At 43.1% G+C, this 144,179-nt stretch overlaps 3 protein-coding genes across 4 annotated transcripts; all 3 read right to left on the bottom strand.

Annotated features, from left to right (window-relative positions):
- Window positions 1–1,660: 1,660 nt before the first annotated feature.
- dpysl2a (dihydropyrimidinase like 2a) lies at window positions 1,661–29,092 on the bottom strand. Its single transcript, XM_035766364.2, has 14 exons — window positions 28,736–29,092; window positions 21,498–21,586; window positions 20,314–20,498; window positions 19,915–20,079; window positions 19,668–19,729; window positions 18,007–18,087; window positions 17,846–17,914; window positions 8,648–8,768; window positions 8,015–8,171; window positions 6,848–6,989; window positions 6,432–6,602; window positions 5,722–5,901; window positions 5,399–5,588; window positions 1,661–4,716 (listed from the first exon to the last, which is right to left on the bottom strand). The coding sequence occupies exons 1-14, from the start codon at window positions 28,775–28,777 to the stop codon at window positions 4,625–4,627; spliced, it is 1,746 nt and encodes a 581-aa protein (XP_035622257.1). The 5' UTR covers window positions 28,778–29,092; the 3' UTR covers window positions 1,661–4,624.
- Window positions 29,093–30,482: 1,390 nt separating this feature from the next.
- LOC118379345 (BCL2/adenovirus E1B 19 kDa protein-interacting protein 3-like) lies at window positions 30,483–44,513 on the bottom strand. 2 transcript variants are annotated; one of them, XM_052461466.1, is made up of 7 exons: window positions 44,355–44,430; window positions 37,315–37,364; window positions 34,263–34,533; window positions 34,079–34,160; window positions 33,864–33,955; window positions 33,330–33,479; window positions 30,483–32,578 (listed from the first exon to the last, which is right to left on the bottom strand). In XM_052461466.1, the coding sequence occupies exons 2-7, from the start codon at window positions 37,322–37,324 to the stop codon at window positions 32,530–32,532; spliced, it is 654 nt and encodes a 217-aa protein (XP_052317426.1). In that variant the 5' UTR covers window positions 37,325–37,364; window positions 44,355–44,430; the 3' UTR covers window positions 30,483–32,529. The 2 variants fall into 2 exon arrangements, with proteins under 2 accessions (XP_052317426.1, XP_035622260.1); XM_035766367.2 differs by lacking the exon at window positions 37,315–37,364 and having other exon boundaries at window positions 44,355–44,513.
- Window positions 44,514–44,728: 215 nt separating this feature from the next.
- Window positions 44,729–57,811, bottom strand: LOC118379346 (serine/threonine-protein phosphatase 2A 55 kDa regulatory subunit B alpha isoform). Its single transcript, XM_035766369.2, has 10 exons — window positions 57,451–57,811; window positions 56,863–56,940; window positions 52,967–53,064; window positions 52,707–52,872; window positions 52,413–52,525; window positions 52,080–52,257; window positions 51,630–51,794; window positions 51,123–51,292; window positions 50,673–50,764; window positions 44,729–49,255 (listed from the first exon to the last, which is right to left on the bottom strand). Exons 1-10 carry the CDS (start codon window positions 57,455–57,457, stop codon window positions 48,979–48,981), a joined length of 1,344 nt encoding a protein of 447 aa, XP_035622262.1. The 5' UTR covers window positions 57,458–57,811; the 3' UTR covers window positions 44,729–48,978.
- Between the last annotated feature and the right edge of the window lie 86,368 nt (window positions 57,812–144,179).

Raw genomic sequence — 144,179 nt, forward strand, 5'->3', positions numbered from 1 at the left:
GAGACTCAGAGAGAGTGAGCAGAATGGGAACATAATCATTATAATAACTCCCTATTAGTGACTGTCATATTCTCACTGTTTTGTAGGAACACTTTCAGAATAAAGGGTGTCCCCATTCCACAGAGGAAAGAGTTCTACCTGGAACCAAAAGGGGTCTTCAAAGGGATCTCCTATGGGGACAGCTGAACAAACCTTGTTGGTTCTAGATAGCACATTTCTTTCTAAGAGTGAAGACACTGATGATGACTCAACATGCTCCTGTAATGGATTCCCCCGGAGCTTCTTCTAGAGTTCTTCTACACTGTTTATTTTCAATCCAATGCTCTCCCTTCTCCACTCCACTATCAGTTAGTGTGCCCTCATATTTATTTTATTGAACCTTAATTTAACAAGGCAAGTCATAACTAGATTCAGTCATAATTGGACAACTGCTTAGATACCATGGGGCATGGTTCAGGAAAATCATGATGCTTCTGGTGGACTAATTCCCCATGTTGCTAGGATTCATAACCCCCATCTTTCTCACCACTGTGTCTCTCATAGGAAAGGAGCCTGGAGAAAGGCAGAAAGAGCCAACCCTGACCATACAAAGCAGACTGTCTCCACCTAGTGTGCTTGCCTGTGGCCTACAATTAAAAAAATCTCCATAATTTCTGCGACTCCAAGATCTGAGGTTATTAGCAAATACATACACTGAGTGTACAAAACATTAGGAACACCTTCCTAATATTGAGTTGCACCTCCTTTTGCCCCCAGAACAGCGTCAATTCGTCAGGGCAAGGTGTCGAAAGCATTCCAAGGGGATGCTGGCCAATGTTGACTCCAATGCTTCCCACAGTTGTCAAGTTGGCTGGATGTCCATTGGGTGGTGGACCATTCTTGACACACATCGGAAACTGTGTTGCAGTTCTTGACATACTCAATCCGGTGCGCCTGGCACTTACTACCATACCCCGTTCAAAGGCACTTAAATATTTTGTCTTGGCCATTCACACTCTGAATGGCAGACGTACACAATCCATATCTCAATTGTCTCAAGGCTTAAAAAAATCCCTATTTAACCTGCCCCTACATCTACACTGATTGAAGTGGATTTAACAACTGACATCAATGAGGGAGCTTATTCCTGGATTCACCTGGTCAGTCTGTCATGGAAAGAGGTGTTCCTAATGTTTAATACACTCAGTGTATAATTAAAGTACCTGAACTATCAAAATAATGGTGACGGCGCATAAAGACGGAGGAAATCAGATATGCGTCTTTGTTTTGAACATTATCCATAGACTTTTCAAACTACGTAGCACGACATGTTTCAATGTGCCTATAAATCAGCACAATTGACTTTTTAATTTTTTTTATTCCTGCCGTCTTGGAGCTAAGATTGGGATCATGTATGCTGTGCTAATGCCAAACAAAAAATGAGTAACGGAGAGCACTGTAAAATACGGCGAACTTAGCAAATGAGTTGTTTGTGGTAAAGTACATGGGGGTCGTCATCTTCAAGCATCTTCGCCATTCAAGACAAATCTAATGAACAGCAAACTACTACAGTGAAAAAACATTGACTATTCACCTTAAGATTTAAAACAGTGATTTATACTCACTGGATTAAATGTAACATTGAATTGAAATAGTAGTTATTACAATGGGAACATGAGAATCCTGAAATAATTAATTTATACGTATTTATTGTGTTTATTTACCGGTATGCATGTACAGTATTATGACTACCAAAACTAAAACAGTATCTAATAGCACAATTGTTATTAGAGAGACACATCAATTGTTTTATTTTTCATTTTTATGTTTAAAACCATTTAAGTCAACACTGATAGTATTCAACGTCGTCAGGAATAAGTATTTCAAAATCCCAAAACATACATGATCAACAGTTCATCACAAGATGGGAGGGCAACGACAGTGCTAAAAATCAGAAATAAAAAAACAAACACTATAGGAAACCTCCCCACCGGCAATTTACTTACAACACATAGCTTGGCATAACAACCTATACCTGACAAGGCAAGGAGGAGGGAAGAATACAATACTTGTACAGTATACAGATAACTGGTCAGAGGAATGAGGAGCCTACTGTAAATGTCCCTACTGTATCGTTCACAGTGTCGAGTGAGTGGTTAATAAACATTGGCTTGTGGTCTAGTGTAACATTGTTCATACTCTGATGCGTGGCACTAACAGTAAGGTCTAATGTGAATAGGTAAGAGGGTAACGCGAGTGATGATGGAGCACCTGTTTAAAGTGGCTCCCATCGTCAACACTCACAGGGCTAAGAGGAGGTGCTATTCTAGTGACTCCAACAATAAGGACAGGAGTCAAACCACATCATTAGTGTAAATAATGGATTTCATTATCATAGCTTTTTTTCCACTGGATCTCAAAGCACTACATGTACTAGCTTGGTCACTGACAGTGCTTAACAGGTATTTTTCATAAATACATGGTTCTTAAAGCATACTATCAATTTTATAGAATAGGCAGGCAAGTGATATTGAACAAACATTCTGAAAAAACAACAAAAACAAACATATCAAATACAAATCAACATTGCATTTCCACAGATTCACCTTTTGCACTTTAGCAGATAGAAAACGAAGACCCGTGTCATGTAATAGCTGACTCCGCTCCCCCGTAAAGTAGTTTCACAAAGCTTGAATTGCTGTGGTTGAGTGTAAAAAGTAGGCACCACCATCTGCACATACACAGCATTGATCAAATAGCACCTGGTGCAGAGAGGTTGTTAGGGGCAACCTTCTATCGAGCATGGCTGTCAGTGTCATAAGAAAATAAACAGCAGTGTGATTATAGGAAGCCTGGTGTCTCGGCGACCTTTAACTTCAGACAGCTCGTGAAAAGAGAAGAAAATGGAGGAAAAAGAGGCAATGTCTCGGCAGTTTTTTTGGGGGGTGAAGGTTCTCCCTGCTGCCATGTATTGTGCATGCTTTGTGTCAAAGGTGTTCAGACTGAGGGGAGTGAGGAGATGAATGGTTTTAACCATCTCCCTTGACTTCTGCGTATTCCATCAGCAGACAAGCTAAGATCTAAGAGTCAATATTTCAGATTACAGTAATGTTTTAGCTCTAGACACGATCAAAAATGTATAATATTAACAACAAAAACATTACAACAATACAAAAAGTGCAGCAAAGGAAGATAGAATTGAATTTGTTCAGCTGAAAGTTCTGTTGTAATTCTGACCAGAAAGACAGGCTATGGAAGGACAATAACTAGAACTCACAGCTGTTTTAAAATCATACAAATACTGCAAACTGACTTAGTGAGGTAAAAACGTAATCCGAGTTCATTCAACAACACTATTTTACAGCCTCAAATGTAAAAACATTTGTGAAACCTTCCATTTACTTATAGGATGGAATAAAAACAATAACCAATGTACTATAGTTAAATATGGCATGTGTCTTTGACAGTGATCTAATGCAATGGCTCACTTCTTGGAATCAGAAGTGATTCTTCTTGTTTGGTGTCAAACCAAGAATGCCCTTAAATAGTACGATGTAAAAAAAAAGGACCTAAAAGTGTTATTTGGCTGTTCCTATAGGATAACTATTTTTGGCTAGAACCCTTTCGGTTCTAGAAAGATGGTTCTAAATGGAACCAAAAAGGGTTCTCCAATGAGGACAACCACAGAACCCTTTTGAAAACCTTTTTTCTAAGAGGGTAGATACATCAAATGCCACAAGACCACAATCCACAGCTCCTCTTGTACAATTAAAAGCCAAAATGTAATCAAAGACTAAACTTGAATTGTGTGTGTGTGTGTGTGTATATATATATAAAAGTTAGTTACATTAGGAACACCTGCTCTTTCCATGACAGACTGGCATGGTGAAAGCTATGATCCCTTATTGATGTGACTTGTTAAATCCACTTCAATTAGTGTAGATGAAGGTGAGGAGCCATGTTAAAGAAGGATTTCTAAGCCTTGAGACAATTGAGACATGGATTGTGTATTTTTGCTGTTAATGGGGTGAATGGGCAAGACAAAAGTGCCTTTGAACTGGGTATGGTAGTAAGTGCCAGGTGTACTTTTTCACGCTCAACAGTTTCCTGTGTGTATCAAGAAAGGTCCACCACCCAATGGACATCAATCCAACTTGACACAACTGTAGGACGCATTGGAGTCAACATGGGCCAGCATCCCTGTGGAATGCTTTTGACACCTTGTAGAGTCCATTTCCCAACAAATCGAGGTTGTTCTGAGGGCAAAAGGGGGTGCAACTCAATATTAGGAAGGTGTTCCTAATGTTTTGTACACTCAGTGTATATACAGAAAAACATCAAGAACTCTCTAAATTCACTTGACTCTTCCTTAAAAAAAATGAAAAGATTGCATATGGCATGTAGGTAATACAAAACAAAACATTGAGTGCTATTTCTTTTTTTTCTTCTTTGAATGAGGTGGCAAAGCGGTTAAGTATGGATGAAGATGGATGGAGTGTTTTTGACCACCAGCTTGTAGTTAAGTCAGGGAGACGGGACCACAATAGATGAAGCTTTGTTGGTTGTGATGGTTGGTCTGGGAGCTGAGGTGGATCCTCCTGCTCCGCTCCTCTCCTTTCCTCCCTAGCTCAGCTGACAGTAGAGCTTAACCCAGGCTGGTGATGTTGGACCTACCACCAGGGGGCGCCGCAATGCGCTGGGTGTTGCGGCGGGGAATGTTATCATCAACTTGCGCACCTGGGCATGAGAGAGAAGATAAAAAAAAGTCAATTACACTACATGACCAAAAGTATGTGGACGCCTGCTCGTCGAACATCTCATTTCAAAATCATAGACATTAATATGGAGTTGGTCCCCCCTTTGCTGCTGTAACAGCCTCCACTCTTATGTGAAGGCTTTCCACTAGATGTTGGAACATTGTTCCAGGGACTTCCTTCCATTCAGCCACATGAGCATCGGTGAGGTCGGGCACTGATGTTGGGCGATTAGGCCTGGCTCGCACTCTGCGTTCCAATTCATCCCAAATGGGTTTGATGGGGTTGAGGTCAGGGCTCTGTGTAGGCAAGTCAAGTTCTTCCACACTGATCTCGACAAACCATTTCTATATGGACCTTGCTTTGTGCATGGGGGCGTTGTCATGCTGCCACAAAGTTGAAGCACAGAATAGTCTAGAATATCATTGCATGCTGTAGCATTAAGATTTCCCTTCACTGGAACTAAGGGGCCTTTCCTCCTCCACCAAACTTTGCAGTTGGCACTATGCATTGGGGCAGGTACTGTTCTCCAGGCATCTGCCAAACCCAATATGGTATAATTTCAGGCCAAATGATAATACTTTTGTGCTTACACATCTTAGTATTATGCTATTCCTACTGATATTCCATGTGGAGCTGTGAGAGAAATGTTCAGCTGTACTGACCAGACAAGCTGAAGCCAGACTGGTGCAGGTTACGGACGGGCTGGGGAGCCTGCTGCTGCTGTTGCTGCTGCTGCTGCAGCTTGGTTGGAGAGGTCTTCACCGAGGTGACCGGGGTCATGACCTTAGGTGTCACATTCTCACACACTGGCCCGTCATAGAGACCCCTGGGGACCCCACTCAGCTCCGTCAGCTGGGAGGACAGAAAGACAGACGAGATAACAGCATCAGTTCGGCTGTTCAAGTTCAAGACTGTCAGTGAGAATGGTAAACAATCAACAATCTTTATTCTATTCAATGTCAGTTTCACTGCACTATAGACTCACCCTGCTGCGAGCCTTTATCCTCCTGTAGACATGGTCAGGGAAGGGCTTGCGGCTCACATAGCGCCCACAGCCCTCAGTGGTATGGAGGTTGCCCTCTTCCAACACTATTTTGCCCTGGCTGACCACCACCAGGGGAGCTCCACGCACCTCGGTGCCTTCGAAGATATTATACTCCACAGCCTGCAAAAGAAGAGCTCTGATGAGAAGAGTTTCAAATACACTGACAAAGTACAAGAGGGCAAATCACAGAGAAAGACAGCACTTACTCTACTTTCACATGCACATTGCAAACCCCAAAAAACATTTCAAAGATTTGAGGCCTTTTTCCATATGAACTTTAGTCTAGGCCCTTATATATTCAATGAATTGTGCCAGCATGGTAACTGTGGCATTCAGCTGACATCATCAGGAGAAAGTAGTGCTGATGTAGCCAGCTAGCTCCTCTAAATGAAAGAAAGCGGTGACTCATTGAGGGATAACTCAGGCCCTGTCTGCATGAGCTGTTCTCTAACAAGTCATTTCAGGTCAGTAGATTTTACTTAATGGTTTGTCTCAACGCTTCGTAGGAAAAAGGCTTCAATGTTTCATATGAAAATGTGGAAGAATTGTTTGATCCAAACTGAGTCCTACATACAGTAGGTGGGACTAAAACCATGTATAAACACCACGGTTATGATATGGTTAGTACAGTGTGGGTTGGCCAGGCTCACCAGGTTGTGACTCTTGGCAGAGATGATCTTGCTGACGTCTGGGTCCCAGAGGACCAGGTCGGCGTCAGAGCCCACTGCAATGCGGCCCTTACGGGGGTACAGGTTGAAGATCTTAGCTGCGTTGGTGCTGGTCACAGCCACAAACTGGTTCTCGTCCATTTTTCCAGTCACCTAAGGGAATCAGAAGAAAAGGCATTGTCACTTCCTGAATAACAAGACAGCTGCAACTGTTCACTTGAACAACTGAGAACCCCTTGATGACATGAATGACTGCAGCACAAACTGGAAAAGTAAATTCATTGTTAATTGTTAATTCTACAAAATCTATATCGATCAATTTGAAAGAAGCATGTTTGATTGTGGTATGTTTGATTGTAGGAAAACCAGCAGAAAAAGGTCAGTAGAATGTGCCTTACCACACACTTGTCCCAGATGAGGGAGAGTCTCTCCTCAGTGCCGTTGGTGCCTTCTGGGATGAGGGTGAAGTTGTCTTTGCCCACAGCACGCTGAGAGGTGTGGAACGTGCAATGAGCACTACCAGTCACCTGCAGGTCACCACTGGAGAGGAACAAAGGATGGAGGGAGAGAGAATGAGTCACTCCACTCATAGGTCTTACGTTTGCATGTTTTGTCTTGAGTAATATGACTTTCCATGGGCCTCATTTATCAATTGTGCGTACATTTCTTAAAAAAATTCTCCCTGTCTAGTTTTCCTTTCTGTGATTATTAGTGAGCTGGAAACAGTCAAGAAACTGTATGAATGTTGGTCCATTATCATTTTCTACACAGTTTTGATTGGATTAGTCATCTTAAAGTATAACGAGTTCGTTCTCCACGCCAAAAATGTATAAAACGTTGTTATTGTTTGTACTAAAACCACCGGCGGGCCGGGTTGGACCCCCTCGCGGGCCTTATGTTTGATACCCCTGGTATAGCATCTGAAATTAAAAATAGGCTTGGCTACGATGTCGCGCTCCTAATCCTATCTCACAAAAATACTGTAGCCTACCCGTACTGTCACTTACTGTCGAGATTAACGGCCTATTTACTTTTGAGCATGCTTGGCTATTGAATTAGCGATTTATAAATGGTAGCCTACTATTTGTTGTGTAATGGGAATAATTCAAACCAGTTATGTCAGAAAAAGAGAGACATGTCCTGCAATTTGACTATGATTTAGGCCTATATAATAACATTTAAATAAACATATTAGATGCTATGCGATCTCCTCTTAGGGACTTTAGCATAGTCATCTGGATTGTTTTTCTTTACTATTTAAATCAACTGAACAGTAAAGTGTGAAGAGTGGCAAAGACTGCCTGAGAGAATGGGCACGGGGGGAATTCATGTTCAAGTCTTAAAAAGTAGAAACATCAAGGTATTTGCGTGGAGATACACTTTTCAAAATCGATAAATACCAACCTCTGCGGGAAAACTGGACGTTTTTTAAAACCTTTAATAAATGAAGCCCCAGGAGGCTAGAATGACATATCACCTTCTGGTGGAGGATGTGTGTAAGTAACACATGATTACTGCATATCTCTGTGTTAAGTAGAGGTACATAGAGTAAATGGAGCACCTACCAGGAGAGCAGTGAGTTGAGATAATCAGGGGTGGTGGGGTCAGGGCTGAGGGGTGGGGAGGTGACGAAGGCAGCTGCCTTGGCCCAGTTCTTACTCCAGTAGTGGGTTCCGTCCGTGCCCAGGCTGGCAGAGATAGGCTCTCCATACACCACAGCACCTAGAGTACCACAGAACACAGCAAAACACCAGGTCAGAGGGCGTGTGCCCTGTCTCCAAAGCAGGACTGATTTACAAGGGGAATCATTTATATGCGATTTGACATTTAGTGTACCTCAAAATGGACGGGTAGCCTAGCAGTTAGGACTGCTGAGCCAGTAACCGAAAGGTTGCTGGTTTAAATCCCTGAGCCGATTAGGTGAAAAACCTGTCAATGTTCCCTCTTAACCCTTATTGCTTCAGGATCGCCGTCAATAATGGCTGATCCTTGGCTCTGACCACACTCTCCAGGGGTTTCTCAGGGGCAATGGGGTATGCAAAAAAAGAATTTCCAATTCGCACGTGTGAAATAGGACAAATGTAAGCACACACATTACTATTATTAAACAGTAGTTACGATACACATACCACAGAGAGCAATCAATAGAAAACATGTTACAGTAGTCCATCACTACACTTCTTTCTCTTTACTATTACCCTTTTTCCTGGCCAGGGCGATGACATCAGCAGCACTCTTGCTCATCACCTTGGTGATGTAGAGGGGGCAGTTGGTCTGATTGGCCACAGTGACTGACCGGTTGACTGCTTCTGCCTCCACCTACACAACAGAGACAGACACAGAGAAAGGGAGTTCAGACCAGACTCAGTGACCTTCATGTTGAGTTACGGACTTCTTCACTGCTGCAGCATTTACCAAAATGCTGAGTAGGCATTCTGGAAGAAGCAAGCTTAGGAAAAGAAAACTCAAGACTTGACTCTCACATTCGCTGTTCAGTTACTTCTGTAGTGAGTTCTGTTAAAGTTTGCTTTTTAACAACCAAATCTCTAAATAGCATGTCATAGAAAAATCCAGACACTTATTTTTGCAATTTAACTTTTTATATTTTTTATATACTGCAACCAGCGATTTACTTTCTCTTCCTTGTTGTGGAGTACAGGGGTTCCGAAAAAGCATGAACAAAGGCTCCAAAAACACTAAAATAAGTCATTTTAGAAAACGCAAACGCTCCCAGTATAGTCATGCAGGTCTTTAGATGTTGTACACATTAAATCGTGTAATTCTGAACTTTATCAGCATTGGTATATTCCATTTCATTGCGACTCAAGCTTTTCCCCCATCCAGCATTTCCATTCACTGTGTAACCTGCTGCTAGAACGAACGGAGAGGTATAGCTCGAGTCGCAATAAAATGGAATATAATGTTGCGGATAAAGTTCGGAATGACACAATTTTATGGTGTTGGCCTTCTCTCCTGCTCCAGTGTCGCTGTAGCCTTCTCTCACGCTTCTCTCAAACTCTGGGCCTGCTCTGCCTAGCATTGTTTTTGTTTCTTTATCACTATTATTTTAATTAGGGCTACTCTGTTGTAATTATTTAGTCTACCCCACCCACAGTAAATCTATTTAATATTCTACTTTCTGTAGTTTCTATTTTGAAGGACTTCAAATATATTAAGGCTGTTTTAGGTGGGCAATACATAAGCTACTGTAAAATGTAATTGGAATAGAAATAGACACCCCATAATATAAATCAAATTTAATAAAGCAGAAATATCAGAAAAAAATAACTAATGGCCAGTATCAGCTTCTTTTTAAAATGAGAATAAACAATAGAAAACTGCAGCGGTCAATTGATTTGCGCACAGAAGCAAGCACCAATAAGCTTCATATGAGCATTGGATATTCGCTCTACGAATTAAATATCATTATTATCACTATTATTATTATTATTATTATTATTATAAAAGAAAGAAAAATACACAGGTAAAAGCTTAATTACATAAAGGAATATTACTGGGAATATATACATAATATAAAGAAGAGAAATGAGAATGGAATATATATGAGAAGCCTCCAATTAAAAAATAAATGGTTACTATTTCAATTTTTTATTTTTTTATTTCTTAGTTTCTATTATGCATTATTATTATTATTTTGATTGGAGAAAGAAAACAAGTAAATGGCCAGTATGGTGCAATACATTTTTGTGAACAATTTAGAGAAAATATTTACAAAATACAGTGCATTCGGAAGGTATTCAGCCCCATGAATTTATCCACATTTTGTTACGTTACACCCTTATTCTAAAATTGATTGAATTGAAAAAACTGAAATATTCAATTACTTAAGTATTCAAACCCTTTACACAGTACTTTGTTGAAGCACCTTTGGCAGCGATTACAGCCTCAAGTCTTCTTGGGTATGACGCTACAAGCTTGGCACACCTGTATTTAGGGAGTTTCTCCTATTCTTCTCTGCAGATCCTTTCAAGCTCTGTCAGGTTGGATGGGGAGCGTCGCTGCACAGCTATTTTAATGGCTCTCCAGAGATGTTCGATCGGGGTCAAATACAGGCTCTGGCTGGGCCACTCAAGGACATTCAGAGACTTGTCCCGAAGCCACTCCTGCATTGTCATCAAATCAAAATCAAATTTATTGGTCACATACACGTGTTTAACAGATGTTATTGCAGGTGTAGTGAAATGCTTGTGTTTCTAGCTCCAACAGTGCAGTTATATCTGACAAGCAATATCTAACCATTTTACAACAATACACACAAATCGAAGTAAAGGAATGGAATTAAGAATATATACATATTTGAATGAGCAATGTCAGAGCGGCATAGACTAAGATACAGTAGAATAGGATAGTGTGGTGCCAGGAAAATAACCTCTCACTCAAACGTCAAAAAAATAAAGGAGCCAATCATGACCCTCACCTCCCTGTAGGCTGTCTCGTGATTGTTGGTAATCAGGCCTACTACTGTTGTGTCATCTGAAAACTTGGTGATTGAGTTGGAGGTGTACGTGGCCACGGAGTCATGGGTAAACAGGGAGTACAGGAGGGGGCGGAGCACGCACCCTTGTGGGGCCCCAGTGTTGAAGATCAGCGAAGTGGAGGTGTTGTTTCCTACCTTCACCACCTAGTGGCGGCCCGTCAGGAAGTCCAGGACCTAGTTGCACAGGGCAGGGTTCAGACCCAGGGCCCAAAGCTTAATGATGAGCTCGGAGGGTACTATGGTGTTGAATGCTGAGCTATAGTCAATGAACAGCATTCTTACATAGGTATTCCTCTTATCCAGATGGGATAGGGCAGTGTGAAGTGCGATGACGATTGCATCGTCTGTGGATCTATTGGGGCGGTAAGCAAATTGAAGGGGGTCTAATGTGCCAGGTAAGGTGATATGATCCTTGACTAGTCTCTCAAAGCACTTAATGATGAGAGGTGAGTGCTACGGGGTGATAGTAATTTAGTTCTGTTACCTTTGCTTTCTTGGGTACAGGAACAATGGTGGCCATCTTGAAACATGTGGGGATAGCAGACTGGGATAGGGAGAGATTGAATATGTCCGTAAACACTCCAGTCAGCTGGTCTGCGCATGCTCTGAGGACGCGGCTAGGGACGCCGTCTGGGCCGGCAGCCTTGCGAGAGTTAATACGCTTAAATGTCTTACTCACGTCGGCCACGGAGAAGGAGAGCCCACAGTCCTTGGTAGCAGGCCGTGTCAGTGGCACTGTGTTATCCTCAAAGCGTGCAAAAAAGGTGTTTAGCTTGTCCAGAAGCAAAACATTGGTGTCCACGACGTGGCTGGTTTTCCCTTTGTAGTCCGTGATTGTCTGTAGACCCTGCCACATACGTCTCGTGTCTGAGCCATTGAATTGCGACTCCACTTTGTCTCTACACTGACGTTTTGTCTGTTTGATTGCCTTACGGAGGGAATAACTACCCTGTTTGTATTCTGCCATGTTCGCACATTCAGTTTTGCGCGAATGCTGCCATCTATCCACGGCTTCTAGTTAGGGTAGGTTTTAATAGTCACAGTGGGTACAACATCTCCTATACACTTCCTGATAAACTCAGTTACCGTATCAATGTAATCATCAATGTCATTCTCAGATGCTACCCGGAACATATCCCAGTCCCAGTGATAAAAAATAATCTTGAAGCGTGAATTACAAATGGTCAGACCAGCGTTGAATAGTCCTTAGCACGAGTACATCCTGTTTGAGTTTCTGCCTAGAGGAAGGGAGGAGCAAAACGGAGTCATGATCAGATTTGCTGAAGGAAGTTGAAGTAGCAATGGGTAAGTGTTTTAGCAGCGCAAGTACTGCAGTCAAGGTGTTGACAGAACTTCGGTAGCATTTTCCTCAAATGTGCTTTGTTAAAATCCCCAGCTTCAATAAATGCGGCCTCAGGATATGTGGTTTCCAGTTTGCATAAAGTCCAGCGAAGTTATTTTATGGGCTGTTGTGATATCGGCTTGAAAGGGAATATACACGGCTGTGACTATAACCAAAGATAATTCTCTTGGGAGGTAATTCGGCCATCATTTGATTGTGAGGTATTCTAGGCTGAGTGAACAAAAGGACTTGAGTGTCTGTATGCTATCACAATCACACCCTGAGTAGTTAATCATGAAACATATACCCCGGCCTTCTTCGTTGCGGAGATATTTATTGCTGTCAGCACGATGAATTGAGAACCCATCAGACAGTATATCCAGAGAGAGCCATGTTTCTGTGAAACAGAGTATGTTACAATCCTTGATGTCTCTCTGGAAGGAAATCTTCGCCCTGAGCTCATCAACTTCAATATCCAAAGACTGAACATTAGCGAGCAATATACTCGGATGCGGGTGTTGTGTGCGCCTAGAAGTCCACTCCAAATACCTCTTCTCCGCCGGCGGTGTTTTGGATCAGCCTCTGGAATCAGTTTAATTGCCCTGGGGGGTAAGAACAAAGGATCCAATTCGGTAAAGTCATATTCCTGGTTGTAATGCTGGTGAGTTACCGCCGCTCTGATATGCAAAAGTTCTTCCCGGCTGTCTGTAATCACACAAAACAAATCTGGGCAAATAATGTAAGAAACAACACATAAAATAACTAAATACTAAAAAGTTGCCTAGGGGCTGGAAGCATGGCGGCCCTATCTATTGGCGCCATGTGCTTAGGGTCGTTGTCCTGTTGGAAGGTGAACATTCAGCCCAGTCTGACGTCTTGAGCGCCCTGGAGCAGGTTTTTATCAAGGATCTCTCTGTACTTTCAGTGGCAGGGACTGCTCTGTTAATCTTTCCCTCGATCCTGGCAAATCTCCCAGTCGCCTCCACTGAAAAACATTCCCACAGTATGATTCTGCCACCACCATGCTTCATCGTAGGGATAGTACTCCGCTAATCTTTCCCTCAATCCTGACTAGTCTCCTAGTCCCTGCCACTGAAAAACATCCACACTGCATGTTGCTGCCACCACCATGCTTCATCGTAGGGTTGGTGCCAGGTTTCCTCCAGACGTGACGCTTGGCATTCAGGCCAAAGAGTTCAATCTTTGTTTCATCAGACCAGAGAATCTTGTTTCTCATGGTCTGAGAGTCCTTTAGGTGCCTTTTGGCAAACTCACAAAAGTGGGCTGTCATGTGCCTTTTACTGAGGAGTGGCTTCCGTCTGGCCACTACCATAAAGGCCTGCTTGGTGGAGTGCTGCAGAGATGGTTATCCTCCTGGAAGGTTGTCCCATCTCTCTGTCAGTGTTTATCGGTTTCTTGGTCACCTCCCTGACCAAGGCCCTTCTCCCCCGATCGCTCAGTTTGGCTGGGCGGCCAGCTCTAGGAAGCTCCGGCTTGGTTTTTGCTCTGACATGTGCTGTCAACTGTGGTACCTTATGTAGACAGGTGTGTGCCTTTTCAAAACACCCAATCAACTAAATTTACCACAGGTGTGCTCCAATCAAGTTGTAGAAACATCTTAAGGATTATCAAGGCTTTCGACTCTGTCAATCACCGCATTCTTATCGGCAGACTCAACAGCCTTGGTTTCTCAAATGACTGCCTCGCCTGGTTCACCAACTACTTCTCAAACAGTGTGTTCAGTGTGTCAAATCGGAGGCGTGCTGTCCAGACTTCTGGCAGTCTCTATGGGGGTGCCACAGGGTTCAATTCTCGGGCCGGCTCTTTTCTCTGTATACATCAATGATGTCGCTCTTGCTGCTGCTGATTCTCTGATCCACCTCTATGCAGACGACACCATTCTGTATACTTCTGGCCCTTCTTTGGACACAGTATCCAAACTGAACTCCCAGACGAGCTTCAGCGCCATACAACACTCCTTCCGTGGCCTCCAACTGCTCTTAAATTCAAGTAAAACTAAATGCATGCTCTTCAACCAATCACTGCCCGCACCTGCCCGCCCGTCCAGCATCACTACTCTGGAAGGTTCTGACTTAGAACATGTGGACGACTACAAATACCTAGGTGTCTGGTTAGACTGTAAACTCTCCTTCCAGACTCACATTAAGCATCTCCAATCCAAAATGAAATCTAGAATCAGCTTCCTAATTCGCAACAAAGCATCCTTCTCTCATGCTGCCAAACATCACCAAAGCCCCATATACTACCCACCATTGCGACCTGTACGCTCTCGTTGGCTGGCCCTCGCTTCATACTCGTCGCCAAACCCACTGGCTCCATGTCATCTACAAGACCCTGCTAGGTAAAGTCCCCCCTTATCTCAGCTCACTGGTCACTATAGCATCTCACACCTGTAGCACACGCTCCAGCAGGTATATCTCTCTAGTCACCCCCAAAACCAATTCTTTCTTTGGCCGCCTCTCCTTCCAGTTCTCTGCTGCCAATGACTGGAATGAACTACAAAAATCTCTGAAACTGGAAACACTTATCTCCCTCACTAGCTTTAACCACCAACTGTCAGAGCATCTTACAGATTACTGCACCTGTACACAGCCCACCTATAATTTAGCCCAAACAACTACCTCTTTCCCAACTGTATTTAATTTATTTATTTATTTTGCTCCTTTACACCCCATTATTTTTATTTCTACTTTGCACATTCTTCCCTTGCAAAACTACCATTCCAGTGTTTTACTTGCTATATTGTATTTACTTTGCCACCATGGCCTTTTTTTGCCTTTACCTCCCTTCTCACCTAATTTGCTCACATTGTATATAGACTTGTTTATACTGTATTATTGACTGTATGTTTGTTTTACTCCATGTGTAACTCTGTGTCGTTGTATCTGTCGAAATGCTTTGCTTTATCTTGGCCAGGTCGCAATTGTAAATGAGAACTTGTTCTCAACTTGCCTACCTGGTTAAATAAAGGTGAAATAAAATTAAAATAAAAAAATATTCTCATAAAACTGATCATCCTACCGATCCTTGACTTCGGCGATGTCATTTACAAAATAGCCTCCAACCCTCTACTCAGCAAATTGGATGTAGTCTATCACAGTGCCATCCATTTTGTCAGCAAAGCCCCATATACTACCCACCACTGCTACCTGTATGCTCTCGTTAGCTGGCCCTCGCTTCATATTCGTCGCCAAACCCACTAGCTCCAGGTCATCCAGTCTTTGCTAGGTAAAGCCCTGCCTTACTGGTCACTGGTCACCATAGCAGCACCCACCCGTAGCACACGCTCCAGCAAGTATATTTCACTGGTCACCCCCAAAGCCATTCCTCCTTTGGCTGCCTTTCCTTCCAGTTCGCTGCTGCCAATGACTGGAACGAATTGCAAAAGTCACTGAAGCTGGAGGCTCATATCACCCTCACTAACATTAAACAGCTATCGGAGCAGCTTACAGATCATTGCACCTGTACATAGCCCATCTGTAAATAGCCCACCCAACTTTGCTTTATCTTGACCAGGTCGCAGTTTTAAATGAGAACTTGTACTCAACTGGCCTACCTGGTTAAATAAAGGTGAAATAAAGATGTATATATATTTTTTGAATTACCTCACTCGCTGCTGCAGCGGGGAGATTACCGAGAGGTGGGGGAGGGGCGGAACGAAGAGGCCGGAGATCGGGCACAAGTGATGGGGTGTACACACACTCAGCCGATCGGGCACAAACAGGGAAGTCGATAAAAAATCTAACAAAAGTCGCTGAGGCAGCCTTAACAATTAGCTACATTTGTCGCTATACTCTTTTGTCAATAAAAGTCACTGGAGGGGTCTGAAAACTTGTTAAATCTAGCTGCAATTGGCAACACGGGATGAGGAGATGGGAACTAAGTTACAGTCGCTCATCCAATCGTAGCAGTAGGATCAAGTTATAACCCGTCTATTTCTTGACAGAGAGCTGAACTGGCCAATTGAGCTGTTTCGAGTTTCGTCCTGGCAGCTGAGTTGTTTCAAGATGCGGCCTGACAGCTAAAATAATAAAGAATCCTGATCACTGAAAATGACAAATTATAGTTTCATAAACATCTGTGATCACAAATCCTGACGTTATGTTGGACCCATATACATTGAATGTGAGTTTATATTCTCAAACTAACAGCAGTGCCATTATGATGTCCTTCCATACAGGAGTGACATGCTGTAGTGATGCTTCTATGAGAATGTTGTTGATCAGTAGGATAATATCAGTCCCAAATGGAAGGCAAACCAATCAGTCAAAACAAGCTCAATAACTCAATGCATGCACACACTCCTATTGAATATGCATTCACCTGTACTGTGAGTAAGCCTATTGTATGTCATCTTGATTTACCTAGTTAATTAAGAGATTTACCTTCCAAATAAAATGATTTTGTCATCAACATTTGAATTTAATTATATAAAATATCGGCCTACTTTACCGGCAAAAATTGGTATCGGAATCAGCCTTAAAAAAAATCCACATCGCTCGTTCTCTAGTGTATTCTCTCCAGCAGTGAAGTGTAGGCATATGACTATGTAGCCTTGTGACACTGTCCTACTGGACACTGTGCCGGTCCCTATTGTATGTTGAAATCTCATTATCTTCCTGCAGATGACAGTATTGTGTCATGACCTGAGGGCCTACTTGTTTTCATTCTCTCACCTGTCTTTATAAAAATAATAATAATAATAATATTTAATTTGTAAAGCACATTTCCCATGCTTTATGCGCATGTGAAGCTGATACTAGCCTTTATTATTTACGGGTTATTTCTGATATTTTAGATTAATTAAAATTATTTATTTATATTATGGTGTTCCTATTCCAAGAAAAACTAAAATATGTTTTACAGTCACCTATGGATTACCTACCTAAAACATCCCTGAATACATTTAGTCATTTAAAATAGAAACTACATATCCTAATGTTAAAGTAGAATATAAACTAGATATAGGCTACTCTGGGTGGGGTAGACTAAATAATTACAACCAACTAGACCTAATTAAAAGGACAGTGATAAAGGAAACAGAAAATGCTAGGCAGGGCAGAGCTAAATTGAAGCGGGAGAAGGTACACACCATTTTTTAAATCTGCTCAAATTACACTCTGCTCCTCGCTCAACACTCGCCCACTTACATGCTCAGGCTAAAGCAGGGCTGCTGTTGAATGCCAATAAAAAAACGTAAATTAATAATGCAGCAACCATTACACGGTCTGACAAACTGCATAACAAATTAGGTCTAATTAGACAAAACAACATTCATATAACTTGTTCAAACAAGATAATTAATCGAGTCTAAGTTCTTATTTTATTTTGCCAAGGGCTTCAGGGCTTCCATTTGGACCCATCTATAACATGAGATTTACATTAAAAATTGAGATTTGGTTGTAAAAAAGCAACATTCTCCTGTAACATCATATAGCCACTTTCTTGCTTTCCATGTAAAACAACCAAAGGAACACTTCAAGTTCAAGTAGAAAACTAATAGAAGCACAGCACTTGGCCAGAGGTCGTAGTTACCTCCTCCGGGCGGCTCAGCACGTGACCCTCAGGGCCAGTGATGCCCAGCTCCAGGATCTTACGCTGCTCCTGCAAACACATCAGACAACAGCTTTAGTGGCTTGGCCTGTGGAGACAGCAAACTGGGACAAGGTGATAGGATTTATTAGAAGTTCTGTTACCTCGGCAATGATGTCCCCGTTCTCTGCGTGCACCTGAGCGATTGCTCCCAAGTTTCTGATGACATTGAACACCTCGTACATCTACAGGAAGAGGAAAGCATCCTTTCAACACAGGCCAGGGAACAAGGGGTTTTAGCAATGAGGACATTTACATTTATGTGTTTTTTGGTGGTCCAAGCTTTAGTGGAGATCTTTGTCAGAGCAAGACATGTTGGATGAGAATGTTAAGATTAATGCATAGATTAATTAAGTTACTCTAATTCTTTAGGTTGTTCAACTCAGATTTCACATGGCAATCAACTAAGAATTGACAGCTGCAATAGGCCACAGGAAACTGTCAGGCAATCTTTCAGCACGTGTTACAAGAGTCATCCCCAGTGGCAGTCCTAACCACTAACCGGCCTGTGCTGAGTGGGAAAACTCAATACAGTGCCATTAACAAAGCTTTCCCAGAAATACATGTGCAACGTGAGAGGGATCAATCACCCCACAGTAAGACCATCTTTTATCTAGCAGTCAGATAGCAGTAGATATTCCAGAGGAGGTGAAGAAGTCTTCAATAATCTCATAATTGTTGGAGCAGTGTTCCGCATAAATCCATGCAAATCCCCCATTGACATCAACTACTTTTTACACATACTAATCTCAAATTAGGTTTCAGCCTTCAAAGAGTTTCTAAGCAATGGGTAACACTTTACTTGACACGCAGTGCCATAACATGGTCATAACCATTAACTAATGTCATAACAGCTGACATAACCTGTCATAATATGGTCATAACATTGTCATAACCCATATTTACACCTGTTGTGACACATATTGCATTATTTTATGGCTGGTTATGACACTTACATAAGTGTCAAAACCCACATTTATTCAAACTAGTTTTTTTCCCTGCCAAGAAGTTCCCTTTCGTTTTAAAGTTTGTTTCTTAAATCCTTGTAATACATTATTTATAGTCATGCTTTATTCATCATATTTTAAATAACTTTATGACCATACTGTGTCACTTTACTTGGACTAAGAAAATACACTTTATTACACTGTCAAAAAGCATTATGACCTTAATAATCATAGGCCTATCTGGCTTGTATCTCGTACACACCCTTATATCAGTCATCAGTCACAAAGAGGGTGTCTTGTCCTGCGCCTGAAATCTGTTCCTGCATTCATCGCAGTCATCAGCAACAGAGCATTGGGGTAAGCTGCATGTCTGACATCAATGTGTACACATTTACAATGATAATTTAATATGGTCAACAACAAAAAAATAGATAACATAAAGATACTGCTGACACAGACTATGGTGTAATGGAATGTTTTTGCTTTGTGTGGTAGGTTGAGGGTTTTTACACTCTTATGTAGGTGTCATAACCAGCCATAAAATAACACAATATATATCATGACAAATCTAAATATATGTGTCATGACAGTGTTTCTGAACATATTATAACAGGTTATGACATTATGACATGGTTATGACGCTGGATGTCAAGTAAAGTGTTACCAAGCAAGATCATACAGAATATAATTTCATGCAATGCATTTACGCAAAGTGCAACGCAATCACAACTTTAAATGCATGCACAAGCCTCCACAAATGTTGACTCCTCCATCCGTCGCCAGTAAATCATACCAATCTGAAAATCTTCAAATCGTACCTGGGAGTCGGAAAGTTGGAAAACATCCTTATAAGCCAAATAGACCAGGAAAGAGTTGACACCTAAAGATAGAAAACTTATGAGCAATAGTAGCAATAGACAAAGGGTTACCAAAGGGAGAGGAAAGGACAGTCACAGGAAGGAAATACACCACAAGGAGAGTATTAGTAGAAATCATAGCTCCCCCACCCCAACTGACATGAGTGAATGGGTGACAATGGTTTGTGTAATTGTGTTAGTTGCGTACCGTGGTCCTTCACCAGGCTCTCCATCTCCTCCTGCATGCCCTTGTGCCAGTTAGTGATGTCCACATGCAGGGAGTAGTCACAGCAGGACTTGCTGTCGGCCCATTCCCTCCACTGGTTGAACGCTGCCACCAGGCTCACACCAGGTTCTGGAACCACATGATCAACTACAGACAGACAGACAGACAGACACACACACAGACCATTGTCATTGAAACCACCTTAGCAGTAACATTATCACGTTTTACAGAAGGCATAATGTTCAAAACCATGAGGCAACATGAACATCTGCAAAGGGTAAATTAGTAACAAATGTTTTGGCTGGTTGATATCGGTATTTCAGAATCTAGGGGTGTCTGTAAAGTGTATCATTGGGGATGAAGCATTTCATTAGTACATACCTATCATGGTGGTTCCCCCAGCCAAAGCAGCACGGGTGCCCTGGTAGAAGTCATCTGCTGACACCATGCCCCTATCTGGCATCTGGAAGCGTGTGTGCACATCTATGCCTCCGGGCATCACCATGCGTCCATGGGCATCAATGATCTTCACCCCACCAGGAACTATCAGGTTCTCTCCAATTTGCCTGAGGAGAAGAAATTTATTAAGAGAGGGAGAGACCAGAAATGATAAAAGTCATTACAAAATAAGATTTTAAAAAATCCCCATATATATATATATACACTGCTCAAAAAAATTAAGGGAACACTAAAATAACACATCCTAGATCTGAATGAATGAAATATTCTTATTAAATATTTTTTTCTTTTTTGCCATAGTTGAATGTGCTGACAACAAAATCACACAAAAAAGACCTCCCTACAACGCCTGGGCATGCTCCTGATGAGGGGGCGGATGGTCTCCTGAGGGATCTCCTCCCAGACCTGGACTAAAGCATCCGCCAACTCCTGGACAGTCTGTTGGTAGATGGAGCGAGACATGATGTCCCAGATGTACTCAATTGGATTCAGGTCTGGGGAACGGGCGGGCCAGTCCATAGCATCAATGCCTTCCTCTTGCAGGAACTGCTGACACACTCCAGCCACATGAGGTCTAGGATTGTCTTGCATCCTCCACGTCTCCTGATGTACTGGCCTGTATCCTGGTAGCGCCTCCATGCTCTGGACACTACGCTGACAGACACAGCAAACCTTCTTGCCACAGCTCGCATTGATGTTCCATCCTGGATGAGCTGCACTACCTGAGCCACTTGTGTGGGTTGTAGACTCCGTCTCATGCTACCACTAGAGTGAAAGCCCCGCCAGCATTCAAAAGTGACCATAACATCAGCCAGGAAGCATAGGAACTGAGAAGTGGTCTGTGGTCACTACCTGCAGAACTACTCCTTTATTGGGGGTGTCTTGCTAATTGCCTATAATTTCCACCTGTTGTTTATTCCATTTGCACAACAGCATGTGAAATGTATTGTCAATCAGTGTTGCTTCCTAAGTGGACAGTTTGATTTCACAGAAGTGTGATTGACTTGGAGTTACATTGTGTTGTTTAAGTGTTCCCTTTATTTTTTTGAGCAGTGTATATAGCCAACAAAAGTGCCAACAATGGCGCTCAAACTAATAAGACTTACTTGATGACTCCATCCTCGATATAGATGTCAGCAAGGAAAGACTGGTCATCATTTACAATCTTTCCACATTTGATAAGGAGACGATCACTCTGTGAGAAGAGACGGAATTTAATTTGTGACTTAATTGTGTTAACAGCAGTGAGCACCACAACCCATTGATGATAGATTTAAAAAGCATACTTCATATTGGACAAATTTGTCATGAAAGGTAAGATAGCCAATACTCAACCCCAGCACATTCATCCAGGAGAGCATCAACAAAACCTAACTGAATAGAAGCACATCAGAGGCATACCATAAGGGACTAAAAAGCTCCACACAAGGATAGAGTCCGTAGTATGCATTCCTGTATAAAACAGCACTAGGGCTTGGCCAAGACATGGCCATTGTCTTGTCTGCCAAGAAACCCCAACCAACAATGCATAAGCAGAGGTAAATCAGAAACAAAGTAACACCCAATTGTATTCAACAATATATTAAGTGTTTTATCTAAATGGAAAAATTCAAACAAAAGGACACAGGCTTATGGCCACAATTTTCTTTATTTTTGTGATCCTTCTGCAAAGTTATCTTCTTAAGCAACAAGAGCTGTTTCTTTCTCTGTCAAACCCGCGATGCAGTTAAGGGGAATTCCGACACCTACTCAGAATGTCTCTACACTGAGTATACAAAACATTAAGAACACCTGCTCTTTCCATGACAGACTGACAAGGTGAATCCAGGTGAAAGCTATGATCCCTTATTGATGTCACTTGTTAAATCCACTTCAATTAGTGTAGATGAAGGTGAGGAGCCAGGTTAAAGAAGGATTTTTAAGCCTTGAGACAATTGAGACATGGATTGTGTATGTTTGCTGTTAATAGGGTGAATGGGCAAGACAGATTTAAGTACCTTTTGAACAGGGTATGGTAGTAAGTGCCACTGGTTTGTGTCAAGAACTGCAATGCTGCTGGGTTTTCACACTCAACAGTTTCCTGTGTGTATCGAGAATGGTCCACCACCCAATGGACATCCAGCCAACTTGACACAACTGTGGGAAGCATTAGAGACAACATGGGCCAGCATCCCTGGGGAACGCTTTGGACAAATTGCAGAGTTCATGCCCCGACGAATTGAAGCTGTTCTGAGGGCAAATGGAGTGCAACTCAATATTAGGAAGGTGTTCCTAATGTTTGGTAATATCATGTGAGTACAGAACATTTACAAAAAAGTATGCACTCAATACTAAGTCGCGATGGATAAGAGCGCTTGCTAAATGACTGAAATGTAAAAATGAGTACAAAGATTAGGCTAATGCCCAACAGAAAGGCCTTATTAAAGCAACCACTACTAAGACAACACTTGGCTTCTCCATTTTTACTAGGCTATTGGCCATATATTTCATATAGAATAAGGCTTTATGTGTTAAGTCATTACATATTCCACCCTGATCACAAACAGCTCAGATCTTGAGGGGTAGCCTAGTTCAGTCTGAGATGCAGAGCTGTGTAGAGTAGAGCATGGCTCTATGGAAGACCAGGAGCATCCACTTAAGAGTAGGACAAATAATCCCATTTCCATCTGAGGAGAACATTCTACTGTTGGCTCGGGCTGGCCTACTTCTCATCAGGCCTTCTCATCTGACCTTCCTCAGGGAGTGTGGGCTGAGTAGCTACCTTAATGAGGCCGATAGAGGCTCATCCTCTCTCCAGACCATACAGCAGTCACAAGATGTAGAGTGTTAGTATCCCCTAGCTAGCACACTGACCTGAGCGCTTTCACAATCAGACAGTGACCTATAGCCTACCACTAATAGTTGTGGTGATCGCACAGAAGACTGAACAGGCCTCACAAAACTGCATTCTTCCAGCATGATCTAACAGTCTATTATCTTCAAATGGGTCAGTTGACTTCAGATTAGAGCACATTTATGCACTCAACCAGATAAAGGAAAATAACAGGCCTGAGTGCAGGGAATAAGGCAAATTGGTTCCAATATCCTGTTTCATATGTCTATGATAAACCATGAGTGATCTTGTCTTACTTATCTTTTATCTGTTCACCATCCATAGTAGAGGTCGACCGATTATGGTTTTTCAACGCCGATACCAATATCGATTATTGGAAGACCAAAAAAAGCCAATATCGATTAATCAGCTGATTTAAAAAAATGTTTTTTTAAATATATATATATATGTAATAATGGCAGTTACAACAATAATGAATGAACACTTATTTTAACATAATACATCAATAAAATCAATTTAGCCTTAAATAAATAATGAAACATGTTCAATTTGGTTTAAATAATGCAAAAACAAAGTGTTGGAGAAGTAAAATTGCAATATATGCCATGTAAAAAAGCTAACGTTTAAGTTCCTTGTTCAGAACATGAGAACATATGAAAGCTGGTGGTTCCTTTTAACATGAGTCTTCAATATTCCCAGGTAAGAAGTTGTAGGTTGTAGTTATTATAGGAATTATAGGACTATTTCCTCTATACCATTTGTATTTCATATACCTTTGACTATTGGATGTTCTTATAGGCACTATAGTATTGCCAGTGTAACAGCATAGCTTCCTTCTTTCTCCTCGCCGCTACCTGGGCTCGAACCAGGAACACATCGACAACAGCCATCCTCGAAGCATCGTTACCCATCACTCCACAAAAGCCGCTGCCCTTGCAGAGCAAAGGGGAACAACTACTTCAAGGTCTCGGAGCTAGTGACGTCCCGATTAAAACGCTGTTAGCGCGCACCCCGCTAACTAGCTAGCCATTTCACATCGGTTACACCAGCCTAATCTCGGGAGTTGATAGGCTTGAAGTCGTAAACAGCTCAATGCTTGAAGCACAGCGAAGAGCTGCTGGCAAACGCACGAAAGTGCTGTTTGAATGAATGCTTACGAGCCTGCTGCTGCCTACCACCACTCAGTCAGACTGCTCCATCAAATATCAAATCACAGACTTAATTATAACACACAAAAACACAAAAAGTAGGTCATTAATGTGGTCAAATCCAGAAACGGTCATTTCGAGAAAAAAAAACGTTAATTCTTTCAGTGAAATACGGAACCGTTCCTTATTTTATCTAACGGGTGGCATCCCTAAGTCTAAATATTGCTGTTACATTGCACAACCTTCAATGTTATGTGATAATTATGTACAATTCTGGCAAATTAATTCCTTTGTTAGGAATAAATGGTCTTCACACAGTTCGCAACGAGCCAGGCAGCCCAAACTGCTGCATATACCCTCACTGCTTGCACGGAACGCAAGAGAAGTGACACAATTTCCCTAGTTAAAAGAAATTCATGTTAGCAGGCAATATTAACTAAATATGCAGGTTTAAAAATATATACTTGTGTATTGACTTTAAAGAAAGGCATTGATGTTTATGGTTAGGTACACATTGGTGCAACGACAGTGCTTGTTTCGCGAATGCGCTTGTTTCGCGAATGCGCTTGTTAAATCAACACCCGTTTGTGAAATAGGCTGTGATTCGATGAGAAATGAACAGGCACCGCATGGATTATATGCAATGCAGGACAAGCTAGATAAACTAGTAATATCATCAACCATGTGTAGTTAACTAGTGATTGTTAAGATTGATTGTTTTTTATAAAATAAGTTTAATGCTAGCTAGCAACTTACCTTGGATTCTTGCTGCACTCACGTATCAGGTAGTCAACCTGCCATGCAGTCTCCTTGTGGAGTGCAATGTAATCGGCCACAATCGGTCCTTCTGTAGCTCAGTTGGTAGAGCATGGCGCTTGTAACGCCAGGGTAGTGGGTTCGATTCCCGGGACCACCCATACGTAGAATGTATGCACACATGACTGTAAGTCGCTTTGGATAAAAGCGTCTGCTAAATGGCATATATTATTATTATTATTATTATTATCGGTGTCCAAAAATGCCAATTACTGATTGTTATGAAAACTTGAAATCGGCCCTAATTAATCGGCCATTTCGATTAATCAGTCGACCTCTAATTCAGAGTAATATCTTTATTATAGGCCTATTAGGAAATAAGATAGAATCAGCACCTAAAACAAGGATGCAATCAATGCAAACGTTCATGATTGATTCCACTGGGTATTCACAAGATGGAAACATTGAGTACAGAACATAATCAGTAATGTGTTATGCAATGAGATTTACACAACTATGCAAAACACTGACTTACTGTGTTTTTATGTCTTGCCACTGGATCTCTTTATAAATACCTCACAAACAGAATGACTTCATGAGTCTCTGTCCCCCCTAACAGCACCAGCGGAGGTTAAATGAACTAGGCCTATTTCTATACATACAGTATCTCTGAGACTGACAACCTCAAGGGCAAGCAATATAATGTATTTATTTCATGGACAAGATGTTAACAATAAGCCTATGCTATAATTGTGGATAATCTGAGAACTCCATGCTGTGCAAACGCTTGACACAGTGATGAAGTGAGAGGGAAATTAAATGCAACTATTGCACTTAATGGCATTTATAGCAGGCCACACTAATGCATTATGACTAGTCAGGTAAGGGTAGGGGGCAGTATTTTCACATCTGGATGAAAAGCGTGCCCAAAGTAAACTGCTTGTTACTCAGGCCCAGAAGCAGAGGATATGCATATAATTGGTAGAGTTGGATAGAAAACACTAAAGTATCTAAAACTGTTAAAATTATGTCTGAGAGTATAACAGAACTGATATGGCAGACAAAACCCAGAGGACAAACCATAAAAATGTTTTAAAAATTCAGCCTACCACTGTTTCCAATGGCTTTCATGTTTATTATGAGGCGAAGTCTTCCCAGATTGCAGTTCCTAGGGCTTCCACTAGATGTCAACTGTCTTTAGAAAGAGTTTTAGGCTGGTTTTTGGAAAAATGAACTAGAAGTTGTAGTTTTTCTAAGTGGCTCCCATTTTGGCTGTAGTGCTTCCATGCGAGTGGATGAAAGCACATTCTTTGTTATTTATCTCCGGTAATGAACATACTATTCTCTGTCTTAAATTGTATTGTTTATTTACGTATTAGGGTACCTGAGGTTTGATTATAAACATTGTTTGACTTGTTTGGATAAGTTTATTGGTAACGTTTGGGATTAATTTTATATGCATTTTGAAGGAGGGAAACCGGTGGATTATTGAATGAAGCGAGCCAGCTAAACTGAGTTTTTATGGATATAAAGGACTTTATCGAAGAACAAAAGGACCCTTTGTGATGTAACTGGGACCTTTTGGAGTTCCAACAGAAGAAGATCTTCAAAGGTAAGGCATTTATTATATTGCCATTTCTGACTTTCGTGTCGCACCTGCCTGGTTGAAAAATGTTGTTCATGCTTTTTGTATGCGGGGCGCTGTCCTCAGATAATCGCATGGTGTGCTTTCGCCGTAAAAGCCTTTTTGAAATCTGACACAAGCGGCTGGATTAACAAGAAGTTAAGCCTTATTTTGATGTATAATACTTCTATTTTCATGAATGTTAAATATTTATCTAATATTTAGTATAAGTATAATTTATACTTCTGTCATTTGAATTCCGCGCTCTGCAATTTCACAGGATGTTGGCCAGGTGGGATGCTACCGTCCCACCTGCCCATAGGAGGTATCCTGCCCATAAGAACGCATCCTCCTGCCTTGTGTACAGTGAGCCCAGTTAAATGCTGAGCTGGATGGGCTCTGTGGATGGATGAGTAATCTTTGTGACACAGAAATGATTCTGTACCAAACACTCTCTTGGAAATATTTAGGCTACACCACAAACATTGGTCAATTGGTCTAGGTCAGGGATGGGCAACTTTGATGGGGTGGGGGCCACAAAACAATCTAAACTCAGGGGCCGCAAACCCACATCCATACCCACACACGCAGTCAGAGCCACTCTGTCAATGCCATGTACATTAGCAGCATCCCATAACTTCTCTCTTTGCATTTGGTGGGCTGAGAGAGGAGTGCGCAAGTAACAGGGCCAAGGCCTAAACCCTATGTGATGTGAGTCAGCCACACCACAATGAGGTGGTGCCACTGGAACAGTTGATGGGAAAACATCACATTGCTCTGTCCCCATTTTAAAGCCAAATCACACCGATTGAACCGTCTGTATGCAATGCCTGAGATGTCAGGTGCTTAGATAAGTCTGCTCCAGTTGTGAGGGAGAGCCGACAGCTGCCTGAAAATACCTCCCTCCAATCCCAGTTCCCTTCCATGTTGCCCTTGCAGAAACAAAAAGGAACAGATCTCTAGAACCATTTTATTTCAATAATTAATATATTTTTGACAGGAACGCACGCAAATGTGTGGTTTGTGTTATTTGATTAAAGACATTCAATGCCTAAATGTCATTACTGCATGTAGAGTATGGCAGCATACAGACAAAAGCTAGGCCTTCACAGCAGGTAGCCTAGTAACCGAAAGGTAGCTAGATCAAATCCCCGAGCTGACAAGGTAATAATCTGTCATTCTTTCCCTGTAAAAGGCAGTTAACCCACTGTTCCTAGGCTCTAATTGTAAATAAGAATTTGTTCTTAACTGACTTGCCTAGTTAAATTTATAAAACAGTTTACAGCAAGGATGGATTTAATACAATGACCTACTTTTCATTAAAGGTTTTTGCCCTTTTAAGTACTAAGGTTATGGCCCCCTCCCTAAATGTCATCATGGCAAATCAACCCTTTGCTGTCTTGGGTTGAAAAGACAAATTGTTGTGACAAATACAGATAGATGTATTCAATAAATTAATACATTTTCCCCAAAAAACATTGTATTATTGTTGCTGGGATTTTCCCCATATTTTAATTTATATTGTGGTATCCCCATAGTCTATAGCTACAGTATTACCATTAAGGCATTACAAGTATATTAGAATCAATCTGAATATATGGATGGAAAATATAAAAGATTTGTCCCAATCATCCATTCTTGTTCCTGATCCTGTCGGCTGGGCTAAATCGTCTAACATGGTAGGATATGGAATGGCTAAAAAAAATAGCATGCACACAATAAGATGAGCATCTTGACGATTATTCCAATGACATGAGCGCATGAACTGGAGTTCCAATTATGACCAATTACCCTGCCTTTGATGATTATTGCAAAGCAAGTGGTGACATTGCACTGGTATGAATGCCCCCCCATCCTTCTCCTCAGATAGCGTGGTAACTACAGCTAGTACAGTCTAGCTGTCTAATCCCTACGGCTAGTTTATCCATAGATATAGATTTTACACAATATTGTTAAATTATGAGCATTTAAAACACTACTCACTGTAATGCGAGGTATATTTTTCTTTCCCTGGTATCCGGACATCTTAGCCGCGCGTTGTCAGCGTCCTCGATTATGGCTGTCAACTCACTGATGTTAGCTAGATCGCTAGCAATGAAAGGGATGGATGCTCGGATGCGTTGAGACCAGTCGACGCCCAGACAAAATTGTGTCTCCGGCTTTCGCCTGACTAAATTCGTGAAATAGCTCAATCCGTTCCAACTAGGTTTGCTGAACGAACTTAAAAGGTCTGACAGCCTTTCCTCACGTTCCAATGCTGCGCCAAGCCTGTCCAGCAGTCACCAAGCGATAAGATAAACGGTGACGAGGGCCACGGTCACCGTGCATGCGCAATGCCCCACCCTGCCTCTTCACTCACCTGCTGCAGGCCAAGTGTGGAGGATGGATGGGAGGCTGGGAGTGACACTGATGCTTATTTGACTTGACTGAAACAATGCAACTTCCTTTAATTAGAAAGGACAAGCAAAGTCGATTGACATGAGCGCATGAACTGGCGTTCCATGTTTCACTAATTACCCTGCATTTGTTTATTATAGCAGTGCAAGTGGTGACATTACATTGGTATGAACTGGTAATAAACCTGAAATAAGCCAGATCTTTTCTCAGATAAAATGTTTTTCTCAAAACACACACTGCATTATAATTATCTTTTGAACCATTAATTATTATAGATACAACCCCTGTATGCCAGTCTAGACTGAGTAGGTGTGGAAATGGCGGCAGCATCATGCTGTGGGGATGTTTTTCAGCGGCAGGGACTGGGTGACTAGTCAGGATCAATGGAAGGATGAATGGAGCAAAATACAGAGATCCTTGAAAGCCTCCTCCAGAGCCCTCAGACTGTGCAGCGACTCTCCCCATCCAATCTGATAGAGTTGGAAAGGATCTGCAGAGAAGAATGGGAGAAACTCCCCAAATACAGGTGTGCCAAGCTTGTAGAATCACACCCAAGACTTTAATCCACTTTAGAATAAGGCTGTAACGTAACAAAATGTGGAAAAAGTCGAGGGGGTCTGAATATTTTCCGAATGCACTGTACCACTTCTTTCAACATCAGAACAACTGCTGTAAGCCAATCAAGATGTCTGAAATCCCCAAATCTCTCCTCTGTTGCCATGGGTTAAAAGAGGTATTTATCCCTCAGAGTAAAATAGAAGCATGAATTAATGGGATGAACCAAGAGGGATCTGTTCCTTACAAAACAGTCTTTCGGCATACACAGAGAAAAATGTAAGCATTCATTTAGAGACAGCATGCTGAGGCTAAGAGGACAGACATCTTAATATAGTACTTTTCTATTTACACAATATTTCCCCTAAACCTCAACTGTTAAGTAACTTGGTAAAAGGGTTGACTTGACATTGTTTAAATTATTCAAGTCAGAGATAACAGCAATAAACCTTGCTTGCAACAATAATCTACAACCTTTTCACAGATATTCAGATCAATGTATTGTGGTTCATTTGACCATATTATTGATTTAGTGCGTCACTGTTTGAAAATATGGAGAGACGGTACTGTTACATCTACCCAGTCGCTGTCTAGGTTCAATAAACATCTGCCAATTAATGTGAAACACCTCTGCCACTGCCTATTCTTTCTACTTTTCATGCATCAATATAGAGTACTTGACACTAATCCATCACCCACCTTCCTCTTCTGTTGACAATGTTTTACAATGCATTTCTGTTATATCCGTTGTCACCATTCAAAAACCACATTGAGTGAATTGCGGTTAATTTCTCATTTTAATGTCAGATTTTCGTCAAATTGGAAAAACTATCAAACAAGGCTGAAAGTTCTTGCTACTAGAATCAATATCACAAACAAAACATGTTCAAGGAAAAGACCAAGCATCTTTCAGTTTGTATTTTGTATTATCAAAGAAAAAAAATGAAACCAATGATAATGCACATACTTCTGCGTTAGATACAGGATGGACTTGACAATATTAAATGAAAGCTATGACAGCCTTTGGCATCTCATGAATGATAATAAGTTAATCAATGCCAATTACAAGCTAAAGGCATGCATGCAATGGGAGTTACTTTGAGTTGGCACAAACCAAGAACAGAGGCACAAAACAATCCCACTCAAAAAAAGAACCCTCCTACAATCATCACATCTATCCCCATTGTCCACTCACCCTCCCCCCCTACTTTCTCAGGAGTTCCTATCGCACGCTATGTGAGAATAATTACTTAGTGTATGAAAAAAAAAGCTTTTACTATTGCAAAAAAAAGAAAAAAGGGTCCTTTTATCAGATTTCATAAAATTATTTCAGTACCAAATAGATCATTGTTAAAGATTTATCCAAAAATCATTACTTACATATGGTCTGCTTTATGGAAATGTATGCCTATGGGGAATGGAAACATATTTCATGCATACACAAAATGTTCACCGGAGGACATGTCAAAACCAGGTAGGTGACTTATCAGGACTGGAGATATGAGTGCATGAAACTGTTTGTGTTAGTTAAACTTATCCAATAGTTGAGAAATCACTGTGCATGTTACCTTTGTAATGAAAGTGCTGAGATTAAAATAAATCTATATTTGGCACTATGCAGTAGTCATTTTGTGTACCAAAAGGAAACAAAACTGAATTATTTGTGGCCAGTTATAACATCATTCCACCAATACATCCTACTCTGTATGGTGGCTGGACCTATACACTGAGGGCGTGTTACCACACAGGAAAACTTACATTCAAAAGGTTTATAGAATCAGCTTGGAGAAAATAAATTAGATATGAAAAACAAAAGCATGTGTGGCATTGACACATGAGTTGTTGAACAACAGGCAGGTTGTATATATTGGTATCAACTACTGTACATAAAGTCTTCATTCAAACTTTCCCTTACCCCGTACTTTACCCTGTACTGCATTTAGATGTACTATTCTTTCTGCATCTATCTACTGGGATGTTTTCCTGTTAATCAATGGAAATCTGCAGTAGCTACTAGCATCACTATTCACACCCTTTCACCAAGAGACCACCTTCAGATAATTATTTGGGGCTACTAAATTACACAAATTAGGTATAACTAGAATAGGCTGGAATTACAAGCAAACTTCTCCTGAATTGATAAGTCTGGGCTGAATATGATTCCAAACCATGTAATAAAATAACAAATCCGAACAACAATACCACTTGATTCACAGTTACTGCAATTCTCAATGCCAATTGAAAGACGTACTGCAGATATGTAGCTTATTTTGGTTCAGGTAAAAGTCACCATGAAATTTACTGACTTCGAGTAGGGAGCAGTAGAGGAATTCTTGATTTCTCAAAGCACAATCTCTAGGTCTAAGCCAAGTAATCTGTGTAGAAATCTAAGAGAAATTCCCAAACCTTCAGGCCCTGTGCCATCCAATACCAGTCACAGTGTTTGTGCAGTACAGTATAAACAGCTTTTGAGGAATAATTTTGTCCAGAAGTACAACACTCAGATTCAGGTAGGTGCTGTGAACTATTATGTGCTGCTAGTGGTCATTACCGTTCAAAGCCAATCTGTGTCAAAAGGTAAAAGGTTCCCAGTCATTTCAGAATTATGAACCCTCCAAAAGCACGCTACATTAAAACACTTGGGTAAGTCATTGTCAGATAGTGGTACAAATAACTAAAAAGGGGGAAAAAAACAGTTGAAAGGAGATAGCTAGACATACAATGGATGCAGAGGAAAAGAGGACATTTAAGCACATGAAGACATCGTAACAACTAGTCAACAGGATAATTTTGATGCGACTTCCAGGTACTGCTTCACTTTGGGTTTAGAAAGAGCTGGTGGAAGGCGTGGGGAGTCTCTTCCCAATGTAAACCCTAAGGAGACAATAAGTACAGCATGACAATGCTGAGCGATTAACTGACAGTTTTTTTAAACAGCTAATTGAGTGACGATGGTTCATTTTATTCCGTTTTTCCTTCTGTGAGCTCAATGCGCACATTGAACATTTTCTCTAAAGATAAATCAGACCCAGCCTGAACTGTGTGATGTAGTAGGGAGTTGTAGTTTCCAACAGGCCAATATTCCACATTGTTTAGTGCAAAAACATGGTAATCAACTACAATGACCGTAATCCATTGCGCATCTATCTACCTTGTCCAGTCTCTTATGCCTGCTACAGAAGAGGCAGAAGAATGCACGATCGTGAGGGGATATAGAGAGCAGCTGTTGCTTTGCAAAGGTATGTCTACCTGAAAAGACATGATCTAAGTGATTGATAGTTTGGTATTCAGCAGTCGTAAAAGTATGCCTTATTTAAGAAATACAAAAGTGATTTTGTCAGACAGCATATGCAGCAGCTCTAGAGAAATAAGATAACTTGAAATTATATAATAAAGTCATCAAATAAAACTAACGTAACGTGAAAAATTATGGTTAATAAGTAATAATGGGCAGTCACTACCATGGGACATTTAATTGTTTTATTGTGATAGGGCAAAATCAAAAAAACGTATAATCGAACACTAATCGCTCAGCACTAATGACAATGATTCAACAGCAGACAATCTACAAATACTCACATATCCATTTGATTTGCTAGTTGTGTAAGATGGAACAGTCACTCACCCAATGCCAAGGGCAAGAATGTGAGATAGCAGTAAGGAAGGGATGAAGACTTTGAGGAAGTCAGCAGAGAAGATACCCCCTTTCTTCATGGCTGCACTATTTCTCATGCTTAGGGATACTGAGCGTCTGGGGTGACGGAAGTGGAACTCTCTACAAAAAAAAAACACAAAAAAAAAATTCACTGAACATGTTCACCATCTTGAAACAAATTGCATTGTTATCCCACAGAAAATTGGCATTTGTCTATTTTTGCTATGATTTAGGCTAGCAGTTTTGTGTTAGAACAGGGGTGGGAAAACTTTAAAGGCTTGAAGGCCACATAGGGATTTTGAAAGGGCCGTACAGTTTTTTGCTGGGGAAGAAAAAGAGCAGATATCTAAAGAAATATATATAGATATATATTTATTAGGACATTGTAATTTCTACATTTTCTATGTTTAGACTTTATATCTCCCTCCGGCTGGATTGAATGGGCTCGCGGGCCGGATCGTAGTTTGCCCAACACTGTGTTAGAGTGTGCGTGTGTCTCCTTACTTGGGTGGAACGTTTTCAGGCCGACTGGACCAATCTGCAACTTTGTTCATCATGATATCCTCCTCGTTTTTCTCTGGACCTTCCTCCTCTAACTGCAGATGGGGGAGAGAGAGAGCACATGTGAACAGAGAATTACTGTATGCCTATAGTGTAACAGTGTAGACAGGGGCATGGATGGAGGAAGAAAGACATGATGGCTGGCTGGGTTGTTGTACCTGGCTCCCTCTCCGACTGGACATCTCCACATCAAAGGTGATTTGGCCGTCATCCTGATCTGGACTGGGAGGTCTGTGAGGACTGAGGTGCAACACAGGAGGAAATGAATACACAAATTATACAAACACCTCAACGTGGAGGACAGAGTTTAGGGAGTACACTAAAAACATGACACTCCCTTACCTGTCGCAGGAGGAGCTGCTCTGGCTGGACTCGTGCTGGGCGTCCAGCAGGATCTTCTCCATGTCTCCATTGTGGATAGAGGAGGATGAGGGCACATGCTCCAGCGCCGCTGTCAGACTCTCCTCCACCTCCTCTGACACCACCTCCAGGGCCTGAGGGGCCTGACTCTCCCCCTCATTCCCGTTCCCCGGGGCAGGAGAGGGTGTGGTGGAGTTTGGCAGCAGGGCCTGGTTCCTGTTGTTTCCATTCATCTCCAGCTCCACCCATGACCCTGAAAACAAAGATGGCAGTGGGGTTTAGAGGAAGTATGTGTATTAGTACAAATGTTAGTGACATAAGTCTAATGGTAAAGATGAAGTGACGTTCTCAAATTCGATGCATGGCTTACTGCACCATCACCAAAAACATTGCATTTTGAGAAGAGAACTTGCAGCTACTATTGTAATTCAAATGAGCAAGCTGGAGAATGAAGGCAGTGGTACTTGGGGAAAACACCAAATAGCTGCTGTAAGTGCTTTCAATTAGCTACAAAGTCAACAAAGAGAGAAATCATCATGACACAGACTCACTGAGCCCGAAGAGAGATCCAGACATTTACATTTCATCTTAGTCTACAGCAGAGAGCCCCTGGCAGAGGAATGCATCCCTTTTATCTCAGATGCATGAGACATGTCTGTGATTGGTCTGGCCTTGTTTGTCTCAGCCACTCACAGTATGTGTTATGAAGTCACTGTATGGAACATACAGCAGTGCATGTTAACAAGGAGAGTCAGTGGATAATAATTTTGTAGAACAGAAAATAGACATGCATGCATGGGTTTTAGATGTTAAGGACACCAATAGAGGATCTTTGTAGACCTAAGGTTACATGTGCATGTTACTGAAATGATTGCCTTCATTAACAAAAACAAGCATACATTACATGACCAAAAGTATGTGGACACCCGTGCAAACATCTCATTCCAAAATTATGGGCATTAATATAGAGAGGTCAGGGCTCTGTGCAGGCTAGTCAAGTTCTTCCACAACCAATCTTGACAAACCATTTCTGTTTGGGCCTTGCTTTGTGCACAGGAGCATTTTCATGCTGAAACAGGAAAGGGCATTCGCCAAACTTTACAGTTGGCACTATGCATTCGGACAGGTAGTGTTCTCCTGGTATCCACCGAACCCAGATTCATCCTTCGGACTACCAGATGGTGATGAGTGAAACATCACTCCAGAGAAGTAATTTCCACTGCTCCAGAGTCCAATGGCGGCAAGCTTTACACCACTACAGCCAACGCTTGGCATTGCACATGGTGAACTTGGGCTTGTTTGCGGCTGCCTGGCCATGGAAACCCATTTCATGAAGCTCCCAACGAACAGTTGTTGTGCTGACGTTGCTTCCAAAGGCAGTTTGTAATGTAGTGAGTGTTGCAACTGAGGACAGACGATTTTTATGTGCTTCAGCACTCAGTGGTCCAGCTGTGAGCTTGTGTGGTCTACCACTTCGCGAGTAAGCCGTTGTTGCTCTTAGATGTTTCAACTTCACAATAACAGCACTTACAGTTGACCGGGGAAGCTCTAGCAGGGCAGAAATCTGATGAACTGACTTGTTGGAAAGGTGGCATAGGACGGTGCCACGTTGAAAGCGACTGAGCACTTCAGTAAAGCCATTGGCAGTACAATGTTTGTCTATGGAGATTGCATGGCTGTATGCCATGCAACAGGTGTGGCTGAAAAAGCCAAATCCACTTATTTGAAAGGGTGTCCACATACTTTTGTATATATAGTATAGCAGACATCAGTAGATTTCAGTTTAGAAAAAGGCACTGGACTCAAAGTCTAGTATGCTTTAAGCCGAAACTGGAACAAAGCATGCTCTCAGTCTTTGCTCACAGTCATAAAAAAGCACCCACGGCTATTAAGCAAAACATTCCTGACTTCCTCTCTTGGGGACATCAATTGGACTTGTAATGGGGTAATCTCATCCACCAGCCAGCTCTCCCTCTAATTCGAGCCTGGGGACAAGGTTAGTAGGGGTGGCCTGAATGCCACTGTCAGTGAGGTTATGTGGTTCCATTGCCAATCTAGGCCCTTACATAATGTGCATATTCTATAAAACATAGACATAGCATAGAGATGTTATGTCTATCCATCATCTGAAAAAGTATGCCTCTTATTCATCATTTTGCTTCATTTGATTGCTTCTCTATAAATAAACACTATCCAGATGATAGCCTACATTTCATAATGATAGTGCTACTGCCTCTAACAGCAGGCTGCCTGAATGGAATCCAAACTGCTCCCATGTATGGGTAGGAGGGAGGAGAGTTATGCAATCTCTGCAACCAAGCTAAGCATCGAATCCAGGGCCATCAAATCCAGGGCCTGACTATTTAGCCAGTTACGCCTGAGCAACATTTAACTAACTAAACCTCTTCTAGGACCTTCCCTGTGCATTCTACCAGAAACCCATTCTGCATCTCCATACTGTATAAAAAGGGACAAAAAGGAACAGAAAGTACTATACAAGGACACCGATAATACAAACCTATACCATCTTAATCTTGTGCTTTTTCCTCCAACGTGGACTGTGTGGGCAGTTTAGAAACTGCATCTGATGGTCATGTCAATATTGACTGTTCAGCATACAGTAGCAGTCATTGTGGGTGGAAGTAGACAATATACCTATTGCGTTATCTGCAAGGTTTACTTTTGACAGTTCCTACCTAAACAGATTTACCACCCCTACCAAAAAAAAAACTAACATTTTTATTACTGATTAGATTGAGACATTGAGAAGCCTATCTAGTATCAATCTTATTATGAGAAAGCCTTGTAAGGATAAGGTATGATGACACAGTAACCTATCACTAAGTATTATGGGCAATTGATAGGTGAGGACGAGTCGTATGACTTGGACTTGAGTCTGACTTGAGCCACAAATTTGATGACTTGAGACTCAACATTATATAAAAAAATAATAATAACTTGGAGCCTTAATGCTCGGGACTCTTATTTGACTGGAGACTTATCTGGCCAGGTTTTATAATGTTTTGTCACTTACTTTGTGGCATAGAGTCTCCGTGAATTACTCTCCATGCAGCCACAGTATCACTTGCGGAAAAAAAAAAAAAAAAAAAAAAAAGTGAAACACACACTTGGCCCTCTAATTGGACCAGCAAACTATCAGTCAACACAGATCAGGTGAGCTTGCTCAGTGAAAAGGTTTTGGGTGGGTTGTGAGTGGAGCCTACCATTTGTATTTTATATTTATACCTTCGCTTATTCAACCTGGTCACTAACATAGGCCTACGGAAATGCACCAAATTCTTGTTTCAAAATCATCTTATCTGTGCTTCAGAACCAAAAAGTTGTGCATCTTGACTGTTGACCAATCATCAGCATTGACGCGCAAAGGCGGGCACACATATTCAGATTAGTGACCAGAAAGTACTTGTTTCATTTTCTCCGGTTTTGCCTGCCATTAATGTAGCCTCCCTACATTAATCCATATTAAGTACCATTTAGCAATCTGCTACAGACACATCTTTGTCACAACAATAGGCTACCTGGTGATTTAATTGATCATATTTCAGATAGGCCTAGTTTGGGTGGGTTAATTATACAACTCAGTGGTGGTACTGGCTATATTACATCTAAAGATAGCTGTAACATCACACGCCCTTCAAATTATTTTGAGATGAAGATGTAGCATTCTGGCAAACTAATTAAGATATTTGTGAGGAAGAAAAATGGCTAAAGACAGATCATGCTTTCCACTGAATCCTGCAACATCCGCTTCTTACAAGTATGATCCTGCTTGCTCTGGACTCCAGAGAAGTGACAATGACCATGTTAACATGCAAACCAATATCCCATTATTATTCGGGATCTCAACTATTCTGCTTTTGAGTGGACACATGTAAACATCATATCCTTTAAAAAAAGAAGCTTGTATCCCGGTTATGAGAACCCGGATAAGATGCCTGGAATATGTTGATCTTAGATGGGATACTGTGGAATGTGAACATTTTATCCTGTTTACTGTTGCTTTACACTGTCTGCGTATGCTGAGTTTAGCATTTTATGAGTGTTGTGTGATGTTTTCATCTGATTGTCAAACAAATCACTTCAAAAATAACTACCTACCTGCGCAGTTCAATCCACCATAATTCACTTTGCTGATACTCCGTACTGAACCGCAGAGCATAATTGCTACATTCACCCCTAATTTAGATACGTTTCTGATTTATTTTATTTTATTTCACCTTTATTCAACCAGGTAGGCCAGTTGAGAACAAGTTTTCATTTACAACTGCGACCATGCCAAGATAAAGCAAAGCAGTGCAACAAAAACAACAGAGTGGCACATATTGACTGTACGTTTGTATAACACAATAGAAAAATCTATGTACAGTGTATGCAAATGTAGAAGAGTAGGGAGGTAAGGCAATAAATAGGCCATAGAGGCAAAATAATTACAATTTAGCATGAACACGAGTGATAGATGTGTAGATGGTGATGTGCAAGTAGAGATACTTGGGTGCAAAAGAGCAAGAGTATAAATAACAATATGGGGATGAGGTAGGTGGGTGTGCTATTCACAGATCGGCTGTCTACAGGTACAGTGGCCAAGCCCCCCAAGCTGCTCTGACAGCTGATGCAAAAGTCACTGAAGTGAGAGACCTATCTCCCTCACTAACTTTTTGCAATACAATTGGCAGCAGAGAACTGGAAAGAAAGGCGGCCAAAGGAAGTGTTGGCTTTGGGGATGAACAGTGAAATATACTTGCTGGAGTCCGTGCTACGGGTGGGTGTTGCTATCGTGACCAGTGAGCTGAGATAAGGCGGGGCTTGACCTAGCAAAGACTTATAGATGACCTGGAGCCAGTGGGTTTGGCGAAGAATATGTAGCGAGGGCCAGCCAACGAGAGCATACAGGTCGCAGTGGTGGGTAGTATATGGGGCTCTGGTGACAAAACGGATGGCACTGCATCCAATTTGCCGAGTAGAGTGTTGGAGGCTATTTTGTAAATAACATCGCCAAAGTCAAGGATTGGTAGGATGATCAGTTTTACAAGGGTATATTTGGCAGCATGAGTGAAGGAGGCTTTGTTGCGAAATAGGAAGCCGATTATAGATTTAATTTTGGATTGGAGATGCTTAATGTGAGTCTGGAACCAGACACCTAGGTATTTGTAGTTGTCCACATATTCTAAGTCAGAACCATCCAGAGGTGCAATGCTAGTCGGGCAGGCAGCAATCGGTTCAAGAGCATGCATTTAGTTTTACTAGCATTTAAAAGCAGTTGGAGGCCATGGAAGGAGAGTTGTATGGAATTGAAGCTCGTCTGAAGGTTTGTTAACACGTTCGAAAGCGTTGGCCAGGTCAATGAAGACAACTGCACAGTACTGTCTCTTATCGATGGCGGTTATGATATCGTTTAGGACCTTGAGCATGGCTGAGGTGCACACATGACCAGCTTGGAAACCTGATTGCATAGTGGAGAAGGTACGGTGGGATTCAAAATGGTCGTTGATCTGTTTGTTAACTTGGCTTTCAAAGATTTTAGAAAGGCAGGGCAGGATGGATATAGGTCTATAACAGTTTGGGTCTAGAGTGTTTCCCCTTTGAAGAGGGGGATGACAGCGGCATCTTTCCAATCTTTGGGGATCTCAGACGATGCAAAAGAGGTTGAACAGGCTAGTAATAGAGGTTGCAACAATTTCAGTGGATAATTTTAGAAAGGGAGGGTCCAGATTATTTAGCACAGCTGATTTGTAGGGATCCAGATTTTGCAGCTCTTTCAAATCATCAGCTGTCTGGATTTGGGTGAAGGAGAAATTGGGAGGGGGGGCTTGGGCAAGTTGCTGCAGAGGGTGCTGAGCTGCTGGCCGGGGTAGGGGTAGCCAGGTGGAAAGCATGCCCAACTGTAGAAAAATGCTTATTGAAATAATCCATTATCGTAGATTTATCGGCGGTGACAGTGTTTCCTAGCCTCAGTGCAGTGGGCAGCTGGGAGGAGGTGCTCTTATTCTCCATGGACGTTAGTGACCAAGAACCTTTGGGAATTAGTGGTACAGGATTCAAATTTCTGTTTGAAAAAGCTAGCCTTAGCTTTCCTAACTGACTATATTGATTCCTGACTTCCCTGAAAAGTTGCATATCACAGGAGCTATTTGATGCTAATGCAGAACGCCACAGGATGTTTTTTTGCTGGTCAAGGGCAGTCAAGTCTGGGGTGAACCAAGGGCAGTATCTTTTCTTAAGTCTACATTTTTTTGACTGGGGCATGCTTATTTAAGATGGAGAGGAAAGCACTTTAAAGAGAAACCAGGCATCCTCTACTGACGGGGTGAGGTCAATATCCTTCCAGGATACCCAGGCCAGGTCGATTAGAAAGACCTGCTCGCTGAAGTGTTTTAGGGAGCGTTTGACAATGATGAGGTGTGGTCATTTGACCGCAGACCCATCATTCACACAGGCAATGAGGCAGTGATCGGGGTTGAAGACAGCAGAGGTGCATTTAGAGGGCAAGTTGGTCAGGATGATATCTAAGAGGGTGCCCATGGTTACAGATATAGGGCTTACCTGGTAGGCTCCTTAATAATTTGTGTTAGATTGAGGGCATCTAGCTTAGATTGTAGGACGGCCGGGGTGTTAAGCATATCCCAGTTTAGGTCACCTAACAGTACGAACTCTGAAGATAGATGGGGGGCAATCAATTCACATATGGTGTCCAGGGCACAGCTGGGTGCTGAAGGGGGTCTATAACAAGCGGCAAAAGTAGAAGCTCGAATTGTTTGGGCACAGACCTGGATAGCATGACTGAACTCTGCAGGCTCTCTCTTCAGCAGATTGCAACTCCGCCCCCCTTGGCAGTTCTATCTTGTCAGAAAATGTTGTAGTTGGGGATGGAAATTTCAGGATTTTTGGTGGCCTTCATAAGCCAGGATTCAGATATGGCTAGGACATAATATAATAATATAATAATAACATCAGGGTCGGCGGTGTGTGCTAAAGCATTGAATAAAACAAACTTAGGGAGGAGGCTTCTATTGTTAACATGCATGAAACCAAGGCTTTTATGGTTAGAGAAGTCAACAAATGAGAGCGCCTGGGGAATGGAAGTGGTGCTGAGGGCTGCAGGGCCTGGGTTAACCTCTACATCACCAGAGGAACAGAGGAGGAGGAGGATAAGGCAAAAGGCTATAAGAACTTATAACTTACATTTGTTTATCAACTATACACGTTTGATACACGCAGCTTCTCTTCTATTATAACTTGTTGCCCCAGAAGACTAAATAAAGTAGTGCTTACCAGAATAATGTCTTACAAGGATAGAATAAATGCATTAGTAAGCTAGTTAACACCAGTGAAGTTGTCTGTTTCGTTTAGGGACCGGTGAGAAAAAGCAATAACTCAAAAACAATCACGTTTGAGCTCCCGAGTGGCACAGCAGTCTAAGACACTGCATCACTACAGACCCAGGTTCAATCCCAGACTATCACAACTGGCCGTGATCGAGAGTCCCATAGAGCGGCGCACAATTGGCCCAGCTAGGGGAGGGTTTGGCCGTCATTGTAAATATCAATTTGTTCTTAATTGACTTGCCAAATAAAGGGTAAATGAATAAAAATGTAATTAAAAAAAAAAGTGGAACAATTGGTCCTGTGAGAAATGTCATCAGTTTGACCAGTTTTAAGGAGGAAAAACATTTCTAATAAAACTTCTGTTTCGTACTGGGTGCATATTTTAAGGTTGAAATTGTCTGCTTGCAGAACAGTGTCAAAGATAATATTACACACACATTCTCTCAAGAGATGCTGAAATAAATCACATTTCTCCACTCCTGTTCCTGAGACAAAATTAACATTTATTTGATCATTTTACTGCAAGAAAATATATTAGACTACATGTGAGATGTTATAGGCCCACAGTCAGTGTCCATATATCAGTTATTATTCCATTTAACCCATATGAACTTAAATTAGGAATATTCTGTTTATTTGTGGTTAGAGGGATACTCAGTGAGCGGGATATCAAAAGGTGCATGTATGTAAACAGCTTATACAGTATTAGACCTTAAGCGGGATATGAGCTACTATCTGGAATAATGTGTGCATTTAAACGTGGTCAACGTGACATGATATCCCTAGTTGATATTGACTGCTTACTTGAATGACTCATCTCAAAATGCGGGTGTAAAACTGTTAATTTCGAAATCTTGTTGTTTGAAAATGCATCACTATTTATGGCTGTAATGACAGGCTACATCTGTGCAGTGATTGTGCGTAAGCTTTGAACTACGCCTTTGTGGGGGTCAAAAAGTTAGAAAATCCTTGCGCTAGCAAACAGATTGCTGATTTACTTTACAGCAATAGGACCGGGTGCAGCGTAAACATCAAATTGTATGGAGAGAGGATTGCCATAAATGAATATGCAGATCCAAAAATTGTTCGGTGATCAAGAATATGAACTGTTTACCTTGCAAACTCACCAGCAATGGGGCATCAAGCAACAATTACTAGCATAGGCCTACTGGTATTTTGTTATGTCAAAAGTGCTTGAAATAGAGCATTTACCTACGAAGCTCACATTTTAATTTGTAGTAAAAATGAACAACATAATCAAAAATGTGTTGAAGATAGAATAATGAAAATGGCTGTATGGTTGTCTCAAATAGACAAGGACAGTCGTGAAGAGGGCACGACAACACCTATTCACACTCAGGAGACTGAAAATATTTGGCATGGTTGCTCAGATCCTCAAAAAAATTCAACAGCTGCACCGGAGAGCATCTTGACTGGTTGCATCACCGCCTGGTATGGCAACTGCTCAGCCTCCGCCGCAAGGCACCAGAGGGTAGTGTGAACGGCCCAGTACATCACTGGGGTCAAGCTTGCTGCCACCCAGGACCTCTATACCAGAAGGCCCCAAGGACTCCAGCCACTCTAGGCCAAAAATGTTTCTTAATAACAGCTTCAACCCCAAGCCATAAGACTCTTGAACAGTTAATCAAATGGCTATCCGGACTATTTGCATTGACCCCACCCCACATTTTTACGCTGCTGCTACTCTGTTTATTATCGATGCATAGTCACTTTACCTCTACTAACACGTACATATTAAATCAATTACCGCGACAAACCGGTGCCCCAGCACATTGTCCCGGAACCCCCTGTATATAGATAGCATTGCTAATGTTATTGTATTGTTGCTCCTTAATAATTAGATCCCCCCCCTTTTTTTCTTAAAACTGTATTGTCGGTTAAGGGCTTGTAAAGTAGGCATTTCACTGTAAGGTTGTATTCGGCGGATGTGACAAATACAATTGTATTTGAACAATTCATTGCCTGTATAGTACATTTTTTATTGACTTGAGAATTTACATTTAAAAAAACTTGAGACAACTGGACTTGCCCTTAGAATGCAAGACTTGTATTTGACCCGTTCTAATTGGAACTCGATTTGTGACTTGCTTGTGACTCGAATAATAGCGAATTGGTCCCACCTCTTGGATTTAAAAAAATAATTATATGCACACGTTCTCTGCAGGAAAACGCACATACGTAGGTAGACATGCTGTATGCAAACGTCTAGAAATGTGTTTCGCATGGCAAAAACGTTGTCTAGTGAGTGCATTCCATTCGCCTGTGTGTGGATTCAGAAAATCGACAATGCACTGAATGTGTGCAACTCAAACCATACAAGCTGATGAGTAGCTGGAGTTATGTAAACACATTACATTATTTAAAACAGGGAATTTGTTCTGATTCGACACATTTAATTTATAATTTTCTTTCAGACATGTTTTGATATGGATTTATCCCGCCCCAAGACAAACTCGTTCAGTGGTATCCTTCCATGGTTGATTGAAATCCTGTCACTCAAACATTCAAAGTAAATCAATTGGAGCAATAAGGATGACGTTTAAACATAATTAAGAGCTCCTCCCGCCCTAAGGAAGCAGAAAAAAATTCTAACCTAGGAGGCAACTTTTGCGATGTTTTGTTAAAAATATTTACCATGAAAAGCAAGCACATTTGTTGGACATGTATTCAAAACTCTTGATTGTTCGAAAAGGTTGTCGGTGATACTTACCGTTTAGGCTAGGCTCCTCGTTATTGTTTTGCTGAGCAGCAGCAGTGGCGGACATGTTGCCAGCTCCGTCTTTAGCGTTTGTCAACATGACACGCAAACGACCGCGCGCAGGCGTATCATATATGATTGGCTCACCTGAGAAGAGACGTCACCAAATTATTTCAAGAACTTTAATTTGTTGTGCAAAATATGCACCAACGCAAATAAACATTTGTTTGTGATGTGTATTCCTTGTATTTCGCATTTAAATGGTCTCCTCTTGCTTTATTTTCTCAATTTTCAAATGGTGCTTGTGTATGTAATGACAAGACCCTTTCCTATATGAGAACATTATACAAATACAAGTCATCTCACTGAAAGAAGTCAGAAACGTATTACAATTATTTTATTCATTCTTTATTACTCATTAACCTAAACTGTATTTTATCCTGTTTGACAAATGCAAACAGACCTATACTGTGAACCTTTAAAACCGCTGTATTCCTTTTTCTTTTAAATCACCCAGAATTTCCCAATCTTTATCAAGAGTCCCTCAAAACAAAACATACAAATAAAAGAAATTCACAAAAATAAAAAGTGCATTCTGTTGTGAGTCCTGTGAATACATTATATTTAAGTTCCCCTGGGCATTCTCCTGCCTGACAAGCCGCCAGTCACTTCAGGAAACGTACTTTATCTAATTTCCTCTGCTATGAAAAAGGCAATTAGGTCCTTCTGAATGACATTTTGTGGCTTTAGACAAGAGTTGTGAAGACAGGAGTGTGTGGAGGAAAGTATTATTTTATTTTGTTCAGGTGTCTCCAAGTATTGTTTTAGTCTAAACTGACAGCAGAGATATACAGTTGAAGTCAGAAGATTACATACTTAGGTTGGAGTCATTTAAACTTGTTTTTCAACCAGTCCACAAATTTCTTGTTAACAAACTATAGTTTTGGCAAGTCGGTTAGGACATCTACTTTGTACATGACAAGTACATTTTCCAACAATTGTTTACAGACATTTCACTGTATCACAATTCCAGGAGTCAGAAGTTTATACACTAAGTTGACTGTGCCTTTAAACAGCTTGGAAAATTCCAGAAAATGTTGTCAAGGCTTTAGAAGCTTCAGATAGGCTAATTGACATCATTTGAGTCAATTGGAGGTGTACCTGTGGATGTATTTCTAGGCCTACCTTCAAACTCAGTGCCTCTTTGCTTGACATTATGGGAAAATCAAAAGCAAATCAGCTAAGACCTCAGACCACGTCCAGCTGCAAAAACAATAGTATGCATGTACAAACACCATGGGACCACACAGCTGTCAAACCACTCAGGAAAGAGAGGCGTTCTGTCTCCTAGAGATTAACTAGAGATTAATGTATTCTGGTGCGAAAAGTGCAAATCAATCTCAGAACAGCAGCAAAGGACCTTGTGAAAATGCTGGAGGAAACAGGTACAAAAGCAACTATATCCACGAGTCCTATATCGACATACGGTTTGCAACTGCACATGGAGACAAAGATCGTACTTTTTGGTGAAATGTCCTCTGGTCTGATGAAACAAAAATAGAACTGCTTGGCCATAATGACCATTGATATGTTTGGAGGAAAAAGGGGGAGCCTTACAAGCTGAAGAACACCATCCCAACCGTGAAGCACGGGGGTGGCAGCATCATATGTGGGTGTTTTGCTGCAGGAGGGACTATATTGAAGCAACATCAAGACATCAGTCAGGAAGTTAAAACTTGGTCACAAATGGGTCTTCCAAATGGACAATGACTCTAATCATACTTCCAAAGTTGTGGAAAAACAGAGTAAGGAATACAAATTCAAGGTATTGGAGTGGCCATCACAAAGCCCCGACCTCAATCCTATAGAAAATCCGTGGACAGAACTGAAAAAGTGTGTGCGAGCAAGGAGGCCTACAACAAACCTGACTCAGTTAAACCAGCTCTGCCAGGAGGAATGGGCCAAAATTCACCCAAATTTATTGTGGGAAGCTTGTGGAAGGCTACCCGAAACGATTGACCCAAGTTAAACAATTGAAAGGCAATGCTACCAAATACTAATTGAATGTATGTAAACTTCTGACCCAATGGGAATGTGATGAAAGACAGAAATAAATCACTTTATACTATTATTCTGACATTTCAAATTCTTAAAATTAAGTGGTGATCCTAACTGACTTAAGACAGGGAATCTTTACTAGGATTAAATGTCAGGAATTGTGAAAAACCGAGTTGAAATGTATTTGGCTAAGTGTATGTAAACTTCCAACTTCAACTGTATGTATGTATGTATATTTGTATATTTGTATGTATGTATGTATATATATATATATATATATATATAAAATAAGAGCCGATCTGTGGCAACAATTACATTTGTACCGTAACTGAGCCGTGATGTTCTAATGCCAAGAGAGTAATGGCGGTATGGGGTTAGGGGTATCACGTGTTGCTTCTCCTATTGAGCATTTTACATCTTAACCATACCTAAACATTAGGCTAGTAGTAGGCTACTCTTGTTCCTCATGTCATGACACATTTTCACAACAGCTATTATAAGTGACAGCCATTATAAAAACTGTCCACAAAACAAACATAAGAAAATCTAAGTATTCAACAAGGACGAGGAAGTGACCCTCACAACACCAGTAGAGCTAATTACCTTTATTGCAGTCTGCAATAGTGCTTATTGGTAGCCTTACTAGTAAATGAGACTCAATTGATACTCTTAATGCTAACTTATTACGATCAAATGGCTCACAATTGGTATCTCGTCAATCAAGTATTCACGTAGCCATGTGCTACAGACAGAAGAAAAAATACTTTACCTCCCAAAATATCAACAAAGAATGCCACATTGACTAAATACAGTACAAACGCTGGAAATGCCGTTTATTTGAAATACTGTCTCCAATGCCCTGAGCTGACATTACCCAGTAATTCCATCCAATGATACCCACTAACACAACTCAATTAACAATTTCGTTTGTTTCCTGCATAAAGAACTTACGCACAATCAAAGAGAGAAAATATTGTTTCATAAAATATTTCAAGTCAGTAACCCTGTCTAGTCAATAAACCTGATACTCAGTGAATGCGCAGTTAAGAGCATTTCTTCAGTCAAACTGAAGCAAACAGATAATGCCTTTCCCATTCTCAATGTACAATGGGCTATTAATAATAAAATGATCTTTTACTCAGTGCAATTTTTTGGAAAACACAGCCATGGCAAACAAACGGATGCACACAGATCCACACCGGAGTTAAAACAATTAGCGCAAATGAACTAGCTTAAACTCAGAAGCACCCAAATCCATTCCAGTCAATATCGGTTACAGTAACCCAAATACAAAAACGAATGACCATTATGATTCCACAGTGACACATACCTGAAAATACTTATTTGGACATCCAACATGCATAAAGCCTTTCTTAATGGCACATTAATATGCACGCCATCTTCAAACCCGCAGCCCACGTGAATTTAACACAGTAAGTCACAATAACTTTCACCAGTCCAAGTAATCCTTCAGTCCATAGACCAGTCCAAAACCTACAGCTTAATAGACAACAGTGATCAGACTACACCAAGTAGTGCGAAGGGATTAAAGGATATCAATCAATATTTCTGTCTTCTTAATTCATACAAAAATAAACTAATTATAGTGATTATTCTTTATCTGAAGTACAAAACATCATTAAAAAACAAACAAAAAACTTGATCCAGAGGGAAAACTAAAAAATTCACAAGAAGCATAAGTCAAGACGCATGCATGGAACTGAGCAGCAGAGGTACAAATGGGTGCCGCGCTTACATTTAAAAACGGACAAGTCATGCAGGTCAGCCAAGGCAGGCCTGTCTTTCTCCTGCAATTACTGCACTGGAGCGTCTGTGCTGAGCTGTACATGGTGGCACTCTAAGTCCAAGAAGGAGATTAGGCTGCAATGCCTCTGCCCACTACCGTTTACTTGGAAAAGCAATGGCTTCAAACTGTAGGCTACCTCTGGAGAAGGGCACTGTGCTTACCAGACGGTTAACCCTCGTCTGTAGTCTCAGACTGGCTAACTCTATATTCTACATAGTTGTCTCGAAATTACCCCCAGACCCCAACCCAGCCCACCAACTGAGTTGAGCTATTGTGTGTGTGTATACGTGTCTAAATCAATGTTTAGAGTAAGTGTGTACTGTATGTTAAAGAGGGTGAGCAAACTTGGAAATTTGACAAATGGCCTGGGACAAAAATTGAGAGCTGTCAGCTTGTCAATTTGGTCAGTGAAGAATAGCAATGTTGTGATCTGTGTCAACGACGGAGGGGTGGGAGGGAACAACTTCCTATCAAAAGAAAAAAATGCTTGTATATATAAAAAATGCTTGTGGCACCAAAACCGTTAAATTAGCAACATATCAATATTTCAAAGACTAGTGTTAAAAATGTGTTCCCTTTGGGATGTAGTGGACAACAGTTGCAATGTGGCAGAAGAAGTGTGGTACTGTTGGAGCCCCCTGAACAGGAAATAAGACTAAGAAAGCCATCAAAACAGAGGCGTTTTGCTGCACTTCTCCAGTTGAGAAGTTGGGGACCAGAGTAGCGAGGCTAAAGTGGGATCTGGGACATGAAGGGTTCATTGAATATTTGTTACAGTTTGTCCTGAAATATATAGAGGTTGTTAGTGGTGGCCACGGCGATGATGTTGTCCTGAGGGTGCCAGGCCGTATGGAGGATCTTCTTGTTAAAGTCCAGGCTGTCTACACTGATCTCGTCCTTCTTGCGCTTCCCACCTGTGCACACCTTGCGGGGCTTGAGCACAGAACGAGGCTTACTGCTCTCCCGAGACGCCTCCAGGGTCACATCCTGCCGGTAGCCTCGGTCAAACATCCTGAAGAAGTTGTTGTATGAGCCCGTCATCACAACACTGAGGAGGACAAGGGTGGGGAATGAAACTGAGGTAGTGGCAGACTGACAGTGGTTTCACATCAGTCTTTCAATCACAGAATCAAAACACTTATTTATCTCAGGCACATTAAGACCGTACAAAATTCAACTGTATTGTGGCGACAGGTAGCCTAGTGGTTAGAGCATTGGGCCAGTAACTAAAAGGTTTCTAGTTCGAATCCCCGAGGTGACAAGGTAAAAATCTGTTGTTCTGCCCCTGAACAAGGCAGTTACCCCACTGTTCCTAGGCCGTCATTGTAAATAAGAATATGTTCTTAACTGACTTGCCTAGTTAAATAAAAATAAATGTAGAGTCAGGTCCATAATTATTGGCACCCTTGATAACGATAAGCAAAAATACATTTAAAAATAAACACTGACCTATACGGTATGCAAAAAGGGGGAAATTCAACTTTTTTTTTATACTAATACAATAGCTCAGAGAAAGAGATATTGTTTAACAAGTCATTTTTAAAAAGTAAAAAAGATACAGGTCAAAACTATTGGCACACATGTTTTCAGTAGTCTAACACCCTCCCCGTGAGAGGATAATGGCACCGCCTTTTTCTAAAATGTTGAGATTGGAGAACATGTTGGGAGGGATCTTAAACAATCATACACAATCTTTTCAGATCATTGATATACTTTGTCTGCTGCTATGGACTGCCCTCTTCAATTCAAAGTACAGATTTTTCAAGTCCGGAGACAGATGGCCATTGCAAATATGTTGATTTTGTAGTCAATTAACCATTTCCACCACCATAATTTACTGTAGGTATGAGGTACTTTTCTGCATAGGCTTCTGTTTTTCAATGCCAAATAGCTCTATTTTCATGTAATCTGACCATAGCAACCGGTTCCAATCCAAGTGCCAATGCCGTTTATCAAACTGTAGGCGGAGTCACATGAAAATGCAAGGGTGAGCCTTGAGTTCTGCTGGACAGCGATAAAGGAAGCCTTTGATAAGGCCTGTGTCGCTCAGTTCAGATGAGGGGATATCCCCATGTACTGTATCTTACAGTATCTACAGCCTTTCTTCTGTAGGCCAAATGGAACATAACATTACTATGTACAACATAGTAATAAATACAACTATTACTCTTTAATGTGTCCCCAATGTCTAACATTGATCTAATGCAGGGATGGGCAACTTCAGTCCTCGGAGGCCTGATTGATTGCCCCAGCTAACACACCGGACTCCTATAAACAACTAATCATGATCTTCAGTTTAGAATGCTTTTTTTTTTTTTTTATCAGCTGTATCTGTTGGGGGGCACCACTCCAGCTCCAGAGGACTGGAGTTGCCCATCCCTGATATAATGTATCATACCGCATCAACTTCATGATCAATGTCAGACATTCACAATTCGAAACCTAATGCTAAACTTGACTCTCACCTGTCGTTTCCATTCCAGCAGCACTCAAACTTATCAAAGATGCAGTCGTTCTCATAGAGTGAGCACAGTTTACTCCTGAGGTATTCATGGACCTGTTGGGAGGAAAATTATGGTTTATCAAGACACTGAAAACAGTACATTATATGTGCACAGAAAATACATTGGTTCAGTCTAATATAAGCATACCATCGAATGTCAAATGATAACAAATGATACAATAATCAACTGAATGTATCCTTGCTTGAAAACCATCAAATACAACAAAGGCCAATACAGGACAGGTGTACACGTAAAGGACATATGTATACACTATATCTCCCCCTACTGGAAGACTTTGATATATATATATATATATATAAAACTAAAGGTTTAGAGATTTGACAAGCAAATAGAATTTTGGACGCAACATCCATGATGCCACCATCTCCCACCACACAGACACCAGCTGACCTGATAAGTCTCTACTGGACGGGACTCCATGTTGAGGTCCCAGATTTTGACGGACAGGTAGTCCCGGGTCATCATGTAGCGCCCACTGTGGCTGAACTTGACATCAGAGATGGAAGAGATAATCTCAGAGAAGAATGAACGATTGCTTGGATCTTCAGGCTCTTCAAACACTGAATGAGACAAGGAGAAGTGTGCTCACTTAGTCAGTTCATTGGCTAGTTCTGTTCAGCACTTTGTGAAATCAGCTGATGTGAGGGCTTTATAAATAAATTTGATTGATTGAGTAGTCAATGAAAGCAATGGACTCTTGAAACATCTGCTTCCAAGGTCTCTGAAATTTCTGGGCTTCTCAGTACGTTTAACCTGTCTCTGAAAAACTGGGTACATGTAGTAGTCATTTCAATCAATATACCATTTTAGTCACTTTACCTAGTCGTCTCCACACAGGGAACAGCATTCTTCTGTCTGAAACTAAAATCTTTGACTCCACTGTCAGATGACACTTACGTTTGGAGTGCTGGTCACAGAGAGCTGATGCTCTCATGTCACAGAGGCGGATGGTGCCCTTGCTGCTACTGTAGACAAATGTGTTGCACTGGTTTGGATGGAACTCTGCTGCTGTAATCACCTCTGTCAGCTCCTCCATGTTGACTGGCTTGATGTCCACAATGTCTGAGGAGGTCAGTGAGGTCAAGGGCAAAAATAACAGCTCTGACACCACCACAGATAGGGGGGCTCCTGAACTACCCTATCCCACAAATTACTTGAATTGTGTTTTATTGAACTGTCTCAGTGAAATTGATTACAGTACTATCCAAGACAAAGTCTACACACACGCAGATTTTTTTTTTAAAATCAGACAGCAGGAAATTGAGATGGATTAAGATCACCTTCATCAGACACTGTGTTCATCAGACAGACTGAAAGGAAAAGTGATGATGACCAAACAGAGGATACTAAAGCTGCGGTCAGTGATCTCTAGGTTCCAGAGATTGATGCGAAGGTCATCAGCAGACAAGTAGGTCTCACAGTCACTGTTGACCGAGATGGAGTTGATGTGGTAGGTGTGTGCATTAGCAAACACTCGCCTGGGGCTGGCCTCAACCATCAGGTCCATCGGCTGAAACACTGGGACCTATGGTGAAGAAGAGATTTAGAATGTTCTGTAGTATGAGTTGTGTGTGTATAGGATTAGGTGTATAGGGTGAGTCTACACACTCTTAGTTGTGTCAGTGTTGGGGTCTCTGAGTGTGTAGGGTATAGGTAGGGGGTACGTGAAGGTCTACACACCCGTAGTGTTGTGACGGTAGTGGGGTCTCTGTAGCGCCCATCCTCTTCCTTGAGGTTGTACCCCTCTGGTCGCTTGTCCCGTTCACTGATTTTCCACAGCTTTATAGTTTTATCTGCAAGACAACACACATGTCATACTGCTTCTGCACAAGCTAAATATTTCTGTTGATCCCTCTCCTATTCAAATCATACAAATTAATCAAATTAATAAAACCGCTTATCTAGAGTTTCCCCATCTTCACCAGAGGAAGGGCTGGGGAGGATAAGGCTACATGCACACACTGCTCTGCTGACCATTTGTGGACAAGAGGAACTGTGCAGCGTTCTTCTGAGGCAGCCACCGGATCTTGTTGATCTTCTCCTCGATCTCAAGGCTCTTCAGGTAGTCGAACTCGGGCTCGTGGCTCTGGAAGGTGCTGTAAACATTGTACTCCCCACGGCACTGTGGCTGGTTCTTGCTCTACTCAATGACAACATGCATAACAGATTCTGAGACAAGATTCAGTCAAGTAATTGATTTTAGTGGACTGTGTTGAGCAGGATCCTTTACTTACCTCTAGCTCCTGCTGAAAGATCACAACGCGGCCCCCCTTGTCCCCAGTGGCTAGTAGCTCCCCAGAGTGATTGAATTCCACAGTGGATATGATGTCAGCTGTTACAAATAACATGACAAGTAGTAGGTTAAATTGCTTATTGCAAAATAATAGATGTATCAACATTTGTCATGTTTTTTTTGGGGGGGGGACTCTCCATTTAGCAATGCATCTAGTGCCCAAGACTGGTGCACTGATTTCACTACAGAGAGTAATACTAGTAGCCTAAATGTGATTTTGAGAAGCTGTGGAAAGCAAGGTATAGACCTACTTAACCACACCAGAGGGAAAAACGTAAAACAAACATAGCATCGGCAGCTAACCGCTTCCATAGAATTCTCATCCCGCTGCCTTTAGCTCAACAATCTCTCCCTTATGACTGAGGTTGGCACAAGCCTGAGTGTAGGGTAGTGCTATCCCCAACACAACAGGAGTGCCATGGAGAAGTGCTTGACTCAGCTCCTGTCACAGCCACACACTGTCTCCCCACAGTTCCAATAGGAACAGACAAAGGGGAAAGGAAACAAGCAGAATAAACTATATTTTGCAGCAGCATGAAAACGGTTGCGTGTCCCACATTGTCACTGAGTCTTGCAGCCTTTCGCATGTCTGAAAGTCTGTTCAGATTAACTTAAAGGGACAGGCACACAGCAACCAGGTTTCCATCCAACCTTTTTATGCGAGTAAAGTACACGTCAGGAAAAAGTGACAGGCCTGATGGAAACTGCTAATTTTTTGGAAAATGTTCCAAATGTCGACAAAACACACTTAGACAAGATAGAACTTTTGTGTGTCTGTAAATGTAATTATGAGAGAAACGGCAGTGGAAACACTTATGCACAAATGTCGACATGACTAACATATCGAAGCAAACTTTTGAGTCACGTGATGATATATTGTGTTGTCCTCCAACTACGACTTGGGAAAGCATGCAGTTTATTAGGCTACAGATTAAATAAACAACGAACTTCACAGGGTGGTGAAAGTACACTGAGATCACCTTGATGCTCCTTTTCCAATAAATATTGAGGGTCTTATTCTGGTGACATGAGGATCGATGATTGGCTGTTTGACAAATAAAAACACTTTCTTTTGTCTATTATAATCTCATCACATAGGTAAAACCGAATGCATCTGTGAGCGTAGAGCGCATGTGCCAAGGCCAGAGTGGTCACATTTTCTATACAATGCACTTATTGTGTGTGACAAAACCATCAGTAGAGTTGAAAATGCAATGGAAACCAATTGAACTTGTACTTTTTAAACAGGTACATGGTAATTTAACCATAAATGTTATACAGTTGAAGTCAGAAGTTTACATACACTTAGGTTGGAGTCATTAAAACTCGTTTTTCAACCACTCCACAAATTTCTTGTTAACAAACTATAGTTTTGGCAAGTCGGTTAGGACATCTACTTTGTGCATGACACAAGTAATGTTTCCAACAATTGTTTAGATTATTTCACTTATAATTCACTGTATCACAATTCCAATGGGTCAGAAGTTTACATACACTAAGTTGACTGTGCCTTTCAACAGCTTGGGGGAAAAAATAAAACATGTCATGGCTTTAGAAGCTTCTGATAGGCTAATTGACATCATTGTAGACCTCCACAAGTCTGGTTCATCCTTGGGAGCAATTTACAAACGCCTGAAGGTACCACGTTCGTCTGTACAAACAATAGTACGCATAAAGTACGCATAAAGTATAAACACCATCATACCACTCAGAAAGGAGATGCGTTCTGTCTCCTAGAGATGAACGTACTTTGGTGCGAAAAGTGCAAATCAATCCCAGAACAGCAGCAAAGGACCTTGTGAAGGTGCTGGAGGAAACGGGTACAAAAGTATCTATATCCACAGTAAAACAGGGCCTATATCGACATCACCTGAAAGGCTGCTCAGCAAGGAAGAAGCCACTGCTCCAAAACCGCCATAAAAAAGCCAGACTACAGTTTACAACTGCATATGGGGACAAAGATCATACATTTTGGAGAAATGTCCTCTGGTCTGATGAAACAAAATAAAACTGTTTGGCCATAATGACCATTGTTATGTTTGGAGGAAAATTGCTGCAGGAGGGACTTGTGCACTTCACAAAATAGATGCATTGTTAGGAAGGGAAATTATGTGGATATATTGAAGCAACATCTCAAGACATCAGTCAGCTAGTTAAAGCTTGATCACAAACAAATAGACAATGACCCCAAGCATACTTCTAAAGTTGTGGCAAAATGGCTTAAGGACAACAAATTCAAGGTATTGGAATGGCCATCACAAAGCCCTGACCTCAATCCTATAGAGAATTTGTGGGCAGAACTGAAAAGCAAGAAGGCCTACGAACCGGACTCAGTTACACCAGCTCTGTCAGGAGGAATGGGCCAAAATTCACCCAACTTATTGTGGGAAGCTTGTGGAAGGCTACCCAAAATGTTTGACCCAAGATAAACAATTTAAAGGCAATGCTACCAAATGCTAATTGAGTGCATGTAATCTTCTGACCCACTGGGAATGTGATGAAAGAAATAAAAGCTGAAATAAATCGCTCTCTCTACTATTATTCTGACATTTCACATTCTTAAAATAAAAGTGGGGATCCTAAGTGACCTAAGACAGGGAATTTTTTAGTAGGATTAAATGTCAGGAAGTGTGGAGTTTAAATGTATCTGGCTAAGGGGTATGTAAACTTCCAACTTCAACTGTATTTAGGTGCACTATATCATCACGCACAGCCTTTATCCACAACAAGTACATTTGATGGAAACATCTCTGGAAAATGCTCATATTGTTTTTATGCATATTTTTTACATTTCACATGAAAATCTGTTGCCAACTGGATGGAAACCTAGCTACAGACATACACAGATCCCTATATCTTATGTGCAACTAAGCACACAGTCTATGCAGACTAAACCCAATTAGGGTACTAGCTCTCAAATTAAAAAACAAAAGTGCCAGTGTTCCCAGTATCTTAATGAGTTTAAGTGGAAAAGTACAACAGTTAACATGGGCTCTTTACCAATGCTTTACTAACCTGCATCATGAGATGAAGAAGGCTACAGACCAAAACTGCATGGCATGACAGACTATAGCTCCGTCATGAGAATCACCCAACATCATCTTACCTTTCGTTTTGGGCCACTGACCATTTCCAGACAATCAATTATGCACCATCACATCTGATCGCAAAATTAACATCCCTTTATTATTTGACATGTTTGGTGGGTAACGTAAAACTTCAATTAAACAGTCTCAAAAAGCCACCTGTCCCTTTTAATAGCTGGGCAAAGGCACACATTTCAGCAAATAAACCTTTTGTCTAAATGAATTGTTTACAGGGTTAACATGAATAGATTACCAGGTTTAAAGTTTCATGTGTTACATTAAATAATTCAATAATTACTTTTTTTAAATTATGGAAATCTGTTTTTTTTAATCACGAGTAAGAAACTGCTAGACATTGGCTGATAACAGCAAGCTACTGTTAAGTGGCAAGCACAAAAACAGTCAACAACTTCAAAATAGGCATACTAAGACTCAATGACTGACACTGTGTGTACATGATAACACAGTGCAGGCAATGCATAGATTGATTAAAATGCTTGAAGTGAATGCAGGAACTAAACAAAATCAACTAGCTATGCAAATGAGCAAACGTCTGTATGCATTAATTAGATGCCTGGCTCAAATAGAAGCCTGTCTCAAATAAGCGCTTGTTGTGTTCCGTGATTTTAATTGAAGTTATGGTATGATGTTTTGAGAGGAGAGGTGAAAGTGAGTCGGTGGCTGTCGTTGCTAACTGCACACTACATCAACTAGCTAGTTAGCAGTCTAGAGTCTGAATCATCAGTCATACCTTCAGCCACATCGTCATCAATCGCTCCTTTGACTTGAGAGAAACACCACTGCACATCATTGCCTCCGCCGCCAGCTCCTAGAACCGCAAACAGCAATGCTTTGAAAATCAAAAGCTGCATCATCATGGTTCTGATGTCAAAGATAATATGAATCGTATTGATCAGCATGCTTTGTTTATAATCTTCTGACTACTGTAGGTACTTTCCATAAAACATCATCAAGAGAACTATTGAGCAAAATAGACATACTTGCTTGCTAACTTTAGCTCCAATACAGAGTGGAAGTGATAACTAACACAGATAAAGTTAGGTAACATTAGCTATCTAAATGTCGATGGTAGAGTTAGCTAGCTAACCTAGCCGAAGCCTCCACTATCGCTGGACAACACATGCAGAGCAACGTTTACACTCCCAACTCGTAGACGTACTACGCTAACCTTAGTTAGCTAGATTATCTCTAAATATCAAAAAAGCGGACAATCTAACGTTACATCAAAACAATTTGTAGATTTTATGGGCGATTAACTTGACCATTTTATTTATGCGTCATAGTTAGCTAACGACAGTAGCCTGCTAGTTAACGTTACCTGCCATGGTGGAGAGGGAATCTCTGTCGAGGAGGGCTTGCCTTGGTTGGGGCCCTTGCTTATCTTTCCAGTTTACCGTGCTAGGGTGTGTACAAGCAGAATCTCGATGAGTGCAGGTGAATCGTAAAGCTACAGAGTGTGTGGCTTTCCCCCTACTATTCTTCAACTTCTCATGTCACTTATCTTGCTTAGCAGTGCTTTGACAAACAGCAACTCTCCCTTGGAACAACTTGCAAAGCCTCTTGTTTAGCTGGCTGCTTGCTTGCAAAATTTCCCCCTCCCTGCTTGTACTTTCAAAATGGCGCAACCTAGTCCTGCATTGACGTCAGTGAGAGACAGACTCCTTCTTCTTGTGAATTTCCGGTAGAGCGATACGAACCTTGTTTCAGCAGGATGTTGTAGCTTTTCCTTATGTCATGCCTTATTGGAATGGATTTATTGATAATATCTGTTGGAAAAAAGTTTGGATGTTGCCACACATACCTACTTGTTAACTAAATTAAGGAATTTCCTTTAAAATTATCCATAAATATTAACCACTATATGAAGAAGTTTAAGGAAAACATGAACTCAAATTGCTCCTTTTGTAATGACCACCCAGAAACAGTGCTGCATCTGTTTTGGCATTGTATTCATGTAAGAAAACTGTGGCAAGACATCCGTAGATTTATAATTGAACACATTTAGGAAGATTTTATACTATTGTGGAGAGATGTACAGCTTGGATTCTTTACATATGATAGAAATAAGCTGACACGTTTTTATGTAATTCATTTAATTATTCTTTTGGCCAAATTTCATATACACAAATGTAAATTTACAAACAACAAAACACATTTTCTTACCCTACAAAAATAAATTGAACTGTATTTTAAGACAGTTAAATACTCTACTAACAAAAAAGCTGTTAGCATTGTCAGTGTATGTATGTCCCTTAAGGTCCTTGTGTAAATGTAATGTGATATTGTGCCCCCTAGCTCGATTGTCCATTGTATACAATCGATATATACTTGTGTTCCCTCGTGTACTTTCTGTATTGATTGGTTGTTAATAAAAAATAACATTTAAAAAAATACGTATAGGGTCTGTCGTATCGCACCACATTGTGCATGTGCAGGCCCTCCGATATAAAGTTGTTTATGACACACACAGAAAAATGTGAATTTCCAGTAGACTAGACGTTATTTGGGGGCGTATTGCTTCCTTTCTCAGTTCGGAATGTGCATTCCACATTGTGACAAAATAAAAAAATTAAGGGAAAACCTTAAATTGCACCACCATCTCACCCTGCACCTAATATACATTTACATTTCAGCCATTTAGCAGACACACTTATCCAGAGCAAACAGGGTGCCTTGCCTTGCTCAAGGAAACATCACCAGATTTTCCACCTACCTGCCATCCTATACACTAGCCCCCAAACCCTCCACCCCATCCCACTACTTAGACCTAAACAATCCTACACCAAGCCGTCGGCCTGGGAGGATGGAACCCCTTCTCTCAAAACTTTCTGTAGTTCTGCACTAAAATCTCGTACACCAAAATATTTATCTGCTGCTGCAACTACCACATCTATCTTGATGATTTCCGCTCCATCAGTGCAATGCAGTTGATCACCAACTCTATAAACGCAAGAAATCCAATCTTACTAAAACTCTCTCTACAGGACTATTCACTGTGAGGGCTCCCAGTCGACTCACTCATCCTTGGGTTATCCTCTACTCTCTTCACTGCCTCAGCATAGGAAACGTTCTGCCACACTCAAACTCTGTCAATCTCAACCTGTCTTTCTCTCACAGGGCTCTTCTGATCCACAGCTGCATGGGCACCCCCACAGTTGACACAGTGCACTCTCTATCCCAACTGCAAACTCCCTCTGACTATGCCCTCCTGCAATATCTCACATTGTGGAATCTCTTACACACTGCTGCAACATGTCTGAATCCTTAGCACCTAAAGCAGTGAAGCAGGTTCAGAACATAAGCCCTCACAGAATAGCAAAACACACTACAGGTTGAGCCCCTAGCCGCGTGACTCGAAGCGCCCACTTCCTCTGGGAGGCTGTTACACAAAAAATCGAAACAATTCAACATCTCAAAACTATCAAATATGTGACCATTCCCAGTTGGTCCTTTATCCAGCTTGAAACAATGTATAGGTCGGCCGAAAAGCAGGAATCGCCTCTTTCCAAAAATCTCACTCCTACTGATCCAAAATCAATTGCTGATAATGGGCCTCTGTAAGCCTACGTAGATATTTCTTTAATTATCAGCCATTTCCAGCTACAATAATCCTTTACAACATTAACAATGTCTACACTGTATTTCTGATCAATTTGCTGTCATTTCAATGGACGAAAAAAAGCTTTTCTTTTCCAAGCTTTGAACAGTAATGTATATTACTGTCCCGCCCTGACCATAGTTTGCTTTGTATGTTTCTATGTTTTGTTTGGTCAGGGTGTGATCTGAGTGGGCATTCTATGTTGGATGTCTAGTTTGTCTGTTTCTGTGTTTGGCCTGATATGGTTCTCAATCAGAGGCAGGTGTTAGTCGTTGTCTCTGATTGGGAACCATATTTATTAGCCTGTTTTGTCATTGTGGGTTGTGGGCGATTGTCTATGTTAGTTGCTTGTGTCAGCACAGTTCTTAGTATAGCTTCACGGTTGTTATTCGTGTATAGTTTGTTCAAGTGTTCTCTGTTAATTAAATTCACGATGAGCACATGCCACGCTGCATTTTGGTCCTCCGATCCTTCCAACTACTCCTCCTCAGACGAGGAGGACGACGATCGTGACATTTACAGTGCATTCAGAAAAGTATTCAGACCCCTTGACTTTTTCATCATTTTGTTATGTTACAGCCTTGTTCTAAAATGGATTAAATAAATAAAAATCCTCATCAATCTACACATAATACCCCACAATGACAAAGCGAAAATAGGTTTTTAGACATTTTTTAAATGTATTTTTATTTACATAAGTATTCAGACCCTTGCTATACATCCTGTTTCCATTGATGATCCTTGAGATGTTTCTACAACATGATTGGAGTCCACATGTGGTAAATTCATGATTTGGAAAGGCACACACCTGACTATATAAGGTTCCACAGTTGACAGCGCATGTCCGAGCAAAAAACAAGCCATGAGGTCGAAGAAAATGGTCTTAGAGCTCCGAGACAGGATTGTGTCGAGGCACAGATCTGGGGAAGGGTACCAAAAAATGTCTCCAGCATTGAAGGTCCTCAAGAACACACTGGCCTCCATTATTCTTAAATGGAAGAAGTTTGGAACCACCAAGACTCTTCCTAGAGCTGGCCCAGCCCAGTCAAACTGAGCAATCGGGGGAGAAGGGCCTTGGTCACAGAGGTGACCAAGAACCCAATGGTAACTCTGAAAAAAGCCCTATGTGGAGATGGGAGAACCTTGCAGAAGGATAACCATCTCTGTAGCACTCCAACAATCAGGCCTTTATGGTAGTGGCCACACAGAAGCCATTCCTCATTAAAAGCCACATGACAGCCCACTTGGAGTTTGCCAAAAGGCACCTAAAGGACTCTCAGACCATGAGAAACAAGATTCTCTGGTCCGATGAAACCAAGATTGAACTCTTTGGCCTGAATGCCAAGCGTCACGTCTAGAAGAAACCTGGCACCATCCCTACATTGAAGCGTGGTGGTGGCAGCATCATGCTGTGGGGATGTTTTTCAGTGGCAGGGACTGGGAAACTAGTCAGGATTGAGGGAAAGATGAACGGAACAAAGTACAGAGAGATCCTTGATGAAAACCGGCTCCAGAGCACTCAGGACCTCAGACTGGGGCGAAGGTTCACCTTCCAACAGGACAACGACCCTAAGCACACAGGTAAGACAACGCAGGAGTGGCTTTGGGACAAGTCTCTGAATGTCCTTGAGTTGCCCAGCCAGAGCCCAGACTTGAACCTGATCGAACATCTAGAAAGACTTGAAAATAGCTGTGCAGCGAAGCTCCCCATCCAACCTGGTATAGATTGAGAGGATCTGCAGAGAAGAATGGGAGAAACTCCCTAATACAGGTGTGCCAAGCTTGTAGCGTCATAGCCGAGATGACTCGAGGCTGTAATCGCTGCCAAAGGTGCTTCAACAAAGGACTTAGTAAAGGGTCTGAATACATATGTAAATGTGATATTTCAGTTTTTTATTTTCAATACATTCGCAAAAATGTCTAAAAACCTGATTTTGCTTTGTCATTATGGGGTATTGTGTGTACAATGATGAGGGATTAAAAATATCAAGTTTAGAATAAGGCTGTAAAGTAAAAAAATGTAGAAAAAGTCAAGTCCACTGTATATCACATGGGATGAACTGCTGTAACCATAATTCCCCAGTATCACGGAGAAAACGGAACAATTTCAAACACTAGATGGCAATAATGTAACATGTAATCTATGTCCCCAAACTGGTTCTTGTGTTACTTGCTGACAACAGCCTGCAGATTTGACAGAAGAGGGGGAAAAAACACTTCTACACAGCTCTAGCTTCCACTAGAATATAAAAGCTGTGCTCACCATAGTAACATGGAAGCCATCCAGTATCTTTATGTCATATGCTTTTTCGATCAAGGAGGCTTTCCTTGATCAAAATGTAAATAATTTTTACACTGCTGAAGAATGCCATTTCACCAAGGTTACCAAATAAATAATTTTACGTATGTGTAATCTATCTTTGTTCAAGTTATTTGCTGCCAGGACAATTGTTCCTTAATATTACTGTTCCTCACAATGATAAAACATATGTGTAATACAGTGCCTTGCGAAAGTATTCGGCCCCCTTGAACTTTGCAACCTTTTGCCACATTTCAGGCTTCAAACATAAAGATATAAAACAGTATTTTTTTGTGAAGAATCAACAACAAGTGGAACACAATCATGAAGTGGAACGACATTTATTGGATATTTCAAACTTTTTTAACAAATCAAAAACTGAAAAATTGGCCGTGCAAAATTATTCAGCCCCCTTAAGTTAATACTTTGTAGCGCCACCTTTTGCTGCGATTACAGCTGTAAGTCGCTTGGGGTATGTCTCTATCAGTTTTGCACATCAAGAGACTGACATTTTTTCCATTCCTCCTTGCAAAACAGCTCGAGCTCAGTGAGGTTGGATGGAGAGCATTTGTGAACAGCAGTTTTCAGTTCTTTCCACAGATTCTCGATTGGATTCAGGTCTGGACTTTGACTTGGCCATTCTAACACCTGGATATGTTTATTTTTGAACCATTCCATTGTAGATTTTGCTTTATGTTTTGGATCATTGTCTTGTTGGAAGACAAATCTCCGTCCCAGTCTCAGGTCTTTTGCACTCCATCAGGTTTTCTTCCAGAATGGTCCTGTATTTGGCTCCATCCATCTTCCCATCAATTTTAACCATCTTCCCTGTCCCTGCTGAAGAAAAGCAAGCCCAAACCATGATGCTGCCACCACCATGTTTGACAGTGGGGATGGTATGTTCAGGGTGATGAGCTGTGTTGCTTTTACGCCAAACATAACGTTTTGCTTTGTTGCCAAAAAGTTAAATTTTGGTTTCATCTGACCAGAGCACCTTCTTCCACATGTTTGGTGTGTCTCCCAGGTGGCTTGTGGCAAACTTTAAACGACACTTTTTATGGATATCTTTAAGAAATGGCTTTCTTCTTGCCAGTCTTCCATAAAGGCCAGATTTGTGCAATATGCGACTGATTGTTGTTCTATGGACAGAGTCTCCCACCTCAGCTGTAGATCTCTGCAGTTCATCCAGAGTGATCATGGGCCTCTTGGCTGCATCTCTGATCAGTCTTCTCCTTGTATGAGCTGAAAGTTTAGAGGGACGGCCAGGTCTGATACTCCTTCCATTTCAACATTATCGCTTGCACAGTGCTCCTTGGGATGTTTAAAGCTTGGGAAATGTTGTATCCAAATCCGGCTTTAAACTTCTTCACAACAGTATCTCGGACCTGCCTGGTGTGTTCCTTGTTCTTCATCAAATCAAATCAAATCAAATTTATTTATATAGCCCTTCGTACATCGGCTGATATCTCAAAGTGCTGTACAGAAACCCAGCCTAAAACCCCAAACAGCAAGCAATGCAGGTGTAGAAGCACGGTGGCTAGGAAAAACTCCCTAGAAAGGCCAAAACCTAGGAAGAAACCTAGAGAGGAACCAGGCTATGTGGGGTGGCCAGTCCTCTTCTGGCTGTGCCGGGTGGAGATTATAACAGAACATGGCCAAGATGCTCAAATGTTCATAAATGACCAGCATGGTCGAATAATAACAAGGCAGAACAGTTGAAACTGGAGCAGCAGCACAGTCAGGTGGAACGGGGACAGCAAGGAGTCATCATGTCAGGTAGTCCTGGGGCACGGTCCTAGGGCTCAGGTCCTCAGAGAGAGAGAAAGAAAGAGAGAATTAGAATTAGAATTAAGAATTAAAGAGAGCATATGTGGGGTTCATGATGCTTCATGATGCTCTCTGCGCTTTTAACGGACCGCTGAGACTATCACAGTGCAGGTGCATTTATACGGAGACTTGATTACACACAGGTGGATTGTATTTATCATCATTAGTCATTTAGGTCAACATTGGATCATTCAGAGATCCTCACTGAACTTCTGGAGAGAGTTTGCTGCACTGAAAGTAAAAGGGCTGAATAATTTTGCACGCCCAATTTTTCAGTTTTTGATTTGTTAAAAAAGTTTGAAATATCCAATAAATGTCGTTCCACTTCATGATTGTGTCCCACTTGTTGTTGATTCTTCACAAGAAAATACAGTTTTATATCTTTATGTTTGAAGCCTGAAATGTGGCAAAAGGTCGCAAAGTTCAAGGGGGCCGAATACTTTCGCAAGGCACTGTATATATCATATTCATGGGTTTGAATATATGAAATGCATTTTAGTATTTGTCTGTTTCAACGTGTGGTAATGTATGTTTAGCTTGTGGTAAAATCTAACGGATAATATGACTGAGTTTGTTATCATACCGCCCCATAGCACTCACTTCCGTCATCATGAAGTGCTTTGAGAGAAGAGTCAAGGACCATATCACCTCCACCCTACCTGACACCCTAGACCCACTCCAATTTGCTTACCGCCCCAATAGGTCCACAGACGACGCAATCGCAACCACACTGCACACTGCACACTGCCCTAACACATCTGGACAAGAGGAATACCTATGTGAGAATGCTGTTCATCGACTACAGCTCAGCATTTAACTAGTACCCTCCAAACTTATCATCAAGCTCGAGACCCTGGGTCTCGACCCCACCCTGTGCAACTGGGTACTGAACTTCCTGACGGGCCCCCCCAGGTGGTGAGGGTAGGTAACAACATCTCCACCCCGCTGATCCTCTACACTGGGGCCCCACAAGGGTGCATTCTGAGCCCTCATTCTGAGCCCTCTCCTGTACTCCCTGTTCCCCCACGACTGCGTGCCCATGCACGCCTCCAACTCAGTCATTAAGTTTGCTGACGACACTACAGTGGTAGGCTTGCTTACCAACAATAACGAGACAGCCTACAGGGAGGAGGCGAGGGCCCTCGGAGTGTGGTGTCAGGAAAATAACCTCACACTCAACGTCAACAAAACAAAGGAGATGATTGTGGACTTCAGGAAACAGCAGAGGGAGCACCCCCCTATCCACATCGAGGTCCTGGGCCTACGTGGCTACACTTGGTTTGCAACCTCAGGAGGCTGAAGAAATGTAGCTTGTCACCAAAAGCACTCACAAACTTTTACAGATGCACAATCGAGAGCATTTTGTCGGGCTGTATCACCGCCTGGTACGGCAACTGCTCCGCCCACAACCGTAAGGCTCTCCAGAGGGCAAACTACCTGCCCTCCAGGACACCTACACCACCCGATGTCACAGGAAGGCCAAAAAGATCATCAAGGACAACAACCACCCGAGCCACTGCCTATTCACCCCGCTATCATCCAGAAGGCTAGGTCAGTACAGGTGCATCAAAGCAGGGACGGAGAGACTGAAAAACAGCTTCTATCTCAAGGCCATCAGACTGTTAAACAGCCTCCACTAACATTGAGTGGCTGCTGCCAACATACTGATACAACTCCAGCCACTTTAATAATGGAAAAATGTGTATGTAAAAATGTATCATTAGCCACTTTAAACAATGCCACTTAATATAATGTTTACATACCCTACATTACTCATCTCTCATTTTGATCCAAGATGGCGTAGCAGTAAGTCGTCCTGTCGTATCGTCTCTCTGTAAATATCGTCTCTTTTTCATTTTAGATATTTTTTCTTCGCATATCTTTAAAAACAATTTGCTAAACCTAAGCTTCCAAATACTCTCCTGCAACCCGCCTCACCCAATGTAGCTACTTTTCCTAAAGTATTTATATTTACTTCGGAACCGGAACCCCTCAACTGAAGCTAGCCAGCTAACCACCAGCTATGCTAGCGGTCTTCAGCTAACCGGTCATCAGCTAACCTTTAGCTCGGAAAGCTCTCGCCAGTTCGAACAACGCGATGCTAACCAGAGCATAACGGACCTATTTTTTAATTTTTTTTTTATTAATTTTTTAAAATTTTAATTTTTTTAAATTTTTTATCCCGGATTCCCACCGCAAACGGAATATTTTTCAGCTGGATCTTCACAACTAGCTATCGAGCTAAACCGCAACCCTGGTTGATTACTCCTGGCTAGCGTTTCCACCCACGTAGCTTGAAGCTAGCCCAGCCAGAGCTCCTGTGCTCCTAGCATACTCCTGGGCTACAATACCCGGAGCCACGACCGGTCTATCGATGTCACTGCATGAAGAGGAATAAACAGACTCACCCCATCGCGACGTCCTCCAAAGGCTAACTCTCTAGCCCTTGCTGCTTGCTAATTCGGCATGCTAACTGCTAGCTTGTTTAGCCCAGGTCCGCTAACTACTACCTTGTTTACCCCAGCCTGCTAATCTGTTAGCTTGTTAGCACAGGCCTGCTAACCGTCTGCATCGCCGCGTCCCAAACACGCAGTGGCCCATATGTACTTTCTATCTCTTCCCGATTTTTAAAAATGTGTTTATACCTTCCGGAAACCTGCCTCACCCAATGTGATACGGAATCGCTATTATTTTTAATTTTTAGAACACACTCAAGAACCTCCAGAAGCTAACAAGCTAACTAGCTACATGCTATTTAGTCATTGTTAGTTTTTTAACCTGGATAACACTCGCCAGTCCAGCCCCCCTGCCCCATCCACCGCTGCCCCTGGACTCTGATCACTTGGCTACATAGCTGATGCACGCTGGACTGTCCATTAATCACGGTACTCCATTCTGCTTGTTTGTTTTATCTGTCGGCCCCTTGCCTAGTCAATGCCATTTTACCTGCTGTTGTTATGCCAGCTGATTAGCTGTTGTCTCACCCACTGTTTTAGCTAGCTTTCCCAATGCAACACCTGTGATTACTGTATGCCTCGCTGTATGTCTCTCTCAAATGTCAATATGCCTTGTATACTGTTGCTCAGGTTAGTTATCATTGTTTTAGTTCACAATGGAGCCCCTAGTCCCACTCCTCATACCCCTGATACCTCCTTTGTCCCACCTCCCACATATGCGGTGACCTCACCCATTACAACCAGCATGTCCAGAGATAAAACCTCTCTCATCATCACCCAGTGCCTGGGCTTACCTCCGCCGTACCCGCACCCCACCATACCCCTGTCTGCGCATTATGCCCTGAATATATTCTACCATGCCCAGAAACCTGCTCCTCTTATTCTCTGTCCCCAACGCTCTAGGCGACCAGTTTTGATAGCCTTTAGCCACACCCTCATACTACTCCTTCTCTGTTCCGCGGGTGATGTGGAGGTAAACCCAGGCCCTGCATGTCCCCAGGCACCCTCATTTGTTGACTTCTGTGATCGAAAAAGCCTTGGTTTCATGCATGTCAACATCAGAAGCCTCCTCCCTAAGTTTGTTTTACTCACTGCTTTAGCACACTCTGCTAAACCTGATGTCCTTGCCGTGTCTGAATCCTGGCTCAGGAAGGCCACCAAAAATTCAGAGATTTCCATACCCAACTATACCATCTTCCGTCAAGATAGAACTGCCAAAGGGGGAGGAGTTGCAGTCTACTGCAGAGATAGCCTGCAAAGTAATGTCATACTTTCCAGGTCCATACCCAAACAGTTCGAACTACTAATTTTGAAAATTACTCTCTCCAGAAATAAGTCTCTCACTGTTGCAGCCTGCTACCGACCCCCCTCAGCTCCCAGCTGTGCCCTGGACACCATTTGTGAATTGATTACCCCCCATCTAGCTTCAGAGTTTGTTCTGTTAGGTGACCTAAACTGGGATATGCTTAACACCCCGGCAGTCCTACAATCTAAGCTAGATGCCCTCAATCTCACACAAATCATCAAGGAACCCACCAGGTACAACCCTAACTCTGTAAGCAAGGGCACCCTCATAGACGTCATCCTGACCAACTGGCCCTCCAAATACAGCTCCGCTGTCTTCAACCAGGATCTCAGCGACCACTGCCTCATTGCCTGTATCCGCTATGGTGCCGCAGTCAAACGACCACCCCTCATCACTGTCAAACGCTCCCTAAAACACTTCTGTGAGCAGGCCTTTCTAATCGACCTGGCCCAGGTATCCTGGAAGGACATTGACCTCATCCCGTCAGTTGAGGATGCCTGGTCATTCTTTAAGAGTAACTTCCTCACCATTTTAGATAAGCATGCTCCGTTCAAAAAATGCAGAACTAAGAACATATACAGCCCTTGGTTCACTCCAGACCTGACTGCCCTCGACCAGCACAAAAACATCCTGTGGCGGACTGCAATAGCATCGAACAGTCCCCGCGATATGCAACTGTTCAGGGAAGTCAGGAACCAATACACGCAGTCAGTCAGGAAAGCTAAGGCCAGCTTCTTCAGGCAGAAGTTTGCATCCTGTAGCTCCAACTCCAAAAGTTCTGGGACACTGTGAAGTCCATGGAGAACAAGAGCACCTCCTCCCAGCTGCCCACCGCACTGAGGCTAGGGAACACGGTCACCACCGACAAATCCATGATTATCGAAAACTTCAACAAGCATTTCTCAACGGCTGGCCATGCCTTCCGCCTGGCTACTCCTACCTCGGCCAACAGCTCCGGCCCCCCCGCAGCTCCTCGCCCAAGCCTCTCCAGGTTCTCCTTTACCCAAATCCAGATAGCAGATGTTCTGAAAGAGCTGCAAAACCTGGACCCGTATAAATCAGCTGGGCTTGAAAATCTGGACCCTCTATTTCTGAAACTATCTGCCGCCATTGTCGCAACCCCTATTACCAGCCTGTTCAACCTCTCTTTCATATCGTCTGAGATCCCCAAGGATTGAAAGCTGCCGCAGTCATCCCCCTTCAAAGGGGGAGACACCCTGGACCCAAACTGTTACAGACCTATATCCATTCTGCCCTGCCTATCTAAGGTCTTCGAAAGCCAAGTCAACAAACAGGTCACTGACCATCTCGAATCCCACCGTACCTTCTCCGCTATGCAATCTGGTTTCCGAGCCGGTCACGGGTGCACCTCAGCCACACTCAAGGTACTAAACGACATCATAACCGCCATCGATAAAAGACAGTACTGTGCAGCCGTCTTCTTCGACCTTGCCAAGGCTTTCGACTCTGTCAATCACCATATTCTTATCGGCAGACTCAGTAGCCTCGGTTTTTCGGATGACTGCCTTGCCTGGTTCACCAATTACTTTGCAGACAGAGTTCAGTGTGTCAAATCGGAGGGCTTGCTGTCCGGTCCTCTGGCAGTCTCTATGGGGGTGCCACAGGGTTCAATTCTGGGTCCGACTCTTTTCTCTGTATATATCAATGATGTTGCTCTTGCTGCGGGCGATTCCCCGATCCACCTCTACGCAGACGACACCATTCTATATACTTTCGGCCCGCCATTGGACACTGTGCTATCTACCCTCCAAACAAGCTTCAATGCCATACAACACTCCTTCCGTGGCCTCCAACTGCTCTTAAACGCTAGTAAAACCAAATGCATGCTTTTCAAACGATCGCTGCCTGCACCATGCCCGACTAGCATCACCACACTGGATGGTTCCGACCTTGAATATGTGGACACCTATAAGTACCTAGGTGTCTGGCTAGACTGCAAACTCTCCGTCCAGACCCATATCAAACATCTCCAATCGAAAATCAAATCAAACATCTCCAATCGAAAATCAAATCAAGAGTCGGCTTTCTATTCCGCAACAAAGCCTCCTTCACTCACGCTGCCAAGCTTACCCTAGTAAAACTGACTATCCTACCGATCCTCGACTTCGGCAATGTCATCTACAAAATTGCTTCCAACACTCTACTCAGCAAACTGGATGCAGTTTATCACAGTGCCATCCGTTTTGTCACTAAAGCACCTTATACTACCCACCACTGCGACTTGTATGCTCTAGTCGGCTGGCCCTCGCTACATATTCGTCGCCAGACCCACTGGCTCCAGGTCATCTACAAGGCCATGCTAGGTAAAGCTCCGCCTTATCTCAGTTCACTGGTCACGATGGCAACACCCATCCGTAGCACGTGCTCCAGCAGGTGTATCTCACTGATCATCCCTAAAGCCAACACCTCATTCGGCCGCCTTTCGTTCCAGTACTCTGCTGCCTGTGACTGGAACGAATTGCAAAAATCGCTGAAGTTGGAGACTTTTATCTCCCTCACCAACTTCAAACATCAGCTATCTGAGCAGCTAACCGATCGCTACAGCTGTACATAATCTATTGGTAAATAGCCCACCCATTCTCACCTACCTCATCCCCACAGTTTTTATTTATTTACTTTTCTGCTCTTTTGCACACCAATATGCACACCTGTACATGATCATCTGATCATTTATCACTCCAGTGTTAATCTGCAATATTGTAATTATTCGCCTACCTCCTCATGCCTTTTGCACACATTGTATATAGACTCCCCTTTTTTTCTACTGTGTTATTGACTTGTTAATTGTTTACTCCATGTGTAACTCTGTGTTGTCTGTTCACACTGCTATGCTTTATCTTGGCCAGGTCGCAGTTGCAAATGAGAACTTGTTCTCAACTAGCCTACCTGGTTAAATAAAGGTGAAATAAAAAAAATACAAAAAATAAAATATGTATATACTGTACTCTATGCCATCTACTGCATTTTGCCTATGCCGTTCTGTACCATCACTCATTCATATATTTTATATACATATTCTTCATCTCTTTACACTTGTGTGTATAAGGTAGTTGTTGTGGAATTGTTTGGTTAGATTACTCATTGGTTATTACTGCATTGTCGGAACTAGAAGCACAAGCATTTCGCTACACTCGCATTAACATCTGCTAACCATGTGTATGTGACAAATAAAATAACATTTGATTTGATTCCTGTAGCCAGTAACTTACTCACTTGTACATTATAATGGCTGCATAACGTTTCTTCTGGACAATACCCCTGATTGGTTGTAATCTGCAATACCTCAACCTCATGTTGCCAAGGGTATTCATTATCCTGATCTCCCCACCTATGCAAGAATTTACATATCTGCAAAAGAAAGTGAAGATAGACCTGCATGCCCAATCACATTTATTGTATTTTTGATAATTTGATAACTTTGATAGAGGACTCTTTAAGTGAGTGTTTTTTGTAACCACAAACCACATAACATTCCAGGCCTACCTGATGTGCACCCAAACCAGCCTTGATTTCCCAGAGTGTATGGCAATTTGATTAATGAATTAGATCATACACAGCACTGGTTTGGTTCTCCTACAGAAAAACTTTTAAAGAGAATTTCCTTTTCTGTAACTAAATGTACACTGTTTGTGAGTATGTATGCTTAATTGGCCAAGTTATTGACTTTCTGAAATAAGTTACATTTACATTTTAGTCATTTAGCTCTTATCCAGAGTAAGTCTGGATAAGAGTGACTTACAGGAGCAATTAGAGTGACTTACAGGAGCAATTAGGATTAATTGCTTTGCACAAGGGCACATATACAGATTTTTCACATTGTCAGCTCGGGGATTCAAACCAGCAACCTTTCGGTTACTGACCCAACATCTCTACAGTATGCTTTCTTGTCTTAAATATTAATTTCAAAGACAGCCACCACCATCATCACAATTAAGACTTATCCCCTCTATAATTAAAATAGATTAGATGAGGAGGCCGTAGGTTTTGATAATCAAAGGGAATTAAGTCTGACATTTTAGGCAGTCACAAGTGCACTGATTGGCTGTTGTCTTCCATGCCTTTTTCTCTGTAGACCTCGGGCAGATTTCACAGGCTAAACCCACGAAAACACAGAGACTTCTCATCAGAAGATGCAGCTCATAAACTGTCAATTTTTATCTGCTGAGGAAAAGGATGTGTTCTCTTGGTTTCCAAGGATTGTCAACAACAACAACAACAGCAGCAGCAGTAGTAACATGCAAGTAACATGCAACCCATAAGCAACAATTATGTAATATACAAAAGCTTTGTATCAATGTATGTTACTTTTGAGAAATATTCACAACATTTTTTGCAAAAGCTGCCAAATGCCAAAGGTTTTGGAAAAATGTTATGTTTTCTAACATTTTTTAGATGAATTTTCCTCTGGATATTCCTTAAGCCTGTCCTGTGTGTGTTAAAAAAAAACATAGTTCTCCTCAAACTCAAAGGATTCTAAACAGTGAGCCCTGCAACTACTCATGGTTATACAAGATGTCTTTGTGTCATTATGAAAGGAGAGGAAAATGAATGACTATTCTGGTATCTGTTTACCAGATGACCCTGTGGAAATGTTTTTTTCTTCTGTTTGACTGTTTGAATCTTCTATAAAAGGCACCTTTAAAAATCGATTGCTTCTTCAATGTGTTTATTTTTTTTGCCGTCATTACTAATACGGAATGTGAGGCAACATCTAGGTCACCCCAGACTCCTTTGCCCCAGCCAATCTTACTGCAGTCTGTGATATTAGAACATGCCCTTATTAATTACCCAATTGAGTCACTCCATTTATAAAAAGTGATTTTCTCTGCCATTGACCTTGAGAGCCTTTCCTGTGTAGACTTTTGCAGTCGATGTGATGTATAGTTAATGTCCTACTAGAGTCGTTTTGTAAGGACTCAAAAATGCATGTAGGAGGTCTTATTTTCACATCCATCGATGTTGTATGTAACTGCTGAAGAGAAAACAGCCACTAAACATCACATGGTAAAATTGGTCATTTGTAGCCTGAAGAAAAAGTGGTAATTTGAAATAGCAGAATCAAGCAAGCAAGTATAGTCTACGTAGTTGCTAAAAAACAGACCGTGCAGGAATCCTCCCACAATCCAGACGGTGCAGTGCTCCCTGGCAGGGATGGCATTACCTATTCATCAGAAGTACTTGCCACTCTCTATGGAAATTAAATGCTAAAACATCCAATCACTTCCTGTAGTTGCAGAACTTAGTTGACATGTACTAAACCTCATCCTATAATTTTCGAATCTATTCTCCCTGCATATTTGGATCTTGTTTACAAGTGGGCCACCCACAACCCAGTTCATAAACAGGGATGACATAGCAATAAACTGTTTAAAGATAATATTCTCGAACAAAAGAGGCATATCTTGTATGTCCATACAATTTTAGTTATCTTCATGTACACAGCCTGTGTGATACACATAAGAGAGAAGGAACTTCAGTCATTTTTCTCTTTGCATTCCTCTCACTGTCCATGCGCTCCCCAATGTCCTATGGCAGCTACAGAAAAACAGCAAAGGAGGCTGTCCTAAGGGCAAGACAAGCAAAATATGACCAAGATGCAAGAATGGTGCACTGTCCATGCGGACCAAGAATGGATTAGTGATCTGTGAAGTTCTGTGTAGTTCATCCTTCAATAGTGTTTTACAGTGTACACTGACCCTGAGTCAGCTTACTATGGCTACCTGCATGGTGGCTCTAAACAGATTAAAATGTCAGCTGGACAGCAGAACATCTGAGGTTTTTAATTTCCACCGCCTGCCTGCCACAGGTAGAAGTGGGATTTACAATACCTCAATTTCATGTCCTTGCAACTTTTCTGCCTCCCTCTTCCCTAAAAAGACAAATGCTCTCTTCTTCAAAGACTATTTCCCTTCTACATTTTGTCTAGACGCCATAGTTATCAGCCATGTACAGTATGAGGGTTAATTTTAGCTACATAACACCCTTGACATATGCCCCCCCAAAATGATCTATAGGCCCACTCCTGTTCTGGCTTCTTTAAATACATTATGTCTCATATTACAGAGTAAAATGGAAAATGAAATGGTTATATCTGTCACATCCTGATCTGTTTCATCTGTCACGTCCTGATCTGTTTCACCTGTCCTTGTGCCTCCCCCCTCCCAGGTGTCACCCATCTTCCCCATTTATCCCCTGTGTACTTATACCTGTGTTTTCTGTCTGTCTGTGCCAGTTCGTCTTGTTTGTCAAGCTTACCAGCGTTTGTCCTGTCAGCGCCTGTCTTTTCCCAGCCTCTCCTTTTCTCGTCCTCCTGGTTTTTGACGCCCGCCTGACCACTCTGCCTGACCCTGAGCCTGCCTGCCATCCTGTACATTTGCTCCCCCTCTGGATTACTGAGCTCTTCCTGTCCCCGAACCTGCCTACCACCCGGTACCTTTGCTCCTTAGTCTGGATTATAAACGCCTGCTCGCCTTTACCTATCATTTGCCTGCCCCTGTTACAATAAACATTGTTACTTCACACAGTCTGGACTTGGGTCTTACCTTGATACCTGATAGTATGAACTGGCCATGACTGACCCAGCAGACTTGGACCAGCTGTGCAATGCCATCTCATCCCAAGGATCCACCATTGGTAGGCACGAGGAGTTGCTTCGCGGTCTGATGGAAGGGTTCCAGGCAGTGGCCGAACGTCACGACCTAGCCTTGGACGCATTGAGGGAGTAATTCCTTGGGTTGCCAACTAGGCAACATACCATTTTCATTTGATTATATTTTACTTCACCTTTATTTAAGCAGGTCGGCTAGTTGAGAACAAGTTATCATTTACAACTGCAACCTGGCCAAGATAAAGGAAAGCAGTGCGACACAAACAACAACACAGAGTTACACACGGAATAAACAAGCGTACAGTCAATAACACCATAGAAGAAAATAAAGTCTATATACAGTGTGTGCAAATGGTGTGAGGAGGTAAGACAATAAATAGGCCATAGTAGAGGAGTACTTACAATTTAGCAAATTAACACTGGAGTGATAGATGATCAGATGATAATGTGCAGGTAGAAATACTGGTGTGCAAAAGAGCAGAAAAGTAAATAAAAGCAATATGGGGTAGATTGGGTGGGCTATTTACAGATGGGCTATGTTCAGCTGCAGCGATCGGTTAGCTGCTCAGATAGCTGATGTTTAAATTTAGTGAGGGAAATATAAGTCTCCAGCTTCAGTGATTTTTGCAAATCTTTCCAGACATTGACAGCAGAGAACTGTAAGGAAAGGCTGCCAAAGGAGGTGTTGGCTTTGGGGATGACCAGTGAGATATACCTGCTGGAGCGCGTGCTATGGGTGGGTGTTGTCATCGTGTCCAGTGAGCTGAGATAAGGCGGAGCTTTACCTAGCATAGACTTATAGATGACCTGGAGCCAGTGGGTCTGGTGATGAATATGTAGCGAGGGCCAGCCGACTAGAGCATACAGGTCGCAGTGCGTGAGTGAAGGAGGCTTTGTTGTGAAATAGGAGGCCGATTCTAGATTTAATTTTGGATTGGAGATGTTTAATATGAGTCTGGAAGGAGAGTTTACAGTCTAGCCAGACACCTAGGTATTTCTAGTTGTCCACATATTCTAAGTCAGAACCGTCCAGAGAAGTGACACTAGTCGGTCGGGCGGGTGCGGGCAGCGAACGGTTGAAAAGCATGCATTTGGTTTTACTAGCGTTTAAGAGCAGTTGGAGGCCACGGAAGGAGAGTTGTATGGCATTGAAGCTCGTTTGGAGGTTTGTTAACACAGTGTCCAAAGAAGGGCCAGATGTATACCAAATGGTGTCGTCTGCGTAGAGATGGATCAGGGAATCACCAGCAGCAAGAGCGACATTGTTGATCTATACAAAGAAAAGATTTGGCCCGAGAATTGAACACTGTACCCACATAGACACTGCCAGGGGTCCGGACAACAGGCCCTCCGATTTGACACACTGAGAAGTAGTTGCTGAACCAGGCGAGGCAGTCATTTGAGAAACCAAGGCTGTTGAGTCTGCCGATAAGAATACGGTGATTGACAGAGTCGAAAGCCTTGGCCGGGTTGATGAATACGGCTGCGCAGTACTGTCTTTTATCGATAGCGGTTATGATATAATTTAGTACCTTGAGCATGGCTGAGGTGCACCCGTGACCAGCTCGGAAACCGGATTGCACAGCGGAGAAGGTATGGTGGGATTCTAATTGGTCAGTGATCTGTTTATTATCTTGGCTTTTGAAGACTTTAGAAAGGCAGGGCAGGATAGATATAGGTCTATAACAGTTTGGGTCTAGAGTGTCACCCCCTTTGAAGAGGGGGATGACCGAGGCAGCTTTACAGTCTTTAGGGATCTTAAACGATACGAAAGAGAGGTTGAACAGACTGGTAATAGGGGTTGCAACAATGGCAGTGGATAATTTTAGAAAGAGAGGGTCCAGATTGTCTAGCCCAGCTGATTTGTTCCTGTCCAGGTTTTGCAGCTCTTTCAGAACATCTGCTATCTGGATTTGGGTGAAGGAGAAGCTGGGGAGGCTTGGGAAAGAGGCTGTGGGGGGTGCGGAGCTGTTGGCCGGGGTTGGGGTAGCCAGGAGGAAAGCATGGCAAGCCGTAGAGAAATGCTTATTGAAATTCTCGATTATCGTCACAGTGGTGAGTGTTACCTAGCCTCAGTGCAGTGGGCAGCTGGGAGGAAGTCCTCTTATTCTCCATGGACTTTACAGTGTCCCAAAACTTTTTGGAGTTAGAGCTACAGGAAGCAAATTTCAGTTTGAAAAATGTAGTCTTTGCTTTGCTGACTGAGTGTGTGTATTGATTCCTGACTTCCCTGAAAAGGTGCATATCATGGGGACTATTAGATGCTAGTGCACAGGATGTTTTTGTACTGGTCGAGGGCAGTCAGGTCTGGAGTGAACCAAGGGCTGTATCTGTTCTTAGTTCTACATTTTTTGAAAGGGGCATGCTTATTTAAGATGGTGAGGAAATTACTTTTAAAGAATGACCAGGCATCCTCGACTGACGAGATGAGGTCAATATCCTTCCAGGATACCCGGGCCAGGTCGATTAGAAAGGCCTGCTCGCAGAAGTGTTTTAGGAAGCGTTTGACAGTGATGAGGGCTGGTCGTTTGAACGCGGACCCATAGCGGATGCAGGCAATGAGGCAGTGATCGCTAAAGTCTTGATTGAAAACAGCAGAAGTGTATTTGCAGTGCAGGTTGGTCAGGATGATATCTATGAGGGTGCCCATGTTTACGGATTTATGGTTGACGATAACCTCCGAGCCCCTCTGTAAACCGGCTGGTAGCAGCACCGTAACCCCGGTTTCACAGGAACCCCGACTTTCTCTTCCAGTTCTCCCTCGTTTTTGAGCTGCAGCCTTCTTTGTTCCCCTTGGACTGCTCGAATATAGCGTACATTATTACGCTGATGTCCGGGAGGGCACTCACCTGGGTCACGGAGGTGTGGGAGCAACAATCTGCTGCCTGCCTCAGTCTGGAGGTATTCGTGGCAGAGGTGAGAACCACAGCGAGAACCACAGCGAGACGATCCAATTCCTGCTGGTTGAGACTCTGCAGGTTCCCGTGGTATTGGGATTCTCTTGGCTCCAGCAACACAATCCCTCCATTGACTGGGCTACTGGTGCCATCGTGGGCTGGAGCCCATCCTACCACACTCATTGCCTGAAGTCAGCTCTGCCTGCCCCGGGACATCTTCCTGGGGGCTTGGAAATTGCCCCGGGCCTCTCCACCAGCTCCTCAAACTACCATGACCCCCGGATGGGATTCAGTAATGCCCGGGCCACTTTGCTTCCTCAGCACCGACCGGTATCCAAGAAGGTCAAGCCTGAGGCGCTGGCATGCCGCTAGTGCCGCGGCTACATCCCCGGAAGCCGAGACCTTTACCCCCCGCTCCAAGATTATTAGCCCCTCTGCTGTTCGTCCTCTGTTGCCCCGTACCCTCCGTATTTTTCCTACATTTTCTGTGTCTAGAGTCAAAACCATGCCCCTTGTCTTCTGTTTCTAGGCCCCCCCCCCCTCTGGATTACAGACCTCTGCCTGTCCTTGACACTGAGCCTGCCTGCCGTCCTGTACCTTGGCCCCTACTCTGGATTATTGACCCCTGCCTGCCTTGACCTGTCGCTTGCCTGCCCCTGTTACAATAAACATTGTTACTTCACAGTCTGCACTTGGGTCTTACCTTGATACCTGATAATATCCTGTTGTGCTATGTACCACTTCAGCCAGCTGACATGTAACAGAGGAAGCTTACACTGTAAAGAGATTGCCATGAATTTGACAGGCAGCTCGTGGCAAGTAAAATTCTTTATTTCATATTACAGTACACCTGCTGTAATATAAATATGGTAAGAAATGAAATGCTACTGTAATCGGGAATAATTCATGAATGAAATTCATTGAGGTGAGGGCTTTGTATTTTAATCAATCAAATGTATTTATAGAACCCTTTTTACAGGAATTGGCACAAAGTGCTTATACAGAAACCAAGCCTTAAACCCCAGAGAGCAAACAATGCAGATGTAGAGGCACCATGGCGCGGAAAAACTCATTTGAAAGGCAGGAACCTAGGAGGAGACATAGAGTAACCAGGCTCTGAGGGGTGGCCAGCCTGTGGAGATTATGAGAGTACTTGGTCATTAAGGCTAGATCATTCTTCAAGATGTTCAAATGTTCATAGAAGACCACTGGGTCAAATAATAATCATAGTGGTTGTAGAGGGTTCAAGAGGTCAGCGCCATGGGAGTTAATGTCAGTTATGTGACAGCATGTGTGGGGTGTTGAGGGTGAACAGCTCAGGGTTCCATGGCCGCAGGCAGAACAGCAGAAGCTGGGTCAAAGGCACGACCAAGTGGACCAGGGACGGGGAAAGTCATCAGGCCAGGTATTCCTGAGGCATTGTCCTAGGGCTCAGGTCCTCTGGGAGGGGATGGAGAGAGAGATATGGGAGAATTAGAGGGAGCATATCTAAGATCACACAGGACATCAGATTAGACAGGAGAATTACACCATATACAACAGACTGACTCTAGGAACATATACTATTGCTGCATAGATACAGGAGACTGAGACGGGGGGTAGGGGGGCGGCTACACTGAAGCCCCATCCAAAGTTAACCCCTGAACAGGGACAATCAGGTAGGATATAACCCCAGCCACTTTGGCAAAGCACAGCCCCCACAACACTAAAGGGATATCAACAGGCCACTAACATACTACCCTGAGACAAGGCAGAGTATAGCTCACAAAAATCTCCCCACCGTATGAGCCCGAGAACAGGAAGGACGGAAGAGCGCAAGCAAGCCAGTGACTCAGCCCCCGTAATGTGCAGAGAAGCCCAATGGAGATAGGGGAGCCGGGCAGGTAGAGACAGCAGGGTGGTTCGTCACTCCAGTACCTTGCCGTTCGCCTTCACACCCCTGAGCCAGACTACACTCAATCATAGGCCCTACTGAAGAGATGAGTCTTCAGTAAAGAGTTATAGCTTGAGATCGAGTATGCTTCTCTCACATGGATCAGCAGACCATTCCAAAAATGTTTAGCTCTTTAGGAGATTTTAGAGTGTTTTTCTGTAATTACAAGGGATTGGTGCAAGCAGGTTGGCTGCAAGGTAAAGTGTTTACACGTTACACCATATTAATGAATAATTGGTGTTTAATATCATTTGCACTCAACAAAGACATTCAAACTGGCAGCGACTACAGGGCAAAACAGATGAAAATGACATGGCAAAATGCTCAATCATTTAATGACTTTCTGACACTTCAATATGTCCTCTATACATTTTAAATGGATGGGGCACTATAACCACATAAGAATTCATTTGATACAGCATTCTCACTCACAGGAGTAACAAATATAGCCTCTTACAAGGCACGCCTCAAAATATGTTAATGCTCAGAAACAACCATACCATGCATCCAATTGTGGTTAAAAGTTTTTGGGCGCTCTAATGGTACTGTAAGGTACTGTATTTTGAGGGGTGAAATTACAGTACCATTCGAAATACAGCAATTTTCCCACTATGCACCATAATTTACAGTATGCCGCAGTAAATCGTTTCAGAGTTTTTTATTTTTTTACTGGTAATAAAACCTAAAGTTACCATATCAACTTGCCTGTGGCATTAACCTGCTCTGTCTGTGGCACTGCGCAGGCTGGTGGAGGAGGCCTTGTCCATGGTGCTGAAGGCTTCAAAGTTTTTACTGTAAAAAAGGAAGCTAGATTCAGTGCATTGAGGTTAGAAATGTTTTGAACGAGCTGGCTAGGGTTATTTACCTGGAGAAATTGTGTTTTAGCTGGCAACTGCTTATTCCCTTTGCCATAATTGTCTTTTTGGATTGTTTACTGAACAGACATGACCTTGTATGATGAGAGGTGAACCAAACTGAAGGTGAACAAAACAAAATAAACATTTGTGTGATTGACAGATTGTGTGTGATTGTATGATTGTTTCACTTGTCTGCTGTATGGATATATGCATAGAAAAATGTGATTTCTCAATCTGTAAATTACTTCAGTTTCTGAGTCAGTTTGGCATATGACTCAGACTCATTAGATGGACGTTTGGTGAGGACACAGGTTAGTCAGTTAGATAATGAGAAATTGACAAGTATATAAATGGAACTACATGGACAGCTTTTCAAACTCAAAAGGAGTTAAGTAATATGAACTACCCTTAAAGAGGGAACTTGTGGTCTGTTGTGCGGAATTGCTACCTTTGTTAAAAGAAAATTCTTACATGAAAAGACTGAAGGACACCTTTCTCAAACCCACAGTTTCTCTCTGTCGTTCTCACTCTGTCTCGCCGTATTCAGAATAATTTATTTAACATATTGCCAGCCATGTATCATTTTAAAGGAGTGACAAGAACAAAGCAGCAACAAAGGCTGCACAATTCTTTATGGTGGTGAAACTGGCCAGGGACTGATTAGTCAATCTCCTGCCTTGTGCTTTAAAGCAGAACGCATGGTATGGGGATCAAATAAAATACCAGGGACTCCAACCATTGAAGTCATTTTAGCTGTAAAATGGAAAGATTGATGAAACCGTCACCAAACAGGGCAGGTGGAATTCAGTAGGTAGAAGTCCATCCCCAGCTCCCAAACCCTCCCAACACACCCACCCACACCCACCACACCGTGCCCTTTTTTACTGCCTTTTTGTTATGGTCAAATGTATCTCAATTTGACTAATTCATAAAACCAGGAGAGGAGAGACTGGATGATTACCTGTCACATGTGAATGTAATTGATGTCAGTGATTAATACAGTGGCTGTACATCATCCCATCACAACCACTCCACCTAGTCCCATCACAGGCCACAGGTCTTTGTGACAGTATAGATACCCCCCATGAATTATAGCGCAAAAAGCGCAACACAAATGTCCTTATCAATAGACTTACAGGCAGACCCATGGAGAGGGTAGTCACATCAACAGCATATAACGTCCCTTTTTAAAATGATCCCAACTGTTTTACCTTCGTTACTGGTATGCAATCATTTATGGAAGCAGACACTATGTGAGTAAAATCTTCCAGTGCACAGTGTTACCCTGCTTCCCTTGCTATCATGATATCATGGAGCAAAGCCATTTGGAATTATCTCTCCTTTCTGCTGATTAACTATTTGTAGTTGTTTTCTATTATAACTCCATTAAAATGTAATTCCCAGGGGGACATTACTGGGCTTTTGATATAGTTTTCTGTACTGGCTAAACCACCAAAACTGTGGTTTATCAAATACCACACCACACATAAAGATACAATACGCGACCAAATCTAAAATGTGATTCTTCTCACCACAGTGTCGTGACATTGTATTGATTAATGTGACGACTGCTGCTCGTCGAATGATTAACGGTTTATAATTACGTGATTAAATGAATCAGGCAACTATTAACTCATTAACCTGGGGCTCCATGGGAAAGTTTGAGCTATTTTGAGTTTCTATTTCCCAAATTAACTCAAAGAATATCAGAATATCGATTTTACAACAGTCGCTAATGAATCAGTTTCCTCTACAGTCTCATTCTGAACGTCGCATAATCCGGGAATCTGCACGGACCCGAGTCTCACCAAATAAATTCGTACCACATCAGTTGAGTTGATTATTTATTTGCTAAAAAGCTATAATTATAATATAAGATACACAAAAACACAGTCTAGGCTATTGATTAGAACTTAGTACGAGGGCCAACACGATATGACGCGTGTACACAAAATGGGGATTTCAAAAGAGAGCGAGAGTGAGAGAGAGTGCACGAGAAAAAACACACTTGGGTGCATTTGTCAACTGTGCTTAATTTAACCCTAACCTTGCCCCGAACTGCCACTCTTATGGGTCAGAATATAATGATGTATTTACATGTTGAAGGTCTCCAATGTGTGACTTCTCTGATGAAGGTCCGTCTTCGGTTACCTTGTAACTCTTTGTTTCTCCTCACAACGCCAGTGTCCTATCTCTTAGTGGTCTGGTTTCTCGCCCTTGCTCTGAAAAGGGGTTTTCGGAGGAGGGCTAATCAGCCGTGTGGATGGTTCCAGCATGGGAAGCAAAACAGTGTAGACACACGTTTCCTTGGAGAGTGGTGACCGGGTGGTCCTGCTTGAATTCATCCCCTTTAGATACAGCTACTCATCCATAGCATAGGTTGTTAAAAGGTTCCTTTGTCTTCTTCAACCTTGTGTTGCTTTTTCTGACCACTCAGACCTTGGCTGCAGCTCAGTGTCCCTTAGTCTAATATGTTAATTCTTAACTCACATGTTTTATACCCTCGGGTCAGAAACGGGCGTTTCCGCCTTTAGGGCAATTCTCTGGGCGTACCAAGTTATGAGGCAAGGTCTGGATTTTATTCAGATCCAACTTAGACAACTAACTTCACATTTCATCTTTACAAAAACATTCTCTTTGATCTGGATATTTTCTACACAACATACAATATGCAAACAGTAGGCACATATTAGGAAAATTCTTAAAGTTGGTTTCGTTATAATGTCATCCTTTAACCTTTAATAACATAACAAAAACTACATGAATTTTCATATTCCATCTATAGTCATTACCACCATTGTGGCTGACAAAACCTATTTATTGCATGTTATCCATTTATTGCATGTTAATGTTTTGAGGCCGGTTCTCCATAGTGAGAGGACAAAGGAATTTTGTCTGCTGCCTTAAGATTTACAATGGGCGTGAGGTGTCATAAACCCCCCATCTCCATACCTCTAGATCTCTTCCCCTCTGGTGGGTGTGAGATATCTCACTGTAGGATTGTGGTCCATGGTATCCTGACCTGAGCAGGCCAGTCATGGCAACAGAAACAGAATCCCAGAGCAAGACTCAAATACAGTACAGTGCAGGTGTGAAACATACATCTTAGTGGGCATATTCTGTTGGAAAAACAAAAGAAAAGTACTAATTCATGCATAAGAAGACATTGTAGTACCAGAGGTGAAAGACATAGCGTCATCATCCTGGGATTTGAGTATATGTCTTTCATTCTCCTGCCCACTAATAGAAATTGTCGCTGTGTCAGCCTAGCCTTCATTCCAATCCCGCGTTTGAATTGATCTGATCATTTCTTCAGAGCCAGGATAATGAAATGTTTGTCAATATGTTCTTCCATTTGCAGGGCTTTCAACTAAACATGTTATTCACTCATCATAGCTTTTTCAGGAAATTAAGAAGGTGTGTTTAACAGAGAAAAAAAGAGAGGGCTTTAATGTCAGGCTCCACAGTCCACAGTCCACACAGAATCATTGGTAATCACACACAAGTACACAGTGCATTTGGAAAGTATTCAGTCCCCGATTTTGTTACATTACAGTCGTATTTTAAAATGTATTCAATATTTTTCCCCTCATCAATCAATACACAATACCCTATAATGACAAAGTGAATACAGGTTTTTTGAATGTTTTGCAAATTTGCAAAAAAACAGAAGTACCTTATTTATATAAGTATTCAGACCCTTTGCTATGAGACTTGAAATTGAGCTCAGGTGCATCCTGTTTCCATTGAGATGTTTCTACAACTTAAAAAAGAAAAAATACATATATATTTCACCTTTATTTAACCAGGTAGGCAAGTTGAGATTTACAATTGCGACCTGGCCAAGATTAAGCAAAGCAGTTCGACACATACAACAACACAGACTTACACATGGCGTAAAACAAACATACAGTAGAAACAAGTCTATATACGATGTGAGCAAATGAGGTGAGATAAGGGAGGTAAAGGCAAAAAAAGGCCATGGTGGCAAAGTAAATACAATATAGCAAGTAAAACACTGGAATGGTAGATTTACAGTGGAAGAATGTGCAAAGTAGAAATAAAATTAATGGGGTGCAAAGGAGCTAAATAAATAAATAAATAAAATAAAATAAATACAGTAGGGAAAGAGGTAGTTGTTTGGGCTAAATTATAGATGGGCTATGTACAGGTGCAGTGATCTGTGAGCTGCTCTGACAGCTGGTGTTTAAAGCTATAGTGAGGGAGTCCACCTGTGGTAAGGCACACATCTGTCTATATATGGTCCCACAGTTGACAGTGCATGTCAGAGCAAAAACCAAGCCATGTGGTCGAAGGAATTGTCTTTAGAGCTGTGTGTCTGCACCAGATAGAACTGTTTCGGTTGTCACTTTGTTGTTTTGTATTTTTGAAGTGTTCAGTTGTTTATTAAAAAGACGAAAACTAACCACACTGCGCTTTGGTCCTCTACAGAACCACCCACCAACAAAGGACCAAGCAGTGTGGTAAAGGGCAGCAGCAGCAGCGGCAAGGAACACAGGACTCCTGGACATGGGAGGAGATTCTGGATGGCAAAGGACCCTGGGCACAGCCAGGGGAATATCGCCGCCCCAAAGCAGAGCTGGAGGCAGCGAAGGCAGAGAGGCGCTGGTATGAGGAGGCAGCACGGCAGCGCGGCTGGAAGCCCGAGAGGCAGCCCCAAAAATGTATTGGGAGGGGGCACACGGAGAGTGTGACGAAGCCAGGTAGGAGACCTGCGCCAACTTCCCGTGCTTACCGGAGAGAGAGAGGGACCGGGTGTTATGCGGTGGAGCGCACAGTTTTCCCAGTGCGCGTGCATAGCCCGGTGCGGTACATTCCAGCTCCTCGTATCGGCCGGGCTAGAGTCGGCATGGAGCCAGGTGCCATGAAGCCGGCTCTACACATCTGGTCTCCAGTGCATCTCCTCGGGCTGGCGTACATGGCACCAGCCTTACGCATGGTGTCCCCGGTTCGCCAGCACAGCCCAGTGCAGGCTATTCCACCTTGCAGCACTGGCCTGGCTAAGGGGAGCATTCAACCAGGTAAGGTTGGGCAGGCTCGGTGCTCAAGAGCTCCAGTGCGCCTGCGTGGTCCGGTCTACCCAGTGCCACCTCCACGCACCAGCCCTCCGGTGGAAGCCCCCCACACCAGGCTGTCTCTCTGTCTTCTGCCTACAGGTGTTCCCGTCTGTCCTGAGCCGCCGGAGTCTCCCGTCTGTCCTGAGCCGCCGGAGTCTCCCGTCTGTCCTGAGCCGCCGGAGTCTCCCGTCTGTCCTGAGCCGCTGGAGTCTCCCGCCTGTCCTGAGCCACCGGAGTCTCCCGTCCATTCGGGACCCATTTCTAGGGTGACGAATATGTAGCGAGGGCCAGCCTACTAGAGCATACAGGTCGCAGTGGTGGGTGCTATAAGGTGCTTTATTAACAAAATGGATGGCACTGTGATAAACTGCATCTAGTTTGCTGAGTAGAGTATTGGAAGCTATTTTGTAGATGACATCGCCGAAGTCGAGGATCGGTAGAATAGTCAGTTTTACTAGGGTAAGTTTGCTAGGGTAAGCCATTTGAAAAAGAAATAACTACAATTCCTTTAAACACAGATACAAATTATGTACACTGCTCAAAAAAATAAAGGGAACACTTAAACAACACAATGCAACTCCAAGTCAATCACACTTCTGTGAAATCAAACTGTCTACTTAGGAAGCAACATTGATTGACAATACATTTCACATGCTGTTGTGCAAATGGAATAGACAACAGGTGGAAATTACAGGCAATTAGCAAGACACCCCCAATAAAGGAGTGGTTCTGCAGGTGGGGACCATAGACCACTTCTCAGTTCCTATGCTTCCTGGCTGATGTTTTGGTCACTTTTGAATGCTGGCGGTGCTTTCACTCTAGTGGTAGCATGAGACGGAGTCTACAACCCACACAAGTGGCTCAGGTAGTGCAGCTCATCCAGGATGGCACATCAATGCGAGCTGTGGCAAGAAGGTTTGCTGTGTCTGTCAGCGTAGTGTCCAGAGCATGGAGGCGCTACCAGGAGACAGGCCAGTACATCAGGAGACGTGGAGGAGGTCGTAGGAGGGCAACGACCCAGCAGCAGGACCGCTACCTCCGCCTTTGTGCAAGGAGGAGCACTGCCAGAGCCCTGCAAAATGACCTCCAGCAGGCCACAAATGTGCATGTGTCTGCTCAAACGGTCAGAAACAGACTCCATGAGGGTGGTGTAGGGCCCGACGTCCACAGGTGGGGGTTGTGCTTACAGCCCAACACCGTGCAGGACGGTTTTCATTTGCCAGAGAACACCAAGATTGGCAAATTCGCCACTGGTGCCCTGTGCTCTTCACAGATAAAAGCAGGTTCATACTGAGCACATGTGACAGACATGACAGTCTGGAGATGCCGTGGAGAACATTGTGCTGCCTGCAACATCCTCCAGCGTGACCGGTTTGGCGGTGGGTCAGTCATGGTGTGGGGTGGCATTTCTTTGGGGGGCCTCCATGTGCTCGCCAGAGGTAGCCTGACTGCCATTAGGTACCGAGATGAGATCCTCAGACCCCCTGTGAGACCATATGCTGGTGCGGTTGGCCCTGTGTTCCTCCTAATGCAAGACAATGCTAGACCTCATGTGGCTGGAGTGTGTCAGTAGTTCCTGCAAGAGGAAGGCATTGATGCTATGGACTGGCCCACCCGTTCCCCAGACCTGAATCCAATTGAGCACATCTGGGACATCATGTCTCGCTCCATCTACCACAGACTGTCCAGGAGTTGGTGGATGCTTTAGTCCAGGTCTGGGAGGAGGTCCCTCAGGAGACCATCCGCCACCTCATCAGGAGCATGCCCCGGCGTTGTAGGGAGGTCATACAGGCACGTGGAGGCCACACACACTACTGAACCTCATTTTGACTTGTTTTAAGGACACTACATCAAAGTTGGATCAGCCTGTAGTGTGGTTTTCCGCTTTAATTTTGAGTGTGACTCTAAATTCAGACCTCCATGGGTTGATAAATTTGATTTCCATTGATAATTTTGATGTGATTTTGTTGTCAGCACATTCAACTATGTAAAGAAAAAATAACTTGATAAAAATATTTCATTCATTCAGATCTAGGATGTGTTATTTTAGTGTTCCTTTTATTTTTTACAGCAGTGTATTTTATGCACATGCTGATGCAAAAGTAGGGTGTAAAAGGCAGATGTATCTACACAATACAGGAAATGAACCACAATAGTATCTACATATCTCTATGATGGAATTACCATTGTGAATGACCACTTTACTCTGCAAGTGTTATACTGTATGTCAGAGGAATTCTCTGTAGCAATCTCCATACTCTTTATTGACAGTTTATATGCCCTCCTAGCTCACTGGAAGAATGTTCAACAAGGGGATTTTGAATTTGATTAAATCATTTCTAAGTGATTCAATATTTCCAAGCTAGTGGGTATTGATCACGTTCATCAGTCTTCATCAGTTAATAATATTTCAGAAGAAAGCATTATTATTGGGTCCCAAAACATAACAGCTTCTTCAGTCAACAGGCGGTTCTCTTCTCAGGCAAGATCTCCACTTGGCGAGAAACTGACTTCTGAGTCTTTTGAAGCGGAACTTTGCCAGAGCACAGAGAGTGAGAAGATCCAAGTTTTTTCAAGATGAAGGGTTAGTTGGCAGATGGGAGGTACAATCCTTGCCAAGCCTTTGATAGTGGCTATGTTTGTGACTGTTCACAATTAGGCAAGCACTAAGAGGCATGATGAGAACCATGTCCATGGACCACACTTCTTCAAATAGCACATCTGACTAACACAGGATCAAAGTGCCTGATTCAAACCCTTTGAAGGTAATAGAGGCTTAATAGCACTTGGAGACATATATGTGGAGTCCCTCAATGTATCTTGTGTGTATAATACAAATATGCATAAGTACTGAACCTAAAAAGAGATGCCTCTATGCAATGCAATAACACATTTATGGACATTAACTCCATATCCAATATACTTACTTAACCCTTTTGAGTGTGTTCAAATAAAACTACAGTGAGAGTGGTAAACATTTGGAAAGGCAAACTTTTACTAATAAAGTCTCAATGAGAGACGAAGGCAGAGGAGAGACATTAAATATAAGATTATGTTTGACATGAGATGGCAAATAAGCTTCGGGCCATGTTATCTGATATATACCACAAATTACTTGTTTGCCTCAAAGATCAATTTTCTTATAAACAAATCACTGGAAAAGGTGACCTTACAAAAGGTCAAAACATAAAACTTAAAGACCCAGTGGGAACTAATTCCACGTGAGAGGAATTTATGAGTCAGTTATTGTGTTTGATATGTTATTTTCCTGTTTGTTTGAATTCAGTCACAATCACAGCAGGGTTGGAAGTGAATCTGTTTCTTAATTTATTTATGTAAACTTGGCCTTCCTCCAGTTGGAGCAGATGATTTCATTTGTCTGAGCAGAGTGGCTGATTTAATAGGATTACAACCTGGTTGGGAAATAAGCATGTGTATCTCTGCCTCTGAACGTTTTAGCACATTTGTTAACCCATGAAAGTTCATGTTCCTTTTCTAACAGGTTGAAAAAAGCTAGAGGATTTTCATCATCATCAGTTAGAAAAACAAAACCATATGATGTTTAACCTGATAAAGAGTATAGCATAAAATCGATACTGAAAACACAGTTTAATCCTCTGAACCAGATCTCATATGATAATTGAAAGGCAATGAGAGTAACCATAGCTTGAGCAGGCAAGGAAGATATGTAGCATGTTCTGCTGTATAGCCGTTCTTAGCAACAAAGCCACACTGAAAGAGTCTCTGCAAGGGATCTGCTTTCAGACTCGCTCCCCGGTACCCTGGGGTACACTGCAGTAGATCACCTGGAAGGGAGGCAGCTTCAGGAATGTTGACATGCTGAGACAGATAGAAGCCAGTTCAGAAGTGCACTGGGATGCACTCCACACACTCAAACTCTATTTGAAAATAAGTCCTGTTATCCAGTCAAAGAAGTACCATTACCGATGTAATTAATTACATTTGACACACATCCATATGCTAATGTCAAGGTGGAAATAAATTGACTTCCACCACACCAGGCTAATGAAATTAGTTGGAATGTTTGGTTTGTGAACACCACCTTTTGCTTGCAATATTCTTTTCTCTGTTTTCAATTTTTTCCATCACCTTTTGACTTCATTGGAAGTATGCAAAATTACAGCTATGGATATAACAAATCAGAACTCAGCCTGAATACGTCAGGTAAATCCATGTTAATTATGTGACATTTGCTGCTTTAGACTGGACTTAAACAGCCAGGTCTTTTGTCCAAAATTAAACACCAGTAAGAGGAAATGGCTCTCATGGTTCAGTCCAGACGTTTAGCAATCCCCTTTAGTAAACTATGAGACCAGTATAGCCTCATAAGCACATTTCTACTTCATGCCTGAAAAAATATATGACTTAAGTGTATCAAGAAGGATCTAGCAAATACCTTTATGTTAGAAATAAGCACTGCTGTCATCTTACAAGCACCACACTGCACAGACCAGCACAAAATGTGAGACTGGAGCAAGGCGAGACTGAAGGAGCAAAGAGGGTGAAATTATCGAACAGGGGGATGATATGATAGAGAGAGCCCAAGAACAGAAATTAGGAGCAATTAGACTCACAGATATAATCGGATTTACTTTCCTGTCACCACTCAATTATTCATACATGTTTCCACTTACCAAATTCGCTGTATTAGATACTGTAGAAGAAGAAAAAAACTATTTGGATGAAAACAAAAAAATCACAAGTAAATGTGAAAAATACCACATTTATTGAAACCAAATATATGACTCAGTGTCCTACTGTTTTATTTGATTATTACCAAACCTATATTTAAAGTTGCAACCTATTTAACACTGAACTTTCCCCCGTGTGTTAAACATAATAAATAATAAATTATCAGGAATCATGGTAAGACCCAAATGCAGGCTATGTGAATTAACAATGTTTATTGTAACAACAGGGGTAGGAAAACGACAAGTCAAGGCAGGCAGGGGTTATTAATCCAGAGTAGAGGCCAAGGTACAGGACAGCAGGCAGGCTCAGGGACAGGCAGAGTGGTCAGGTGGGCGAGTACAGGGTCAGGACAGGCAAGGGTCAAAAACCAGGAGGATGAGAAAAGAGAAACTGGAAAAAGCAGGAGCTGAGAGACAAAACTCTGGTAGGCTTGAACAAACAAGACGAACTGGCAACAGAGACAGAAAACACAGGTATAAGTACCCAGAGGATAAGAGGGGAAGATGGGCGACACCTGGAGGGGGTGGAGACAAGCACAAGGACAGGTGAAACAGATCAGGATGTGACATAAATACAAACAAATATTTAATGTAAATACATTTTTTAAGAATCTTGTTCCGAGTTCACTTTTTAATTATCTTTCCAAATGTCTTCAACTGGGTTAAAAGCGATTCAATAAATTTCCTATGAATTAAAACATTTAGTTGACAGTCATCTTAAGAAGATAATGGCGGACTGGTAGGTAATGGCGGACTGAACAAAGTTATGTAGAGCACCTCAAGATAAAATGGAATATTCAATATCGGCAAGTCAGACTAAAATATTAGCACTACACAATCTGGTGGGTGATAACCTTCAATCTGGATAATAACACAAAACAAATCTTAAGACTAGAGACATTTATCAACAAATATTACGAAAACAAGCAACACCCAAACATGAGAGTAAGACAGGGGAACCGATTCCAAAACGAAAACGTGACTCTTCTACAGACACAGACGAACCAATGTATTGCTGTGAGCCGGGGTATGAGAGAGCTTTCAATGTTGTTCAGATGATGGATATACTTTTATAATTAATTATACGTCTTATTTATTTATTGTCCTATCATGGTGGAACAGTTTTAAAATAAATTATACATTTGATTTATTTATTGTCCTATCATGGGGAACTACATTTAAAAAATAAATTATATCAAATTATTTATGTATGATCCTAATTAATGGTACGGTCCACAACCCTATACCCTAGACACCCACCTGAATGACCCAGATCTGTATGCAGCCAAAATGCGGTCAGAGACCAAGAGCAGCACCGCCCCCTCAAGATTCTGAGCTTGGCAGGGTTGGTCCTGCAAAGCCAAAGCCCCCTAAAGGGAGAGTATACTATACAAGGAAATTCTTAAAGCTGCTAATGAGAACCTTAATGACCTTGTACCTAGCCGGTGGGGATTCCGGTGGGGTGCCCCCACCCAGGCAGTGGCAGTGCTGGCAACACTAGCTGCAGTAACCCATGGGGAGGGGGTCACACTCGGACATTCAGAGAGGGGGTATATTATTGTGACCCTGGTGGCACAAAATCAAAAGATTGACTGCATGGAGATGCTTGGGAATATCGTCAATACGGGTGTCCGTACTGTGGGTGTTTCAGGGAAAAGGTGTACATTTGACCTCCGTCATCTAGGATGTGACAATGGTTAATAAAATCTCTCAATTTCTGCCCATTTTTTTTGCGCGGTCTTGCAGGCCTTCTCATGCAGCTGCAACAGTAAGTGCATTTGTAAATCAGGACCTTTCTTGAGTTGGGCTCTGGGATGGTGCAACTGTTGAGAATGGGAGTTTATGGTTGTGTGTGGGGAAAGGGTTGAGTGTGTGTGGGTGTGTGGGTGTGTGGGTGTATGTGTGTATCTCACAACTGTTGCGAAGGAGTAAAAGATGTTAGGGACAATAGCGGATGATCCACAGCTATGTATAATACAAATCGAGGTGAGGGCGATGGAAATGCATTTGGCAGTTGATCTATTTCAATTCGGTAAATGACACTGTGTGCTCTTTTCAAAGGATGGATCCCAGTCTGTTCAGGGCTATGGGATGCGGGGGGTCGGAGGTGGTCTGCCGGGCATTGGAATGACGGCCCAGCTCGGGATGAGGAGGGCTTTTAGCGGGTGGAATGGTGGGGACCAATTGGAGGTTAACTTAGTAGCAATGCAAATATCATAGTACAGCTACAGTATATAGACACTCAATCATCATGTTACTTTTTAATGGTACGTTTACGAACATATATTTTGATAAATATAATTGAAAGTTGTGTCTCATTATGGTAAGTGGTGAAATAAGTATAGCCAGTTACAATTGTAATGGCCTAGCAGATAATAAGAAAAGACGATCAGTATTTACCTGGCTAAAAGAGAAGGAATATAATATATTTTGTTTACAGGAAACCCATTCAACAATTTTAGATGAAGTTTTGTGGAAAAAGAACTGGGGGGGCGAAATATATTTCTCCCATGGGCAAAGAAATTCAAAAGGGGTGACGGTTTTAATTAACAGTCATTTTGATCCAAATGTGCAAATTGTCCAAACAGATTATCAAGGTAGATGGAATATTTTGAATATGTTATTGGACAATAAACAGCTTATTAACCTATACGGTCTGAATAATGATGATCCAAGCTTCTTTGGTCGACACCCAAGTACGGGAATTTTCTTTGAAAATATATATATAAACATTTATCAACTCTACAACTTCGGTGGGAGATTTTAATACCTCTATTTTTTATTTATTTTTGACCTTTAATTAACTAGGCAAGTCAGTTAAGAACAGATTTGTACCTTGTCAGCTCAGGGGTTTGAACTTGCAACCTTTCAGTTACTAGTCCAACTCTCTAATCACTAGGCTACCCTGCCGCCCCATGGACTGGAAAGGAAATCACACTACAAACTATCACCCTCAAGCACTTAAGGAAATCATGAATGTCATGGATATATTGGAATTAGTGGATAAATACCCTGACCTAGTGAGATATACATGGCGGAGGCTTAATCAAGCTCGTCGTCTTGACTACTTTTTTATGCCATTCTCTCTGGCACCAAAAGTTGAAAAAGTGTTGATAGGGGACAGAATGTGGTCGGATCACATAATTGGCATATATATTACTCTTACGGAATTTCCACGTGGGAGAGGATATTGGAAATTCAATCAAAGCCTACTAGATGATAAATTGTTTAAATCTTGGACAGAATAATTTATAATTGACCTTTTCAGACATAACATAGGTACAGCAGATCCCCTTAATATATGGGACACTTTTAAGTGTGCCTTTAGAGGCCATGCCAGTACTTAGATCAAAAGAGTCCATATTAACAAAGGAAATTGAAGGACTAACAGTACAGTTAGATAGCAATAAAAACGGTACCATAGAGCCACAGAATAAGTTAGAGAAAAAACAAAAAGAAATGGAGGAACTTATTCAAGAAAGATCCAGTGTAATAGATAATAAAAATAAAGCAAACTGGATGGAATATGGGGAAAAATGCACTAAATTATTTTCAATCTTCAATATAGAAATGCTACTAAAAAAATGTATTACAACTTGTTACAAATGATGGAGTCACACATGATTAACCTAATTATATTTTGAAAGAGGAAGTAAAGTACTTTACGAATATGTTTTCATTTCAGGCTCCTCCATCTCCACTAACTGAAAATAATTGTATGGATTTTTTTACTAATAAAAATAAAAATTAACATCTGTACAGAAAAACTAATGTGAAGGCCAAATCACAGAGAAGGAACTAACTGCTTGATGCAATTGGGGCCTTTAAGGATGGGAAAACTCCAGGGCTGGATAGCATACCAGTGGAAGTATACAAACAAAAGACCATTATTAGCATGTTTTAACCACTCCTATATAAATGGTAGATTATCAGACACGCAACAAGAAGGTCTGATATCATTATTACTGAAACAGGACCCAAGTGGTATATATAAAGATCCAGTCCATTAAAAAAATTGGAGACCTCTTACACTTCAGTGTTGTGATGCAAAAATCCTAGCATAATGCTTGGCGCATAGAATTTAAAAAGTATTGTCAGATATTATTCATCCAAATCAGACAGGTATTTTACATGGACGATACATTGGAGACAAGTACTGGAAACAATAGAATACTATGAAATATCGGGGACACCAGGCCTGGTTTTCATAGCTGATTTTGAAAAGGCTTTTGATAAAGTACGACTGGAGTTTATATATACAGTGCCTTGCGAAAGTATTCGGCCCCCTTGAACTTTGCGACCTTTTGCCACATTTCAGGCTTCAAACATAAAGATATAAAACTGTATTTTTTTGTGAAGAATCAACAACAAGTGGGACACAATCATGAAGTGGAACGACATTTATTGGATATGTCATGTATAATACCCCGCTCCGGCTCCTTCCGGCTCCCGAACGTAAGTCTCTCAAAGATTATTTGTCTGTAGCTCTCGATGCCGGTACCGTAGTCCCCTCCTCCTCTCCCGCCGGAGCGGAGAGGAAAAAGGACGGGACCCTGCGACCCTGCGTGGATTATCGAGGGCTGAATGACATAACAGTTAAGAATCGTTATCCGCTCCCTCTTATGTCTTCAGCCTTCGAGATCCTGCAGGGAGCCAGGTTTTTCACTAAGTTGGACCTTCGTAACGCTTACCATCTCGTGCGCATCAGGCAGGGGGACGAGTGGAAAACGGCGTTTAACACTCCGTTAGGGCACTTTGAATACCGGGTTCTTCCTTTCGGCCTCGCTAACGCTCCAGCTGTCTTTCAGGCATTAGTCAATGACGTCCTGAGAGACATGCTGAACATCTTTGTTTTCGTTTACCTTGACGATATCCTTATTTTTTCACCGTCACTCCAGATTCATGTTCAGCACGTTCGACGTGTCCTCCAGCGCCTTTTAGAGAATTGTCTTTATGTGAAGGCTGAGAAGTGCACTTTTCATGCCTCCTCCGTCACATTTCTTGGTTCCGTTATTTCCGCTGAAGGCATTAAGATGGATCCCGCTAAGGTTCAAGCTGTCATTGATTGGCCCGTTCCTAAGTCACGTGTCGAGCTGCAGCGCTTTCTCGGCTTCGCGAATTTCTATCGTCGTTTCATCCGTAATTTCGGTAAGGTGGCAGCTCCTCTCACAGCCCTTACTTCTGTCAAGACGTGCTTTAAGTGGTCCGTTTCCGCCCAGGGAGCTTTTGATCTTCTCAAGAATCGTTTTACATCCGCACCTATCCTTGTTACACCTGACGTCTCTAGACAGTTCGTTGTCGAGGTTGACGCGTCAGAGGTGGGCGTGGGAGCCATTCTCTCTCAGCGCTCCCTCTCTGACGACAAGGTCCATCCTTGCGCGTATTTTTCTCATCGCCTTTCGCCGCCGGAACGTAACTATGATGTGGGAAACCGCGAACTGCTCGCCATCCGATTAGCCCTAGGCGAATGGCGACAGTGGTTGGAGGGGGCGACCGTTCCTTTTGTCGTTTGGACTGACCATAGGAACCTTGAATACATCCGTTCTGCCAAACGACTTAATGCGCGTCAGGCTCGTTGGGCGCTGTTTTTCGCTCGTTTCGAGTTCGTTATTTTTTATCGTCCGGGCTCTAAGAACACCAAGCCTGATGCTTTATCTCGTCTCTTCAGTTCGTCAGTAGTCTCTACCGACCCCGAGGGGATTCTCCCTGAGGGGCGTGTTGTCGGGTTGACCGTCTGGGGAATTGAGAGGCAGGTAAAGCAAGCACTCACTCACACTCCGTCACCGCGCGCTTGTCCTAGGAACCTTCTTTTCGTTCCCGTTCCTACTCGTCCGGCCGTTCTTCAGTGGGCTCACTCTGCCAAGTTAGCCGGCCACCCCGGCGTTCGGGGTACGCTTGCTTCCATTCGCCAGCGTTTTTGGTGGCCCACTCGGGATCGTGACACGCGTCGTTTCGTGGCTGCTTGTTCGGTCTGCGCGCAGACTAAGTCCGGTAACTCCCCTCCTGCCGGCCGTCTCAGACCGCTTCCCATTCCCTCTCGACCGTGGTCTCACATCGCCTTAGATTTTATCACCGGACTGCCTTCATCAGCGGGGAAGACTGTTATTCTTACGGTTGTCGATAGGTTCTCTAAGGCGGCTCATTTTATTCCCCTCGCTAAGCTTCCTTCTGCTAAAGAAACGGCACAAATCATCATCGAGAATGTTTTCAGAATTCATGGCCTTCCGTCAGACGTCGTTTCGGACAGAGGTCCGCAATTCACGTCTCAATTTTGGAGGGAGTTTTGCCGTTTGATTGGGGCTTCCGTCAGTCTCTCTTCCGGTTTTCACCCCCTAACGGTCAAGCAGAACGGGCCAATCAGACTATTGGTCGCATCTTACGCAGTCTTTCTTTTTGTAACCCTGCGTCTTGGGCAGAACAGCTCCCCTGGGCAGAATACGCCCACAACTCGCTTCCTTCATCTGCGACCGGGCTATCTCCTTTTCAGAGTAGCCTCGGGTACCAGCCTCCGCTGTTCTCGTCTCAGCTCGCCAAGTCCAGCGTCCCCTCCGCTCAGGCTTTTGTCCAACGTTGTGAGCGCACCTGGAAGAGGGTCAAGTCTGCACTTTGCCGTTATAGGGCGCAGACTGTGAGAGCTAGAGTCCTAGATATTGTCGCGGTCAGAGAGTATGGCTCTCCACTCAAAACCTTCCCCTTAAGACAGCTTCTCGCAAGTTGACCCCACGTTTCATTGGTCCGTTCCGTATTTCTCAGATCATTAATCCTGTCGCAGTGCGACTTCTTCTCCCGCGATATCTTCGTTGTGTCCACCCGGTCTTCCATGTCTCCTGTGTTAAGCCCGTTCTTCGCGCCCCCGCTCGTCTCCCCCCATCCTTGTCGAGGACGCACCTATCTACAGGGTCCGTAAGATTTTGGACATGCGTTCTCGGGGCAGTGGTCATCAGTACTTAGTGGATTGGGAGGGGTACGGTCCTGAGGAAAGGAGTTGGGTTCCCTCTCGGGACGTGCTGGACCGTTCGCTGATCGATGATTTCCTCCATTGCCGCCAGGTTTCCTCCTCGAGTGCGCCAGGAGGCGCTCGGTGAGTGGGGGGGTACTGTCATGTATTGTCATATTATGTCTTGATCCTGTTCTTTCTCTTCACTCAGTCTCCCTCTGCTGGTCGTATTAGGTTACCTTCTCTTCCTTTCCTTCCCCCAGCTGTCCCTCATCTTCTCTAACTACCTCGTTCACCCTTTTCCCACCTGTTCCCTTTTTCCCTCTGATTAGGTCTCTATTTCTCTCTCTGTTCCTGCTTCTGTCTTTGTCAGATTCTCGTTTGAGTTTCTCATGCCAGAACCAAACTATCGTCTTGTTTGCTTCACCCTTGTCCCGTCCTGTCGGAATCTACCTGTTCTTCTGATGCTACATGTGATCAGGTACCTCTGTCCTCTACGACCCGCGCCTACCCAGAGAGACCAGCAGTCTGTCGCCGCTCACCCAGCTATTATCCTCGGCTGCTAAGAAGGGGACTAACCCAGCTACTGTCCTCTGCTGCAAGAAGGGGACTCTTCTGTAATATTCAGAGGGACTTTATTATTATTTTGTCGCCCTCTCTGCGGGTTGTCTATTTTGCCATTTTTTATACATCTGAAGAGGATCTATGTCTTCCCTGTGATTTGACATTAAAAGACTCTGTATCTGTTAAACCGCTTTTGGGTCCTCACTCACGTGCATAACAGGATATTTCAAACTTTTTTAACAAATCAAAAACTGAAAAATTGGGCATTTGTCATTTGACTGTAGGCAGATGGATGCTTCCTTATATTAAAATTACAAAATCTATCTCTGAAGCATCAAATGGGGGGCTTTAATGAGATGGACCGCTTGTTCTATCGCTTAATGCCTGACCACCTCACACTGGCACATTGTGACTCTTAGCTCTGTTCTAGTGCTGCTAAGAGTCCACGCACAACTCCCCAAGCATGGCTGAATGTAGTACGATGTCAAACATAATGCTGACAGACTCAGATAATGTGGTCATTTAGTGCATGACTGGCAGTGATAGCTTTTCAATTAATACAGCCCAAATGCCAAATATGCTCAATTAGTTTTAATGGGTTCTACTCTCTGATGAACGCAGAGAAAGTGCATGAAGGTAAAACATTATTTTTTCCCTGATGCATTGGTCTGCTGTAACCTGTCATAGTTGCAATGAGCAGCAATGTAAGCAGGATCATTGTCCATTGTTTTCCTCCTCTTTCCATTTGTCATGTGAATGCTTACCTTTTCCAGTTGTTTTCAACATAAACCATGGGCACTAAGATGGATTGTCTGGAATAGATACCGCTGCCTCAAAGGAATATAAAATAAGGAACTGCCAACAAAGCAGAACAGACTGGATCAGCAGCCAGAACACAAAAACGTTCCAATATGTATGCAGAAAAGACAAGAGGAACACATGTGAATATACAGTACTGGTAAACAATAAATGGGGACAGACTCTAGCAGCCATGTGAGACTACAGGTCCCAAGACTGGATTTGCATGCTTATACTATATTGACTTACTCTCTTGCTCTTACTCTGCCTGCACAATGTTTCTTCAGTTAATTAAAAGTGATTGAAAATATAATGGTGTATAACCTAAGATTATGTGATTGACCTCATACCCTTCTCTAGGAATTGATTTCAAACATGTACATTTTACATGAAGCAAATTGGTCTTGCTTGATATTTTTGAGGTTTTGCTGAGCAGGTTGATATGTGAGTGTGAGTGTGTGTGCTGTATGCATGCATGTCCAAACTCTATAGTGTGATTGGAGTAGGCTAGAGTTATTGGTAGAGAAGGGTGTCCAAGTCATAGTTACAGTATTAATTCCAATGAGTTTGTAATCCCGTCCTGCCTCTGACTCCGAGACCAATATACAAGTCTACCGCTCTGAGCCGGATTAAGAAGAGGATTGCCCGGGGAACATTATATTAATTTTAGGCTTAAAAAATGGGATGGTGACATACTGTACTTCAAGTACCGCCGCCACAGGGGGAAGAAGCCTACATCTAAATTCCACTTTATCCTCTCTAATGTCCCCCCACTTTAAACAGAGTGGTTTTGAGAAGACAAATAATACAATAAAGAAGAAAGACTCTCCTCCCATGAGCATTAGATCCAGGTGGCTGCAAGTAGTAAAAGTGCGCTCCCGCACCTGGTGGGTGTGTGTGGCAGGCCTGCTGATTTATCTACCTGTTGTAGCCACTTGATGAAAAGCCAACAGCAGGTGTGAGATTATGGTTAGCACTTATTGTGGTGAGCAGATGTGGATGCTATTAAAGCCTTCCCAGACACAAAGGCTGCAGTTCTCACTCCATCTGCATGGTAAGTGACCAGATCATCTTCAGCTCTGTCAGAACACATTGCAAAGGCATGGTTTTCCCATACTATGCTTTTTGTTGTTGATTAGTCCATTTGAGACACTGTATTGGACATTATTCTAGTGTGAAACAGACTTTGATAAATGTAAGAACCCCTACCTCAACATAACACCAGACAGAGATTGTCTGCGTTAGTGCTATAGATTTGGTGCAATTAAGATTGTGTTTGGTGGCAGCAGAAGCTTTGACTCAAGTCTTCTTCTCATTAGTTCAACACCATTGGGTTAATAATGTCACCTGGGAAGGACAGGTAATGGCTCATTTTCATGCAAATATGCCTACTCACAAAAATAGCCATTCATACTTGTCATGTACACGTCGGCTCAATCTGTGTAACCCGACACAGACTACCTGGGAGGTGGTAGTGGCCCTGACACAGATGTGAACTACTACACATTAAAGTTAACTCTTGGGTTACAACAAGGGTCAAGTCCATACCACACAGCCCTTGTTTATTCAACTGCTTGGACACATGTGATATAGTATAAAGATGTCAAATCATGTGATATAAATATGTTAAATAAGTATTGTAGTCATTGCTATCAACTCATATTCTGCAGGCCTAGTAGTTAAAAGCATTCGGTCAGTAACAAAAAGGTTGCAGGTTCAAATCCCTGAGGTGATTAGGTGAAAATTCAGATGATGTGCCCATGAGCACGGCACTTTAATTCCCCCTGTAAGTTGCTCTGGATAAGAGCATCTGCTAAACGACTAAACAAAAAAAATACAAGGTAGTAATACAAACTAGATGTTAACTTTACAAGTAAAGTTGTGGGGCTTGCTAAAGTTCTTTAAAAGTATGTTTGTGTTAGTGGTCGAAGTTTAAAATATTTTAATATACTATTTAAAGCAAAACAGTTTAAAAGTGTGTATGGTTTTGAAAAACTTTACAGCAGTGGTAGTGTCTGCAGTAATAACTGTGGTGACTGGTTATAGTTGAACAATTTGGTAAATGAAAAATGAGGATAGCCTGAACATATGAAAGTTTGTTTGCTGTATCTAGTTTGAATAGTTCAAGAGTTACTTTTGGTGGGTTATTTTATGCTAATGTATGGTAATTTATAGTAATTTATAGTTATTAGTTGATATAATAAAACATATATAACTTAGGATAGCCTGAATATGTGAAAGTTGGTTTGGTGTATCTAACTTGAAGGGTTCAGGAGTTACAATTATTGTTGGTGGTAGGTATTATATGCTAATGAGTGCATATTTAAGTTATAATTTATAACACAAACCAGAGCTAGACCACAACTTGTGTGAGCCAGAGCTAACTAGCTATGCCCAGGACCAGAGCTGGACCAGAGCTAGTGCAGACCAGAGTTGTGGTCAGTAGTTGTGTAGTTGTGGTCAGTAGTTGTGTGGTTGCGGTCCTTAGTTGTGTGGTAAGAAATTGTGTAGATGTAGTCAGTTGTGGTTATGGTCAGTAGTTGTGGTGCTGTCAGTTGTGGTGTGGTCAGTAGTTGCATGGTTGTGGTCAGTAGATATGGTCAGCAGTTGTGTGGTTGTTGTAAGCCGTTGTAAGGTTGTGGTCAGAAGTTGTGTGCTTGTGCTCAGTAGTAGTGACCACAACCACACAACAGGCAAACCATTTATGGGAGGAAGGATGTCAGCATTGCGCAGCAGCTGAAACCTGGTCCCGACTGAGTCCGACCGCTCCTTGGCGACAACAACACCAGGCTCCAGAGTATCGAAGCTGTAAAACAGGAAATAACAAAAACATTTTTGAAGATATTACAACCTTGCATAACATCAATTCACCTCCCAAGTTTAGATTAGAATAATAACTTCACACAATGCAATGAAAATGATATTCACCTGAAGTGCTGGTACTGCTTGATCTGTGGCAGCGGCCTGAAGCATGGAGTCAGGTGTTCTTGCCAGCCATAGCTTTCCACTAGCACCGTACCATCCTCCAGTCCAACCAGCTGTGGGATGTTTACCCCTGTCACTGTGCTGTCCTTCACAACACCAGCAATCTCGGACAAAGTGTTCCCTCTGGTCTTTCTGAAGCGCTGCTTGATGAGGCCAAAGCACCAGTCCGGGACAAACTTGGTGTGACCTGTGTCATGACTGTACTGATCAGGTCAGGTTACAGGAGACCACACCCCTACAGATTATCTCTCAACCCCAACAGAGGAGGAGAGATCTAGGGGTCTGAAGATGTGGGGGTTTTATGACCCCTCACGTCCCTGGTAAATCTCAGGCCACAGACAAATTCCTTTGTCCTGTTACTATGGAGAACCAGCCTCAGAACATTAAACATGAAATAAAGGGACTTTGGAACAATGGTTTCCGTCAGCCACAATGGTGGTGATGACGATAGATGGAATATGAAAATGCATGTCATTTTTGTTTTGTTATTAAAGGTTAATAGATGACGTTATTACGAAACCATTGTAACGTGAAGAGTTTGATGTTTATACATTGTACGTTGTATGGAAAATATCCAAATCAAAGAGAGTGTTTTGGGAAAGATGAATTGTGTTAGTTGTCTAAAATTGGATTTGAGTAAAATCTAGACCTTTCCCTCATAATTTGGTACGCCCAGAGAATTGCCCTAAAGGCGGTTACACCCACTTCTGACACGAGGGTATAAAACCTGTGAGTAAAGAATTTCCAGAGAAGACTACGTGACCCAAGCTGCAGCCAAGGTCTAAAAAGTCAACAAACCCAGAACGCAACACAAGTTTGAAGACAAAGAAATATTTTTCTACCCAAGCTACGGATGAGTAGCTGTGTCTAAGCGGGTGAATTCAAGCCGGACTGCCTTAGTATCCAATCCCAGGGAATCGTGGTATCTAAAAGGTTTCATTCCTATGCTGTGAGCTCTAAGCTACAGAGCTGTCTGTCCTCAGAAGACCCCTTCCAGAGCAAGGATGAGGGAACAGACTCCTAAGCCAAAAGGACACTGACATTGTGAGGATGACCAGAAAGGCGTGCCGGAGAAGTGCATCATCAAGCAGCCTGAATGTTCCACACGGAGAATCCACAGAGAACTTCCCCACGTAATTACATAATTATATTCTGACCCATAAGAGCAGCAGTTTGAGGCAAGGCTAGGGTTGGAATAAGCATAGCTGACAAATTCACCCAAATGTATATTTCTCTCGTGTACTTTCTTTTTTTCTCTCTCTTTCAAATCCCCATTTTGGGGAACACGCGCCATAGTATGTTGGCCCATTATACTAAGTTCTAATCAATATCCTATAATGTGTCTTGTCTATGTGTATCTTTTATCATCATTTTAGCTTTTTAGTAAATAAATATTCAACTAACATTTGTGTGGTACGAACTCATTGGTGAGACCCGGGGCCGTGCAGATTCACGGACTATACGACGTTCAGAACGAGATTGTAGAGGTAACTGGTTGGTTAATTAGCGGCTGCTGTAAAATCGATATTCTGATATTCTTTGAGTTAATTTGGGAAATAGAAACTCAATAAAAACTAGTTTTCCCATGGTGCCCCAGGGTAATGAGTTAATAATTGCTTGATTCAGTTAATCACGCAATTAGAAACTTTTAATCATTTGATGAGCAGCAGTCGTCATATTACCTAATACAACGTCACGACACCTGTGATCAGGAAGTGAAGGTCCAGACTGTGTAGATATTCCATTAAAAATAAACTATTTCCAGCTACAATAGTCATTTACGACGTTTACAATGTCTACACTGTATTTCTGATCAATTTGATGTAATTTTAAATGGTCAAAAAACATGCCTTTCTTTCAAAAACAAGGTCATTGTCACGCCCTGGTTGAGGTATTTTGTGTTTATCTTCATTTATTTGGTCAGGCCAGGGTGTGGCATGGGGTTTTTGTATGTGGTGTGTTGGTATTGGGATTGTAGCTTAGTGGGGGTGTTCTAGTTAAGTCTATGGCTGTCTGAAGTGGTTCTCAATCAGAGGCAGGTGACTTTTTCTGTGGCTAAACCAATTTGGCTCGTAATTTAACAACTTAGTTCGTATTTACAGATGGCATACAAGTTTGTTATTAAGGCACATGAAAGTTAAAATGTTCCAGAAGGCATATCTGTCAAAAAAACGCATTTTGATAAAAACATTTAAATAAACATTGAAGTTAGTTTACTGAAATGAGTCACAATTGTGGTCACTCTTCACCCTCATCATAATTGTTGCCCTCTGTGTCTGAGTATCCATAGCAACGGATCCGTTTGGGCTGCTCAGTGATGACACAGAGACCTGTTAGTAGATGTCAGCTAGCCACTTTTTGTCACTCTAAACTCAGACAAGCAGCTGCAACATCTGTTCTTTCACCATTTCACAGACCTTTCCTTACAAGTTTTTTTGATTCTGCCTTTTAAACCTGCATTTGTTTTAAACCGTTTTTAACTTGGTTTGCGCAACGTTTGTGGTGTTGAACGTGCCCTGTTAAAACCGGACTGGGCTCTGGTCTAGATAGAATTGTACAAAGGGAAGCTTCCCTTACAGTCTTCTCTGGGTTACATCCCAAATGGCACCCTATTCCTGCACTCTATAGGGAATAGGGTTCAATTTGGGACACAAATTCTGGTAATACTTGAAACTTGATGTGTATGAGGGGAATCTTGAATACTTTTGCTTTGCTTTCTTTTTCTACAAAATTACTTTTGTAAATGTATTTTATTTTTGTGACCACTTGGTGTACTATGGGCATAAGTAAACAAATAATAATAATATATCTTTTTTTAAATTCCGACAAGCAGCTGTAACTTTTATTGGTAGAATCTATTCTTAATTGTTCTATCCAATCAGAACCTTCTCGTTAGAGACAGGCAAACTAGACAGTTAAGTTATTTAGAGCACGGAGCATGAACCTGGAAAAGTAGGATGAAAGTAGTAAACATTAGAAATCTTTTCAGGTCGTCCAGACTGGTAAAGTATTCTTTATCTTAGTGCTAGCTGTTCGGTCAGAAACAGATTGACAAATCATGTGAATTTGAAAAGCTATGAAGATTAATTCCCGTTAGTCAAGTGTTGCTAGGCAACAGTAGCCTTGGCAACACTGCTACCTTTTGGCTAAAGCAAGTGTGAGAAACATATTAACATTAACATACAGTAAGTTTGTGCTTTAATAATAACTAAATACTGCAAATTCTGACCCACAAAACATAAGTTTGCTAAATTCATGATAGTGTTCTTAGACAAAGTAAGGAAAGTAATGTATTTTTGGGGGAATTTGCAGCTGTTGTTGGACAATAATTAATCAGCTAGTTTATGACATGATTTACTGCAGCTAGAAAGAGAAGATGGGTTGATGAGTGAAACCATTCTGCATATTTTAAAGTTTGAACAGCGTTTCTAGCTTAAACTGTGTAGTGGGAGTAGCGTGCTAAAGAATAATAATAAGAAAAAGTACAGTATGTTCAAGATTAAAGCTGTGGCTTTTGCTGTGCAAGCCCCACAAAAATCCTACTACCCTACAAGCTTTAGTTTACTCCTCCACACAAAAATATGTGGACAATACAGATTTTTCTACCCTGCTGTAGACCTGCAGGTCTAAAGATCAACTTTCCTGCTCAGTTTGTGCTCGACCTTTCCAACACCTCAGATGAAGTGATTTGGATTTGTTTGATTTCAAATTTACGCTATCGGCGTACCTGTTCTTCAGCTACCTCCATCAAGTTGTCAAAAACATGCCCAGAAATCACTTAGAAGTGGATACATGCTTTGCTGTTACTGTACAAAAAATATTGAATTTATCTGAAATGGTTTGCTGTATTCTCCAGTGCACAAACCCATTTACAGTGCCTTGCGAAAGTATTCGGCCCCCTGAACTTTGCGACCTTTTGCCACATTTCAGGCTTCAAACATAAAGATATAAAACTGTATTTTTTGTGAAGAATCAACAACAAGTGGGACACAATCATGAAGTGGAACGACATTTATTGGATATTTCAAACTTTTTTAACAAATCAAAAACAGAAAAATTGGGCGTTCAAAATTATTCAGCCCCTTTACTTTCAGTGCAGCAAACTCTCTCCAGAAGTTCAGTGAGGATCTCTGAATGATCCAATGTTGACCTAAATGACTAATGATGATAAATACAATCCACCTGTGTGTAATCAAGTCTCCGTATAAATGCACCTGCACTGTGATAGTCTCAGAGGTCCGTTAAAAGCGCAGAGAGCATCATGAAGAACAAGGAACACACCAGGAAGGTCCGAGATACTGTTGTGAAGAAGTTTAAAGCCGGATTTGGATACAAAAAAGATTTCCCAAGCTTTAAACATCCCAAGGACCACTGTGCAAGCGATAATATTGAAATGGAAGGAGTATCAGACCACTGCAAATCTACCAAGACCTGGCCGTCCCTCTAAACTTTCAGCTCATACAAGGAGAAGACTGATCAGAGATGCAGCCAAGAGGCCCATGATCACTCTGGATGAACTGCAGAGATCTACAGCTGAGGTGGGAGACTCTGTCCATAGGACAACAATCAGTCGTATATTGCACAAATCTGGCCTTTATGGAAGAGTGGCAAGAAGAAAGCCATTTCTTAAAGATATCCATAAAAAGTGTTGTTTAAAGTTTGCCACAAGCCACCTGGGAGACACACCAAACATGTGGAAGATGGTGCTCTGGTCAGATGAAACCAAAATTGAACCTTTTGGCAACAATGCAAAACGTTATGTTTGGCGTAAAAGCAACATAGCTCATCACCCTGAACACACCATCCCCACTGTCAAACATGGTGGTGGCAGCATCATGGTTTGGGCCTGCTTTTCTTCAGCAGGGACAGGGAAGATGGTTAAAATTGATGGGAAGATGGATGGAGCCAAATACAGGACCATTCTGGAAGAAAACCTGATGGAGTCTGCAAAAGACCTGAGACTGGGACGGAGATTTGTCTTCCAACAAGACAATGATCCAAAACATAAAGCAAAATCTACAATGGAATGGTTCAAAAATAAACATATCCAGGTGTTAGAATGGCCAAGTCAAAGTCCAGACCTGAATCCAATCGAGAATCTGTGGAAAGAACTGAAAACTGCTGTTCACAAATGCTCTTCATCCAACCTCACTGAGCTCGAGCTGTTTTGCAAGGAGGAATGGGAAAAAATGTCAGTCTCTCGATGTGCAAAACTGATAGAGACATACCCCAAGCGACTTACAGCTGTAATCGCAGCAAAAGGTGGCGCTACAAAGTATTAACTTAAGGGGGCTGAATAATTTTGCACGCCCAATTTTTCAGTTTTTGATTTGTTAAAAAAGTTTGAAATATCCAATAAATGTTGTTCCACTTCATGATTGTGTCCCACTTGTTGTTGATTCTTCACAAAAAAATACAGTTTTATATCTTTATGTTTGAAGCCTGAAATGTGGTAAAAGGTCGCAAAGTTCAAGGGGGCCGAATACTTTCGCAAGGCACTGTACTTCTAGGGAACATTACAGAAACAATTTTCCTTAAGATGACTGCACCTTATCCTATCCTATGAAAGTTTGGATAGAGTTCAAGAGTTACGTAGGAGTTCCGTAGGAGAACCCTTTGAAGAACCCTTGTTGATTCCAGGTAGAACCATTTTGGTTCCAAGTAGAAGCGTTTGGTTCCAAAATGGTTCTACCTGGAACCAAAAAGGGTTCTCCTATGGGGACAGCCGAAGAACCCTTTTGGAACCCTTTTTTCTAAGAGCGTTGTGCAAGCTTTAGTGAGAAGATTAACATTTGATTGATAGATATTTAAAGGTAGACTCAGCGATATGCTGAAAGTAAACAGCATAGTAGGTCAATTTCCCCAACAACTAAGGACATTACCAAGCTGAAACAGTTTGATGCGAACCTGTGCATATGTGCAGATACAGTGTGTGACTGTGAGAGACAATCCTTGCATCTCACTCATCTCCGCTCGTAGCAAAAGAGTAAGAAGATAAATAACAATATGGGGATGAGGTAGTTGGGTGTGCTATTTACAGATTGGCTGTGTACATGTACAGTGATCGATAAGCTGCTCTGAGAGCTGATTGCTAAAGTTAGAGAGGGAGATATAAGTCTCCAGCTTCAGTGATTTTAGCAATTTGTTCCAGTCATTGGCAGCAGAGAACTGGAAGGAAAGGTGGCCAAGGGAAGTGTTGGCTTTGGGGATGACCAGTGAAATATATCTGCTGGAGCGTGTGCTACAGGTGGGTGTTGCTATGGTGACCAGTGAGCTGAGATAAGGCAGAGACTTATAGAATACCTGGAGCCAGTGGGTTTGGCGACTAATGTGTAGTGAGGGCCAGCAAACGAGAGCATACAGGTCGCAGTGGTGGTAGTATATGGGGCTTGGAGACAAAACAGATGGCACTGTAATAGACTGCATCCAGTTTCCTGGGTAGAGTGTTGGAGGCTATTTTGTAAATGACATCGCCGAAGTCAAGGATCGGTAGGATAATCGGTTTTATGAGGGTATGTTTGGCAGCATGAGTGAAGGATGCTTTGTTGCGAAATAGGAACCCAAGTCTAGATTTAATTTTGGATTGGAGATGCTTAATGTGAGTCTGGAAGGATCGTTTACAGTCTAACCATCCAGAGTAGTATTTAGCATCTAGCATTTAAAAGCAGTTGGAGGCCACGGAAGGAGTGTTGTATGGCATTGAAGCTCATTTGGAGGTTTGTTAACACAAAGAAGGGCCAGATGTATACAGAATGGTGTCGTCTGCGTAGTGTTGGATCAGAGAATCACCAGCTGCAAGAGCGACATCATTGATATATACAGAGAAAAGAGTCGGCCCGAGAATTGAACACTGTGGCATCCCCATAGAGACTGCCAGAGGTCCGGACAACAGGCCCGCCGATTTGACACACTGAACTCTATCTGAGAAGTAGTTGGTGAACCATGTGAGGCAGTCATTTGAGAAGCCAAGGCTGTTGAGTCTGCCGATAAGAATGCGGTGATTGACAGAGTCGAAGGCCTTGGCAAAGTAGATGAAGACTGCTGCACAGTACTGTCTTTTATCGATGGCGGTTATGATATCGTTTAGGAACTTGAGCGAAGCTGAGGCCCATGACCAGCTCAGAAACCAGATTGCAAAGTGGATAAGGTACGGTGGGATTCGAAATGGTCAATGATCTGTTTGTTAACTTGGCTTTCGAAGATTTTAGAAAGGCAGGGCAGGATGGATATAGGTCTATAACAGTTTGGGTCTAGAGTGTTTCCCCCTTTCAAGAGGGGGATGACCCCGGCAGCTTTCCAATCTTTGGGGATCTCAGATGATACAAAATAGTGGTTGAACAGGCTAGCAATAGGGGTTGCAACAATTTGGGCGGATAATTTTAGAAAGAGAGGGTCTAGCCCAGCTGATTCGTAGGGATTCAGATTTTGCAGCTCTTTCAGAACATCAACTGTCTGGATTTGGGTGAAGGAGAAGCGGGGGGGCTTGGGAAAGTTGCCTCAGAGGGTGCTGAGCTGTTGGCCGGGGTAGGGGTAGCCAGGTGGAAGGCACAACTTGCAGGCTTGTTTTCGAGTTGCTGTGCGTTTTTTTGCCAACCTATTTTGCTACCTGACAACTTTACGGTTTTCACTTTTTAATTACCGTTCATATATTTATTTATTTTTTCCTCAATTTTTTCACTCCGGACGCTTTATCTGGACACGATTGGTCAGGACCTCCAACAGTCGAAGCTAAGTAGTAATATTAACATGATGCCTTCTAATTGTAGTCGCTGTACTCGCCTTACGGCGAGGATAGCTGTGCTACAAGCCCAGCTTCAGACGCAATCGTTAGGCAAGGGTAATTTCAGTGTAGGAAAGGATGAAACAGCGTCTGTGCCACCAGTAAGTACAGATAGTAGTATAAATCCCCTGGCACAGTCCCCGCAGCCGGACAACTTTCTCAAGGTTTCTGGAAGGAAATGCTGTAGGAAAGCTCAACTGGTGTCGCTCATTCAGCCGACAGAAACTTTCAACCGGTTTTCCCCATTAAGCAGCGGGTCGGAGTCAGAGGCCGAGTCTTCTCTGGTCTCTACTCCTCCCGTTACGGGGTCTGAGACGCCGAAGCTTCCCACCATTAGCTCTGACAAATTGAAAACTCTAGTCATTGGCGACTCCATTACCCGCAGTATTAGACTTAAAACGAATCATCCAGCGATCATACACTGTTTACCAGGGGGCAGGGCTACCGACGTTAAGGCTAATCTGAAGATGGTGCTGGCTAAAGCTAAAACTGGCGAGTGTAGAGAGTATAGAGATATTGTTATCCACGTCGGCACCAACGATGTTAGGATGAAACAGTCAGAGATCACCAAGCGCAACATAGCTTCTGCGTGCATATCAGCTAGAAAGATGTGTCGGCATCGAGTAATTGTCTCTGGCCCCCTCCCAGTTAGGGGGAGTGATGAGCTCTACAGCAGAGTCTCACAACTCAATCGCTGGTTGAAAACTGTTTTCTGCCCCTCCCAAAAGATATAATTTGTAGATAACTGGCCCTCTTTCTGGGACTCGCCCACAAACAGGACCAAGCCTGACCTGCTGAGGAGTGACGGACTCCATCCTAGCTGGAGGGGTGCTCTCATCTTATCTACCAACATAGACAGGGCTCTAACTCCTCGAGCTCCACAATGAAATAGGGTGCAGGCCAGGCAGCAGGCTGTTAGCCAGCCTGCCAGCATAGTGGAGTCTGCCACTAGCACAGTCAGTGTAGTCAGCTCAGCTATCACCATTGAGACCGTGTCTATGCCTCGACCTAGGTTGGGCAAAACTAAACATGGCGGTGTTCGCCTTAGCAATCTCACTAGGATAAAGACCACCTCCATTCCTGTCATTACTGAAAGAGATCATGATACCTCACATCTCAAAATAGGGCTACTTAATGTTAGATCCCTTACTTCAAAGGCAATTATAGTCAATGAACTAATCACTGATCATAATAATAATATAATAATAATATATGCCATTTAGCAGACGCTTTTATCCAAAGCGACTTACAGTCATGTGTGCATACATTCTACGTATGGGTGGTCCCGGGGAACGAACCCACTACCCTGGCGTTACAAGCGCCATGCTCTACCAACTGAGCTACAGAAGGACCATCATAATCTTGATGTGATTGGCCTGACTGAAACATGGCTTAAGCCTGATGAATTTACTGTTTTAAATGAGGCCTCACCTCCTGGCTACACTAGTGACCATATCCCCCGTGCATCCCGCAAAGGCGGAAGTGTTGCTAACATTTACGATAGCAAATTTCAATTTACAAAAAAAAAATGACGTTTTCGTCTTTTGAGCTTCTAGTCATGAAATCTATGCAGCCTACTCAATCACTTTTAATAGCTACTGTTTACAGGCCTCCTGGGCCATATACAGCATTTCTCACTGAGTTCCCTGAATTCCTATCGGACCTTGTAGTCATAGCAGATAATATTCTAATCTTTGGTGACTTTAATATTCACATGGAAAAGTCCACAGAACCACTCCAAAATGTTTTCGGAGCCATCATCGACTCAGTGGGTTTTGTCCAACATGTCTCTGGACCCACTCACTGTCACAGTCATACGCTGGACCTAGTTTTGTCCCATGGAATAAATGTTGTGGATCTTAATGTTTTTCCTCATAATCCTGGACTATCGGACCACCATTTTATTACGTTTGAAATTGCAACAAATAATCTGCTCAGACCCCAACCAAGGACCATCAAAAGTCGTGCTATAAATTCATAGACAACACAAAGATTCCTTGATGCCCTTCCAGACTCCCTCTGCCTACCCAAGGACGCCAGAGGACAAAAATCAGTTAACCACCTAACTGAGGATCTCGATTTAACCTTGCGCAATACCCTAGATGCAGTTGCACCCCTAAAAACTAAAAACATTTCTCATAAGAAACTAGCTCCCTGGTACACAGAAAATACCCGAGCTCTGAAGCAAGCTTCCAGAAAATTGGAACGGAAATGGCGCCACACCAAACTGGATGTCTTCCGACTAGCTTGGAAAGACGGTACCGTGCAGTACCGAAGAGCCCTTACTGCTGCTCGATCATCCTATTTTTCTAACTTAATTGAGGAAAATAAGAACAATCCGAAATTCCTTTTTGATACTGTCGCAAAGCTAACTAAAAAGCAGCATTCCCCAAGAGAGGATGACTTTCACTTTAGCAGTGATAAATTCATGAACTTCTTTGAGGAAAAGATTATGATTATTAGAAAGCAAATTACGGACTCCTCTTTAAACCTGCGTATTCCTCCAAACCTCAGTTGTCCTGAGTCTGCACAACTCTTCCAGGACCTAGGATCAAGAGAGACGCTCAAGTGTTTTAGTACTATATCTCTTGACACAATGATGAAAATAATCATGGCCTCTAAACCTTCAAGCTGCATACTGGACCCTATTCCAACTAAACTACTGAAAGAGCTGCTTCCTGTGCTTGGCCCTCCTATGTTGAACATAATAAACGGCTCTCTATCCACTGGATGTGTACCAAACTCACTAAAAGTGGCAGTAATAAAGCCTCTCTTGAAAAAGCCAAACCTTGACCCAGAAAATATAAAAAACTATCGGCCTATATCGAATCTTCCATTCCTCTCAAAAATTTTAGAGAAGGCTGTTGCGCAGCAACTCACTGCCTTCCTGAAGACAAACAATGTATACGAAATGCTTCAGTCTGGTTTTAGACCCCGTCATAGCACTGCGACGGCACTTGTGAAGGTGGTAAATGACATTTTAATAGCATCGGACCGAGGCTCTGCATCTGTCCTCGTGCTCCTAGACCTTAGTGCTGCTTTTGATACCATCGATCACCACATTCTTTTGGAGAGATTGGAAACCCAAATTGGTCTACACGGACATGTTCTGGCCTGGTTTAGATCTTATCTGTCAGAAAGATATCAGTTTGTCTCTGTGAATGGTTTGTCCTCTGACAAATCAACTGTAAATGTCGGTGTTCCTCAAGGTTCCGTTTTAGGACCACTATTGTTTTCACTATACATTTTACCTCTTGGGGATGTTATTCGAAAACATAATGTTAACTTTCACTGCTATGCGGATGACACACAGCTGTACATTTCAATGAAACATGGTGAAGCCCCAAAATGGCCCTCGCTAGAAGCATGTGTTTCAGACATAAGGAAGTGGATGGCTGCATACCTTCTACTATTAAACTCGGACAAAACAGAGATGCTTGTTCTAGGTCCCAAGAAACAAAGAGATCTTCTGTTGAATCTGACAATTAATGTTAATGGTTGTACAGTCGTCTCAAATAAAACTGTGAAGGACCTCAGCGTTACTCTGGACCCTGATCTCTCTTTTGAAGAACATATCAAGACCATTTCGAGGACAGCTTTTTTCCATCTACGTAATATTGCAAAAATCATAAACTTTCTGTCCAAAAATGATGCAGAAAATGTAATCCATGCTTTTGTCACTTCTAGGTTAGACTACTGCAATGCTCTACTTTCCGGCTACCCGGATAAAGCACTAAATAAACTTCAGTTAGTGCTAAATACGGCTGCTAGAATCCTGACTAGAACCAAAATATTTGATCATATTACTCCAGTGCTAGCCTCTCTACACTGGCTTCCTGTCAAAGCAAGGGCTGATTTCAAGGTTTTACTGCTAACCTACAAAGCATTACATGGGCTTGCTCCTACCTATCTCTCTGATTTGGTCCTGCCATACATACCTACACGTACGCTACGGTCACAAGACGCAGGCCTCCTAATTGTCCCTAGAATTTCTAAGCAAACAGCTGGAGGCAGGGCTTTCTCCTATAGAGCTCAATTTTTATGGAACGGTCTGCCTACCCATGTCAGAGACGCAAACTCGGTCTCAACCTTTAAGTCTTTACTGAAGACTCATCTCTTCAGTGGGTCATATGATTGAGTGTAGTCTGGCCCAGGAGTGGGAAGGTGAATGGAAAGGCTCTGGAGCAACGAACCGCCCTTGCTGTCTCTGCCTGGCCGGTTCCCCTCTTTCCACTGGGATTCTCTGCCTCTAACCCTATTACAGGGGCTGAGTCACTGGCTTACTGGGGCTCTCTCATGCCGTCCCTGCAGGGGGTGCGTCACCTGAGTGGGTTGATTCACTGTTGTGGTCATCCTGTCTGAGTTGGAGCCCCCCCCCTTGGGTTGTGCCGTGGCGGAGATCTTTGTGGGCTATACTCAGCCTTGTCTCAGGATGGTAAGTTGGTGGTTGAAGATATCCCTCTAGTGATGTGGGGGCTGTGCTTTGGCAAAGTGGGTGGGGTTATATCCTTCCTCTTTGGCCCTGTCCGGGGGTGTCCTCGGATGGGGCCACAGTGTCTCCTGACCCCTCCTGTCTCAGCCTCCAGTATTTATGCTGCAGTAGTTTGTGTCAGGGGGCTAGGATCAGTTTGTTATATATATATATATATATATATATATATATATATATATATATATATATATATATATATATACTGAGTGGGTTGATTCACTGTTGTGGTCATCCTGTCTGGGTTGGCGCCCCCCCATTGGGTTGTGCAGTGGCGGAGATCTTTGTGGGCTATACTCAGCCTTGTCTCAGGATGGTAAGTTGGTGGTTGAAGATATCCCTCTAGTGGTGTGGGGGCTGTGCTTTGGCAAAGTGGGTGGGGTTATATCCTTCCTATTTGTCCCTGTCCGGGTGTGTCCTCGGATGGGGCCACAGTGTCTCCTGACCCCTCCTGTCTCAGCCTCCAGTATTTATGCTGCAGTAGTTTGTGTCGGGGGGCTAGGGTCAGTTTGTTATATCTGGAGTACTTCTCCTGTCCTATTCGGTGTCCTGTGTGAATCTAAGTGTGCGTTCTCTAATTCTCTCCTTCTTTCTTTCTCTCTCTCGGAGGACCTGAGCCCTAGGACCATGCCCCAGGACTACCTGACATGATGACTCCTTGCTGTCCCCAGTCCACCTGGCCATGCTGCTGCTCCAGTTTCAACTGTTCTGCCTTACTATTATTTGACCATGCTGGTCATTTATGAACATTTGAACATCTTGGCCATGTTCTGTTATAATCTTCACCCGGCACAGCCAGAAGAGGACTGGCCACCCCACATATGCTCTCTCTAATTCTCTCTTTCTTTCTCTCTCTCGGAGGACCTGAGCCCAAGGACCGTGCCCCAGGACGACCTGACATGATGACTCCTTGCTGTCCCCAGTCCACCTGACTGTGCTGCTGCTCCAGTTTCAACTGTTCTGCCTTATTATTATTCGACCATGCTGGTCATTTATGAACATTTGAACATCTTGGCCATGTTCTGTTATAATCTCCACCCGGCACAGCCAGAAGAGGACTGGCCACCCCACATAGCCTGGTTCCTCTCTAGGTTTCTTCCTAGGTTTTGGCCTTTCTAGGGAGTTTTTCCTAGCCACCGTGCTTCTACACCTGCATTGCTTGCTGTTTGGGGTTTTAGGCTGGGTTTCTGTACAGCACTTTGAGATATCAGCTGATGTACGAAGGGCTATATAAATAAAGTTTATTTTGATTTGATTTGATTTGATGGCCAGCCGTAGAAAAATGCTTATCGAAATGATTGATTATCGTATATTTTTCGGTGGTGACAATGTTTCCTAGCCTCAGTGCAGTGGGCAGCTTGGAGGAATTACTCTTATTCTCCATGGACTTTACAGTGTCCCAAAACTTTTTGAAATTAGTATTATAGGATGGAAATTTCTGCTTGAAAACGCTAGCCTTAGCTTTTCTAACTGACTGTTTATATTGGTTCCTGACTTCCCTGAAGTTGCATATTGTGGGGGCTTCGATGCTCATGCAGAATGCCATAGGATGTTTTTGTGCTGGTCAAGGGCAGTCAAGTCTGGGGTGAACCAAGGGCTATATCTGTCCTTAGTTCTAAATTTTTTGAACGGGGCATGCTTATTTAAGATGGTGAGGAATGCACTTTTAAAGAGCAACTAGGCATCCTCAACTGATGGTATGAGGTCAATATCCTTCCAGGATACCAGGTCGATTAGAAAGGCCTGCTCGCTGAAGTGTTTTAGTGATGAAGGGTGGTCGTTTGACCGCGGACCAATTACGGATGCAGGCAAAGAGTCAATGATCGCTGAGATCCTGGTTGAAGACAGCAGAGGTGTATTTAGAGGGCAAGTTGGTCAGGATGATAGCTTAGAGGGTGCCCATGGTTACAGATTTAGGGCTGTACCTGGTAGGTTCCTTGATAATTAGTGTGAGATTGAGGGCATCAAGCTTAGATTGTAGGACGGCTGGGGTGCTAAGCATATCCCAGTTTAGGTCACCTAACAGTACGAACTCTGAAGACAGATGGGGGGGCAATCAATTCACTTTTGGTGTCAAGGGCACAGCTGGGGGCTGATGGGGGTCTATAACAAGCGGCAATGGTGAGAGACTTGTTTCTGGAAAGGTGGATTTTTAGAAGCTCGAAATGTTTGGGCACAGACCTGGACAGTATGACAGAACTCCGCAGGCTATCTCTATATCTCTGTAGATTGCAATTCCACCCCCTTTGGCAGTTTTATCTTGTCGGAAAATGTTGTAGTTGGGATTGGAAATTTCTAAATTTTTGGTGGCCTTCCTAAGCCAGGATTCAGACACGGCTAGGACATCCGGGTTGGCGGAGTGTGCTAAAGTAGTGAATGAAACAAACTCAGGGAGGAGGCTTCTATTGTTAACACGCATAAAACCAAGGCTTTTATGGTTACAGAAGGCAACAAATGAGAGTGCTTGGGGAATGGGAGTGGTGCTGGGGGCTGCAGGGCCTGGGTTAACCTCCACATCCCCAGAGGAACAGAGGAGGAGTAGGATAAGGGCACGGCTAAAGGCTAAAAGAACTGGTCGTCTATTGCATTTGGAACAGAGAGTAAAAGGAGCAGATTTCTGGGCGTGGAAGAATAGATTCAAGGCATAATGTAAAGACAAGGTTATGGTAGGATGTCAGTACAGTGGTAAACCTCGGCATTGAGTGACGATGAGAGAGGTTTTGTCTCTAGAGGCACCAGTTAAGCCAGGTACGGTCACCGCATGTGTGGAGTGTGGAACAAAAGGGATATCTAAGACATATTGGGCAGGGCTGGGTGCTCTACAGTGAAATTAGACAATAATCACTGACCAAAACAGCAATAAACAAGGCATATTGACATTAAGGAGAGGCATGTGTAGCCGAGTGATCATAGGGTCCAAAGAGTAGCAATAGATGAGTACGGGAGCTGATTCAGTAGTCGCTACTACACTAGGCGAGCTGGAGGCACGGCGATTCAGACAGATAGCGGGCCGGGGATAGCAGATGGGCCTCCGGCAATGTTGCAACAGAAGAGCCTGTTGAAACCACCTCGGACGATTACCTCGGCAGACCAGTCGTGATGGATCGGCGGGCCTCCATGTCGTTAGTAAAGGGTCCAGGCCAATTGGCAAAGAGGTATTGTAGCCCAGGAATTGGCTGGTGGACCTCTTCGCCTAGCCGGGAGATGGGCCTAGCTCGAGGCTAGCTCAAGGCTATCTGGTGCTTACTTCGGGACAGAGACGTTAGCCAGGAGTAGACACTCAGATTGCAGCTAGCAAGCTGCGATGATCTGGTGTAAATGTTTAGAGCTTGTGGTAGGAATCTGGAGATGTGATAGAGAAAAAGCAGTCCGATATGCTCTGGGTTGTTGGCTCTGTTATTTTAACTAGCAACCTTTCGGTTTCTGGCCCAGCGCTCTAACCGCTAGGCTATATGCCGCCCAGTGTTCCTGTGTTTGTGTATTATAGGGTGACCTTACCCATCTGTTACAAACATTTTCTTTCTACATTGTTTAATTTGGCTTGTGACATTCTTAGCATAAAGGCTCATCACCACATGGATCCTCCCACAGCATTATTTCACGACTAGCTGAAATTAAACTGATTACAAAACACAGCTACTTTGCCTTCGGAAGTATTCAGACTCTTTGACTTTTTCCACATTTTGTTACGTTACAGCCTTATTCTAAAATGGATTAAATAAAAAATAAATCCTCAGTAATCTACACACAGTACCCCATAATGACAAAGAGAAAACTGTTTTTTTTTATGTTTGCAAATTTATTAAACTTTTAAAACTGAAATGAGTCCTATATTGACATCACCTGAAAGGCCGCTCAGGAAGGAAGAAAACACTGCTCCAAACCACCATCAAAAAGCTAGACTACGGTTTGCAACTGCACATGGGGACAAAGATCATGCTTTTTGGAGAAATGTCCTCTGGTCTGATGAAACAAAAATAGAAATGTTTGGCCATAATGACCATCGTTATGTTTGGAGGAAAAAGGGGGAGGCTTGCAAGCCGAAGAACACCATCCCAACCGTGAAGCACGCAGGTGGCGGCATCATGTTGTGGGGGTGCTTTGCTGCAGGAGGGACTGATGCACCCCAAGCATACTTCCAAAGTTGTTGCAAAATGGCTTAAGGACAACAAAGTCAAGGTATTGGAGTTTCCATCACAAAGCCCTGACCTCAATCCTGTAGAACATTTGTGGGCAGAACTGAAAAAGTGTGTGCCAGCAAGGAGGTCCACAAACCTGACTCAGTTACACCAGCTCTGTCAGGAGTAATAGGCCAAAATTCACCCAACTTATTGTGGGAAGGTTGTGGAAGTCTACCCAAAACGTTTGCCCCAAGTGAAACAATTTAAAGGCAATGCTACCAAATAGTAATTGAGTGTATGTAAACTTCTGACCCACTGGGAATGTTATGAAACAAATAAAAGCTGAAATAAATAATTCTCTCTACTATTATTCCGACATTTCACATTCTTAAAATAAAGTGGTTATCCTAACTGACCTAAAACAGGGAATTTTTACTTGGATTAAATGTCAGGAATTGTGGAAAAACTGCTTTAAATGTATTTGGCTAAGGTGTGTGTAAACTTCCAACTTCACTGTATTTAATGTGATTTTTCATTTTTTATGTTTAATAAATTAACAACGATTTCTAAAAATCTGTTTTTACTTTGTCATTATGGGTTAGTGTGTGCAGATGAGGGAACATAATCATTTAATCATTTTTGGAATAAGGCTGTAACATAACAAAATGTGGAAAAAGTCAAGCGGTCTGAATACTTTCCTAAGGCACTGTACATGTATGATATTGAAGTTAAGACCAGAGCACTGTATGTGGATAGGCTATTCACATTGAAAACAAAAAATACAAATCAACCGTTAAGTATTCTCAGTTGCTTGTGAGCCTTTCAAAACCCCTAGGGTCGATGTCCACACCTGGACAGAAATCGAATTAGCAAAATAAAAAATTCCCATCAAAATCAATCTATTTATAGGAAAACTACACTCAAAAATAATCTTTGGTATTTTTTTCATTAGTCAAGTTATAGTATTTAAAAAAAATCCAAATGTCACTTGCCACATCATCCTGATGATGTGTTTTGCATTATAGGTCATTATCAATCAAATGTCACAATAAGGTCTATTTGCCTTCTGGGGGGCAAAGAGACACCAGCTCAGCTAAAATCATTGACAACTGCATGCCGTTTTCAAGGGATTATTAAATACATGTTAACTAATCATTGTTAACTATATAGGACAGACACTTCAAAGCAGAAATTTGGATTTAATCCCAATAAGCATGATGAAGATTATTCCTGAATTGACCACAGATACTGTATATCCTGTTGATGATCTTGTTGAGGAAACTGGTCCAACATGACAGTTAGTCTGTTATACAGCTCTAGTCTTTGCCTGAAAGTCACCTTTCATGTCACTGCTCCATGGAAAGCTGCCCAATGAAGAGCTGCCAGGTATTAAGCATTTTTAATCTCCCTTAATCTCCTCCGAGTTTCAGCCAACCTTCCACTTTCCAGGAGTTAAAACTTCCTCATTTGTGATTCACATTTATGATACTTATCTCCCCTTCTTCCTCCACTAAAGTGACCTACCTATCCTTCATTAATGCAGCCTCTGCAGCACATAAAAGCAGTGTGAGGGATAGCTGTCACCTACAAGTCAATTCGTTGCAGCATATTTCACAACATATTTAATTTTGCAGCAGGATACTTGTACTATTACTGAAATAAAAACTGTCAGCATGAATACAACCCGTTTTCCTTATTGGTTTTGTGCAATCTCAATCCCAGCTCATGCATTTCAAAGAATCTTATTTGAGAGGATGACTATTTTTTTTAATTGTATTAGTCAAGAGTGAGCCTCTGTCTTGTCATGCCAGATATCCTCCACTCGTCACTTAAAAAGCTGAGTCATATCCACAAACTTTTTTCTGAGCACTATAGACTTGAATTGACTACTTTTATGACTTATTGTAACTTGCCAAACAGAATAAAAATAAGGATGTCAAATCAAATTGTATTAGTCACATGTGCCGAATATAACAGGTGTAGTAGACCTTACAGTGAAATGCTTACTTACGAGCCCCTAACCAACAATGAAGTTTTAAAAATATATAGATATGAATAAGAGATAAAAGTAACAAGTAATTAAAGAGCAGCAGTAAAATAACAGCGAGACCGTAAAAAAAAAACTCTAGATCATCTTTACTCCACACGAGAGACGCATACAAAAGTTCTCCCTTACCCTCCATTTGGCAAATCTGACCATAACTCTATCCATAATTTAATCCGATGGCATTGAGGAGTACCACATCAGTCACAGGCTTCATTAATAAGTGCATTGGCAATGTCATCCCCACAGTGATTGTACATGCATCTCCCAACCAGAAGCCATAGATTACAGGCTAACATCCGCACTGAACTAAAGGCTAGAGCTGCCGCTTTCAAGGAGCGCCCTCTGACGAACCATCAAACAATCAAAGTATTAATACAGGACTAAAATCGAATTCTACAACACTTGCTCTGATGCTCATCAGATGTGGCAGGGCTTGTAAACTATCACAGATTACAAAGGGAAACCTGCCCAGATGAGCTAAATGTCCTCTATGCTTGCCTCGAGGCAAGGAACACTGAACCATGCATGAGAGCACCAGCTGTTTTCCGGGCGACTGTATGATTACGCTCTCCGTAACCGATGTGCGTAAGACCCTTAAACAGGTTAACATTCACAAGGCTGCATGGTCAGTTGATTACCAGGACGCATACCCAGATTATATGCTGACCAGCTAGTAATTGTCTTCCCTGGCATTTTCAAGCTCTAACTGACTCAGTCTGCAATACCTACATGTTTCAAGCAGACCACGATACTCCCTATACCCAAGAACGCCAAGGTAACCTGTCTTAATGACTACTGCCACGTAGCACTCACATCTGTACTCATGATATGCTTTCATAGCTCACATCAACACCATTAACCCAGAAACCCTGGACCCACTACAATTTGCATCCCATCCCAACAGATCTACAGATGACACAATCTATATTGCACTCCATACTGCCATTTCCCACCTGGACACAAGGACAGAACACCAATATGAGAATGCTGTTCATTGACTACAGCTCAGCATTCACCACCATAGAACCCTTCAAGTGCACCACCAAGCAAAGAAACCTGGGACTGAACACCCCCAAGTGGTGCGGATAGGCAACAATACATCCGCCACGCTGACCCTCAACACGGGGGTCCCTCAGGAGTGCAGGCTCAGTCCCCTCCTGTACTCTCTGTTCAACCAAGACTGCGTTGCCGGGCATGACTCCAACACCATCATTAAGTTTACAGACGACACGTGGTGGTAGGCCTGATAAACAACAACAATGGGACAGCCTACAGGGAGGAGGTCAGAGACCTGGTAGTGTGGTGCCAGGACAACAACCTCTCCCTCAATGTGGGCAAGACAATAGGAGCTTATCGTGGACAAATGTTATATTGCTGATTCAACTTGTTAGCCAGGGTTTGTGAAGATAACCAAGAATTCTACGACTTCAGATGAGACTGAATAAGGTGACGATTAAGAATTGACCGCTATTGATGTAAAAGATTACCAGGTCTTTAAGAGTTTATTCGGAAGATAACAGCTATATAAACATTATTTCGTGTTGCCCCGACTTTCTACTTAATTACATTTACATGATTAGTTCAATCAGGTAATATTAATTACAGAGAAATTATTTTATAGAATAGCATGTCATATCACTTAATCCGGCATAGCAAAGACACGACATCAGCCTTGTCTCAGGATAGTAAGTTGGTGGTCTGTTGATATCCCTCTAGTGGTGTGGAGGCTGTGCTTTGGCGAAGTGGGTGGGGTTATATCCTGCCTGGTTGGCCCTAGGCCAGGGGTATTGTCGGACGGGGCCATAGCCCCCCCCCCGTCTAATCCTCCAGTATCTGGAATAGGGTCAGTGTGTTATATCTGGTGTAATTCTCCTGTCTTATCTGGTGTCCTGTGTGAATTAAGTATGCTCCCCCTAATTCTCTCTCTCCCTCCCGGAGGACCGGAGCCCTAGGACCATGCCTCAGGACTATCTGGCCTGTTGACTCCTGGCTATCTCCAGTCCACCTGGTTGTGCTGCTGCTCCAGTTTCAACTGTTCTGCCTACGGATACGGAACTCAGACCTGTTCACCGGACGTGCCACATTGTCCTGGACCTGCTGATTTTGACTCTCTCTCTCTCTACCGCACCTGCTGTCTAGACCTCTGAATGCTCAGCTATGAAAACTGACATTTACTCCTGAGGTGCTGACCAGCTGCACCCTGAACAACCACTGTGATTATTATTTGGCCTTGCTGGTCATCTATGAATGTTTGAACATCTTGAAGAACAATCTGGCCTTAATGGCCATGTACTCTTATAATCTCTTATCTGTTTGGGGTTTTAAGCTGGGTTTCTGTATAGCGCTTTGTGGCATCTGCTGATGTAAAAAGGACTTTATAAATACATTTGATTGATTGATTGATTGACAGCAGTAGATATATATAGGATAATCCTTGACTAGAACACAGCATATACATACAATATAAAGTAGGTAAAACAGTATGCAAAGATGATTCAAGTGACTAGTGTTTGATGACTATGCACACAGGGTAGCAGTCTCTAAGGTGCAGGATAGAGTACCAGCTGGTAGCTGGTGTCACGACTTCCGCCGAAGTCGGTGTCACGGCTTCCGCCGAAGTCGGTCCCTCTCCTTGTTCGGGCGTTCAGCGGTCGACGTCACTGGCCTACTAGCCATCGCCAATCCACTTTTCATTTTCCATTTGTTTTGTTTCAATTGCCCAATTACTTGTTCATTATTTAACCCTCTGTTCCCCCATGTTTGTTTGTGAATAATTGTTTGTATGTAATACGGTCCGTTATGTGGGCTCGCTTTATTGTATTGTATTTGTCTATTTTGAGTAAATTACGTTTATTTACTCATATCTGCTGTCCTGCGCCTGACTCCTCTACACAAGCTACACACAGACCTCATTACAGCTGGCTAGTAGCAGTGACTAAGTTCAGAAAAGGGTACTGGGCGGAGGCCGGCTGGTGGTGACTATTTAACAGTCTGATGGCCTGGAGATCGCTGTTTTTCAGTCTCTCTGTCCCAGCTTTGAGGCACGTGTACTACTGTCTCCGCCTTCTAAAAGGGTAAACAGTCTGTGGCTCGGGTGGCTGAGGTCCTTGATGATCTGCTTGGCCTTCCTGTGACACCGGGTGCTGTAGATGTCCTGGTGGGCATGCAGTGGTGCATTAATCATATCATAATTTGCACAATGCTCTTAGCAGAGAGGAGAAGAGGGGTTGTAGCCTATAATCTGTGACCAACATTTGCAATCTATTCCATTCTATAATTAAGATTAACAGTATGTCTGCGAGCTGGCAAAATATGATCGATGGAGATCCTTCTAGTGGTTTCCCTCTATTGTGACTCTGATTAGGTGACCCATGATAGATTCTGAGCCACAAAAAAAGAAGGGGAAAAATCCTGGATTTCCGCAAGTCATAAATTGCCCTCTGTCAGGGAAATGTAAATCAATGTAGCGAGCTCAGATTGATGGGGTATTTTCTGGCTGAGCACACTTTTATTTCAGGCTCTGGAAATCCCATCCAATGCCACAGTTAAAGAAGCAAGAGACCCAGAAGTACAGCATAAAACAATAGATGTGTTAAATATATGTTAAAGATACAACCATATAGATATTATCTTAATGGCTTTCTTTGTGATTCTTGATTTACAGTGCAGTGTGCAAATTCATGGGTTTCAAGAATCCACATCCACAGTGATTATGTTCTGTTGATGGAGCCTATGTCCCAAACTACCTGGGGGTGAGATTGTAACATTATCAATTTCCTGCATGAAGTTCATTGTGATGCAAGAGCAGCCCTTGGATAACAAACTGTGCCTTGGTAGAAAGGCAGAACAGTGATGTGCCTGCTGCAGGGACATGACAGCTACAGTCTCTCCATCCATAAATCCCCTTGACTCCACAGGGCACAGTCACACCTGTGTATTAGCCTGAAAGAGAGACAGCTGAATGAAATCTGTGCCATCTTGAAAAGACAGTGGGTGAACTGGGACAGGGTGAAGCACTGTAGACCTTTATCATCAACAGCCTGTTTATGTTTCCTGTCTTTATGAGTGTGAGGGGTGCTGGGGATGGTGGGCTTATACAATATGTGCTATGGTACATGGAGCCCTTCTATCTGCCACTAGTGACTAGAACCATGGTTTAAACATTCTGCAACTATTAGTATCATCTGAGATATTTAAAGAGAAAACAATGAAGTTACTGTACTACATTTTACCATTAGAAGCACTATAGCTTTCAACATTTTGGGGGGGATATAAAGTTAAAAAAACACAGACCTTTTGTAATTAGTAAAACTATAATTTTTTTATTTTAATTATTTGTAAACAACAGGTGTAGACTAGCAGTGAAATCATTTTCCAACAATGCAGAGTGAAAGATCAAATATTAAAATAAAATAGTGACACGAGGAATAAATAGACAGTGAATAACGAATAACCATAACGAGTAAAAAACAACATGACTATATACAGGGAGTACCAAGGGTAAGATGTAATTGAGGTAGTTATATACACATAGGTAGGGGAAAAGTGACGAGACAACAGGATATACACTGAGTGTACAAAACATTAGGAACACTCTCCATGACAGACTGACCAGGTTAATCCAGGTGAAAGCTATGATCCCTTATTGATGTTACTTGTTAAATCCAACTTAATCAGTGTAGATGAACTGTAGGTCCTGGATGTCAGGAAGCTCGGGCTCAGTTATGTTCAGGGTCGTACTCACCACCCTCTGTAGAGCCTTGCGGTCGGGTGCCTTGAAGTTGACGTACCAAGCGGTAATGTAGCCAATCAAGATGCTCTCAATGGTGCAGCTGTATAACTTTTTGAGGATCTGAGGACCCACGCCAAACCTCCTGAGGGGAAAAAGTCGCTGTCGTACCCTATTCACAACTGTGTAGGTTTGTGTGGATCATGTTAATTCTATAGTGATGAAGACACAGAGAAACTGTAACGGTTCTCTTGTGGTGAAGGAGAGTCGGACCAAAATGCAGCGTGTAGATTGCGATCCATGTTTAATAAACAAACGTAAAACACGAATCAATTATAAACGATACAAAACAAAGAACGTAATGAACGTAACGAAAACCGAAACAGCCTATACTTGTGTAAACTAACACAGAGACAGGAACAAGGACACTATGGACAATCACCCACGAAACACTCAAAGAATATGGCTGCCTAAATATGGTTCCCAATCAGAGACAACGATAAACACCTGCCTCTGATTGAGAACCACTTCAGACAGCGATAGACCTAACTAGAACACCCCACTAAGCTACAATCCCAATACATACACACCACATACAAAAACCCATGCCACACCCTGGCATGGCCAAATAAATGAAGATAAACACAAAATACTTTGACCAGGGTGTGACAGAAACTTGAAGCTCTCAAGCCGCTCCGCTACAGCCCCATTGATATGGATGGGGTTGTGCTCACCCCGGTAGTTTCCTGTAGTCCACGATCAGCTCCTTTGTCTTGCTGACATTGAGGTAGAGGTTGGTGTCCTGGCAACACACTGCCAGGTCTCTGACCTCCTCCCAGTAGGCTGACTCATCGTCACAGAGATCAATAATACCACCGTTGTGTCGTCAGCAAACTTGATGATGGTGTTGGAGTTGTGCGCAGCCACACAGTCGTAGGTGACAAGGAGTACAGCAGGGAACTAAGCACACACCCCTGAGGGCCACCCATGTTGATGGCAGATGTGGCGGATGTGTTGTTGGCGGATGTGTTGTTGCCTACTTTCACCCCTTGCGGGCAGCCCGTCAGGAAGTCCAGGATCCAGTTGTTCCGTCCCAGAGTCCTGAGCTTGGTGATGAACTTGGATGGGACTATGGTGTTGAATGCTGAGCTGTAGTCATTGAACAGCATTCTTACATAGGTATTAATTTTGTCCAGGGGGGTGAGGGCAGTGTGGAGTTTTTTAAATATTTTTTTTATTTCACCTTTATTTAACCAGGTAGGCTAGTTGAGAACAAGTTCTCATTTGCAACTGCGACCTGGCCAAGATAAAGCATAGCAGTGTGAACAGACAACACAGAGTTACACACGGAGTAAACAATTAACAACTCAATAACACAGTAGAAAAAAAGGGGAGTCTATATACAATGTGTGCAAAAGGCATGAGGTAGGCGAATAATTACAATTTTGCAGATTAACACTGGAGTGATAAATGATCAGATGTGTCATGTTTTGTCTTATATTGTCTTGTCATTATGCTTTCCCTTCTGTTCGTTTCCCCCTGCTGGTCTTATTAGGTTCGTTCCCTTTTTCTATCCCTTTCTCTCCCCCTCCCTCTCTCTCCTCTCTCTATGTTCCGTTCCTGCTCCCAGCTGTTCCTCATTCTCCTAACTCACTCATTTAGTCTTTTCACACCTGTCCCCTATTCTGTCCTCTGATTAGAGTCCCTATTTCTCCCCTTGTTTTCCGCTTCTGTCCTTGTCGGATCCTTGTATGATGTTCGCTGTGCTGTGTCTTTGTCTCGCCCTGTCGTGTCTTGTCTCCTTCAGATGCTGCGTGTGAGCAGGTGTCTGAGTCCGCTACGGTCGGTGCCTTCCCTAGGCAACCTACAGTTAATGGTCGAGTCTCCAGTCTGTCCTCGTCACTACGAGTGGATTTAAGTTTTTTATGTTTTGTTTTCTGCTCTGATTGTCCAGGAGTAGTGCTCTTATCCTTTACTGGAATAAAGACTCTGTTTTCGCCAAGTCGCTTTTGGGTCCTCATTCATCTGCATAACAGAAGGATCCGACCAAGAATGGACCCAGCGACTACGGATTCTCGTAACACTGCCGTCGAGATCCAGGGAGCCATGCTCGGCAGACACGAGCAGGAATTGTCTGCTGCTCGTCATGCCGTTGAGACCCTGGCCGCTCAGGTTTCCGACCTCTCTGGACAGTTCCAGAGTCTTCGTCTCGCGCCACCTGCTACTTCCTGGTCTGCCGAGTCTCCGGAACCTAGGGTTAATAACCCACCTTGTTACTCCGGGCAGCCCACTGAGTGCCGCTCTTTTCTCACCCAGTGTGATATTGTGTTCTCTCTCCAACCCAACACATACTCAAGAGAGAGAGCTCGGGTTGCTTACGTCATATCACTCCTTACTGGCCGGGCTCGAGAGTGGGGCACAGCTATCTGGGAGGCAAGGGCTGATTGTTCTAACAATTACCTGAGCTTTAAAGAGGAGATGATACGGGTTTTTGATCGTTCAGTTTTTGGTAGGGAGGCTTCTAGGGCCCTGGCTTCCCTATGTCAAGGTGATCGATCCATAACGGATTACTCTATAGAGTTTCGCACTCTTGCTGCCTCAAGTGACTGGAACGAGCCGGCGCTGCTCGCTCGTTTTCTGGAGGGACTCCACGCAGAGGTTAAGGATGAGATTCTCTCCCGGGAGGTTCCTTCCAGTGTGGACTCTTTGATTGCACTCGCCATCCGCATAGAACGACGGGTAGATCTTCGTCACCGAGCTCGTGGAAGAGAGCTCGCGTTAACGGTGTTTCCCCTCTCCGCATCGCAACCATCTCCTTCCTCCGGCTCAGAGACTGAGCCCATGCAGCTGGGAGGTATTCGCATCTCGACTAAGGAGAGGGAACGGAGGATCACCAACCGCCTGTGCCTCTATTGCGGTATTGCTGGACATTTTGTCAATTCATGTCCAGTAAAAGAGAGCTCATCAGTAAGCGGAGGGCTACTGGTGAGCGCTACTACTCAGGTCTCTCCATCTAGATCCTGTACTACTATGTCGGTCCATCTACGCTGGACCGGTTCGGCTGCGTCATGCAGTGCCTTGATAGACTCTGGGGCTGAGGGTTGTTTTATGGACGAAGCATGGGCTCGGAAACATGACATTCCTCTCAGACAGTTAGGGAAGCCCACGCCTATGTTCGCCTTAGATGGTAGTCATCTCCCCAGTATCAGATATGAGACACTACCTTTAACCCTCACAGTATCTGGTAACCACAGTGAGACTATTTCCTTTTGATTTTTCGTTCACCTTTTACACCTGTTGTTTTGGGTCATCCCTGGCTAGTATGTCATAATCCTTCTATTAATTGGTCTAGTAATTCTATCCTATCCTGGAACGTTTCTTGTCATGTGAAGTGTTTAATGTCTGCTATCCCTCCTGTTTCTTCTGTCCCCTCTTCTCAGGAGGAACCTGGTGATTTGACAGGAGTGCCGGAGGAATATCATGATCTGCGCACGGTCTTCAGTCGGTCCAGAGCCAACTCCCTTCCTCCTCACCGGTCGTATGATTGTAGTATTGATCTCCTTCCGGGGACCACTCCCCCTCGGGGTAGACTATACTCTCTGTCGGCTCCCGAACGTAAGGCTCTCGAGGATTATTTGTCTGTTTCTCTTGACGCCGGTACCGTAGTGCCTTCTTCCTCTCCTGCCGGGGCGGGGTTTTTTTTGTTAAGAAGAAGGACGGTACTCTGCGCCCCTGCGTGGATTATCGAGGCTGAATGACATAACGGTTAAGAATCGTTATCCGCTTCCCCTTATGTCATCAGCCTTCGAGATTCTGCAGGGAGCCAGGTTCTTTACTAAGTTGGACCTTCGTAATGCTTACCATCTCGTGCGCATCAGAGAGGGAGACGAGTGGAAAACGGCATTTAACACTCCGTTAGGGCATTTTGAGTACCGGGTTCTGCCGTTTGGTCTCGCTAATGCTCCAGCTGTTTTTCAGGCATTAGTTAATGATGTACTGAGAGACATGCTGAACATCTTTGTTTTTGTCTACCTTGACGACATCCTGATTTTTTCACCGTCACTCGAGATTCATGTTCAGCACGTTCGACGTGTACTCCAGCGCCTTTTAGAGAATTGTCTCTACGTGAAGGCTGAGAAGTGCGCCTTTCATGTCTCCTCCGTCACTTTTCTCGGTTCTGTTATTTCCGCTGAAGGCATTCAGATGGATCCCGCTAAGGTCCAGGCTGTCAGTGATTGGCCCGTTCCAAGGTCACGTGTCGAGTTGCAGCGCTTTCTAGGTTTCGCTAATTTCTATCGGCGTTTCATTCGTAATTTCGGTCAAGTTGCTGCCCCTCTCACAGCTCTTACTTCTGTCAAGACGTGCTTTAAGTGGTCCGGTTCCGCCCAGGGAGCTTTTGATCTCCTCAAGAAGCGTTTTACGTCCGCTCCTATCCTCGTTACTCCTGACGTCACTAAACAATTCATTGTCGAGGTTGACGCTTCAGAGGTGGGCGTGGGAGCCATTCTATCCCAGCGCTTCCAGTCTGACGATAAGGTTCATCCTTGCGCTTATTTTTCTCATCGCCTGTCACCATCGGAACGCAACTATGATGTGGGTAACCGCGAACTGCTCGCCATCCGCTTAGCCCTAGGCGAATGGCGACAGTGGTTGGAGGGGGCGACCGTTCCTTTGTCGTTTGGACTGACCATAAGAACCTTGAGTACATCCGTTCTGCCAAACGACTTAATGCACGTCAAGCTCGTTGGGCGTTGTTTTTCGCTCGTTTCGAGTTTGTGATTTCTTATCGCCCGGGTAGTAAGAACACCAAGCCTGATGCCTTATCCCGTCTCTTTAGTTCTTCTGTGGCTTCTACTGATCCCGAGGGGATTCTTCCTTATGGGCGTGTTGTCGGGTTGACAGTCTGGGGAATTGAGAGACAGGTTAAGCAAGCACTCACTCACACTGCGTCGCCGCGCGCTTGTCCTAGTAACCTTCTTTTCGTTCCTGTTTCTACTCGTCTGGCTGTTCTTCAGTGGGCTCACTCTGCCAAGTTAGCTGGCCATCCCGGCGTTCGAGGTACTCTTGCTTCCATTCGCCAGCGCTTTTGGTGGCCTACTCAGGAGCGTGACACGCGCCGTTTCGTGGCTGCTTGTTCGGACTGCGCGCAGACTAAGTCAGGTAACTCTCCTCCTGCCGGTCGTCTCAGACCGCTTCCCATTCCTTCTCGACCATGGTCTCACATCGCCTTAGACTTCATTACCGGTTTGCCTTCGTCTGCGGGGAAGACTGTGATTCTTACAGTTGTCGATAGGTTCTCTAAGGCGGCACATTTCATTCCCCTCGCTAAGCTTCCTTCCGCTAAGGAGACGGCACAAATCATCATCGAGAATGTGTTCAGAATTCATGGCCTCCCGTTAGACGCCGTTTCAGACAGAGGTCCGCAATTCACGTCACAGTTTTGGAGGGAGTTCTGTCGTTTGATTGGTGCTTCCGTCAGTCTCTCTTCCGGTTTTCATCCCCAGTCTAACGGTCAAGCAGAAAGGGCCAATCAGACGATTGGTCGCATACTACGCAGCCTTTCTTTTAGAAACCCTGCGTCTTGGGCAGAACAGCTCCCCTGGGCAGAATACGCTCACAACTCGCTTCCTTCGTCTGCTACCGGGCTATCTCCGTTTCAGAGTAGTCTGGGTTACCAGCCTCCTCTGTTCTCGTCCCAGCTCGCCGAGTCCAGCGTTCCCTCCGCTCAGGCGTTTGTCCAACGTTGTGAGCGCACCTGGAGGAGGGTGAGGTCTGCACTTTGCCGTTACAGGGCGCAGACTGTGAGAGCCGCCAATAAACGTAGGATTAAGAGTCCTAGGTATTGTCGCGGCCAGAGAGTGTGGCTTTCCACTCGTAACCTTCCCCTTACGACAGCTTCTCGTAAGTTGACTCCGCGGTTCATTGGTCCGTTCCGTGTCTCCCAGGTCGTCAATCCTGTCGCTGTGCGACTGCTTCTTCCGCGACATCTTCGTCGCGTCCATCCTGTCTTCCATGTCTCCTGTGTCAAGCCCTTTCTTCGCACCCCCGTTCGTCTTCCCCCCGTCCTTGTCGAGGGCGCACCTATTTACAAGGTACGTAGGATCATGGACATGCGTTCTCGGGGACGTGGTCACCAGTACTTAGTGGATTGGGAGGGTTACGGTCCTGAGGAGAGGAGTTGGGTTCCATCTCGGGACGTGCTGGACCGTTCGCTGATTGATGATTTCCTCCGTTGCCGCCAGGATTCCTCCTCGAGTGCGCCTGGAGGCGCTCGGTGAGTGGGGGGTACTGTCATGTTTTGTCTTATATTGTCTTGTCATTATGCTTTCCCTTCTGTTCGTTTCCCCTGCTGGTCTTATTAGGTTCGTTCCCTTTTTCTATCCCTTTCTCTCCCCCTCCCTCTCTCTCCTCTCTCTATGTTCCGTTCCTGCTCCCAGCTGTTCCTCATTCTCCTAACTCACTCATTTAGTCTTTTCACACCTGTCCCCTATTCTGTCCTCTGATTAGAGTCCCTATTTCTCCCCTTGTTTTCCGCTTCTGTCCTTGTCGGATCCTTGTATGATGTTCGCTGTGCTGTGTCTTTGTCTCGCCCTGTCGTGTCTTGTCTCCTTCAGATGCTGCGTGTGAGCAGGTGTCTGAGTCCGCTACGGTCGGTGCCTTCCCGAGGCAACCTACAGTTAATGGTCGAGTCTCCAGTCTGTCCTCGTCACTACGAGTGGATTTAAGTTTTTTATGTTTTGTTTTCTGCTCTGATTGTCCAGGAGTAGTGCTCTTATCCTTTACTGGAATAAAGACTCTGTTTTCGCCAAGTCGCTTTTGGGTCCTCATTCATCTGCATAACAAGATGGTCATATACAGGTAGAGATATTGGCGTGCAAAAGAGCAGAAAAGTAAATAAATAAAACAGTATGGGGATGAGGTAGGTGAAAATGGGTGGGCTATTTACCAATAGACAATGTAAAGCTGCAGCGATCGGTTAGCTGCTCAGATAGCTGATGTTTGAAGTTGGTGAGGGAGATAAAAGTCTCCAACTTCAGCGATTTTTGCAATTCGTTCCAGTCACAGGCAGCAGAGTACTGGAACGAAAGGCGGCCGAATGAGGTGTTGGCTTTAGGGATGATCAGTGAGATACACCTGCTGGAGCACGTGCTACGGATGGGTGTTGCCATCGTGACCAGTGAACTGAGATAAGGCAGAGCTTTACCTAGCATGGCCTTGTAGATGACCTGGAGCCAGTGGGTCTGGCGACGAATATGTAGCGAGGGCCAGCCGACTAGAGCATACAAGTCGCAGTGGTGTGTGGTATAAGGTGCTTTAGTGACAAAACGGATGGCACTGTGATAGACTGCATCCAGTTTGCTGAGTAGAGTGTTGGAAGCCATTTTGTAGATGACATCGCCGAAGTCGAGGATTGGTAGGATAGTCAGTTTTACTAGGGTAAGCGTGGCGGCGTGAGTGAAGGAGGCTTTGTTGCGGAATAGAAAGCCGACTCTTGATTTGATTTTCGATTGGAGATGTTTGATATGAGTCTGGAAGGAGAGATGGCAGTCTAGCCAGACACCTAGGTACTTATAGATGTCCACATATTCAAGGTCGGAACCATCCAGGGTGGTGATGCTAGTCGGGCATGCGGGTGCAGGCAGCGATCGGTTGAAAAGCATGCATTTGGTTTTACTAGCGTTTAAGAGCAGTTGGAGGCCACGGAAGGAGTGTTGTATGGCATTGAAGCTCGTTTGGAGGTTATGACGGGCCGAAAGTATATAGAATGGTGTCGTCTGCGTAGAGTTGGATCAGGGAATCGCCCGCAGCAAGAGCAACATCATTGATATATACAGAGAAAAGAGTCGGCCCGAGAATTGAACCCTGTGGCACCCCCATAGAGACTGCCAGAGGACCGGACAGCATGCCCTCCGATTTGACACACTGAACTCTGTCTGCAAAGTAATTGGTGAACCAGGCAAGGCAGTCATCCGAAAAACCGAGGCTACTGAGTCTGCCGATAAGAATATGGTGATTGACAGAGTCGAAGGCCTTGAGCAAGGTCGATGAAGACGGCTGCACAGTACTGTCTTTTATCGATGGCGGTTATGATATCGTTTAGTACCTTGAGTGTGGCTGAGGTGCACCCGTGACCGGCTCGGAAACCAGATTGCACAGCGGAGAAGGTACGGTGGGATTCGAGGTGGTCAGTGACCTGTTTGTTGACTTGGCTTTCAAAGACCTTAGATAGGCAGGGCAGGATGGATATAGGTCTGTAACAGTTTGGGTCCAGGGTGTCTCCCCCTTTGAAGAGGGGGATGACTGCGGCAGCTTTCCAATCCTTGGGGATCTCGGACGATATGAAAGAGAGGTTGAACAGGCTGGTAATAGGGGTTGCGACAATGGCGGCGGATAGTTTCAGATATATATAGGGTCCAGATTGTCAAGCCCAGCTGATTTGTATGGGTCCAGGTTTTGGAGCTCTTTCAGAACATCTGCTATCTGGATTTGGGTAAAGGAGAACCTGGAGAGGCTTGGGCGAGGAGCTGCGGGGGGGGGGCGGAGCTGTTGGCCGAGGTTGGAGTAGCCAGGCGGAAGGCATGGCCAGCCGTTGAGAAATGGTTATTGAAGTTTTCGATAATCATGGATTTATCGGTGGTGACCGTGTTCCCTAGCCTCAGTGCAGTGGGCAGCTGGGAGGAGGTGCTCTTGTTCTCCATGGACTTCACTTCACAGTGTCCCAGAACTTTTTGGAGTTGGAGCTACAGGATGCAAACTTCTGCCTGAAGAAGCTGGCCTTAGCTTTCCTGACTGACTGCGTGTATTGGTTCCTGACTTCCCTGAACAGTTGCATATCACGGGGACTATTCGATGCTATTGCAGTCCGCCACAGGATGTTTTTGTGCTGGTCGAGGGCAGTCAGGTCTGGAGTGAACCAAGGGCTGTATCTGTTCTTAGTTCTGCATGCTTATCTAAAATGGAGAGGAAGTTACTTTTAAAGAATGACCAGGCATCCTCAACTGACGGGATGAGGTCAATGTCCTTCCAGGATACCCGGGCCAGGTCGATTAGGAAGGCCTGCTCACAGAAGTGTTTTAGGGAGCGTTTGACAGTGATGAGGGTGGTCGTTTGACTGCGGCTCCGTAGCGGATACAGGCAATGAGGCAGTGATCGCTGAGATCCTGGTTGAAGACAGCGGAGGTGTATTTGGAGGGCCAGTTGGTCAGGATGACGTCTATGAGGGTGCCCTTGTTTACAGAGTCAGGGTTGTACCTGGTGGGTTCCTTGATGATTTGTGTGAGATTGAGGGCATCTAGCTTAGATTGTAGGACTGCCGGGGTGTTAAGCATATCCCAGTTTAGGTCACCTAACAGAACAAACTCTGAAGCTAGATGGGGGGCGATCAATTCACAAATGGTGTCCAGGGCACAGCTGGGAGCTGAGGGGGGTCAGTAGCAGGTGGCAACAGTGAGAGACTTATTTCTGGAGAGAGTAATTTTCAAAATTAGTAGTTCGAACTGTTTGGGTATGGACCTGGAAAGTATGACATTACTTTGCAGGCTATCTCTGCAGTAGACTGCAAATCCTCCCCCTTTGGCAGTTCTATCTTGACGGAAGATGTTATAGTTGGGTATGGAAATCTCTGAAATTTTGGTGGCCTTCCTGAGCCAGGATTCAGACACAGCAAGGACATCAGGGTTAGCAGAGTGTGCTAAAGCAGTGAGTAGAACAAACGTAGGGAGGAGGCTTCTGATGTTGACATGCATAAAACCAAGGCTTTTTCGATCACAGAAGTCAACAAATGAGGGTGCCTGGGGACATGCAGGGCCTGGGTTAACCTCCACATCACCCCCGGAACAGAGAAGGAGTAGTATGAGGGTGCGGCTAAAGGCTATCAAAACTGGTCGCCTAGAGCGTTGGGGACAGAGAATAAGAGGAGCAGGTTTCTGGGCATGGTAGAATATATTCAGGGCATAATGCGCAGACAGGGGTATGGTGGGGTGAGGCTACAGCGGAGGTAAGCCCAGGCCCCGGGTGATGATGAGAGAGGTTGTATCTCTGGGCATGCTGGTTGTAATGGGTGAGGTCACCGCATGTGTGGGAGGTGGGACAAAGGAGTTATCAGGGGTATGAAGAGTGGAACTAGGGGCTCCATTGTGAACTAAAACAATGATAACTAACCTGAACAACAGTATACAAGGCATATTGACATTTGAGAGAGACATACAGCGAGGCATACAGTAATCACAGGTGTTGAATTGGGAGAGCTAGCTAAAACAGTAGGTTAGACAGCAACAGCTAATCTGCTAGCACGACAACAGCAGGTAAAATGGCGTTGACTAGGCAACGGGGGCAACAGATAAAACAAACAAGCAGAATGGAGTACCGTGATTAATGGACAGTCCAGCGTGCATCAGCTATGTGGCCAAGAGATCAGTGTCCAGGGGGCAGCGGTGGATGGGGCAGGGAAGCTGGACTGGCGAGTGTTATCCAGGTTAAAAAAAGCAAACAATGACTAAATAGCTTGTAGCTAGTTAGCTGGTTAGCTTCTGGAGGTTCTTGAGTGTGTTCTAAAAAATTAAAAATAATAGCGATTCCGTATCACATTGGGTGAGGCAGGTTTCCGGGAGGTATAAACAAATAAAAAATCAAAAAGAGATAGAAAGTAAATACGGGTGTTTGGGACGCGATGCAGACGGTTAGCAGGCCTGTGCTAGCAAGCTAACAGTTCGTAAATAGCTAGATAGCTAGTTGTGAAGATCCAGCTGAAAAATGTTCTGTTTGCGGTGGGAATCCGGGGAAGAATCCGGGGATGAAAAATAAGTAGGTCCGTTATGCTCTGGTTAGAGTCGCGTTGTTCGAACTGGCGAGAGCTTTCCGGGCTGAAGGTTAGCTGATGACCGGTTAGCTGAAGACCGCTAGCATGGCTGGTGGTTAGCTGGCTAGCTTCAGTTGAGCTTCAGTTGAGGGGTTCCGGTTCCGAAGTAAATATAAATACTTTAGGAAAAATAGCTACATTGGGTGAGGCGGGTTGCAGGAGAGTATTTGGAAGCTTAGGTTTAGCAAAAAGTTTTTAAAGAGATATGCGAAGAAAAATATGTTAAAAAAACGAAAAAGAAACGATATATACAGGGGACACGACACGACAGGACAACTTACTGCTACGCCATCTTGGAATAAGTGCAATAGTGCAGTAGAGATTGCATCATCTGTTGGTGCGGTATCCAAATTGGAGTGGGTCCAGTGTGTCTGGGATGGTGATGTTGATGTGAGCCATGACCAGCCTTTCAAAGCATTTCATGGCTATGGATATGAGTATTTGTGTAAGGGGACCGGTACAACACTAGGCACTCTGGCCTGAAATTATTATGTGTTTTATAATTAATGGACATGTAGGGGGCGATACATTTTACGCAAGGGAAAATCAAGTCTGAAATTTCAAAGTGGAAATTACAAACATAAACTTAAATACACTTAAATATTTACATTTCCTACATTGTAACAAAGATCTCCTGCAACAGGGGGAACAAATCCTACCTACGTCTGTTATTGGGATAATGAGATATCATTGAAGACATGTTTATTTTGCCGGAATAAAAAGTGAGCTGGAGAAGGGGGTGACCCACTGTAGGGAGCCCTGAGGTACCGGAACGCAGCAGATAAGAAAAACGTAATAATAAAACATTACATGCATATCATCGCATTTGCGTAGTGACATACATGTGGAACATTTGTAGTAGCTTAGGGTGAGGGAAAAATGTGGCCTTTTAAAAACACATTTAATGCAATTTTGCATCATTTTACATGACTGGAGACTTTGGCTGAATTTTTTTAACACCGTACAATTGATGGAAATGACAGTCTACTTTGACACTGACAAAGTGAGAATCTGAGATCAATAATAATGACCTTGTCTTGAATCAGACATTTCTCAGCCTTGACGTACAGGTCGTGCTCCAACAGTCGACCAAGCACCTTGTGCACCAGGGACACATGCTCAGAGAGTGTAGCGGAGTATATCAGAATGTCGTTACACCACCACACCCTGCCCATGCAGGTCCCGGAAAATCTTGTCTACAAAGGATTGGAAGACTGATGGAGCATTCATTTAATTTTAATTTTACCTTTATTTTACAAGGCAAGTCAGTTAAGAACAAATTCTTATTTTCAATGACGGCCTAGGAACAGTGTGTTAACTGCCTGTTCAGGGGCAGAACGACAGATTTGTACCTTGTCAGCTCGGGGATTCGAACTTGCAACCTTTTCGGTTACTAGTCCAACACTCTAACCACTAGGCTACCCTGCTGCCTGTACGGCATGTCGAGGTACTCATAGTGTCCAGATGTGGTACTAAATGTGGTACTAAATGTCGTCTTCCACTCACCCCCCTCCCGGATATGCACTAGATTGTAAGCGCTCCTGAGATCCAATTTTGTGAAGAAGCGCGCCCCATGCATTGACTCAATCGCACTGGCTATGAGAGGCAGCTGGTAACTGTACCGCACAGTGATCTGATTGATACCTCCATAGTCAATACACAGGCGTAAACCACCGTCCTTCTTTTTCATCACAAAAAATAAACTCGAGGAGGCAGGTGACGTGGAAGGCCGACTGTATCCCTGCCCCAGAGATTCGGAGACATATGTTTCCATAGCCGCCATCTCCTCCTGTGACAGGATACACGTGACTCCTGGGAAGTGCTGCGTCTACTGACTCCTGGGAAGTGCTGCGTCTACCAGGAGATTTATCGCACAATCCCCCCGTCAATGGGGTAGTAGTTGAGTCGCATTCTTCTTACAGAAGGACCTGGTCTGGACTCTCCACTGTAGTAGCACCGATGGAAACACCTACACACCTCCCTAAGCACTTACGTGACCATGCCTTGAGAGCCCTCTGTTGCAACGAAATAGTGGGGTCATGATAGGCCAACCAGGGAAGGCCCCACACCACAGGAAATGCAGGAGAATCAATCAGGAAGAGACTAATTCTCTCCTCATGACCCTCCTGCGTTATCATACATAGTGGAGCAGTGGCCTCCCTAATCAGCCCCGACCCTAAAGGTCGACTAGCTAAGGCATGTACAGGGAAGGGCACATCAACAGGAACAATAGAGATCCCTAATGTAAGTGGAAATGAACGGTCAATAAAGTTCCCAGCTGCGCCTGAATCTACTAGCGCCTTATGCTGGGAATGTGGAGAAAACTCAGGAAATTCTATATACGCACACATGTGCGCAACAGGGAGCTCTGGGTGAGTCGGGTGCCTACTCACCTGGGATGATCTACCAGTGCCCTGCCTGCTGCCTCGATTTCCTGGGGAACCTCCCCAGCACCAACCAGCAGTGTGCCTGTAGTGCAGGAGATGGCCGCCCCTCCGGTCACACTCAGAGCAGCACCTCCGAGCTCCATAGGTGTAGGATCTGCTGGGGGATGGAATGGATGGGCCCGATCCGGACGTCCGCGGGTGGCCAACAGGTTATCCAGCCGGATGTATAAGTCCACCAGCTGGTCGAAGGTAAGGGTGGTGTCCCTGCATGCCAGCTCCCGACGAACGTCCTCCCGTAGACTACACCGGTAATTGTCGATCAGGGCCCTTTCATTCCATCCCACGCAGGCGGCCAGGGTCCTGAAGTCCAGTGCAAAGTCTTGTGCTCTCCTCATCCCCTGTCTAAGGTGGAACAAGCGTTCCCCCGCCGCTCTCCCCTCAGGTGGATGATCGAAGACCGCCCGAAAGCGGCATGTGAACTCCTCATAGTGGACCAACCCTGTGCCTTCTCTTCCCCATATGGCGTTGGCCCACTCAAGTGCTTTCCCCAACAGACAGGACATGAGGACGGACATGCTCTCGTGTCCCGAGGGAGCCGGGTGGACGGTCGGCAGGTAGAGTAGGAACTGGATTAGGAACCCCTGGCACCCGGCAGCCGTCCCATCATATGCCCTCGGGAGTGAGAGCCGAATCCCACTGGGTCCAGGTGACAGAGGGGTAGACAGCGGTGTGGGTTGGGGTGACGTTGATGGGGGTGTAGGAAAACCCCCTCTCTCCCATCTCTCCATGGTGTGCAGCATGCGATCCATGGATGTGCCAAGATTTTGTAGCATTCTCACGTGCTGCTGGAAGCGCTCCTCCACAGGTAACGGAGGACTGGGTGCACCTGCTGACTCCATCATTTGGGTGTTTGTTTCTGTTAAGAGTCCATGTGCAGCAGGTGGGATGGAGTCAGGCGCAAGACACAGAGAATGAGTAATAACGGACTTTACTCAACAAAACAACAAAATATTCCACCCAGGGAAAATATACCTGCTCACAAATATAAGCGACCGCTTAACACAGAACAAACACGCACAAAAACCATGGGGGGAACCAGAGGGTAAAATAAGGAACATAATTATTGGAATAGAAACTAGGTGTGTACAATGAAGACAAAACAAATGGAAAATGAAAAGTGGATCGGTGGTGGCTAGAAAACCGGTGATGTCGACCACCGAACGCCGCCCGAACAAGGAGAGGGACCAACTTTGGCGGAAGTCGTGACATGCTGGTGATGGCTGATGTGTTGTTCTTGCCAAAAGCCTATATTTCTCTCTTGTTAACTTAGTAAAACAATATTTGGAAGTTGATCAAATATTTTGGTAGCCGACAGCAGACAGATTAGGGTCCTCCCTTCTAGCAAGAGCCATTTGCCTTCCAACCTGTGTTTTCTTGCGTTTGTATTTGAAATTTTGGTTAAGGCCTGTTTTGTATGCATGCTGTTCACTGACAAATTTTCCTCGTGTTCCCGACTGTAGGCTATACCTTGTTATTAGGCTACACACAATCCACAGTTATTTTAAAAAGAAGCTATTGATTCTATGTGGCTAAATTTTAGGCCTTGTCATGGTGTTGTCGGCTATTCTGAATGATTTATTTTCTTTCTGAACAGACAGCACTAATTATATGACTTTGGCAAATTAATTCAAATTCATCAGGGGTGTTGCAGCTCCTCCAGAAACCTTTGCGCGGCTATGATTCTGTAAGGAAAAAAATATGAAGTGCAATGCTGGAGAGACAAGAGTTGCAGGCTCATAGAAAGTTCATCTCATTCTGTTTCTGTAAGAGATACAGGCGTGCTTCTCACACGGCCACGACAATTAACGAAGAGGCAACTCTAATGAACTTTGACCGCTTATATAATTTTTACATTGTTTTTCATGCCACGAGAAGTATCAGATCTGGCCAAATAGGTTCTGGAGTGAAACAGTCCAAAATGGAGAGGTGCCGGATCTTGTTCTGGCAGGCTCAAATTAAGCATTAGTAATGACCAGGTGTTGGTGGGCTACACTGGTCTTTTCCTCCTGTAAACTATTGTGTGTTGGGTGTAAAGGGAAGAGGTTAATGTGGGTATATGAAACAGCTAATTTGTTTCACCCATTGCTTCTGTTTTCCAGTTCACTCTGGCATCGCCATCCTCTCTGTCTCTCTCCCTCTCTCTCTTGCTCCATTTCTCTCTCCCTCCATTTCTCTCTCTCTCCATTTCTCTCTCTCTCAGGCTTTTCTCTTTACATCTTTTACAATAATTCACTGTTTTAATCTTTTTCTTGGCAATGAATGTGTTGTATTGCCTAGCAACCTCTTTTGCACTACAGATACCATATGTCTCTATAGCACAACCCAAATGTATCTTGTTTTTAAAATACTAATCCTCTCTTAAATGCATGCATACACCACCATTATAAAATGTAAAATGTTGATAGTAGTATCCAGGCTCACAGACCTGACTCACTAAAACAATAGACCTACTCGTGGATGACAGTGCTGTGAAGTCTGAGAAGAAGCTGAATATAGCATGAAATAATATAAACTATTAATGACAGGTGGATAGGACCTACTCCTCCAACTCCCTGTTTGATAAAACCAATCAACACCTGCCTCTAACTAGTAGCTAGACAAGTTGCACTGGGAAATCTGCTACCTAGCAGGGAAAAAGCAGAAAAGAATCTGTCCAACAAGTGATCCGGCATTATTTAGAGTTTCATTTCCCAGGTTCAGTTCAATGCCAAATTGGATCAAGTTCAATTCTGGTGAATTGGCTTGTGAAAACAAATGGAAGGAATATTTTTCACATTGTTAAACACATACTGAATCTATTTATCATCATAACAAGGACGTGCCTCTGTTCACATGAGTGCCAAGCAAACCACATGCAGGGCTAAGCAACAACACAATACATGCTTAGCAAAAGAGCTGTTTAACATAATTTATTTGTATTTTCAACACTAAACCTGGCATTAATGAAGATGGATTCAGAAAGCATTTAAATAGCAGCATTAAGTTTGCACTAAGCTGCCTCTTCATGTGTCAGCTTTTTGAGTAAAAAAAGCAGCAAAAACGGCTCTGTCCACAGCCTGTAATTTTACATCTGATTGTTTACCAGGGGATGTTACATTGAGAGCCATGTATTGTGAAAATGATTGCTCTCTTCCCACAATCACTGATATCTTTCATTGAAGCATCATGAGTATTGACTTTAATTCTCTTTCAAGAGCCTAGTATCGATCACAGAGAATATGTGCCTACTTTTCCAATGATTCACTTCTTATGGAACTGTCCTTACTCAGCCCATAAAATTTGCAGATTCAAGGCAAATCTAAAGTTCTTATTGGATTTAGAGATGAACATTTAATCTCATAAATTCAGACGTCCACAGGGCAATTATTTATAATTATTAGATATATTTTTTAAAGAAAGTATTTTCAATTAGATGCATTTTTTTGCTTCAAGTCTTTAGAGTGCTTACTGTGGGGATCTGTCCATGCCTAAATCCACATTGAGCCCAGACAGTGATTATAATAATATTAAGTATATTTTTGTATATAATGCTGGCAGTTGTGCATCTGCTCTACTTGCAGCCAAATCCCTTTTCATGAGAACTCATAAGGGGTGCTGACTCAAGACGGGTATGTTTTGACGATGTTTATATACAGTACCAGTCAAAAGTTTGGACACACCTACTCATTCAAGGGTTTTTCTTTATTTAGACTATTTTCTACATTGTAGAATAATAGTGAAGACTTCAAAACTATTAAATGACACATATGGAGTAACCAAAAAAGTCTTAGAAAAATTTGCCTTGATGACAGCATTGCACACTCTTGGCATTCTCTCAACCAGCTTCATGAGGAATGCTTTTCCAACAGTCTTAAAGGAGTTCCCACATATGCTGAGCACTTGTTGGCTGCTTTTCCATCACTCTGCGGTCCAACTCATCCCAAAACCATCTCAATTGGGTTGAGGTCGGGTGATTGTGGAGGCCAGGTCATCAGATGCAGCACTCCATCACTCTCCTTCTTGGTCAAATAGCCCTTAGACAGCCTGGAGGTGTGTTGGGTCATTGACCTGTTGAAAAACAAATGATAGTCCCACTAATCGCAAACCAGATGTGATGGTGTATTGCTGCAGAATGCTCTGGTCGCCATGCTGGTTAAATGTGCCTTGAATTCTAAATAAATCACAGTGTCACCACCAAAGCACCCACACACCATCACACCTCCTCCTCCATGCTTTACAGTGGGAAGCACACAAATGCAGAGATCATCCGTTCACCTACTCTGCGTCTCACATTTTTGAAACCAAAAATCTAAAATATGGACTCATCAAAGGACATATTTCCACAGGTCAAATGTCCATTGCTCATGTTTATTGGCCTAAGCAAGTCTCTTCTTCTTATTGGTGTCCTTTAGTAGTGGTTTCTTTGCAGCAATTAGACCATGAAGGCCTGATTCACGCAATCTCCACCGAACAGTTGATGTTGAGATGCGTCTGTTACGTGAACTCTGTGAAGCATTTATTTGGGCTGCAATTTCTGAGGCTGGTAACTCTAATAAACTCCTCCTCTGCATCAGATGTATCTCTGGGTCTTCCTTTCCTGTGGCGGTTCTCATGAGAGCCAGTTTCTTCGTAGAGCTTGATGGTTTTTGCGACTGTACTTGAAGAAACTTTCAAAGTTCTTGAAATGTTCCGCATTGACTGACCTCTGTCATCATGAAGTGCTTTGAGACTACAGTAGTCAAGGATCATATCACCTCTACCTTACCTGCCACCCTATACCCACTCCAATTTCCTTACCGCCACAATAGATCCACAGACGATGCAATTGCCATCACTCCGCACACTGCCCTATCCCATCTGGACAAGAGGAATACCTATGTAAGAATGCTGTTTATTGACTATAGCTCAGCATTCAACACCATAGTACCCTCCAAGCTCATCAAGCTTGAGGCCTTTGGTCTGTACCCCGCCCAGGGTCCAACAGGGTCCTGGACTTCCTGACGTGCCACCCCCAGGTGGTGAAGGTAGGAAACAACACCTCCACTTCGCTGATCCTCAACACTGGGGTCCAACAAGGATGCGTGTTCACCCCCCTGTACTCCCTGTTCACCCATGAATGCGTTTCCAGGCACACCTCCAACTCAATCATCAAATTTGCAGATGACACAACCAACAGTTGTAGGCCTGATTACCAACAATGACGACACAGTCTACAGGGAGGAGGTGAAGGCCCTGGTAGTGTGGTTCCAGGAAAAATAACTCTCAACCAACATCAACAAAACAAAGGAACTGATCGGAAACAGCAGAGGGAGCACCCCCTATCCAAAATTGACGGCACTGGAGTGGAGAAGTTTGAAAGCTTTGAGTTCCTCGGCGTACATATCACTGATGGGGGTGAAGACAGCACCTCTTCAAACTCCGGAGGCTGAAGAAATTTGCTTGGCACCTAAAACCCTCACAAACCTTTACAGATGCACAATTGAGAGCATCCTTCACCAACTGCAGGGCTCTCCAGATGGTGGTGCGGTTTGCCCAACGCATCACCGGGGGCAAACTACCTGCCCTCCAGGACACCTACTGTACCCGATGTCACAGGAAGGCCAAACAGATCATCAAGGACAACAACCACCTGAGCAACTGCCTGTTCACCCCGCTAACATCCAGAAGGTGAGGCCAGTACAGGTGCATCAAAGCTGGGACTGAGAGACAGCTTCTATCTCAAGGCCATCAGACTGTTAAATAGACATCACTTGCCGGCTTCCACCCTGCACTTTAGAGGCTGCTGCCCTTTATACATAGACTTGGAATCACTCAGGGTTTTATATATATATATATATATATATATATATATATATATATATATATATATATATATATATATATTTATATGTGCCTTGCAAAAGTATTCTCCCCATTTGCATTTTTCCTATTTTGTTGCAATACAACTTGGAATTTAAACTGATTTTTGTTTGGATTTCATGTAATGGACTTACACAAAAGAGTCCAAATTGGTGAAGTGAAATTAAAATAAATAACTAAATGAAGCTCCTAACTAAAATCTGGTGCAACCAATTACCTTCAGAAGTCACATAATTAGTTTAATAAAGTCCATCTGTGTGGAATCTAAGTGTCACATGATCCGTCACATGATCTCAGTTCAGAAAAGCCCCAAGGTCGGCAACACCACGAAGCAAGGGGCACCACCAAGCAAGTAGCACTATTAAGACCAAGGAGCTCTCCAAATAGGTCAGGGACAAAGTTGTGGAGAAGTACAGATCAGGGTTGGGTTATAAAAAAATATCCGAAACTTTGAACATCCCACGGAGCACCATTAAATCCATTATTAAAAAATGGAAAGAATATGGCAACACAACAAACCTGCCAAGTGAGGGCCACCCATCAAAACTCACAGACCAGGCAAGGAGGGTATTAATCAGAGAGGCAACAAAGAGACCAAAGATAACCCTGAAGGAGCTGCAAAGCTCCACAGCGGAGAATGGAGTATCTGTCCATAGGACCACCTTAAGCCGTACACTCCACAGAGCTGGGCTTTATGGAAGAGTGTCCAGAGAAAAATAAGCAAACATGTTTGGTGTTCACTCAAAGGCATGTGGGAGACTCCCCAAACATATAGAAGATGGTACTATGATCAGATGAGACTAAAAATGGTTGGCCATCAAGAAAAACAATATGTTTTGCACAGACTCTACACCTCCATCTCC

Source organism: Oncorhynchus keta, chromosome 14, assembly GCF_023373465.1.
Source record: "Oncorhynchus keta strain PuntledgeMale-10-30-2019 chromosome 14, Oket_V2, whole genome shotgun sequence".
Classification (NCBI taxonomy): domain Eukaryota; kingdom Metazoa; phylum Chordata; class Actinopteri; order Salmoniformes; family Salmonidae; genus Oncorhynchus; species Oncorhynchus keta.

Bases quoted from the DNA above. Each gene is read 5' to 3' on its own strand.
- dpysl2a (XM_035766364.2), bottom strand. From the start codon at position 28,777: ATGTCCGGATACCAGGGAAAGAAAAATATACCTCGCATTACA. The intron at 20,080-20,313 runs GTATGTACTAAT...GTCTGTCTGTAG, and splicing joins TGGGGGAACCACCATGATAG to TTGATCATGTGGTTCCAGAA. The intron at 8,769-17,845 runs GTAACTACGACC...TCTGTTGTGTAG, and splicing joins TGCTGAGCCGCCCGGAGGAG to GTGGAGGCAGAAGCAGTCAA.
- LOC118379345 (XM_035766367.2), bottom strand. From the start codon at position 44,442: ATGTTGACAAACGCTAAAGACGGAGCTGGCAACATGTCCGCCACTGCT. The intron at 34,161-34,262 runs GTAAGGGAGTGT...GTTGCACCTCAG, and splicing joins AGCAGCTCCTCCTGCGACAG to TCCTCACAGACCTCCCAGTC. The intron at 33,956-34,078 runs GTACAACAACCC...CCCCATCTGCAG, and splicing joins CCAGTCGGAGAGGGAGCCAG to TTAGAGGAGGAAGGTCCAGA.
- LOC118379346 (XM_035766369.2), bottom strand. The intron at 52,873-52,966 runs GTAAGTAAAGGA...GTCATTGAGTAG, and splicing joins TCTTTCAGCAGGAGCTAGAG to AGCAAGAACCAGCCACAGTG. The intron at 49,256-50,672 runs GTGAGAGTCAAG...TGTCCTCCTCAG, and splicing joins TGCTGGAATGGAAACGACAG to TGTTGTGATGACGGGCTCAT.